The sequence below is a fragment of the Bubalus kerabau genome, chromosome 12 (genome assembly GCF_029407905.1).
Source record: "Bubalus kerabau isolate K-KA32 ecotype Philippines breed swamp buffalo chromosome 12, PCC_UOA_SB_1v2, whole genome shotgun sequence".
Lineage (NCBI taxonomy): Eukaryota > Metazoa > Chordata > Mammalia > Artiodactyla > Bovidae > Bubalus > Bubalus kerabau.
In genome coordinates, this window is record NC_073635.1 from 63,065,228 (window position 1) to 63,209,406 (window position 144,179).

The following is a 144,179-nucleotide window of genomic DNA, read 5'->3' on the forward strand; positions in this document are numbered from 1 at the left end:
GACTTTCACTCCATATGTATACAATAGTAATTTTATCATTTTCATTTCTGTATAGAATTCTAAGATGAAAGATTCACTCATTCTACCTATTATTGAACACTTGCTCTATTACAAGTGGGGCTATTATGAGTAAAACTTTTATCCATCTATTTTGGTGCATTTCAGTTGGGCACATATGAAAAAATATAATTGTTGATTCCGATCGTATGAATGAGTATGGCCAATTGTGTTTCAATTAAGTATTAACAAAATATTTTGTTCATAATGACTTTATAAATTTTTATTCTCACCAGCAATACAGTAGCTGCTTTGTTACTCTATGTCCTCAATAACTCTTGGTATTTTCAGTTTTATTAGACATTCTAATGGGGTATGTTGTGATTGTTAACTGTGATATTAATTTGTGTTTCTATGATGAATAATAGTGATGAAATATTTCCATAAGTTGTTTATTTCTATTATCTTCCTGTGAATTATATACTCAATTATTCTTAGTCTATTTTTTCTTGATTTATAAGAATGTTTCTGTGGATGTGATAGTTATCATCAATGCCATTACAGATCAGGTCTTTTGAAAATGAGTTTTTAATATGAAGCATAGTGTTTCAACACTTTGTTTTAGTTACTTCTTACTGCTAAGTCACTTCAGTCGTGTCCGACTCTTAGCGACCCCATGGACTGCAGCCCACCAGGCTCCTCCATCCATGGGATTTTCCAGGCAAGAGTACTAGAGTGGGATGCCATTGCCTTCTCCTTACTTCTTACTATGTTCAGTTCAGTTCAGTTGCTCAGTCGTGTCCGACTCTTTGCGACCTCATGAATCGAAGCACGCCAGGCCTCCCTGTCCATCACCAACTCCCGGAGTTCACTCAGACTCATTTCCATCGAGTCAGTGATGCCATCCAGCCATCTCATCCTCTGTCGTCCCTTTCTCCTCCTGCCCCCAATCCCTCCCAGCATCAGAGTCTTTTCCAATGAGTCAACTCTTTGCATGAGGTGGCCAAAGTACTGGAGTTTCAGCTTTAGCATCATTCCTTCCAAAGAAATCCCAGGGCTGATCTCATTCAGAATGGACTGGTTGGATCTCCTTGCAGTCCAAGGGACTCTCAAGAGTCTTCTCCAACAATCTATGCATGGACCAAGTTAATTAAGACATTCTTATATTCTAGAAGTTTGATCACTTTACATTTAAGTCTATGTATCAACTAAAATTAATTTTTATTTGAAAAGGGAAATGGATTACAGTTTTATTTTCCTTCATGAATATCCAATTAAAGGAAAATCAATTTTTTTTTCCTCCAGGAAATTTGTCTTTGTCAAAATTAGAGGTGCCTCTGTCAAACATAAAATGAAGCATTTTGTCAAAAATCAGTTGAAATTTAATGTGTGGGTCTCTAATTGGACTCTGTATGCTGTCTCATTGGACCATTTGTCTTTGAGACAATATCACATTGTTTGGATTACTATATATTTATAGAAAGTTGTGGTAATGGTAATATATGTCTTCCAGTTTTATTCTGCTTCAAAATTTCCTTTGCTCTTTTAGATCATTTGCACTTCAAACTACATGCTAGAATCATATTTTCAATTTCTACATAAAGAAAAATTCCAGCTTAAATTTGATTGGAATTTCACAGAATCTTTAATGAAATGTGGTGAGAAATAGCATTTTATTAGTACTAGTCTTAACAGTTCATAAACTTAAAATAACTCCATTTATTTAGATATATTTTGTTTAAATGAAAGCATAGTTTTGAGTATAGAGAAAGTGTACTTTTACAATATATTTATCAAACTCATTCCTAGGTATTTAGCAGTTTGGGTGGTATAAAAAGTGGAGTTATCTATTTAAATTTTATACCCATTTTTTTATTGCTAGCTTGTAAAGAAATGTAGCTGACAAATATAAATTTATTTACCTTGTATCCAGCTAAATTCAGCCATTACTTCTTACAGTTTGTTTGTAGTATTTATGTTTTGTTCTTTTTTTTTTCCCTGGGGGCGGGGATTGATTTTCTATAACATTACCATGATGTGAGAAAGTAAAAAAAAAATGTTTTTACAGTTTTAACAGCTCTTATTTCTTTGTCTTACTTTACTGTATTGAATAAAACACAGTTAATGACTGACTAGATGTGGTGATAATGAATAACCATTTTTCTCCTACTCATGAGTAAATATTAAATACTGATATGTAGGTATTTTTGGTGGCTCAGATAATAAAGAATCTGCCTGTAATTCAGAAGACCCAGGTTCAATCACTGGATTGGGAAGATCCCCTGGAAGAGGGCAGGGGATACCCACTTCAGTATTTTTCCTGGAGAATCTCAAGAATAGTGGAGCCCTGCAGGCTGCAATCTATAGGCTCTCCAACAGTGGGACATGACTGAAGCAACTTAGCATGCATATCAGAGAAAGGAAGTTCACTATTTTTGAGCTATAAATATGGATGTTTCTTGAATTTTATCAAATGTATCTTATTCATCTAATATACTGTTTCCTTCTTTAATGTGGAAAATACTGATTAAATTTCAAATGTTATGACAAACTTCTACTCTTTGAATAAACTATTTTTTTTACAATATATTAATCTTTTTTGCATATCTCTGGATCATTTATGCTGGTTTTGTTTAAATTTCCAATGTGTTTATGAGAGAAAATGGACTGTAATTTTTATTCTATGTACAGGAAAGATCTGAATAAGATTACTAGTATTATTGCATTAAATATTTGGAAAAAATTTATTTGGGAAGCCAACTGGACTTGGAGTGATCTTTGTGAAAATATTTATTTCTATTTATCTTTTAGAATTTATTATACTGTACTTTCTGAAGAAATCTGTCCATGTAAAATAAAATAAATTTTTAAAACTTAGTTGCATAAGTTATTGTAATATGTTCAAACTATTCTTTCTGTCTCTACAGATGAAGAACTGTTTTATTTCTCAGACTATAATGTTGATAGTCTGAGTTTTCCTTCTCTGTTATTTTGCCTTTCTAGGATTTTTCTTTTCTCATTACCAACTGAAATGATAATATGATTTATCTTTTTTAGTCTGTTGTTACAGTGGTATACTTGATTTTCAGATGATGCTATTCCACTGGGTTGGATATGGCTCTTATGCCTTGCAAAGCAGGTCTTTCTTGGAGAATGCTCTTAGCATATTTTCTCTCAGCTTGCAAAGGTCATAAGGGATTATTATTTTGCTTTTTGTCATGCTAAAATAATGTGTTCTTGAGGTAAAACCTATAAAAGTATCCTCTTCCTCTAGACTGTGACCAACAGATAATTTTTCACTCATAAGCTGGTCCAACACTTGGACTAAACAATTTATCAAACTACCACTTAAAGTTTCTTACCAGTAGTGGTTTAAAAGGTTTCTGCTTGAAGCAAGCCAGTCTGGGTTGTGACTCTACATTCACTGTCTCTCCTGTGTTCCAGTTGATGGTTTGTTCTTTGAACTTGTCTCTCAACTTCGGTTCTCCGACTTGTCCAAGATAAGTCCTTGGTTTTCAGTTTCCTAATTTTTTTGTGAGAGTAGGAGTAGTGACTTTCAATTTCTTTAAATGTCAGAGCTGAAACCTTGAGTGTAGATCATTGATTTATATTGTTTGTTCCCTTTTTATAAATGCATATAAAGCTATAAATTTCTCTCTGTACAGTACTTTAATCACAGTTTTGAAGTTATGAGATATTGTATTTTCATTATCACTCAAGTCAAGAGGTTTTCTAAAGCTTCTTTAATTACTATTTTCTTTAACCTATGGGCTATTTAGGGATGCATTGCTTAATTTCTAACCATTTTCTAATTGCTTTAACATTATTGAGTTTTAATGTCTTGGAAGAACATCTATATTATTTCAACTGTTTGAAATTTATTGAATGGTTATGAATCCATCATGTTATCAATTTTAATAATTGGTCTATGTGAATTTAAATGTATGAATTATTGCAATTGTTGGATGTGCCAAATATTACATGAGTTAATATTTTGCTATTCAAATCTTCTATACCAGTGCTGATATAGTTTGATAAATTATGCTAATATATTTGAATATGATATTTAATTTTGGATTTTTCTGTGAATGAGATACAGATATATAATAAAATTAATTGTATACCTTTTTAAAATGATTATAACTTCCTCTGTCAATGCAACTATTACTCTTTGTCACTTGTAACATTTCTTGCTTTTCAATTTAACATATATAAATATACATATCCACTGTGATTTTTTTAGTGTGAGCATAATATTTTATTTTGCATACTTTTACACACAAAGTTTCTGTTTCCTTTTTTGTAATTTTGTCTTCTTAATCACATATATATAGTTTTGCATTTTTTTTGCCACTTTATTTTTTTAATTGAAGGATAATTGCTTTACAGAATTTGGTGTTTTTTTTATCATACATCAACAAGAATCAGCCATAGGTATACCTATGCCCCCTCTCTTCTAAAAGTCCCTCCCATCTCCCTCTCCATCCCACCCTTCTAGATTGTCACAGAACCCCTCTTTGAGTTTTCTGAGTCATATAGAAAATTCCCATTGATTATCTCTTTTACATATGGTATTGTCAGTTTCTATCTTATTCTCTTCATATATCTACCCTCTCCCTCCGCCCCTTTCCCCATGTCAATAGGTCTGTTTTCTGTGTCTGTTTCTCCATTGCTGCCCTGCAAGTAAATTCATCAGTACTACCTTTCTATATTTCATATATATGAATCAGTATACAAACAATAGAATGGGAAAGATTAGAGATCTCTTCAAGAAAATTAGAGATACCAAGGGAACATTTCATGCAAAGGTGGGCTCAATAAAGGACAGAAATAGTACGGACCTAACAGAAGCAGAAGATATTAAGAAGAGGTGGCAAGAATACACAAAAGAACTGTACAAAAGAGATCTTCATGACCCAGATAATCATGATGGTGTGACAATTCACACTCACCTAGAGCCAGAAATCCTGGAATATGAAGTCAAGTGGGATTTAGGAAGGATCACTATGAACAAAGCCAGTGGAGGTAATGGAATTCCAGTTCAGCTATTTCAAATCCTGAAAGATGATACTGTGAAAGTGCTGCACTCAATATGTCAGGAATTTTGGAAAACTCAGCAGTGGTCACGGGAATGGAAAAGGTCAGTTTTCATTCCAATCCCAAAGAAAGGCAATGCCAAAGAATGCTCAAACTATCTCACAATTGCACTCATCTCACAGGCTAGTAAAGTAATGCTCAAAATTCTCCACGCCAGGCTTCCACAATACATAAACTTCAAGATGTTCAAGCTGGTTTCAGAAAAGGCAGAAGAACCAGAGATCAAATTGTCAACAACCGATGGATTCTCGAAAAAGCAAGAGAGTTTCAGAAAAACATCTATTTCTGCTTCATTGACTATTCCAAAGCTTTTGACTGTGTGGATCACAATAAACTGTGGAAAATTCTGAAGGAGATGGGAATACCAGACCACCTGACTTGCCTCTTGAGAAATCTGTACACAGGTCGGGAAACAACAGTTAGAACTGAACATGGAACAACAGACTGGTTCCAAATAGGAAAAGGAGTACATCAAAGCTGTATATTGTCACCCTGTTTATTTAACTTATATGCAGAGTACATCATGAGAAATGCTGGGCTGGAGGCAGCACAAGCTGGAATCAAGATTGCTGGGAGAAATATCAATAACCTCAGATATGCAGATGGCACCACCCTTATGGCAGAAAGTCAGAAGAACTAAAGAGCCTCTTGAGGAAAGTGAAAGACGAGAGTGAAAAAGTTGGCTTAAAGCTCAACATTCAGAAAACTAAGATCATGGCATCTGATCCCATCACTTCACAGCAAATACATGGGGAAACAGTGGAAACAGTGGCTGACTTAATTTTCTGGGTTCCAAAATCATTGCAGATGACGATTGCAGCCATGAAATTAAAAGATGCTTACTCCTTGGAAGGAAAGTTATGACCAACCTAGATAGCATATTCAAAAGCAGAGACATTATTTTGCCAACAAAGGTCCATCTAGTCAAGGCTATGGTTTTTCCTGTGGTCATGTATGGATGTGAGAGTTGGACTGTGAAGAAGGCTGAGTGCCAAAGAATTGATGCTTTTGAACTGTGGTGTTGGAGAAGACTCTTGAGAGTCCCTTGGACTGCAAGGAGATCCAAGCAGTCCATTCTGAAGGAGATCAGCCCTGGGATTTCTTTGGAAGGAATGATGCTCAAGCTGAAACTCCAGTATTTTGGCCACCTCATGCGAAGAGTTGACTCATTGGAAAAGACTCAGATGCTGGGAGGGATTGGGGGCAGGAGGAGAAGGGGACGACAGAGGATGAGCTGGCTGGATGGCATCACTGACTCGATGAACGTGAGTCTGAGTGAACTCTGGGTGTTGGTGATGGACATGGAGGCCTGGCGTGCTGCGATTCATGGGGTCACAAAGAGTTGGACACAACTGAGCAACTGAACTGAACTGAACTGAATGGGACTGGACACCACTTTTTTTGGATGTTGAATTTGAAGCCAATTTTTTCACTATCCCTTTTCATCATCATCAAGACTCTTTAGTTCCTCTTTGTTTTCTTCCATTAGAGTGGTACCATTTGCATTTCTGAAGTTGTTGATATTTCTCCTGACAATCTTGATTCCAGCTTGTGATTCACTTAGCCTGGCATTTCACATGATGTACTCTGCATATAAAATAAGCAAGTAAGGTGACAATATACAGCCTTAATGTACTCCTTTACCAATTTAAAACCAGTCTGTTGTTTCATTTCTGGTTCATTTCTAGTTCTAATCATTGTTTCTTGATCTGCATATAGGTTTCTCGTGAGACAGATAAGTCCCAGAATATTTATTATTAATGTAATCTTTTCACATCAATATTAATTTCTGCTTCCCAGATATATACTGTTTCTGTTTTTACTTCTTAAAGTTGCCTGGGTTTCATCATATGGCTATATTTCTTGTAGGAAATGTCTATAGCTTCAAATTGTTTTAAGTTTTTCTTTGGGAGATTGGAAACATCTTTATTTTACCTTCATTTTTAAAGTTATTTTCATTGATCATAGACTCAAACAGTAGTGTTTTACTCTGGTGCAGTTTTGAAAATGCCCTAGGAAAACAGCTATACAAGTGTGGGTCACAATTCATAATCTTTCCTTCTCTCAAGGAAGCTCTTCATTCTGGCTGATTGCAGTCCAACACCTGGTACACTTGTTTTTACTATTTCCTACAGATTTAACTGGAGGAGAAGTTAGGCTGATACCCACTACTCTGTTACCATCAGATTCAGAGGGATTCAATCTTTAACTCTAATTCATCTGAAGGATTTTACCCATTATTTGGAACTTTGAAAACTCTATCAAAATGTACCATTTTTGTTCTCAATAAAAAAATTGTTCTTTAAACTGAGAGAAACAGATATAAGTTCCTCCTTAATGAATGATTCAAAACTATGACTTTAATGTTTTTAAACACCCATAAAATTTTTTCTAGAATTTGTCTGTTGAAGTGTTTTATAAAAGTAATATTTAGCTTTTTGATTAAATTCTATCCAAAATGCCAAAGAAAAGCTATACCAAAAGTGTAGACATAGGAAAACAAACAGTTTAATAAATTAACTAGCATATTAATTGGAGAAGGCAGTGGCACCCCACTCCAGTACTCTTGCCTGGCAAATCCCATGGACAGAGGAGCCTGGTAGGCTGCAGTCTGTGGGGTCGCTAAGAGTCGGACACGACTGAGCGACTTCATTTTCACTTTTCACTTTCATGCATTGGAGAAGGAAATGGCAACCCACTCCAGTGTTCTTGCCTGGAGAATCCCAGGGACGGGGGAGCCTGGTGGGCTGCCGTCTATGGGATCACACAGAGTCGGACACGACTGAAGCGACTTAGCAGCAGTATATTAATTACTTTGTTAACCTTAATCATTCCCTGATCTTTCTTCTACAGTTGATTTAAATTCCTATTTGAGGATGTTTTCTTGAGAACAGATAGTTTCATCATATTGTAATGATAAAACACTTCTGTATAATATGTGAAATAAACCATCACCATCATACATTATTAAGGTTTTAGAATAATACATAACTTCAACCTCCCAATGTTTCATGTGATGGAGTCTTAGATACATATATAGTCTTTTGTCTTGTCTCTGTTCCCTAGATCATAAATTAGGCATAGTGATTTTCATTCTTGAAATTTCAAATATGTTTAGGTCACATACGGTTCTGAATTTCACTGAGGTTTTAAAGATTCTTGGTCTCTTCAGGGGTTCTCTAATTTCTTTTATATTATTGTACTCAGCTCCCCTACTGCCACAGCCATATCTCCACCACCACTGCTAATAGCCAAGAAACGGCTGTCATGTAAAATAAAATATGAAGTATTTCATTTTATATTGTCTTTTATTCTATTTCCTTCAAAAATTCAGTTTTTCATCTCTACATTTTATTACATTGTCAATTTTCAGAATGTAAAATTGTAATATTTCTTGTAGCAAAATGTCTTTTATTCCTCCTGAAAATTTAACTAATATGAGTGCATGAAGTATTGTACCTGGTATTTCAGTATGTTAGAATCTCCTTTGTGAAAATTATACATTTAGATTTCACGTTATATATAAATACTTTCACACTCTGCAGTCAATATATATTATATGCTTGAAAAATGAAGCATTAATATGCATATGGATTCTTCACTCCATTCTTGATGTTGTCTGTGGGGACCATTGTCAATTATAATCTACCAAAGGGTCAATCTGAAGGTCATATTTACCTCTTAATGTTTTGGAATAATCTAATTTATATTTGTAAGTTACATTTCTACTGAGAAATAAAACAATATTTCTTAGAATGAGATAATTTTAAACAACTGTTTTTGATGCATTTTCAAAATTACTATGCATATGTAGATAAACATTATACTTAGGAAAATATGTACACATACACAGATATAAATTAAAAACTTCAGGTTTTCTTTTCATATATACACACAACACACAGACAAACGCATATCTGCACATAAAATGTGCCTGTGTGATAAATGATTCTGTGTGAGAAATAGTTCAATATTTCAAACATGATCAAGAAAACATTATCATTTTATAAAACATGTATGTGATGTTATCATCACTTTTAAGTATCCTTTTAAGCAGCAACAATGACAACATACATAATGTTGTCAGAGGCCTTTATTTTAAAAGGAATCATTGTAAGCAAGAACAAGTAACATTCGCCATATCTTTGTCATAAGCACTGGAAAAATTGTCCCTCAATGGGGAATTTCTAAGAATCGTCTCTTGTTTTTATTCTATAAGAACAATGTGTCATCATGCGTTATTTATATTGGGGCGGAAACAGAGTAAGAAAAAATATAGTGAAACATGAATTTACATTTATATAAAGGATATATTTTAGAATTTTAAAGGGAATACAACCACAGTTCTATAGATCTGAGCATACTGTCATTCAACATTGAATCAATGTATTCAATGCTTCCTATTACTATGGGAATGTGGTTCTAAATAAATAGTAAATAACATAATAAAAAAGTAATAAATTTTACTTTTTATCCAAATTAAGTTGCACTCTTCTTACGACTAGAATAATGTAAGGATCCAGTAAGAATCAACCTTTTCCATTATTAAAGTTTTTGAATGATACACAACTTCAACCTCTGAATACTTCATGTGATGGAGCCTCTTATCTATCTATCTGTCCACACACATATAGTTTTTTGTCTAGTCTCTGTTCCCTAGATTCATGAGTTCACTTCAGTTCAGTTCAGTCACTCAGTCGTGTCTGACTCTTTGCGACTTCACGGACTGCAGCATGTCAGAGCTTGCTCAAATTCATGTCAATTGAGTCAGTGATGCTATCCAAACATCTCATCCTCTCTGCCCCCTTCTCCTCCTGCCTTCAATCGTTCCCAGCATCAGGGTCTTTTCCAAGGAATCAGTCCTTCATATCAGGTGGCCAAAGTATTGGAGTTTCAGTTTCAACATCAGTCCTTCTGATGAATATTCAGGACTGATCTCCTTTAGGATGGACTGGTTGTATCTCTTCGCAGTCCAAGGGACTCTCAAGAGTCTCTCCAACACCACAGTTCAAAAGCATCAATTCTTCTGTGCTCCGCTTTCTTTATAGTCAAACTCACACATCCATACATGACTACTGGAAAAACCATAGCTTGACTACATGACCTTTGTTGGCAAATTAATGTCTCTGCTTTTTAATATGCTGTCTAGGTTGGTCATAACTTCTCTTCCAAGGAGTAATTGTCTTTTAATTTCATGGCTGCAGTTACCATCTGCAGTGATTTTGGAGCCCAGAAAAATAAGTCAGCCACTATTTCCACTGTTTCCCATCTATTTGCCAGGAAGTGTTGGGACTAGATACCATGATCTTAGTTTTCTGACTGTTATGTTTTAAGCCAGCTTTTTCACTCTCCTCTTTCATTTTCATCAAGAGGCTCTTTAGTTCTTCTTCACTTTCTGCCATGAGGGTGGTGTCATCTGCATATCTGAGGTTACTGATATTTCTCCCAGCAATCTTGATTCCAGCCTGTCACTTCATCCAGTCCAACATTTCTCACAGTGTACTCTGCATATAACTTAAATAAGCAGGGTGACAATATACAACCTTGACGTATTCCTTTCCTGATTTGGAACCAGTCTGTTGTTCCCTGTTCAGTTCTAACTGTTGTTTCTTGACCTGCTTACAGATTTCTCAAGACTTAGGTCAGGCAGTCGTCTTCCTATCTCTTTAAGAATTTTCCACAGTTTGTTGTGATCCACACAGTCAAAGGCTTTGGCATAGTCAATAAAGCAGAAGTAGACTTTTTTTTCTGGAAATCTCTTGCTTTTTCAATGATCCAACATGAGTTAGGCATAGTGATGTTCATTCTTGAGATTTGAAAGTTTGACACGACTTTGTGACTAAAAACAACATGTCGTTTAATATTCACTATAAACCTAAACATTGCTCACATTTATATTTAACTTACAGATAAGTAAAGATGAGGTCTGAAAAGACTATAAAATAATCCAAAGGCCATAAAAAGATACACCACAAAACCAGTGCTTGAGCTCAGGTGTAGTGAATTTCACATTCTTATTAATCACTAAGGGGTAAGAGCACCCACTAGATATATGGTGATAAATAGTCTGATGATAATATCTTTGTCCAATAAGTAACAACACATAGAGGAAGCCAATGTCTTTCTAAAAAGGATTGTCTTCAATTCAATGATGAATCATTTTCACACATATTAATTTGCAATGACTCAGTAAACATTTCTAGGAAACAAATGAAAAAAGTCACAATTGTAGAATCTTGTTTAATGGAGCAATTATGATGAAAATGTTTCAAATGAATCATAGTGAATGAAGCATTTGGTGATTTACAGAAATCTCTGGGTATTTAGTTAATGAACAGTATACATGGCCACTCGAGAAGGAAATGGCAACCCACTCCAGTATTCTTGCCTGAGAAATCTTATGGATAGAAGAGTAATGTGGGCTAAAGTGCATGCAGTCACAAAGGATCGGACACAACTGAGGCAATTAAGCACACATGGCCACACGTGAACACCAGAGAGGGAATGCCACAGCTTAGAGACGATGATGTGTTATAGCAGGTAAACTGATTATGCAAACAAGGACGCACAAATGGTCAAGGCAGTGGAATAGTCTAGGATAATAAGATATCATATGAAGGTGAAAGGGAGTAGTCTATAGAGCACCCCAAAACATGTCATTTGACATACTGATTATTTTAAAGTTTCTTACGAAACAGTCAGCGCAAAGAATCTTGCTCTCTCTGTCCCTCTGAAAACAGGAGATAAGCCACAAATGAGAAAGCTATACTCACTGTACCAGGAGTTAGAAGACATCGTTATCACCAGGGATAGGGAATTTAGGGTCAAAAAGGCTGTATAAACTTTGTACTCTTTCTAAACTTACTACCCTGATTCCAACTTCTTTGTTGTTTCAATTAATCACACTTTTATTGTGTGTTTTCCTAAAAGGTATAAAAGCTGCTTGCTTTTGTCACTTCTTTGAGTCTCATATGTTTATGAGGATTCTGCAAATACAATATTAAATTCTGTCCTGTTTTAAGTCAATTTTATTATTAAACCAAAGACTCTAGAAGGGAGGAGAGAAAAAAATTACTGTCTCTACAAAGTCAACAGGGTCTCTGACAATATCAGATATGACATTGTCCTTTAAATGTTATAGAAAACCACATTTTATCATCATGGATTCAATATGGTGGGTTTCCTAGGTGGATCAGTTGTAACGAATCTGCCTGTCAATGCAGGAGACGCATATTTGGTCAGGAAGACCCCCTGGAGGAGGAAATGACAACCCATTCCAATATTCTGGCCTGGACAGAGGAGCCTGGTGGGGTACAGCCCATGGGGTCACAAAAGAGTCTGATACAGCCTAGTGACTGAACAGCAATGAATGGACAACATAATTGTCCATACGAGCTTCATTTAATAAACACAAGTTTTCAATGCCTGGGCCCATTGGGTCTTTATTAGTTGTGAGTAATGTGGGCTACAGTGCATGCAGTCACAAAGGATCGGACACGACTGAGGCAATTAAGCACACATGGCCACACGTGAACACCAGAGAGGGAATGCCACAGCTTAGAGACGATGATGTGTTATAGCAGGTAAACTGATTATGCAAACAAGGACGCACAAATGGTCAAGGCAGTGGAATAGTCTAGGATAATAAGATATCATATGAAGGTGAAAGGGAGTAGTCTATAGAGCACCCCAAAACATGTCATTTGACATATTAATATCTGGACAGTCTTCTCAGTTGGTCATCAATGAGAGACTAGATATTTCTAACACAGTTAAAATTCCCTGTGCTCTTGAATGTGAGCAACTTAGATGTCATGTAAGTGAGAATTGATGAAAACCGATTACGTCTTAATGTGCAGATCCTTGTTAATGACTGGAAAGGAAAAATGATTCCTTCCTGGAGAAGGAAATGGCAACCCACTCTAGTACTCCTACCCAGAAAATCCCATGGACAGAAGACCCTGGTAGGCTACAGTTCATGTGTTTGCAAAGAGTTGGATGACTTAGCGACTTCACTTTCATGCAGTCAAAGACTTTGGTATAGTCAATAAATCAAAACCTGATGTTTGTCTGGAACTCTGTCGGTTTTTCAATGATCCAGTGGATGTTGGCAATTTGATCTCTGGTTCCTCTGCCTTTTCGAAAACCAGCTTGAACATCTGGAAGCTCACGGTTCACATATTGTTAAAGCCTGGCATGGAGAATTTTGAGCATTACTTTACTAGCCTGTGACATGAGTACAGTTGTGTGGTAGTTTGAACATTCTTTGGCACTGTCTTTCTTTGGGATTGGAATTAAAACTGACCTTTTCCTGTCCTGTGGCCACTGCTGAGTTTTACGATTTGCTGGCATATTGAGTGCAGCACTTTCACAGCATTGGGTTTTTTTTTTTTTTTTTTTTTTTTGGATTTGAAAAAGCTCAACTGGAATTCCATCACTTCCACTAGCTTTGTTCATAGTGACGCTTCATAAGGCCCACTTGGCTTCACATTCCAGGATGTCTGGCTCTAGATGAGTGATCACACCATTGTAATTATCTGGGTCGTGAAGCTCTTTTTTGTACAGTTCTTCTGTGTCTTCTTGCCACCTCTTCTTAATATCTTCTGCTTCTGTTATGTTCATATCATTTCTGTCCTTTTTACGTCCGTCTTTGCACAGGAGAGAATTACTCTTTCCTGCACAAAGGAAAAACAAAATTCCTTTGGTATCTCTAATTTTCTTGCAGAGATCTCTAGTATTTCCCATTCTGTTTTTTCCCTCTATTTCTTTACACTCATCACTGAGAAAGGCTTTCTTCTCTCCTTACTATTCTTTGGAACTCTGCATTCAAATGGGTCTACCGTTCCTTTACTCCTTTGTTTTGGCTTCTCTTTTTTTTTTTGTTTTTTTGTTTTTACAGCCATTTGTAAGGCCTCTTCAGACAATCATTTTGCTTTTCTGCATTTCTTTTTCTTGGGGCTGGTCTTGATTCCTCTCTGCTGTACAATGTCACGAACCTCCATCCATAGTTCATCAGGCACACTATCAGATCTAGTCCCTTAAATCTATTTCTCACTTTCACTGTATAATCATAGGGATTTGATTTAGGTCATACCTGAATGGTCTAGTGGTTTTCCCTTCTTTCTTCAATTTAAATCTGAATTTGGCAATAATGAGTTTATGATCTGAGCCACAGTCAGTTCCCAGTCTTGTTTTTGCTGACTTTATCGAGCTTCTCCATCTTTTGCTGCAAAGAATATAATCAATTTGACTTCAGTGCTGACCATCTGGTGAAGTCCACATGTAGAGTCTTTTCTTGTGTTGTTGAAAGAGGGTGTTTGCTATGACCAGCTTGTTCTCTTGGCAATACTCTATTAGCCTTTGCCCTGCTTATTCTGTGAAAAAGAAAGTGAAGTCGCTCAGCCATGTCCGACTTGTAGCAACTCCAACTGCAGCCTACCAAGCTCCTCTGTCCATGGGATTTTCCAGGCAAGAGTACTGGAGTAGGTTGCCATTTCCTTCTCCAGGGGATCTTCCCGACCCAGGGATTGAACCTGGGTCTCCCGCATTGTAGGCAGATGCTTTACCATCTGAGCCACCAGGGAAGTCTTTCATTCTGTGCTTCAAGGACAAATTTGCCTCTTACTCCAGGTGTTTCTTGACTTCCTACTTTTGCATTCCAGTCCCCTATAATGAGAGGAAATTCTTTTTTGAGTGTTAGTTCTCGAAGGACTTGTAGGTCTTCTTAGAACTTTTCAACTTCAGCTTCTTCAGCATTACTGGTTGGGGCATAGACTTGGATTACCATGATATTGAATGGTTTGCTCAGAAAAGAACAGATTTTGAGGTTACAAAATCTGTCGTTTTTGAGATTGCATCCAAGTACTGCTTTTCAGACTCTTTTTTTTGAGTATGATGGCTACTCTGTTTCTTCTGAGGGATTCTTGCTGACAGCAGTAGATATAATGGTCATCTGATTTAAATTCACCCATTCTAGTCCATTTTATTTCACTGATTCCTAAAATGTTGATGTTCACTCTTGCCATCTCCTATTTGACCACTTCCAATTTTCCTTGATTTATGGACTTAACGTTCCAGGTTCCTATGCAATATTCCTCTTTATAGCATCAGACCTTGCTTCCATCACCAGTCCCATCTACAACTGGGTGTTGTTTTTGCTTTGGCTCCTTCTCTTCATTTTTTCTTGAATTATTTCTGCACTGATCTCCAGTAGCATATTGAGCACCTACCGACCTGGGGAGTCTTGGCTCTAGCCCTGTGTGGCCACCACTTGCCACTCTAGCAGCAAGCAAAGATTTACTGAGCATGGCCCTGATGATCAGAACAAGACCCTGTTTCCCCCTCAGTCAGTTTGTCCCATCAGGAAGCTTCTGTAAGCCTCTTATCCTTCTCCATCAGAGGTAAGACAGACTGAAAACCACAGTCACAGAAAGCTAACCAATCTAATCACATGGATCACAGTCTTGTCTAACTCAATGAAACTATGAGCCATGCTGTGTAGGGCCACCCAAGATGGATGGTTCATGGTGGAGAGTTCTGACAAAATGTGGTCCACTGGAGAAGAGAATGGCAAGCCACTTCAGTATTCTTGCCTTGAGAACCCTGTGAACAGTATGAAATGAATCAATGGAAAGCTGTAAGCACTTTTTATTAGTGAGTCCTTAAATAGAAAAGGCTTCCCTGATAGGCCACAAGTGTCAGATTTTTGGTTTCTCTGATAGCTCAGTTGGTAAAGAATCACCCTGTAATGCAGGAGACTTCAGTTCAACTCCTGGGTCAAGAAGATCCCCTGCAGAAGGGATAGGCTAACCACCCCCAGTGTTCTTGGGCTTCCCTTATGGCTCAGCTGGTAAAGATCTGCCCATAATGCAGGAGACCTGGGTTTGATCCCTGAATTGGGAAGATCCTCTGGAGAAGGGAAAGGCTACCCACTCCAGTGTTCTGGCCTGAAGAATTCCATGGACTGTATATCCCATGGGGTCACAAAGAGTTGGACATGACGGAGTGACTTTAAATGTAAAAGAAAAATAATGTAAATAGAAAAGATATTATTGGATAAGCTTAATAAAGGGTTCATTTGGAGGAGAAGAGAGAAAATAACTTTCTAAACAAAGGTAACTTACAAAGATAAAGGTACTTGAGTAAATATTATTTCAAGGAGAGTTTATTTATAGACAAGAAATTCCAAAATCCAAGCGAAAATGTATTACAAAAGGCAATACAAAACAAACAAAACCGAGTAATAGAAAGACAGAAAGGAAAAATGTCCCTAAAAGACTATATAATAAACATTATTTTGAAGCTGTTTTCAGAGAAGTATAAACCTGTTCTATGACAAGGAAGTAGAGGTGAGTAGGCAAAAAAGAGTATGAAGGGGACTCATTTTGAAGAGTGTGATCAAAACCAGTAAAACATGTTCTTCTATCTAAGGCACAACTTATACTGTCAAAGTGTAGTTCACTGTTTGGTGGGCTAGACTGTATTATAACAATTTCAAAATCTAAATAAGAGGTATACTGGGTATGCACAACAGAAGACCAATCCAACAGATGCAGATACATCTGTTAAGTATGTAAGTTTTGTTGTTGTGTAGCTGCTAAGTCACGTCTGACTCCTTTGTGACCCCATGGACTGTAACCCACCAGGCTCCTCTGTCCATGGAATTTCCCAGGCTAGAATAGTGGAGATGGGTAGCCACTTCCTCCTCCAGAGGATCTACCTGACCCAGGGATCAAACCTGCATCTCCTGCATTGGCAGTCAGATTATTTACTATTGAGTGACTTACGTCTGGTCACTGCATTAGGCTCTGAGCACACATCTGTCAGTTTCCCAGGTGGTGCAGTAGTAAAGAATCTGCCTGCCAATGCAGGAGATGCAAGAAATAAGAGTTCGATCTCTGAGTTGGGAAGATCCCGTGGAATAGGTAGTGGCAACCCACTCCAGTAGTCTTTCCTGGAAAATTTCATGGACGAAGGATCTTGGTGGGCTACAAAGTGTCAGACACAGCTACGCACAGGTCTGTCAACAGGAATGAGAGCGCTCTCAAAATGCTTACAATTTTTCCAATGAGATTTGCTTTTCCCAATTTTGTGACAAGAAAATACAACAGTCATGACAAATCAAGCTGGCCTGCTGTAATGAGGCAGGAGAAGTTTAGAACAGTAATTAAGATATGGCATGTAAACTTTTTTTCTCCCATTTTTAATTCTGAAGAATTTATTATTGTGTTTTAATGAATTTGAAGAAAAAATCAGACTGTATTCACAATGTAATTCCTAGCTGAAATAATAAACCAACTCATATCGTAATTCTGACTCCTTCACTCACCGTCTCTGCAATCTTCCATTGATTACTTGGCTAATTTGTACCTCGGTTTCTTCATATGTAAATGGAAATAATATAGTTGTAAACATTATGAAGTACATAGATGCAACACACTACAGCTGTGCCTGGTACATAGAAAGTTTTATGGAAGTACTGGTTATAATGATAAAAATAAAATTATTATAATAATTTCATGCAACTTTATTTGCTTTTTCTTAATAACAAAATTGAACCTCTCTTTTTATTAGTATTTGGATATCTTATTTATTTGAAATACCTATTCAGGTCTCTAATTTGTTTTCCTATTAAATTTTTCTTTTAGATTTACTGAAGTTTTTGTTACATTCCACATGAGAGCCCTTTGTTTAATATATATATTGCAACCATTTTCTCTGTTTCCTGGTTTGCTTTTTCATTATTTTAATGTTTTTGATGAATAGTTTACAATTATATTTATTGGTAACTAATCAAAAGTTTCCCTTTTAGGTTAATTTTTTTGGTAATCATTTTAGGAAATCTTTCAGTTCAGTTCAGTTCAGTCACTCAGTTGTGTCCGACTCTTTGCAACCCCATGAATCGCAGCACACCAGGCTTCCCTGTCCATCACCAACTCCCAGAGTTCACTCAGACTCACGTCCATCGAGTCAGTGATGCCATCCAGCCATCTCATCCTCTGTCGTCCCCTTCTCCTCCTGCCCCCAATCCCTCTCAGCATCAGGGTCTTTCCAACCTCTGTGCATGAGGTGGCCAAAGTATTGGAGTTTCAGCTTTAGCATCAGTCCTTCCAATGAACACTCAGGACTGATCTCCTTTAGAATGGACTGGTTGGATCTCCTTGCAGTCCAAGGGGCTCTCAAGAGTCTTCTCCAACACCACAGTTGAAAAGCATCAATTCTTTGAACAGAAATGATATGGATTTAACAGAAGCAGAAGATACTAAGAAGAAGTGGCAAGAATACACAGAAGAACTGTACAAAAAAGATCTTCACGACCCAGATAATTATGATGGTGTGATCACTCACCTAGAGCCAGACATCCTGGAATGTGAAGTCAAGTGGGCCTTAGAAAGCATCACTACGAACAAAGCTAGTAGAAGTGATGGAATTCCAGTTGAGCTATTTCAAATCCTGAAAGATGATGCTGTGAAAGTGTTGCACTCAATATGCCAGCAAATTTGGAAAACTCAGCAGTGGCCACAGGACTGGAAAAGGTCAGTTTTCATTCCAATCCCAAAGAAAGGCAATGCCAAAGAATGCTCAAACTACTGTACAATTGCACTCATCTCACACGCTAGTAAAGTAATGCTCCAAATTCTCCAAGCCAGGCTTCATCAATACATAAACTTCTAGCTGGTTTTCGAAAAGGCAGAGGAACCAGAGATCAAATTGCCAACATCTGCTGGATCATCGAAAAAGCAAGAGACTTCCAGAAAAACATCTATTTCTGCTTTATTGACTATGCCAAAGCCTTTGATTGTGTGGATCACAATAAACTGTGGAAAATTCTGAAAGAGATGGGAATACCAGACCACCTGACCTGCCTCTTGAGGAAATCTTTAAGCCCACCCAAATCATAAACATAGTTACTTCTTTGTCTCTTCTTGAGCCAGTTTCACACTGTCTTAATTCTTGTGGATTTATAGTAAGTCTTGTACTCAAGTAGAGTACTTTCAAATATTTTTCTTCAAAAACAACTTAATATTCATATAAAAGAATCAGCTTGTCAATTCATACATGCACACAGAGTCTCTCTCTCTCTCTCTCTCTCACTCTTTCTCTCTCCCCTAATATTTTCATTGAGACAGCTTTGAATGCATAAAATAATCTGGAGAAAATGTATATCTTTACATTATTGAATATTCTAAATCAGAAATAACAAAAAAGATTTATCACTCTATTTAAGGTTTTTTATACTTTTTACTCAGTAATATTTAATACTGTTTTAATCTTACATAAACTTTGCTAGATTTACTATATGTGGTTGATTATGGTAACATAAATTTATCTCTTTCAAAATAATATTTCCTATTTACTGTACTGTTATATTAAAAAAACTCAATTGATGTTTGATACTGGTATATGCAGTGACCTTGTTAAGTGAAAGTCACTTGGTCGTATCTGACTCTTTGAGACCCCATGGACTGTATGGTTCCTGGAATTCTCCAAGCCAGAAACTGGAGCAGCCAGCCTTTCCCTTCTCCAGGGGATCTCCCCAACCTAAGGATAGAATCCAGGTCTCCTGCACTGCAGGTGGATTCTTTACCAGCTGAACTACAAGGAAGCCCGACCTTGTTAAAATCACTTATGAATTCTAATTTTTTTATTGGAATATATCTTCTTTACAAACATTGTGTTAGTTTCTTCTGCATAACAGGAGAAGGCAATGGCAACCCACTCCAGTACTCTTGCCTGGAAAATCCCATGGACGGAGGAGCCTGGTAGGCTGCAGTCCATGGGGTCGCACAGAGTCGGACACAACTGAGCGACTTCACTTTCACTTTCCACTTTCATGCACTCGAGAAGGAAATGGCAACCCACTCCAGTATTCTTGCCTGGAGAATCCCAGGGACGGTGGAGCCTGGTGGGCTGCCGTCTATGGGGTCGCACAGAGTCGGACATGACTGAGGCAACTTAGCAGCAGCAGCAGCTTCTGCATAACAAAGTGAATCAGCTATACGTATACACATATCCCCTCCCTCTTGAACCTCCCTTAGACATAATCTTGGATTGTTTGTATAGACAATCATGTGTGTGGATAGTGAAAATTTGACTTTTTTCCCTTCAGGTCTCTTTTTAAAAAAAAATTTCTTACTTTACTGCACTAGGGAAAAGCTCCAGGCCAGTAGTAAACAAAAGTGGTGGTGGCGTTGGCGGTTAGTCACTAAGTCGTGTCTGACTCTTGCAACCCCATGGACTGCATCACGCCAGGCCCCTCTGTCCATGGGATTTCTCAGGCAAGAATACTGGAGTGGGTTGCCGTTTCCTTCTCCAGGGTATCTTCCTGACCTAGGGATCTAACCTGCTTTTCCCGCATTGTGGGTGGATTGTTTACTGAGAAGCCAACCAAGAAGCCCACCAAATAGGTTCACCTTGATCCCATGTGGTCAGAGCCCATTTTCTCTAAGTCTACTCTTTGAGGTTTGTTGGGGCTTTTTTCTCATAAAAGAGATTTTAAACAAAATATATTTCTGGTATTCAGTTAACAAGCTCTTAAGCCTATAGAGCATATTTTTAAGCCTTATTTTTCTGGTACTTTATTATTCATTTCATATAATTATGCTTATTCTCAAAGCTATCATATTTGGTGTAGACATTCTGCTTTCCCCCTGTGCATCCTATCTCCTAATATAATCTTTCCCACACACTTGCAACTGATTGTATAAAAAGAAATTAATTTATGGTAGAAGAATTTTAAGATTCACTGATGTGAACAAAGGACTTTTTTTTTTAAATTAGTGACTACTTTTGTGTCAATATGTCTTCCTTTAGTTGGAAATGCAGAGTTTTAGATCTAGACTAAGTCACTGACATACTCCAATTCCTAAATTTGAACTTAGAAACTTGAAAGTTACTATTACCCAGAATCATATTACCTGATAGGGGGAAAAAAAAAGGAGGCAATTCTATTTGATGTGATGATAGAGGATCCAATACTCTGTATACTACATTCTCAGCCTGAAAATCCTAAATTGGCTCATCAAGGCCAATTTAGAAATTGGAAATTTGGAAATCTTGGGTGCAGAGCTGAAAAACTCCTCACTCAGTCCATCATTATTCAGGAGAGGATACAGTCCAGAGAACTTGCTTCCACCCTCTTCCACAGTTGCTTGCAGCTAAAGTTTATTTTTCTAAATGCTGTTTTATCAAATGTGCCACCACTGACTAACTGTTGGGAAAGAAGTATTAATGTTTCATTCAAGATGAAAATAAATTAAAATCTTTAAAGTCCATTTTATTAGAATCACTTGCTAAAGTGAACATGATTTTGTTAGATGCAAAAATATCATCTCCAACCTGATTTTAATGAATACTGAGATGGGGAAACTAGAGGACAGATGTACAACTTAGAATGGAACATTGTGAATTTCTAACAGTATTACTTCATGATGACAAGATTGAGACAAGTTTTATTGTTTGTGCAGTGCTTTCCTCCTCTCTTCCAAGATCAATTTTACACTTAAAAGTACTCATATTATGAGTAAATATCAAATCAGGGGCTTTCCTGGTGGCTCAGTGGTCAAGAATCCTCCTGCCAAGGCAGTGGACATGAGTTCGATCCCTGGTCCAGAGGATCCCGTATGCTGCAGAGAGGCTGGGACTGTGTGCCAAAGCTACTGAGCCTGTGTTCTACAGCCCTGGAAGCTCAATGACTGAAGCTCATGTGCCTAGAGCCTGTGCTCCACAAAGGGAGAGGCCACCACAGTGAGAAGCCCATACATTGCGATTAGAAGGCCCAAGGCTTGCCACAACTAGAGAAAACACCCTCGCAGTGATGAAGACCTAGAGGGGCAATAAATAAATAACTTTAAAAATATTTTAAAAAACCAAATCAGGGCAATTTGTAAGATGTCAGCTCAGTTAAGTTCAGTGGCTCAGTCGTGTCCTACTCTTTGTGACCCCATGGACTGCAGCACGTCAGGCTTCCCTGTCTATCACCAATTCCCGGAGCTTGCTCAAACTCATTTCCATCAAGTCAGTGATGCCATCCAGCCATCTCATCCTCTGTCATCCCCTTGTCCTCCTGCCTTCAATCTTTCCCAGAATCCGAGTCTTTTCCAATGAGTCAGTTCTTCGCATCAGGTGGCCAAAGTATTGGTGCTTCAGTTTCACCATCAGTCCGTCCAATAAATATTCAGGACTGATTTTCTTTAGAATTGACTGGTTTGATTTCCTTGCAGTTCAAGGAACTCTCTTTCAAGAGTCTTCTACAACATCACAGTTCAAAAGCATCAATTCATTGGGACTCAGTTTATTTACAGTCCAACTCTCACATGCATATATGACTACTGGAAAAACAATAGCTTTGACTAGAAAGACCTTTGTCAGCAATATAATGTCTCTGCCTTTTAATATGCTCTCTAGGTTGTCATAGCTTTTCTTCCAAGGAGCAAGTAACTTTTAATTTCATGGCTGGTGTCACCATCTACAGTGATTTTGGAGCCCAAGAAAATAAAGTCTCTCACTGTTTTCATTGTTTCCTCATCAATTTGCCATGAAGTAATGGGACCAGATGCCATGATCTAATGGGACCAGATGCCATGATCTTAGTGTTTTGAATGTTGAGTTTTAAGCCAACTTTTTTACTCTCCTATTTCACTTTCATCAAGCGGCTCTTTAGTTCTTTTTCACTTTCTGCCATAAGGGTGGTGTCATCTGCATATCTGAGGTTATTGATATTTCTCCCAGCAATTTTGATTCCAGCTTGTGCCTCATCCAGCCCAGCATTTCACATAAGGTACTCTGCATATAAATTAAATAAGCAGGGTGACAATATATAGCCTTGACATATTCCTTTCCATATTTGGAACCAATCCATTGTTCCATGTTTGGTTCTAATTGTTCCTTCTGGATCTGCATACAGATTTATCAGAAGGCAGGTCAAGGTGGTCTGGTATTCCCATTTCTTGCAGAATATTCCACAGTTTGTGGTGATCCACACAGTCAAAGGCTTTGGCATAGTCAATAAAGCAGAAATAGATGATTTTCTGGAACTCTCTTGCTTTTTCAATGATCTAATGGATGTTGGCAATTTGATCTCTTGTTCCTCTGCCGTTTCTAAACCCAGCTTGAACATCTGGAAGTTCACGGTTCACATACTATTGGAGGCTGGCTTGGAGAATTTTGAGCATTACTTTGCTAGCGTGTGAGATGAGTGCATCTCTGCAGTAGTTTGAACATTCTTTGATATTGCCTTTCTTTGGGATAGGAATGAAAACTGACCTTTTCCAGTCCTGTGGCCACTGCTGCATTTTCCAAATTTGCTGGCATATTGAGTGCAGAACTTACACAGCATTATCTTTCAGGATTTGAAATAGCTCAACTGGAATTCCATCACCTCCACTAGCTTTGTTCATAGCAATGCTTCCTAAGGCATACTTGATTTCTCATTCCATGATGTCTGGCTCTAGGTGAGTGATCACACCATCATGGTTACAGGGTCATTATAAAGGCAATGCCAAAGAATACTCAAATTACCACACAATTGCACTCATCTCACATGCTAGTAAAGTAATGCTCAAAATTCTCCACGCCAGGCTTCAGCAATATGTGAACCATGAACTTCCAAATGTTCAAGCTGATTTTAGAAAAGGCAGAGGAACCAGAGATCAAATTGCCAACATCCGCTGGATCATGGAAAAAGCAACAGAGTTCCAGAAAAACATCTATTTCTGCTTTATTGACTATGCCAAAGCCCTTGACTGTGTGGATCACAATAAACTGTGGAAAATTCTGAAAGAGATGGGAATACCAGACCTCCTGACCTGCCTCTTGAGAAACCTATATGCAGGTCAGGAAGCAACAGTTAGAACTGGACATGGAACAACAGACTGGTTCCAAATAGGAAAAGGAGTACATCAAACCAGTATATTTTCACCCTGCTTATTTAACTTATATGCAGGGTACATCATGAGAAACGCTGGGCTGGAAGAAGCACAACATGGAATCAAGATTGCCAAGAGAAATAGCAATAACCTCAGATATGCAGATGACACCACCCTTATGGCAGAAAGAGAAGAGGAACTAAACAGACTCTTGATGAAAGTGAAAGAGGAGAGGGAAAAAGTTGGCTTAAAGCTCAACATTCAGAAAACGAAGATCATGTCATCTGGTCCCATCACTTCATGGGAGATAGACGGGGAAACAGTGGAAACAGTGTCAGACTTTATTTTTCTGGGCTCCAAAATCACTGCAGATGGTGACTGCAGCTATGAAATTAAAAGACGCTTACTCCTTGGAAGGAAAGTTATGACCAACCTAGATAGCATATTAAAAAGCAGAGACATTACTTTGCCAACAAAGGTCCGTCTAATCAAGGCTATGGTTTTTCTAGTGATCATGTATGGATGTTTGAGTTGGACTGTGAAAAAAGCTGTGCCCTGAAGAATTGATGCTTTTGAACTGTGGTCCTGGAGAAGACTCTTGAGAGTCTCTTTGACTGCAAGGAAATCCAACCAGTCCATTTTAAAGGAGATCTGTCCTGGGTGTTCATTGGAAGGACTGATGCTGAGGCTGAAACTCCAATACTTTGTCCACTTCATGCGAAGAGTTGACTCATTGGAAAGACCCTGATGCTGGGAGGGATTGGGGGCAGGAGAAGGGGACAACAGAGGATAAGATGGCTGGTTGGTATCACTGACTTGAGGCACATGAGTTTGGGTGAACTCCGGGGGTTCAGGGAGGGAGACCTGGTGTGCTTTGATTCATGGGATTGCAAAGAATAGGACACGACTGAGCGACTGAACTGAACTGATGGTCTATTTTATATGGTTCTTCTGTGTATTCTTGCCACCTCTTCCTAATATCTTCTGCTCTGTTAGTCCATTGTAAGATATACCACAATCAATTTAATGTTAATTTATTATGCAATGAAAAACTTAATAGTTTTAATAATAATAGAATACATAAATCATATCCCTATGATTGTATAGTGGAACCTAGAAAAAAATTCAAAAGATTAGATTTTATAGACAGAGTACCTGAAGAACCATAGAAGGAAGTCCGTAACACTGTATAGGAGGCAGTGATGAAAACTACCCCCAAGAAAGAGAAATGCAAAAAGACAACATGTTTGTCTGATGAGCCCTTATAAATAGCTGAGAAAGAAAGAGAACCAAAAGGGCTCCTCTGTCCATAGGATTTTCCAGGCAAGAATACTGGAGTGGGTGACTGCCACATTTCTTGGCTTCAAGCTCCAAGTTCTTCTCACATCACATATTTCTGACTCACTCTACTATCTTCCTCTTTCAGGGACTCATTTGATTAGATTGAGCCCACCCAGGTAATGCAGCATCATAAGGCTAAGGACAATATCTTCTCCCTCAATGTTATTAACCTTAACCCCATGTATAAATCCTTCTACTACATTACCTAGGTCTGGAGATCAGGGCATGGGCATCTTTGGAGGTAAGTGAGCAAGCATTATTCTGCCTACAACAAAAGCAGTAGGTAGGTTCCTTTTTTTAAAAAAGGTATATATCTATGTTTTTATATATACACACTATATAGTCAGACTATAAGAGTCTGTGTATATGTGTGCATAGACTTAATAGACTTAAAAGTACGAAAACTAAAATGGTCAGACTTTATATATATATATATATATATACATATGTTATATATGTGTGTATGTGTTAGTCACTTGGTTGTGTGTGACTCTTTGCGACCCTATGGACGGTAGCCTGCCAGGATCCTCTGTCCATGGGATCCTCCAGGCAGGAATACCAGAGTGGCTTGCCATTTCCTTCTCCAATTATATATATAGTTTGACTACATAGTGTGTGTGTGTATATATATATATACACACACATATATGCAATGTGTGTGCATGTATATATATGTACATGCCTATATGTTTCATAAAAAAGTATACATTTACAGGACAAAATGCTACTTTCTAAGAAAATAATTTAAAAGTATAACTGTTTTATTATTGACATACTATTAATTTTGTATAAATATATACATACATTATTCTGTGCCTTCTTCTAATTTTACCTTTTGGACTCTTATCTATATATTGTCCCCAGAGAAGAAAAGTTAGTTGAGCAGAACATTAACAGGAGAGGTTTGTGATTCAGAAAAACAGCAATAATAGCTCTGAACAAGTGCCTTCAGTTTAGCAAGCACTGTAGATATCATGAAAGGCTGAAGAGATGATTAGGAGAATGAAGAGCTTCCTATGTTATGCTCGAGCATTTGAGTTTTATTCTGATATAGTTGAAAATCATGGAATCATTTTACAAAATAAAGCTGCAGCATATGTTCATTTTTTAATAAATTACTGACAGCAGTCTGGATTGGAATTGCAGGGGAGGGTCAGAGCTGAAGGAATGGAGAACAGTTAGGAAGATAATGCAGTAAGTGAGAGGAGAAATGTCACTGATCAGAGGCAGTGACAGTAATGACCTTGAAGAGGGTGGACTCTAATGACATCCAGGAAGTACAAGTAAGAGAACCTGACAACAAATTGGATGTGGGGAATAAAGTTAATGGGGGAGAAAGAATGCTTTCAAGAATTCTAGCTTTGGAAGCTGGGGCCGGGAGATGAAAGTGTCAACTCATGTTCCTTTAAATGTATGCCTGAGGAACTGTAGCAAGTAAGCTTAGAAAGGCTGATTTATTCTGTGATATACTGGGCTTAGCTGCTCCACATCGAAACTTCAGTCAGAACTGAGTGTCTGGAAAGAATATAAAGATGTAGCTCAGTTCTTATATAACCTTTACCTTTGCTGCTACTGCTAATACCATTCATCTATGAATTCATCTATGATGCCAAACTGACATAAATATCAATCTCTAATTGATACAGAAATGCAGTGCATTAAGAGTTTAAAAGAAACTGAGGACATACTGTCAAGGCATGAGAATATATTTGGTGTCTAGGAAGCCTGACACTGTAAGAAAGGTGAATGATATAATGGAAAACTTAGTTAGAAATCACTTACAGAAAGAAATATTTTTCAAACTCCATAATTTCTAAAAGTACTTTAACAGAATAACTGCACTTTAGGGAAAATTCTCATAATATCCCTAAGAAGTAATTCAGATGTTATTTTTAACTTCTGTCACTGGGCTGTGTTGTGCTTATGTGCTCAATCATGTCTGACTCTTTGTGACAATGTGGACTGTAGCCCACCAGGCTCTTCTCTCCATAGGATTCTCCAGGCAAGAATACTGGAGTGGGTTGCCATGCCTTCCTCCAGGGGATCTGCCCAACCCAGGGACTGAACCCAGGTCTCCTGCACTGCAGGTGGATTCTTTACCATCTGAGCCACCAGGGAAGCTCCTCCTGCTGCTGCTGCTGCTGCTGCGTCACTTCAGTCGTCTCCGACTCTGTGCAGCCCCATAGATGGCAGCCAACCAGGAAGCTCCTAGTACCTACTAAATTAACCAGGGTTCCTTGGAGGAACTTTGATTTCACTGCTTTAAGCAAGAAAAAGAAACAGGCTTGGTGTGAACTCTGTGAACATTTGGGACACTTTCAAGGTTGTCAGAGGTACTGAAGTCATTTAAAGGGGTTCTCACTGGCCATGTTGCAATATTTAAAGAGAAGATGAAAAATTAAAATTATTATGGTAATTTGGGTTAATCTGAATTTATAAAAACCCATGAGTCCAAAAGAAAAAAGTAGTATAGAACACAGAATAATATATGTACTTATATAAAATTTTAAAAATGACAATTACACAAGTTACAAATTTAAATTATTTTATACTATAAGTATGCACTTAGTTATGAAACATGGAGACAGGCATATATGTACCCACACACATATACACATAAACTTTTATAAGGTACAAACACTAAAGTAGTAAAAAAAAAAAAGCTCAAAAAATGAAGACATGCCCCAAGAACAAGTAGGTTAGAAGTAAACCCAAATATTGATGTTCATTAGAGGTCATAAAAAGGACTATATAAAAAAGGCAGAGAGTCATTATTTCAAAAATATAAATTAGTCAAATGTTTAAAAATATGGACTTGTAAGAATTTGCCTTACAAATTTTGAAGAAATATTGTTAAGCTGTATATAATTTTCCAATTGCACAGAGAAATCATTTTATGTATTATAATAGGGCCATTCGTTGTTAGGTAGTATGACAGAACATATAATTAATACATCAGTTTTAGAAAAGGTACCAAATTCCAAAACCTAATATTTACAACAAACATCATGATTTAAATAGTGCAACTTGGTAAGAAAAAAAAAAAAAAAAAAAGACTGAAGTTACTGTTGAATACTCTACTCTGAAACAATTTCTTTGGAATAAGCACCTATATCTTGAGTCCTACCCAAGAATCAATGATCCAGCAATCATAAATTTATACCTTTTGTATGGTATTCTTTTTATCATGTCTTGAAAGAGAACTATAGTAAATATAAAAATAATACACAGTGGTGGTACTAGTGGTAAAGAATTTGCCTTCCAATGCAAGAGATGCAAGAGACTCAAGTTTGATCCCTGGGTCTGGAAGATATCCTGGAGAAGGAAATGGCAACCTATTCCAGTATTTCTGCCTGGAAAATTCCATGGACAGAGAAGCCTGGCAGGCTAAGTCTATGGGGTCACAAAGAATTGGACACAACTGAGCACACACATACAGAAATAATGAAATCTTAAATATATGAAAAAGATGGCAATTAAATGAAGCTATGAAGATTAAATGCAAACTAGTTTGTGTTACAGGCTCTTTGTAATTTTGAACATTCATCTCTGTCTCCTTAGTTTGGTGAGACTGTGCTCTGCTCAGAATGTTTCCATACATTGCCAGTTTTGTAAGGGCTTTTAGGTTCATCCATGTTCTAATGTCCAAAAAGTGATCCAGTCTCAGTTACTCTATCACATCTAATGCCAGACTTCTCTCCAATACAGTTGTGTAAAATTATCTCACAGTTTCAGTGTGTAGTCTTATTTCCCCGAGAGCAGGACTTGCATTTTTCTGTCTGGGTTATGTTCTAATTTAGTTTTATTACAAAAATTTTGCCATGGGTCTTGAGGAACTCGCATTCATCCATGAAGTATGGTCCCAGATAAAGTCAATTCAGTTGTTTTACACAATGGACATCTTGCTCTTTGTTCTTTTACTTCCCTTTTCTCCACCTTTGCACTTCTCTAGGAATGGCCTCCATTTCTGCACATCTTATGAGCAGAGACACTTACTGCCTATATTCTATACTATGTTTCCAAGGATGTTTTTATAGAACACAGATTTGGAAGACAAAGAATCTCCCTGCAGAGTATAACTGTCCATTTCCACCCATTATAAAGGCTCCCTCCATTATAAAATATTTGGGTTTCCTAAGAAAAATGTTCCTTGCCTACAGTTTAATCCATTGTGTGTGCAGATGTCACCTGTCTTTCTTTGTATCACTCTCTAGAAATAGGAGTTTATAGAAGAGATGCAATAAGAGTCTGACACTCTGGCTACTACTACTGAAGTGATTGATTCCTCTGTCTTTGTCCTAGGAGGGCCATGTCTTCTGACAGCATCCACAAAATGTAAGGGGCTAACTTTTACCTTGCATATAGGGTAAGTCTTAGAATCTCCACAATTCTGGACAGTTTTTGGCAATATGAATAGGATATTGATAGAAACACAATTTTCTGGGAGATGAAAGATTAAGCCTGGTGAGCCAATTAATAGAACCCAAGGGAAGTCCATGGGAATAAATACTGAAAACATTGCCCACATTATATGGATATTCAGGCAATAACTAGTCCTTTACGTAGTTGCCTGTTAATAAGGAGGAATTAATACGGTAATCACAGGCCAAGTCCTGGCAGATAGATTCAAAGGCAGCTGCCCAAATGGTATCCTGGCTTGGTGCTAACCATCATCCAGGCAAGTGAATTTTGTCATATTTGTGACAGTCAGCCTTTAGGTCCTCCTAGGTAGGTAGACGTTTCAGATCTCTTTCATAAGAGTTACAGAGATATGTACCTATACTAAGCATGGTAAGGTGAAATTTGTAACTACTATGTGCAAAACCAAGTGATTCATTAGAACTCTGGATAGTTCATTTAAGATGAAATGGGCATGCAATACTTGTTAAAGAAAAACTGCATCACTTGGAAAACTTTATGGCCCAGCTTCTATATATATCAAGCTAATCACAGTCCATTTGGAGCCAAGAAAATATCGCAGAGTTTTTGCAGTGGGCTCTGGTACTTGTCAGACTGTAATTTGGCCCTGCTAGGGAGATATCCCTGGGATAGACAAATTCGTTTAAGAAACAACTATTAAGACACTGACTAGTGTTCATGATAAGGGCTTGTTCTCTGATGAGACCAATTGTAATCAAGCTACTGATCGAGTCTACCCCTCAAAAACTGCCACTGTTGATGACTGGATCCCTCTCCAAATCACATGGAAACAATCTACTAAAGAGATTGCATGTAAATAAAAGACTGTCATTCTGATGCAGAGTCTACATCTGCATGCAAGGTTTATGACTCTTATCAGAAGTTGGTCCATTTGTACTGAAGTGAGAGGGGCAGAACCAAATTCACTTGGGCTTCCCTAGTGGCTCAGACCATAAAGATTCAGCCTGCAATGTTGGAGACCTGGGTTAGATCCCTGAGTTGGGAAGATCCCCTGGAGGAGGGCATGGCAACCCACTCCAGTATTCTTGCCTGGAGAATCTCCATAGAAAGAGGAGCCTGGCGGGCTACAGTCCATGGGGTCTCAAAGAGTTGGACGTGACTGAGTGACTAAGCATAGAACACACAGCACACGCACGGTATTGTTCTACTAATTTTTATATCTGTAAATATACAATAAGTTCCCTGAAGTCTGAAGCTACCTTTGTAAAGCACCAACCCACCAACTTCAAACTCAATGTAAATAATAAATGCTTGCTAAATGAATTAACAGATGAACATATTCCACACCACTAATTCAATTACTTAAAAATGTATGATGATATGGTCAAGTGAAGAGAAACTGAAAATAAAAAACAGTTTCATACAGTCATTTTGGGTGATGATAATATAGTTTTTATTTTATACTACTATTGCTTTAATATTTTTATATGCAAAATTACCTTTAGAAACATAGCTTTATCCTTCTATGAGCATATGAATAATGAACACTGCTTTTACACATCATTAGCAATTAGGTTTTCAGATAAGTTAGCTGTCATATTGAAAAGAGCACAGATATCAGATTATGGGATGCTAAGCAGATAAGAATAAATGTTGGACACATCTTCACAAAACATTCAATGGGTTGTCCTGGAAACATAAGGAGCAACAGAGTTAAAAAGGAAGGAAACAAGCCTAACCAATAGGCATCTACCGTATAGCACACAGAACTCTGCTCAATATTTTCTCACAACCAAAATGGGAAAAGAACTTGAAAAAGAATAAATACATGTATATGTATAACTGAATCACATTGCTGTACACTTGAAACTAAGGCAACATTGTTACTCAACTATACTCCATTGTACAATTGTAGAAAGTCATGTATAATTAAAGACAGAATTCTGAAAAAAAGTTTTTTAAAAATTAAAGTTATATACAATGTGCTTTTAATAACTTAAAGTAATGAATTATATGTCATTAAAATACCAACAGAGTAGTAATAATATTGGGATATATTAAAAAAATAACATGGGTGTACCTCTCTATGAGAAATTATAATATTCTCTCTGAAAATGAAAAAGGCAATTTTTTACTGTTTTACCATTTTACTTACTTTTCAGACTCATTCCTTCGTTACACTCTATTTTTCACATTGAAAAAGTATGCTTTTGTTCTCTATATTTATGAGCCTGCCTCTTTTTTGTTATATTCATTATTTTTTTGTATTTTAAACCAGCAGTAGTTGCCAGTGGGGAGAAGGAAGGGGGCAGGGGCAACATAGGAATAGGGGAGTAAGAGGTACAAAGTATTAGATATAAAATAAACTACAAGGATATATTGCACAACACAGAGTATATAGCCAATATTTTATAAAAACTGTAAATCAAATATAATCTTTACAGTTATGAATCACTATACTGTACACTTGTAACATACAATATTGTACAAAAACTATACCTCGTTTTTTGTCTTTCCTCAATAATAACATAAATGTGAAGGCTTTTGTTTTGCTACACTGGGCTTCATAAAACAATGAACACAGTATATTGGAAGTTTTCACTAACACTGTTTTACCTAATAACTCTTTTCTAAGAATTATAATTTAAAATTATGCTAAAATAGAGTCGGTAAAAAAGTACAAGCCCAACCTGACTTTTTTGGAAATTACTCTAAAATCTGTCAGTTTCAATGTTTATAAATTATAAAATGTCTCTTTCAAATTCTAGGTCCCAACAGGATAAACTGAATAAATCCTAGTGACTATTTACCAGAACAGCAACTTCAAAGAGGAAGTTTATCTTTTTCTGCTATGGTGCTATGCTAGTTGACTATATTGTTTACTAAATCAATCATTCTGAAAGCTAAATTTCTTATACATTTAAGTTTCATAATTTTCTCTTTTATTTATTAGTAAAAGAATATGCATTTATGCCCTCTCCATTGAGTGTCTAGAATTTTCACCTTTATCTTCCTCAAAATCTTCCACTTGATCATTTTGTTAAAAGGAAATGGGATTAATTAAAGGAGATTGTCTACATAATATATATATATATATATATATGTGTGTGTATACATATATGCTTTTCCTATTGATATCCACTTACTCCACCTTCAAAAAACAATAAAAAACAGCAAGTGAATATACTGTATAATATAGATATATCAATAATTGTATATTGATTCTACTTCCTTTTGGCTGTCATTCATTTATTCATTCAAAACACATTTATGAAACATTTATCTTATGTCTGGCACTGAGTTAGGCAGTGCAATGTGCCCATGAGAATGACAAGTGTGATGGACATCTGGACAGTGGATACGGATAAGTGACAAGGGCCCACGGGAGGGTCAAAAAAGGCAGTTCATTGACCGAGGGATCAGAAAATTCTAAAAAATTTAAAAAATTCTAAAAGTAGGCTTCCCTGGTGACTCAGATGGTAAAGAATCTGGGAAACCTGGGTTCAATCCCTAGGTTGGGAAGAAACCCTGGAGAAGGAAATGGCAACCCACTCCAGTATTCTTGCCTGGAGAATCCCCATAGACAGAGGAGCCTGGCAGGCTACAGTCCATGGGGTCGCAGTCGGACATGACTGAGAGACTAAGCACACAGCGCAAATAGCTTATGAGTAGTTGCTGGATGGGCAAAATGGAGCAAGAGGAAGGAGACCAGTATTTAAACCACAAAGAACACGTTTGAAAGTAAAAGTGAGATGAAAAGTATAATCAAAGATCAGTGCTGTATTTCTGATAAGAAAACAGTGAGAAAATGGAAAATCTGGTTAACTAGGATTATATAATAAATAATGCATAGGCTTTGTTGAAGAATTTATACATTTTTCCTAAATTTAATGTGAAGCCAGTTGAGAGGGGCTGGTGACAACTTATGTTTTGGAAAATTAACCTATGCTGCTTTCAGGGAAATGACTGAGAACTGTCACTTACCCAAACGGGAATTAACAGTTGCCTGTTCTTGTATATATAACAAAAACAAGGATGATTGGGAGAAGTAGAAGAGTTGTTCATATTTAAAGATGGAGTCAATTGAGTTTGGTGATTGATTGATAATGATAGACAAATGAATGGCTATGTCTGATTTCCGACTTCTTGGCAATTAGATTTATGGTGCTATCAATCACTGGGAAAGAAATCTTAGGTAAGGAGATAAGTTTGCTAAGTTACAGTACTCAAATTATAAGAAGATAGTTTACTGATATTTAAAATTTTCAAACTGAATTTAAAAATTTGGCAGATAGTGTCAGTCTAAAATATGTAATAACTTTTTCAGATTTCTTCATAGCACTTATACAAAGAGGAGAGAAAATCTCTAGAAGACATGATGTAAGTAGTGAGAAACTCTGGCTAATTATACTTTAGGGACATAGACTGCCTAACTCAGATTTAAAACATGGATAATTTAAATTTCTGCACCTTGTATAGCCTATAAAAATATAAAGCCAAAAATGTACATACAAAACCACCATGAGTAAATATTTAAGTCATATATAATTTCTGTAGAATCTGGTTCATAAATGTCAATTTTGTGTGGGCTCTAAGTACATAATTCTTGGACACATTTTGATCTACTGGTGTTACAAATGAACACAGAGAAAATAAAAATTAGTGGATTAACTGTCCTTTCCTAAGAAGGAATAAAATTTTGACACTGTTAGAGAGTTCCAGAAAAACATCTATTTCTGCTTTATTGACTATGCCAAAGCCTTTGACTGTGTGGATCACAATAAACTGTGGAAAATTCTGAAAGAGATGGGAATACCAGACCACCTGATCTGCTTCTTGAGAAACCTATATGCAGATCAGGAAGCAACAGTTAGAACTGGACATGGAACAACAGACTGGTTCCAAATAGGAAAAGGAGTATGTCAAGGCTGTATATTGTCACCCTGCTTATTTAACTTATATGCAGAGTACATCATGAGAAACGCTGGGCTGGAGGAAGCACAAGATGGAATCAAGATTGCCGGGAGAAATATCAATAACCTCAGATATGCAGATGACACCACCCTTATGGCAGAACGTGAAGAGGAACTCAAAAGCCTCTTGATGAAAGTGAAAGTTGAGAGTGAAAAAGTTGGCTTAAACTCAACATTCAGAAAATGAAGATCATGGCATCTGGTCCCTTCACTTCATGGGAAATAGATGGGGAAACAGTAGAAACAGTGTCAGACTTTATTTTTCTGGGCTCCAAAATCACTGCAGATGGTGACTCCTGCCATGAAATTAAAAGACGCTTACTCCTTGGAAGAAAAGTTATGACCAACCTAGATAGCATATTCAAAGGCAGAGACATTACTTTGCCAACAAAGGTTCATCTAGTCAAGGCTATGGTTTTTCCTGTGGTCATGTATGGATGTGAGAGTTGGACTGTGAAGAAAGCTGAGGGCCAAAGAAATGATGCTTTTGAACTGTGGTGTTGGAGAAGACTCTTGAGAGTCCCTTGGACTGCAAGGAGATCCAACCAGTCCACTCTAAAGGAGATCAGCCCTGAGATTTCTTTGGAAGGAATGATGCTAAAGCTGAAACTCCAGTACTTTGGCCACCTCATGCGAAGAGTTGACTCATTGGAAAAGACTCTGATGCTAGGAGGGATTGGGGGCATGAGGAGAAGGGGACGACAGAGGATGAGATGGCTGGATGGCATCACTGACTCGATGGACATGAGTCTGAGTGAACTCTGGGTGTTGGTGATGGACAGGGAGGCCTGGCGTGCTTCGATTCATGGGGTCGCAAAGAGTCGGACACGACTGAGCTACTGAACTGAACTGAACTGATATTTTCTATCAGCATAATCTTAAAAAATGACAGAATTTTTTTCCATTGGGATTAGCATGCTTATATTCTTTCTTAATGTTAGGTCTGTATATAATAAATGTGTTTCTGTATCATAAATATGTTTGCTTGATGATAATTTTAAGAAAAAAATAGCTTCAGTGTCCTTTATTATAAACAAACAAAACAGGGAAAATCTTCTAGTAAATTCATTATAGCCAAACTCCATTATCTCATGAGTACAAAATTAGAAATTAACTCTGACAAGTATGAATATTTTTCCAAATATTCTAGCACAAATGCATTGACACTATTTGCACTGCTGCAAGGAGGTTAAAAATTCAATACTCAGATTCTAACTATTTACAGACAGGGCTTCTACAGATTAACATATTAAAGAAAAAAGGGTGTTTAGTGACACACACCTGTGGCTTGATTCTCATACAGTCCAAAGATATCTTATAAGCATATGCTGGTCCTTCAGTTAAAATAGTTTATTACTTAATAACTATAAGAAAGAAATTTTGAATACTGTACATAATTTTCAAGAAGGAGAGTATGGCACATTTTAAATGTGGATAGACAGACTTCTAGCAAACGGTAATTTTTCAAGAATCATCTTTTTAAAAATTAAAATTCTTACTTTACATGTTTTTTCCACCAAGTCACATGGGAAAATTAACCCTTCAATTCTCATGTAACCAGTGAGGAGGATATACTCAGAACAACAAGCATTTTTTTAAAGCTTTCTAAATTAAGGCACATTCAAATGTTTCCATTTACATGTTTACAGCAGTTTTCAAGGTGATTGTCAGATAGAGCAGGTTCACAGATAAATTAGTCTCAAATTAACTGTATACAATAAACATTTGAGCTGTTGATACTTTTCCTTTTATATTTTGCAAAATAAAGCAGTACAGTTTAACTATCATGCTCACAGTTCTTATCTTCTTAAGACAGTAGAAAACCATGGCACTTTCAGGATGATATAAAATTTGAACTTTATAATGATCCATATGAAGTAACCTTTTTCCCTTTCTACTATCAGTCTATCCATCCATCCATCCATCCATTTACCTACCATAGGACATTTTCTACAATGGTTCCACAGATTTGGCCCCTATACCTGCAGTACACAATCCTGTATAATTTTGAGTGTGGGCAGCACCTGGTCACTAGGAGTCTTGCAAAAGCAGCTCTGGAAAGAACTGTTCTGACAGTTTTTAAAATGGAATTGAACCAAGGTTCCCAAGCAAGAGGCATAAAAAATTGAACACTCTTCTGTCATGCCAACCACAAATTTTGTGGCAGCTCCAGAGTAAAAAAAATAGTGACCTGGATAGGACCATAAGGATCTGCACCCCTCTTCTCTCCTTACTTGTAAATCTTTAATTCTATTTTATCTTAGGGAGTTACCTGATGTTCAGATTTTTCCTGATGTGTATCAACTGAATAAAAACTTCTACCTCTGTTTGAGTTACTTTTGTTTTCACTGATAGGATCTATATAACTAATTCTTATACTGAACAGTATAAAATGTAGGTTTGTGTATGGAAAGAGAATAAAAAACTTAAGAGTAGCAGGAAAAGGTTTTACAACTGAGAATTTCCAGACTACTGTTTCCTAATGTTCCATGATGTTTTCTCGAGTTATGTTTGGGTTTTGTATTCTTCATAGATCCTCAGTGAATAAAGAATGGAAAGACAACATTCCTGAGTAATTGAGAAATTCTAAGTAATTTCTTCCTATTACCTATGTTTCACAGAGCTGTTCATATCATGACAAGTAACGCTAAGTGCTTCTCTTAAGTAGGTGTCAGATCAGTGCCTTGGTTTCCATTATGGAAATAAGAGCCTAGTTTATGATTTTGTCTACAGTTTAAGTTTCATGAAAGTAGGGACTTTCTGTATGATTAGTAAATATAACAGCAGTCAGCACACAAAATATATTCAATGCATGACTATAGGATAATGAACACATAAACATATTACACACCCATACACACACAGCCATTTTTTAAAGAACTCCACATTATCACTAGATGGCGGTTTAGATAAAACTGTCAAGAACATAAATTCTAGACTTCTTTCTACAGAGGGTTAAAAATAAATGCTTTATAGATAATGAGTCCTATTACTGGCTAACTAAGTAGAGGATTTCAGTTCAGTTCAGTGGCTCAGTCGTGTCCGACTCTTTGCCACCCCATGAACCGCAGCACACCAGGCCTCCCTGTTCATCTTCAACTCCCGAAGTCCACCCAAACCCATGTCCATTGAGTTGGTGATGCCATCCAACCATCATATCCACTGTCATCCCCTTCTTCTCCTGCCCTCAATCTTTCCCATCATCAGGGATTTTTTAAATGAGTCAGCTCTTCACTTCATGTGGCCAAAGTACTAGAGTTTCAGCTTCAACAACAGTCCTACCAATGAACACCCAGGACTGATCTCCTTTAGGATGAACTGGTTGGATCTCCTTGCAGTCCAAGGGACTCTCAAGAGTCTTCTCCAACACCACAGGTCAGAAGCATCAATTCTTCGGCACTAAGCACTCTTTATTATCCAACTCTCACATCCATACATGACTACTGGAAAAACCATTGCCTTAACTAGATGGACCTTTGTTGACAAAGTAATGTCTCTGCTTTTTAATATGCTGTCTAGGTTGATTATAACTTTCCTTCCAAGGAGTAAGTGTCTTTTAATTTCATGGCGGCAATCACCATCTGCAGTGATTTTGGAGCACAGAAAAATAAAGCCAGCCACTGTGTCCCCATCTATTTCCCATGAAGTGATGGGACCGGATGCCATGATCTTAGTTTTCTGAATGTTGAGTTTTAAGCCAACTTTTTCACTCTCCTCTTTCACTTTCATCAAGAGGCTCGTTAGTTCTTCACTTTCTGTCATAAGGGTGGTGTCATCTGCATATCTGAGGTTATTGATATTTCTCCTGGCAATCTTGATTCCAGCTTGTGCTTCCTCCAGCCCAGCGTTTCTCATGATGTACTCTGCATAGAAGTTAAATAAGCAGGTTGACAATATACAGCCTTGACATACTCCTTTTCCTATTTGGAACCAGTCTGTTGTTCCATGTCCAGTTCTAACTGTTGCTTCCTGACCTGCATACAGTTTTCTCAAGAGGTAGGTCAGGTGGTCTGGTATTCCCATCTCTTTTAGAATTTTCCACAGTTTATTGTGATCCACAATAAAGGCTTTGGCATAGTCAATAAAGCAGAAATAGATGTTTTTCTGGAACTCTCTTGCTTTTTTGATGACCCAGCAGATGTTGGCAATTTGATCTCTGGTTCCTCTACCTTTTCTAAAACCAGCTTGAACGTCTGAAGTTCATGGTTCATGTATTGCTGAAGCCTGGCTTGGAGAATTTTAAGCATTACTTTACTTTACTAGTGTGTGAGATGACTGCAATTGTGGGGTAGTTTGAGCATTCTTTGGTATTGCCTTTCTTTGGCATTTGAATGAAAACTAACCTTGATTTAAGTCAACTTAAAAAATAATCAGAATTATTTTTTTACACTGACTGAAGATTTAAGAAAAAAAAAAAATCTTGCTTGGTATCCAAGGAAGAGATTTTCCCTTTACAATAAATTTTACTTCTAAAGTCATTCTATATTATAAAGTTCAATAACATTTTCTTGTATAGTTTATGAGGGTGACCGAAAATGAATCATCTCTTCTTCCAATGAAGCAATGCTAAAGGAAATTTTATTCACACACATACACATACCTCTCAAAGAAAAGGAGGAAAGAGAAGAGCCATGTGGAGGACAGACATTAGGGGGAGATAAAGTATATGAGAGTATATAATATATAAACCACAGCAAGAAAAATAGAACAAAAACTAACATTCTTAGTGTACCAAAGAAAGAATGGCTGTGGTATTAAGAACCACGTTAAGAACCATGGCCATTCTTTCTTTGGTACACTAAGAATATCCAGTCTTGGAAATTTAGGGATAGGTTAGCAAGTGAAACAGAAGTTAGGTTGATTGTTTCAAGGAATGTTTATAGCTTTCAAAGGCAGTATTCTACTTTTATGTGACAAGCAAAATTTTAGCCCAATGAAAATAAAGAAGAAATTCAAAATATCCTAAAAGGTGGGAAAAAGCCTACCTATAATAAAATTACGTTGACAATCCAGGCTGCTTATTACAAATATTTACTTGACTTTATTTTTTTTAATTTTATTTTATTTTTAAACTTTACATAATTGTATTAGTTTTGCCAAATATCAAAATGAATCCGCCACAGGTATACATGTGTTCCCCATCCTGAACCCTCCTCCCTCCTCCCTCCCCATACCATCCCTCTGGGTCGTCCCAGTGCACTAGCCCCAAGCATCTAGTATCGTGCATCGACCCTGGACTAGAAAAGTGATTGAGAAATACCTTTAAACTTTTCAAGGTAAAATCATTTTTAACATGATTTTATTTCCAGTAAAACTATCAACTAGGTGTGGAAGCAAAACTAAGGACTGAATTTTTTTTTTAAATGACTGCTTGAATATATTCTCCTTGCATGCCCACACTAAATATATTAATATATAATATTTACTGGACTTCCCAGGTGGCACAGTGGTAAAGAATCTGCCTGCCAGTTCAGGAGACACAGAGACATGGGTTTGATCCCTTAGTTCTGGAAGATGCCCTGGAGAAGGGAATGGCAATCCATTCCAGCATTTCTTGCCTGGGAATCCCATGGACAGAGGAGCCTGGAAGGCTACAGTCCCTGGGGTTGGATTGGAGGAACTGTTGCTGAAGTTCAAATACTTTGGCCACTTGATGTGAAGAGCTAACTCATTGGAAAAGACACTGATGCTGTAAAAGACTGAATGCAAAAGGAGAAGGGTGTGGCAGAGGATGAGATGGTTAGATAGGATCACTGACTCAATGGACATGAATGTGAGCAAATTCCCAGAGACAGTGAAGGACAGGGGAGCCTGGTGTGCTGCAGTCCATGGAGTTGCAAAGAGTTGGACACAACTTAGCCACTGTACAACAACAACAAAGCTATTAAAAATATATTTAATTCCATAATAATATAAAAAATTCCAACAGAATATCCAATGTTGATGCTTAATGAATCCTGGATTGTAATAAAAATGCCTAATACACATTAGTTATCATAAGAATAATTGTATATATCAGAAAACATGATTTTAATTTACCCAAGGTTAAATTCATCAAACTGATACATTCAGGAGCCAAATCCCTCACAAAATGCTTCCATAGTCCATATTCCTAAACAATTATTAAAAGATAATTAAATAGCTCTTCTAAATATAAGAGCCATTTAAAAATATGGCTGCTATTTCTTAGAACTATATTGATATGAAGCTATGCAAAAAACAGGATAGATGTTTTATTAGAAATATAAGCCCATGCTGCCATCATTTTCCTCACTCGATGTGTCCTATACATTTACCCATCAAAATTTTTTTCATTTGTACAAAAGCATGAACTCATTGGATAAGTTGGATGCATGTAAAGACTCTGGAGTCTTCCTTCATATGTAAATTATGTAGAAATTCTTCTAGCTATCACTTATATGGAACAATATGAACAGAAATTAAGAAAGATCAGACAGAAATTTTACTTCCTGAACTATTTCTGCAATATCATGAAAATTCAGAAAAAAAATATTAACAGAACTCCACCAGTAAGTTCTGGGAAGGAGAAAAATTACTCCACTCAGCAGCTAAGGGCTCAACCAGCAGCAGGTTTGGTTTGGTCTGGTGTGATTTCACGCTGAGAACCAGCAGCATCCATCAGGGCTGAACCTGTCCGACATTCCCGACACAGACAGTTTCTCCACACCTCCTCATTCCTGTGAATGTGGAAAACCACTGAAATTTGGGACATCAGTGCAGTTCAGTTCAGTTGCTCAGTCATGTCCGACTCTTTGTGACCTCATGGAATGCAGCGCGTTAGACCTCCTTTTAGGATGGACTGGTTGGATCTCCTTGCAGTCCAAGAGACTCTCAAGAGTCTTCTCCAACACCACAGTTCAAAAGCATCAATTCTTTGGCACTCAGCTTTCTTTATAGCCCAACTCTCACATCCATACAGGACTACTGGAAAAACCATAGCCTTGACTAGACAGACCTTTGTTGGCAAAGTAACATCTCTGCTTGTTAATATGCTGTCTAGGTTGGTCATAACTTTTCTCCCACAAAGTAAGTGTCTTTTAATTTGATGGCTGCAGTTACCATCTGCAGTGATTTTGGAGCCCCCAAATTTGGGACCTAATTGAATGTAAATATCAAATTGGATAAATAATCTGTATTGGCATTTAATGGCATTCAAACATTTAATTAAATGAATATTAGTACAATTAATATAAGTGAAAATAAATGGGACTCTATTTTTATTTTCTAAGTGTTCACATTTACCTTGCCCTTTTGATCATTAATGAAACACTGATTTTTGGCTTTTGACTTGTTTATTTCTGTCTATCTGTCTATGCTCATACATGGAATGAACAGAGAAAAAGTGAAATAAGATGGTAGAGAGAGAAAGGTCACAAAGAGAAGGAAAACTTGTCATGAGGTGAGTTTAGATGTATGAAGTGCATTGGGGACAAGAAACTAGCTATAAATAATGCTCAGATAATGAACATTTATAAAGTGGTGTTAACAGAAATGCGCCAGGCTCAGTTATGGGATGGTACATATGCAGTCCTTATTTAGTGGAGGATCTGGGGCAGGATAGACAGACATATGTAACTTTTTCTTATCTCTGTGGTTGTAGGGAACAGGTTGATGCCAGAGTGGAAGGGTAAAAGGAGAGGGAAGACAGAAAACAATTTAATTTCTATACTGAAATACATGTGGAGTGTGAGGGGAAAGAATAGTAAACACATGACAATTTTACATTTATCTAAATACCTGTGCTTACTGAAAAGATGTGGGAGGCTGAGAAAGGGAAACAAACATTCATGATATTTAAATCAAATGGTTTATAACTGAGGAAAGCTCATGAGCCTTACATATTGTGTACTTCTTTTATATATTTTATTTGCATAAAATTGAGCTAATCCTATAGAAACTAAAGAGAATATGTTTTAAATAAGAAATTTACTACCTTCTAAAAATAATCTTGATAGTTCATAATTTTCTTTTTCCATGAGTGTGTGTTCCTACATCCTAAGTCACTTCAGTCATCTATGATTCTTTGCGATCCCATGGACCATAGCCCAATGGGCTCCTCTGTCCATGGGATTCTCCAGACAAGAATACTACAGTGGGTTGCCATGCCCTCCTCTCCAGTAGTGTATTTTTCCTAATTAAATATTTTTCAGAAAATTTATAGCACAAATGATACCTTAAGATCTATTTACACGATCTCCTAGATCCTCTGAATACACATTCAAAGCCAAATGTTAAAAAGGTAACAGATATTATCACATAGCTGGATTAGGACTTTTTGACATGAAACCTTTTAAAACACCAGTGTTTCCAAGTCTGAAATACTAGTAGGCTCAGTTGTATGATACAAAGCTAAAAAGAATACCTACCACAAGGAGAGTGTTTTGCAAACTGGAACTGCTAATGAAAGAATAGTTCACGTAGGTATTATATTAATAATACCATTTCTTTTCAGCTTGAAATCTACCATGTGTTGCTCATATTCTTTGATACATAGGTTTGAGTTCCAACAACTGGGTCTCTCTTATCCCTTTGAGACAGTTAAATTGAATAGCAGGCAGTTTTCTCAATGGGTGTCTTCAAATGAGACCTTAATAACTCAGGACCTGCATTTTGACCATAAAAGTAGAATCTGGATTTATACACTCACTACATGAAGCATGCCACTATGTTGAGATTTGTATAATACCAAATGAAATTTAACAGTGATCTTTTTTACCCCCGTAGTGTCAGAATTACCAAAGGGGCATTGTGATACTGTATAAACATTATCTTGAATACCTGCCTCAATCACTGGCACAGCATACTCAATATGCTTATAAATAAAAAATAGATGTTAGCTTCACTCCATTTTATAATCATATACTAATCAAAAACAATTTATTTATTTGACTCTACTCTGTAGGAATTTTAACCTAAAGGGCAAATTCTCATACAGCTAGAATATTTTTACTGAAGCAAAGGGTATTCATAAAACACCAGGTAATGAGGAAAACAAATTATGCTTTTTTGCTCCCCAACAATGTTAGGATGCTAGGAATTCAGTAAAGTCACACAGTTAAATTGGAGGGTTGGTATTAGAATTAAAGATGGAGGAAAGAGTTTTGCTTCTTCAAGAGCAAAACAAAACTAATTTAGAAGAAAGTAGATAAATATGCATTTATAAACATTTCAGTTCTTCTCAAGGGTTTGAAAATGACTTGCATAATTATCTTTAATAACATAAACTAAAAAACAAAACTAATAGAATTTGAATAAAACATGCCAAAGAATATAATATTGTACCAGATGCAAATAAGTAGCATACATTTGCTAGTCAAGTTGAGCTTGAGGTTTACATGTAAATAAAAAAATCTCAAATTTTAACTAATCGAATTAACATTTATTTTCATTTGAAATGAAATATAAACTATTCATTATATCTATTATAAAATAATAAACTATTTATTATTTCCTAATACAAGAATGTTATACAATTACCCAAATTTGGGGATTATAGATGGATGCTGGATAGGGGTAGCGAAGAAAGAGGACCAAAGATCTCACTCTCTCTCTTATAGAAGTAAATAATTCTTGGATGTAAGTTTTAATGTGCCAATCATCATGTAGTTATTTACTAATAAATCCTTTCAATAGTTGTTTTTTGCATTTTAAATCAAAACTACTGACTGACATATTTTTGAACCAGTGTGAGTAATTTTCCTTATTCCACATCACTTTGTTCTATTGTGGCCAAAGGGATATATTTGCAAGGTGAAGAGCCGATTATGAGACACCATCTGTTACTTTACATAATATTCCTTTTGTTTGATGTGCTGTGTAAGGATCACACCCTCAAAGCTGACCTCATCAGCATCATGATCTAGATAATGGATCTAGTTAGCACCAATAACTCATTCATATTCTATTGCTGAACACACTGCAGTTTCAACTCATATTTGATTAAATTTCCATTAATCATTATTAAAGATTCCTCTGTGCAAATGAAATGGCATTTAGTTCATTTAACATGTAATTGAGTTCTAATTGAGCAGCAACTGTTTCATAGAATTGTTAAGTACTTTGAATGTAAAATAATACAGGTACCAATTTTGTCAGTAAAGTGTTATGTACCGCTCATTCTGTTTGCTCATTAACTTCCATTTCTAGAGACTGGACCAATAGTTATTGGTTTATCATTATTAATATTCTCCTTGTCACTAAACTCATTCTTCATCCAGTTATGGGGTATCAAGCTTTGAGGAAAATAAATGACACCTTTGGATATCTTTTTAAAATCACATATTTTCAGTTCTGTATGGAGAGATAAATACCCTTATTTATTGTAAAATAAAAGTAGACACAGGCTTTTCTGTCAGGGAAAATCTTTTTCTTAGAAGATGTTATCTCTGACTTGTGACACTGTGAGACATGTCTTCAAACAGAAGAAAAAGATTGTATTTAACTTGCTCAAAATCATAAATCAAATGTTTCCTGCTCAATTTTTTACTATCCTTTCCCAGTTTGAAAATGGAAATGCCTGTACAAACAAGGTTGGGTTTTTGTTCTCCTATTTTTGTTTTTACATTTATATTCTGTAGATTTAACTCAATTTTATTTTCCTTAATTTCATTATCAACTAACCCTCATTATTCATGGATTCTTTATCCGTGAATTCAGCCACTTGCTAAAACTATGTGTAACCTCAAAATCAACACAAGATGCACCTTCATGGTCACCCATGGGCGTGTGTCTAGTTGCAAAAAACTGAGTCACCTGTTGCACACATTCCCAGCTGAAGTCAAACAAGGCAAAGACCTACTTTCTTGTTTCAGTTCACTGTAAACAAATGCCCCTTTCATGATTCACTTCATGTCATATTTCTTACAATTTTATATTTTTTTGGTGATTCCACTGCTTAAAGTGGTCCAAAGCAGAGTGTTGATAAATTGTTTAGCTTCCCCAGTTGCACAATGCTGTGATGTGCTCCGTGAAGAAAATTGCCTGGTTTAGATGAGTGTCATTCAGGCATGTGTTTTAGGGCTGTTGCCTGTGAGATCAATGCTAATCAATCAACATGTTTAATTTATATTAAATAATGTGTCTTAAAACACACATAAAACAAGGTTATGTATTGACTGCTTGATGAAAATGTTGTGACTGGGATCTTCATCTCTATTTTCCCTAGGAGTACTAGTTCAGTAGTTTAAAATCAGTGATCGTGATGAATTTGTAGAACATAACTAACGGACATAGTGAAAATCAACTCTACCAATAAAGACACTGAGAAAGTCAGAGAAATGAAGAAAATAGTTTAGAAGATGATCCAATAGAATCAGCATCAATAACAAATCTTTTTCTAGTTGTTGTCTGTGAAGTGTTCCAGGCAGACTCTCTGGATTTGAATTCTGACATGACCACCTGCCAGCCCTGTGATCATGATCATGTGATAAAAGTTCTTATGCCTCAGTATCTTCATTTGACAAACAAGGATAATAATGATTCTTACCATATGGGAAAAGTGGTATTGATTAAAGGAAATGATGTTTGCAGTACCTTAAAATTGTGCCTGGTAAATGAGAAATATCATGCAGATATTTTTAAATGATCCAACATTACTAAGGGGAAAATGTATCTAACCAAATATAAATACTTTTCCCCCTAAGTACTTATGAAGAATAGTTTGTAATTTTAGAGACCATCTCAATCAAAATGAATTAAAAAAAAATGCATACATGAGAGTAGCTAAGAGTGCCTGGAACTTAACATTTTATCCCGTGACTTCTAGTGTGAATCATCTCAGAGATGAAGGGGCCACACTGTAGGGCTTCTTCAGCTCACATTTGAGGTATGCTAAGTGTTAGTTGCTCAGTCGTGTCTGACACTTTGTGACCCCATGGACTGTAGCACGCCAGGTTCCTCTGTCCATTGGATTATCCAGGCAAGGATACTGGAGTGATTTGCCATTTCCTTCTCCAGGGGATCTTCCTGACCCAGGGATTGAACCCAGGTCTCCTGTGCTGCAGGCAGACTCTTCACCAACTGAGCTACCAGGGAAGCCCCAGGGTACGAAAAGCTGATTTTAAAGCTGTAATGGAAGAGAGCAAACAGTAACCTATGATGGACCAAAAAAAGAGAAATTCGGGATGGGGGATCGGTATAGCATTTTTAATAGTCTCACTATTTCTAAATCTCAAAGGCTGAGTTATTTAACATAATAAGACTATATTTAAAAAATAAGTTAACTAAAACTAAACTTCGCTTGCTGGCTCAGCTGGTGAAGAATCCACCTGCAATGTGAGAGACCTGGGTTCGATCCCTGGGTTGGGAAGATACCCTGGAGAAGGGAATGGCTACTCACTCCAGTATTCTGGCCTGGAGAATTCCACAGACTGTATAGTCCTGGGGTCACAAACAGCTGGACAGGACTGAGCGACATTCACTTTCACTTTTCATATTTAAGCCAGTTTGAGTGCTCCCTGTGTCAATCTCATTTCCTGACTGCTCACTATATGAGCATAATAGCTTGTATATGCCTCTAACATTTTCTTCTTTTCTACTTCTCAGTTATTTTCAGATGTGTCTTGTATATTATATGACATGCCAGTTTACTGCCTGCAGGTTGCAGAAGATACAGGGTGAACCTGGAAAGAATTCTGTTGTCTTGCTGAATTGTGGAAATGAGGGTACACGGTTCAGGAAGGCAAAGGTGACTAGCATTGTTGGGCAGAGTACCTGACAAGGGGAAGTTACATAGGGAAAAAAAAGGCTCTAGGTGTGTCCTGAGGTGTGTCTAGGTGTGTCCTGCCCATTAAGTCCTGCCTGCACACAGAGTTTCTTTTTTTTTTTTTTAATAAGAAATATTTTTTTAATTTTTTAAATTTATTTTTATTTTTAAACTTTACAAAATTGTATTAGTTTTGCCAAATATCAAAATGAATCCGCCACAGGTATACATGTGTTCTGAGTTTCCCACAGAGAACTGATCTGCATCTGTGTGAGTAGAGACTCCCCAAGACAAGGGAAAGACACACCATGAGGCAACAGAGACCAACAATTCCTAGCCCTTTCACATGGCTGGGAATCATTTTGTGTGTCCATCAGCTACAGTAAAGAGACCTTGCACTATACAAGGCATTGAGAAGAGTTCTAGGAGAGTCATCTCTTAGTAGTGGGGTGGATTAGTGCCAAATAAGACAAGGTTGTTCTGGATATACTAAGCAAAAGGCTGAAAAAAAAAATCATGGCAAGACAAAGCAAAAGTAATCTGAAGTAACAGACCAAAGCATATTTCTGGGAATAAAGAGAGACATTGCATAATAAAAAAAGGGATAAATTCATTAAGAGGGCATGTGTGTTAGTTGCTTAGTCGTGTTCAACTCTTTGCTACCCCATAGACTATAGCCCACAAGGCCCCTCCGTCCATGGGATTCTCCAGGCAAGAACACTGGAGCGGGTTGCAATTTCCCTCTCCAAAAGGAGCTATAGAAAGAAAGTGAAGTCGTTCAATCGTGTCCAACTCTCTGCGACCCCATGGACTGTAGCCTATCAGGCTCCTCCATCCATGGAATTCTCCAGGCAAGAGTACCAGAGTGAGGTGCCATTTCCTTCTCCAGAAGAGGGCATAATAATCCTAAATTGCATGTATCTAATAACAGACCATAGACAAATATGAAGTAAATACTCACAGAAATAAAAGGAAAAAAAGACCCCATTTATTACAATTAACTTAATTGTAAATTATATTATGCATAATTTTTATTACCTCCTTTCCTCACATCTTAAAATAAGCATTCTGAGTGCATATATTTTGTCTGTTTTGTTCTCAATACATATTTATGAATAAAAAGAAATAGAATAGTATTCAATATTTTGAAGCAAAGTTTCCCCTCCAAATTTACCATTTCATTTTTGTTCTATCCTTAAAATCTTACTTAGAGTTTTTCCATATTTTTCTCATCGTACATATTTATTATTATTCTAAACTATTTCTACATTTTCAAGAATACTTTCAAACTTCCTGAACTCTCTTTTTCCCAAGTATCTATCTCAGAATTGTTGTTTTTTCAATTGAAATACAGTTGATATACAGTAATGTTATATAAGCTACAAGTACCTAATATAATGATTCACAATTTTGAATGTTCTACTCCATTTACAGCTATTATAAGATACTGGCTATATTTCCCATGCTGTGTAATATATCCTTGCAGCTTATTTTATATATAATAATTTATACCTTTTCATCCACACCTTTATACTTTCGCTCCTTCTACCTCTGGTGACCCCTTGTTTGCTCTCTGTACATGTGAGTCTACTTCTTTTTTGCTATATTCACTAATTTGTTATATTTCTGGATTCCACATATAAGTGATAGCATACAGTATTTGTCGTTGTCTGACTTACTTCACTTAGCATAATGCCCTCTAAGTTCATCCATGTTGTTGCAAATGGCAAAATTTCATTTTTTTTTTTTTATGGCTGATGCCTAGTACATAATAGACACACAGCAAATATTGTTCCTGAACTGTGCCCCTCTGTAAACTTAAGAGCTGCCCTTATAGGCACCCTTGGTCACATCTACCTCTCTTTTGTGGAACCATGTACATTTTTAATTAATGAATTGTTTTTAGTGTTTGTTGAGTGTCTGTCTTGATCTCGGGTACCAGACGGTTCCGGATTTGAATCCCAGCTCTATAACTTCCTTACTAACTGTGTGACTTTTCAAAAGCCCTTCCTCCACCTCTCTGAACCACAGCTTCCTCTGCTGAAGAGAGCACAAAATAACAGTACCTAACACAGAGTTAGGAGAAACAGAAGAGAGATGCGCGTAAAGCACTTAGTGTAGCATCTGGAGCACAGGATATGCCCAGGGAATGTGTGGTGTTATGACTCCTGCTGGACAGCAGTAGACTCAGAGGGCTGAGACTCGGGTCTTGCCTCCTACCATATTCCCGCCACTCCATACAGGGCTTGTTCCGTGCCCCGGGCTAACACAGGTGTTGAATGACTGATCACTGGGTGGGAGGCTGGATAGCTTTAAGGACTGGTAGAATCTCCCCTCGGAGCAGCAAGGAGAGCTAAAGCCCAGAGAGGAAAGAAGATTCCCTGGGTGGTTAAGGGTTGGGATTCTGGCCCATGGCCAGGCCTGCCCTGACCACTGCCTTCCCCTGCATGTTTGGGATGTACATTCCGTTCCTGCAGCTGAACTGTGACCTCCGCAAGACAAACCTCTTCAGCCACATGGCCTCCATGGGTCCCCGGGAGGCGGTCAGTGGCCTGGCGCGGAGCTGGGACTACCTACTGACACTGCGGGAGACGTGGAAGAAGCACATGAAGCAGCTGTTCGGCCCCAATGCCATGCCCACCCACGCCTGCTGCCTGTCGCCCAGCCTCATCCGCAGCGAGGTGGAGTTCCTCAAGATGGACTTCAACTGGCGCATGAAGGAGGTGCTGGTCAGCGCCATGCTGAGCGCCTATTACGTGGCCTTTGTGCCGGTCTTTGTACCGTAGCTTAGCACAGGGAGAGGAGGGGTCTGCCCGGGACCCCGCCTGCTGCCTGTGCTCCAGGAGCCCTTCTGCTTGCAGAAACGAGGCTGCTGCTCTTGATGAGATTCCCATCTGTTCTCTCGAGGGCCAGAGTGACTAATGCCTCCCTTTTATTTATTTATATATATATTTAGACTTTTTCTCTTGTATTAGGGAGAAGGAAATGGCAACCCACTCCAGTATTTTTGCCTAGAGAATCCTGCGGACAGAGGAGCCTGGTGGGCTGCTGTCCATGGGGTCGCACAGAGTCGGACACGACTGAAGCGACTTAGCATGCATGCATGCATTGGAGAAGGAAATGGCAACCCACTCCAGTGTTCTTGCCTGGAGAATCCCAGGGACGGAGGAGCCTGGTAGGCTGCTGTCTATGGGGTCGCACAGAGTCAGACACGACTGAAGTGACTTAGCAGCAGCAGCAGTATTCTGTACTGCCATCTTCTTTATCCTTTCATCTACTGATGGACACTTAGGTTGCTTCCATATCTTGGCAGTTGTAAATAATGCTGCTATGAATACTGGAGGGCATCTATCTTTATGAACCAGCATTCAGAACCTGGGCTTTTTGAGTGTCTGACACACAGAATGGCTTCCTTCTCACATGTTATAGCTAACAGAAGAAAGTCAAGCTGAGGCTTCCTCTTGCCTAAATTATCAGTTCCACTTTTGCATCTACATTCCATCTTCCAAAATGTATTATTATCTTTTCTTTCTTGATTACCCTATTTTTGTACATGTGGTTGGTTTAGATCTTCAGGACCATACATTTAACACAGTATCTTAAAAATGAAGGGTTAATATATGTGGTGAGGCAGCCAACAGAATTAGGAACCTTGCAAATGTGAATATATTTTCTATGTCAGCCTTCATTTCACATTTGAAAGGAAAATATAGAGCATTTTATTGGAAATCAACTTTGAGCAACAATTTCAAAATTTGATAAATGTGTTTCTCCTTTTCTTAACTTTTTCTGTTTTTAAGTAATTATATATTCAAAGGGCATTGTAAAAATAGTACACCAGGCACCATGTACCCTTCCTCAACTGAAGAGGGTAAAAGCCATGTCTTCCCAGGCAGCCTCTTAAAACACCATCTCAGAGGGAAGCAGAGGGGTGCTCATTAGTGCCAGGTGGTTGGGGTCCAGACACCTCTTGTGCCCCTGCTGGGAGGGGTGAGGGTGGAGCGATAGAGGGTAGGGTTGCACTTCTGAGTGTTGGTGAAAGCTCTGGCTTTCCCTCGGTGTACTCTCACACCACCCCTGTGGGGAGGGGAAGATGGAAGTCTCTGCTTCACAAACAGCCATTGTGAAGGTGTGTATAGGTCGACCACAGGTCTTTCCCAAGTTGTTTATTTGGAGTAGGGAAATCATATCCAACAGCTTTCTGTTCTTCCAGGCTTCCCCTATCCTGGTTGTCTGGCTGGAGAAAAAGGGTTTTTCTTGGGGCTTTTATTTTTTGGTCTGATCCTGATGTTTTTAGGCTGTGGGCTTCTTCAGGAGACAATCCAGGATAAAGAAGACAAAAAGAAAACGCTGTGAACTCACTGCCTTGTCATTCCTCAGTTACAAAGTCTCTAGCTGGTCTGCCTTCTTCTCTCCAGTACAGTCTCAAGTGTATTTTTTTTTCCTTCATAGTTTTAGCTGTACTCAGCAGAAAGAATGCTCAGGGGTTTGGCTATTCTGTCTTGTTGAGGACTTGAAGTAGTCTGTTCCTCTTTAAGTAGTTTTAGTGCATGAAAATTAACTTTCAAAAACCTGTGGCAGATTCATTTTGATATTTGGCAAAACTAATACAATTATGTAAAGTTTAAAAATAAAATAAAATTAAAAAAAAACTAAAAAAAAACACATTAGGTTATAAATATTTACTTAAAAATAAAATTGTTCACCTTGCAAAATACTTTGGAATTACAGTAACACCTCTCCTAAATAAATTTAATGTGCGATACAATTTCACTGAATGTAAAAATACACATGGCTTTTCAGAAATGCATCATTCTGTAAAATGATGCATATTTGTATTGAAAAGTCTAAGGATGGCACTAGGATGATGGTTTTAGACATTACTTTCTTAATTTTCTTAAAGAGAAAAACCATGGGTCTCAAATGGCTTCACTTGTGCTAAAGTTCATGATACTGTTAGTTAGGAAGTTAGGCAATAGCAAGGGGTGGCCTAGCAAAAAGGATGCAAACTGATTTCTAAATCCCACCCCAGACATCAGCCCAGGAGAGCTCACAAATATGCTACAAAACTAACCACAGGGGCTTCTCCAGTTTCTGCATGCAAGTCCTTAATGCACAGCAGTGTCCTCAAGTAACCTTAGGCTGCTAGGAGTCTATTAAGGGTTTGTAAATTCTCTATACATACACATATATGATTATAACAGACTGAATTATGGGAAAGACATGCACACTAGAATCTGTTGCTAGGTAACTTGTAATTGTCAATAGCCCTGAGTATATACCCATTTGAATTCTCTTTCCTTATTGATAGTGGGTACAAACCCTATTTTGCACAGGGCAGAACCACGAGGAGGAGACAGGAAGTATAAAATGGGAAGCCAAGAGGAATCATGGCCACTCTTCTGGGGTTGGCCTACTCCTATGTCTCAGGAGTGTACAATCCCCTGTCTGTTTAATAAAATATCTGTCTGAGCTGTTACTGTAAACAGTCCCTTGGTTTGAGTTATTGGTGTGATGAGACAGGAGCTGTGAAATCCTGCCTGCTTGAGCTGTAGTCAGTCCATCATTCCAAACCTTTATTATTGCGAGACAGGAACCGAGGGAGAGAACTAAACCACCAATACCAAACCTAGATATAATACCTAACCTAACTGTAATTCCAACCTTCACCAGAAATGCAGTTCTAGTCAATCAGTCCAAAATTTTCTAGTTAGCAGCAGTGAGGTAATCTGTCTCCATGCCTCAGAGGAAGAAAAGTAATTCCACATGGTAAAACCCTTGCTGTTCTCTCCCCATCATCAACCACAAGATGTCTTGTCCTAAAAATAATCTGTTTTTTTTTTGTTTTTTTTGTTTTTTTTTTTTTTGCTAATAGTTCCCATGCCTGTTTCCTTCTTCCTATTAAAATCTTTCATTCTGCCCAATCTCTCTGAGTGCCCTTCTGGTTACTATATGGGAGCCTGTCTAATTCATGAATTTCAGAATTAGAATAAATTCATGAATAAAGCAAATTAAATGTTCAAATTTGCTGAGTTGAATTCTGTTTTTTGACAAATTGGTGGCAACAGTAGGATCTGAAGTGAACTTTAAATGGCATCAGGAACAACAAGGAATACAGGTGTGGCACCCTGGGAACACTTTTGAGTTCACTATCTTTCTTACCATTTCCAAGGGTCAGTGTGAGTTCCTCTTGGTTAAGTTCCACTTTTTGTGTTAAAGTCCCTGATCTACTTGGCTTTCCTTTATGGCGGCAGATCAGGTTGAGCTGGCAGACAATTCTCCCCAGATTTCAGACAGCAACTCCACAGTGGAAAACCCCAGCCCTAAGCTCTGTCCCTGGATCGCCTGTTGGGACCTGCGGACAGGTCAGTCTGTGATTCCGCATTGGTCTGGAGTCTTCCTCTGTCTTCTATGGCGGGAACTGTCAGTGGCAACTGCAGCTCTGCATTTGTGTGGAATTGGTCCGCAGTCTCATTCTTTGAGGACTGTTGGTTCAATGGTTCAACTGTTTCTTCCAGTAAAATCTGGACTGGGTCTGATTTAAGAACTGGACTGGGTCCTGGATAAGACTGGGTTCAATTTGAGCTAGACAGGGCCCAGTGGGAAGCTTCCGACTGATATTAAATAAAGGCTAGTTGCTAATGAGAATTTCAGAAGTACCCAGATATTGCTAAGTGTGGCTCTGAGAAATCCAAAGTCCTAGCTAAAAGAAGAGAATCTTTATGTCTAAAGAGTTGAGTATGCCACCTTCTGGAGCACCTGCTTATATTATGTTTAAGAGCCTTGGTCCTGGAAGCTGCAGATATTGAGCAAAATGGCAAAGTTTTATCAACAGTCTTGAATTACAATGGCCATTATTGGGAACATTCCAAACAGATTTAAAAAGAAATAGAAAAAGCATATAAAAGGATTATGCAGAAACCTTCAAAGATTCTGAGATTTCAAAATAGCTTCATTGAAAAATTTATTACCAAAGAGTTATAAAAAATTAAAGAGATAAGATGTGCTTAAAACAGAAGACTATAAGACTGACCTATAAAACTGAGGTAACTTCTACTGCTCCTTTCTATCCTCCTTTATCTGGCTAAAATTCATTTTAATATTAGACCACCCAAGGCTACAGGCAACACTCTTCAGATATCTTTCACTCCTAAGTCAAACGCTAACCTATGGGTCATAGTTAAAGAATTTCTTAAACCCGAGGAGACTACTCAAGTTTTTGTAAATGAATTATCTCTTGAGATAAGTGGGTAAAAAAGGTGGAAAATAAAATAGAGGCCACCAGTCTGACTGAACTCCTATCCTAACTGATATCCAAAAGCCTGGCAGGAATTTTCTCAGGTCTTCTCTCCTAAAATAAATGTACCGAGAGGGAAAGAAACACTTAACAAATGGGTAGATGCGTGAGTTGGTCCTTTTTGCCAATCCAAAAACCTCTTCTATTTTCCCAAAATACCTGCAGATATTAAGACATTACAAACAGAACTGTCCTGAGAATATGTGCCATCCCTCAAAATTCCATCTTGGAGAAATCATGGATCCCTTCCTGAGGTAGGTGTTCCACCCCCATCTTTTCTAGAACTTAAAATCCATTGCTTGAAATGCAAATGCTTTTCATCAGAAGGAGAAAAGGGAGGGAGAGGCTATTTGGAAATCTGGCTAATTAAGAAATCTTACAAATCTTCTCCACGTATATTAGTAATTATAAGGTTTCTGTGTCTTGTCTGAACAACACACATATATGTTGAGGATGTGTTATATTTTTCTACCTTCAGATGGTATTATCTAAACTTAATCTGTAAATTGAGCTCTCTTAATTAAAGAGGGCTGAGGGTCAAGCACCTCTGAAGACTGGCTATTCTAAATCTCATCAGAAACAGAGAAGCTAATCAAATGATTCTTTCAAGTTCATGGGATATAAAATAATCTTTAATAAATAAAAGATAGTTTGCTTTTTGGTTTAATTAAAACAGACGTGTTTAGAGTGTGTGTGCTTAGTCGCTCAGTCATGTCCAACTCTTTGCAACACCATGGACTGTGGCCAGCCAGGCTCCACTGTTCATGGGGATTCTCCAGGCAAGAATACTGGAATGGGTTGTCATACCCTCCTCCAGAGGACCTTAGCAACCCAGAGATCAAACTGAGGTCTCCCCTGCATTGCAGGCGGACTCTTTATCAGCTGAGCTACCAGGGAAACCCCATTTTAGAGTTATCAGCATTAAGTGGAATACTTTTATTCTTCCTAGTTTCTTACAATTTATCAGCATAAAAAGTAACTGGATAGGAAGATGTTTTCTTAGGTAATCTAAACCACCTAATTGTTTAGGTAATCTGCTGCTGCTGCTGCGTCGTTTCAGTTGTGTCCGACTCTGTGCAACCCCATGGACTGCAGCCTACCAGGCTCCCCCGTCCCTGGGATTCTCCAGGCAAGAACACTGGAGTGGGTTGCCGTTTCCTTCTCCAATGCAGGAAAGTGGAAAGTGAAAGTGAAGTCGCTCAGTCGTTTCCGACTCTTAGCGACCCCATGGACTGCAGCCTACCAGGCTCCTCCATCCATGGGATTCTCCAGGCAACAGTACTGGAGCGGGGTGCCATTGCCTTCTCCCTTACGTAATCTAAACCACCTAATTGTTGGTTTAGATTACTTAAGAAAACGTCTTCATATCCAGTTACTTTTTATGCTGACAAATTGTAAGAAACTAGGCAGAATAACTTAAATAGATGCAGCTGTTTTAAGAATTTATAAACTTTTTTAGTAACAATTATATTTTATGGTTTACACACTTAAAAATATCTTTCCAATTATTTTTGGTACCTTGAAACCTTAGTGTTTTGCCCAGTCAAGTTAAATGATGGAAATTCACAGAATAGCTATAGTATTTCAAAATAAGAATAAAAGTACTGAGACATCAATGAATGTAGGTTTATCTACTTTTGGTTTCTTATTATATAGAAAGTAAGATGTTCAATGTCATGCTGAGAAATTTTCCATGGATTATAAACTTGTCAACCTAAAGAACATTAATGTAAGAGACAGTTTATGATTGTTTAGCTTCTAAATGGAAATTACAGTTTCTAAGGGTTAAGGATTTTAATGTAACTAAAGCTACTAAAATCATGAAAGGAAACATTTTTGTATGCAAGAAAAGCAGAATGTGTTTTTGTCTAAGAAAAAGTATGAGGAGTGAAGATGCATTTTGGTTAAGGAAAATTAGAGTAATTTTATCTAAATTAGAACTTCAGGTGCTAAAGGACAAACTCAAAGTATACAAAAGGTTAAAAAGAAAAACAATTTTACTTTGTGCAATCAAGCTGGCTAAAACTGAATTGTTATTATAAAGATTATTAAAATTAAGCTTTACTATCAAAAGTGTAGTATGTAAAACAGGAACTTAATTTTCTTTCATATGCTAAATAGATAAATATCATTTCACATGGAGTTGTGATCCCATTTAGTCATGACCAAACCTGTTCATATCTTTGATAATTTTCCCAAAATAAAATTCTAAATATAAAGTGTTTTATGTTTATTTTTTTTTTAACTTGGAAGAAACTTTAGGATTTTTCCAGAGGGCCCCTGAAACATTCTAAAAGATTTGTTAAACTAATTAGACTTACTTGATACATTAACCTACATGGGAAGCATTGTCGAGTAAGAAGTAACATTAAGCGTTGTTTGGAGAAGACTCTTGAGAGTCCCTTGGATTGCAAGGAGATCCAACCAGTCCATCCTAAAGGAGATCAATCCTGGGTGTTCATTGGAAGGACTGATGTTGAAGCTGAAACTCCAGTACTTTGGCCATCTCATGTGAAGAGTTGACTCATTTGAAAAGAACTTGATGATGGGAAAGATTGAGGGCAGGAGGAGAAGGGGATGACAGAGGATGAGATGGTTGGATGGCATCACCGACTCAATGGACATGTGTTTGGGTAGGCTCTGGGAGTTGGTGATGGACAGGGAGGCCTAGCGTGCTGCAGTTCATGGGGTCACAAAAGAGTCGGACACGAGCAGCTGAACTGAACTGAACCGAACCTTACATCTCTATAGGCATGTGTCATAGTGTTCCAGAAACTGTGTAAAATTCTTTGACTTCTGATGTGTCCTGGCATAAAATTTTGTCTGTCATCATAACTGAAGCTGAAGAACTGATGCTTTCAAACTGTGATGTTGGCAAAGACTCTTGAGCGTCCCTTGGACTGCAAGGAGATCAAACCAGTCAATCCTAAAGGAAATCAATCCTAAATATTCATTGGAAGGACTGTTGCTGAAGCTGAAGCTTCAATAATTTGGCCACCTGATATGAAGAGCTGACTCACTGGAAAAGACCCTGCTGCTGGGAAAGATAGAATGCAGGAAGAGAAGGGGATGACAGAGGATGAGATGGTTGGATGGCATCACTGACTCAATGCACATGAGTTTGAACAAGCTCTGGGAGACTGTGAAGGATGGGGAAGCCTGGCATGCTGCAGTCCATTGGGGTTGCAAAGAGTCGGACATGACTGAACAACTGAAGAACAGCAATAACTGAAGCTCACATTAAAAGGACTGAGCCTGAGCATCAAGGAAGTGTCCTAGCTGACTTTCATACAAAGGCAGTGATGACAGAATCTATAAAGATTGTGGCACATGTGGTGTGAAGTCCAATGAATGAAGTCCATTCTGCTTCTGCAAAAATGACTCCCTTACTGCCAGACTTTCACCATTCTGATAACCCATATGGCCTCTTGGTTCTTCTAAGCTACCTGTCAAATCCTGCTTATCTCTTTTTACATTCTTTCAGCCCCTACAGTGCAAATTTTATTTTTGTTCTTTAGGGCCTAGACCTCCTTCCTCTGGACTCCTGACATCTGCAACTGGACTTCCTTCAACTGCCACTTAGTATGGTGGTGGTTTAGTTGCTAAGTCATGTCTGACTCTTTTAACCACATGGACTGCAGCCCACCAGGCTCCTGTGTCCAGGGGATTTCCCAGGCAAGAAGACTGGAGTGGGTAGCCATTTCCTTTTCCCAAGGCTCTTCTGATCCAGGGATCGAACCCACGTTTCACGCATTCCAGGAACATTCTTTACTGATGAGCAGCCGGGAAGCAACAAATCCGAATTAATTTTTTGGCCAACCCAATTTAGTCTTGCTGCTGTTTGTTTCCCATAGGGATTGAAACCTTCCTCTGTTCCCTGAGGCATTCTCCTTACTTCTTTTCTAATGTTCCAGCCTTAGGGTGCCTGTAGTAGCTTTCCCTGCTTGTCAGCAGTTGTGAACATGCATTTAAACCTTTTGAGAGAACACAGTGCACCAGGGAATTATTGCTGTTAACTATAAGCAGGATATTTCCTAATATTTGGAGTGCATTTCATTGCCATATTCTCCAAGACCCAAACCAAAGAAAAACCCCACTGAAGAAGTCACTTGGTTAATCCAAGTGACTTACTAGGTGACCACATATAACTGAGTTTCAACTTCCCCAGAAGTGCCAATCCTTGCAGACCCAAGGAGAATAACTACCACAGACAAAGACAAGTCCTGTAAGAGCACAGGCCACTTCTGTTAATCATTTATGGATTTATTCACCAGGACCGACATGTTTACCCATTCAAGCCAGGGGTCAGTCAGCAAGTTGACTTGTAGGAGGTAATCCTAAATTTCAGAACTTAGCTTCCCATCTTCCCTGCACCCCTCTTAGCAATGGTCTGGGAGATACAGAAGTGGTGTGCTCGCTTTCCAGGCTCATACCAGACTGAAAGAAAGACAAGGAACAAAGGGTTTCATGTTTAGATACAGTAGGAAATCCACTCAGTGCCATCTGCCTGACTTTGCAGGCTATATTAGAATCTGTTTTTCCATCACCTCCCTCTATCTTCTCTACTTTAGTCTTTATCTCCCAGAGTCCTAAACCCTATACCCTTGAGATCTTGGTCACTTTTCAGGCACATGCACAGTTATTAGTCTGCTTTATTTTGGAGAGCATCGTCATTTTGGCTTTGCCTCAGAAGACTGGCAGTAGTTTTTTTTTTACTAGTCCCACTGTGTTACTGCAACTTCCAGATTTTTTAAAACACACACACACACACAAACCATCCTCTTTATAATGTTGAGCACATTGACAACAGAACTTGAATGAACCATGCTCACAGAGTCTCTTCTTTACTCCTGCCCAGATCAAACAGAAACAAGGAAAGATGTTGAGGTATAATGAAAATCTTGTTTTGCCCTATGTAGTTTAAAATTTTTAACTTAGTCTTAAATTTACTTCTATAAAAAATGGCCAAGAAGATTAGAAACAGGATTTGTAAAGTCAGCAGGAATTAAACATGTGTACAGTATATCTACTAATTACTTTTGTATATGAAAACACATAAATACAAATATTTGACATATATACATATTTATATCATATATAATTCAGTCAAATAAAAATTGAGCAAATGGGCTTCTCCTGAGAAATCAATGTCTTAAATAGAAAATATCCTTTATTAGTGACTTCTTTTATCAGGATCATAATGAAGTTGTGAAGGAGCCGAGCATAATTTGCTACCCTAAAATGTCTTCTTTGGTGGGAGGATTAATTTAGGCTGGTTATTTTTAAGAAATACAAGACTTATGGAGGTCTTTCTTTTGTTTGTTGTTGTTCAGTCACTAAGTCATTTCCAACTCTTTGTATGGATTGCAGCATGCCAGGCTTCTCTGTCCTTCACTATCTCTTGGAGTTTGCTCAAATTTATGTCCATTGAGTTGGTGATGCCATCCAACCATCCTCTGTTGTCCCCTTTTCCTCCTTCCTTCAATCTTTCCCAGTGTCAGTGTCTTTTCCAATGAGTTGGCTCTTAGTATCAGGTGGCCAAAATATTGGCACTTTAGCTTCAACATCAGTCCTTCCAAAGAATATTCAGGGTTGATTTCATTTAGGATTAACTGCTTTGATTTCCTGGTCTTTCTTTTTAACTTCCCCTTAGTTACCTAAGAATTTAGATAAAGGGCCTGTCCTTGAAAAGAGCTATTATTTATTTATTTATTTTTTTTGTCTGCCTGTGGTGCGGGAGACCTGGGTTCGATCCCTGGGTTGGGAGGATCCCCTGGAGAGGGAGGTGGCAGCCCACTCCAGTATTCTTGCCTGGAGAATCCCATGGACAGATGACCCTCATAGGCTACAGTCCATGGGGTCGCAGAGAGTCAGACACGACTGAGCGACTTCACTTTCACTTCACTTTCTCTTGTACTACACCTTATATGTCCTTTCAATACATACATCTATATAGCTAGATAGCTAGATAGATATACACATGAAATGTTTAATTCATCTCTTGTACTATATCATAAAAGCATCTTATTCCCATTTGTATTCTCAACTCCTGCAAACCGTCACAGGTATAGTTGAAGTTGAAGCTCTCTTGAGTGGCTCATACCAGGGCATACTGCATGCAGCAGGCAGGTGGTAAACCTCCTGGACTTTATCCACTTTTCCCCTCTATATTTGTTTATGCACACTGAATATTTTATTATAATTAACAAATAAATAAAAGTGTGACAGCAAAAGTCATTGTAGTCATGCTTTGGAGAAACATGATAAACGTGAATCACTTAGAAAAAAATTGTTGTGTAGCTCATTGTAAGCCAGACAAATATAAATGTCAGGGGAATAATAAAGATTTCTGCACTCAAAAAAGAAAAAAGAAAAGAGCTATTAACAGAGATATCTGCAAGTTATAGGAGTTGTATTTGTTGCAGGGGGTTGGGGGAAACCTCTGCAAAGCCTAAACAGCAGAGTCTACTCTGTGTCCTGCTGTCTCTGTATGGCCCAGTAAATGTTTGTTTGCCAAACAATTGCTTCTGCAGCTCCCTGTGAATTTCCTTCTTCCCCTCTGAAGTCCTAAACCACTACCCCAACATTCTCTTCTGTCTTTATCAAGCATTATTTAACACAAGGGTATCAATTATTTTCGTGAGTTACTCAGTTTTCCTGGGTCTCTCCCACATATAAATGTTGCTAAATTTTTAGTTTAATTTTCTCTGGTTAATCTGTCATTATGTCAATTTAACTCTTAAGCCAGAAGAACCTAGAAATGTAGAGGAAGATTTCTTTCCCTCTGACAAAGTCCATAATGAGGCCTACTGTTCTACTTTATACTGCACATTAAGGAAGATGTGGGGAGGGGATCTGATAGGGAGAAGACACCTAGAGATGGGAAAAGTATAGTTTTGTCACCCAGAGGAAGTGTAGCCATTTGCCTACTCATATCCCTATTTCCTTGTTTTATGTGTTATTTTTTAATTGACTAAGTGGACAAGGGTTGAAGACAGTTATGTAGATCCAGCAATCCATTATCTACTTCTTTCAGGAAAACTGAATATATGAGTTCAAAGGTCTGTATTTTACAACAGGAGATAGGTCAGTATTTTGGACTATGAGGCTAAGAAACACATTTTCTAAGCTAGCTTTACCTTTGGCCTAAAAATTTGCTCTTTCTTTCTGTATACTTTTCTTTGGGAGACATCCTATTTGGCACATAAATCCCAAACTGTAGTAATCTTTAGTAATCTGTATAAAATACAGAGCAAAACTCCAGGACTGATGGTAATAGTATTCAGCAGGAACAAATTCACAGTGTGTATACATTTTCATTAAAGGGCATTCCAGGTGACAGAAAAGTGAAAGTCTTGGTCACTCAGTGGTATCTGACTCTTTTGCCAGGCTCCTCTTTCCATGGAATTTTCCAGGCAAGAATACTGGAGAGGGTTTCAATTCTCTTTTCTAGGAGATCTTCCCAATCCAGGGATCAAACCCAGTCTCCTGCAAATGCAGAAGACCCAGGAGATGCTAGTTTGATCCCTGCCTTGGGAAGATTGCCTGGAGTGGGAAAATGGCAACCCACTCCAGTATTCTTGCCTGGAGAATCCCATGGATAATAGTACTTAGCAAGTACAAATTAAGAATGTGTATATTTAGTATCAGAAATGCTAGTATTGAGGCTGATGTTCTAGATAGAAAAACTGATTGAAATCCAAGTTTCTCACTTGTTTCAGTGATTTAAATTTCTGAGAAAAGCTGGACACTTGAACTGGGGAGACACAAAATACTCATGACTAAACTTTGCAGCTTAAACATAATCAAGCTATAAGGATAAGATATAGAGTGGATTAGAAACATACATTTTACAATTTTATAAAATTACAAAAAATTATAAAATTTCAGGAAAGGAAGAGGTATAATTGTTTGTATTATTTTTCATACCTTTCATAAGTGCTGACTTGAGATAAATTTTAAATAATCCTACTCCAAATTAGGGAAAAAGCACTGTCACAAGAAAAAACAAATGTTACTCAATATTTATCAGTATGTATGTGTAAGTGCAGGAAGTGAAAATTCTAAAAATCATTGCTCTTGACCTATGGTCTTCCAAATTTACTAGAGAAAAGAAAGAAGACAGGAGGCAGAAGAGAGGAGAGCGTTCAATGAAAATGATGTAGAAGTGGAAGAAAACACAAGACAAAAATGCATAATAAGGAAAACATAGCATAGTGATGAGAAAGAAAAGCAAAGCAGCCAACTGGTAGACACTGACAAGACGATACTACAAAGAAGGATAAATAAAGGCAACAGGAAGGCAGACAAGAATAACACAGAAAGCATCAGAGGCAAATGAGACTGAAGAGTAGGACCAAGGGGAACAAGAATACAACTAAATGTTCTTATATCTGCTGTAATTAATTCAGTGAAGTAGATGATATGTGCTTTTACTCTGATAAAACTCTTCAAGTCAGTAGTAACTAACTTGAAATTAAGATATGTAATTATGAGATTTATTTTCAAAATGTTAAATTGGTGGCACTGATGCTTTTGTACTGTGGTGTTGGAGAAGACTCCTGAGAGCCCCTTGGACTGCAAGGAGATCCAGTCCATTCTGAAGGAGATCAGTCCTGGGTGTTCACTGGAAGGACTGATGCTAAAGCTGAAACTCCAGTACTTTGGCCACCTCATGTGAAGAGTTGACTCATTGGAAGAGACTCTGATGCTGGGAGGGATTGGGGGCAGGAGGAGAAGGGGACAACAGAGGATGAGATGGCTGGATGGCATCACTGACTCGATGGATGTGAGTCTGAGTGAACTTGGAGTTGCTGATGGACAGGGAGGCCTGGCGTGCTGCGATTCATGGGGTCGCAAAGAGTCGGACACAAATGAGCGACTGAACTGAACTGAGGTAAAACAGTAATGACCAGAATTTAGAAAATAAATACTTGACAGAAACCTGCTGTAATAACGATTGCTATCTTATGTAACAAATACAAAATTACTATTAGTTCCAATTTAAATCAAACTGACAGTTCTCACTAGGAATTTGCTATCAACACTAAGTATTTTTATAAAATTATGTAAGAAATAAAGCTTCCATTACAAAATAGGAAACATACAAATTAAATAAAACATAGATGCTAGTTACCTTTGGCATTAGGGGTTTATAATCAGCCATAATGTATGTATATATATATACATATATGTAATAATGCAATTTGTTCCAAAAGGCATTCTCTCTCTCTCTCACACACACACACACACGCACACAAGTCTTCTATCTGGATGATTTTCATCGCTGTTGACGCTCTTTTTAAGTGTCATTATGATCCTCATTTACTTTTCTCTGTGACTAATTGCTCCCCACTATTGGAATGTAATGAGATCTGATAATAAAGACAAAAGACATCCACTGGTTTCTCTCCGCTGGTCTCTACATCCCTTACCAAAATTCATCCGCAGCTTTTTTATGCTAATGAAAAAAAAAACCTGATTAGAGACAGCCTCTGTCTCCTGACTGCAACAATATATACTCACCATCATTGCACCATAAACAATATGAGATTGGACAAGCCACCGGTATTGCTTATTTGTACAGCCCACGCCTCCAGCACTGGGTATGAACTAGCTCCAGGTATGATCTTGCCCTGGGTGGATCTAAGTACATCTACTATACTTTCAGAAATTCTAAAATCTAAAACTGACTAGTGAAAATAAAACACATGCAATCTGGTTATTACCTTTAGCAGATTGTTATTTCAGAATATGCTAAAGAGTTGTGGAATGAGTTGCTTGTTAATATGTGGGATTGACAATGTCTGGAAATGTGCCTAGAAATCAAAATCTAACCTAATGCCATTATAAAAATGAGAATGAGGAAATAATTGCTACTGTGTTGATAAAAAATAAATGTTTATTATCATTTGCTAAATCTTCATCTGAAATACTTTATTACTGTACAATGACTGACATGCAAATAATTCTCATCATTGTGGGGTAAAAAGACAATTAATATATATGATTACGATCTGAATAAAGACAATGAACTAAGCCAGAAAGTATTCATAAAAAAATAGTTTGAGAAAAGTGTAATTTTTTGTTTCTGAAGATTTAACTGAGTTTCCTAAACAGTCAGTGTATTATTTTAGATTGGGAAGGAGAAAGAATCCGGGAGGGTTTCACCAAGTGGCAACCCATATCAGTATCCTATTTCACATAAATATGTACAGCCTATGTGGGTTAACCATTGCCATAGATTTAGAATTTAATGTTAAGAAGAATCATTCTAAAGCATGCTTCTATGTTTAAAAATTAACTTAGCCCTTCTCTGATATTTCGGCTCTACTACAATATGATAAAAATACTTCTCCGCATTTTCTCCCTGTTGTGCTCCTCTGTTACCTGGGTTGTGTTAAATCGCTGTTGTATCTGACTCTTTGCGACCCCATGGACTGTAGCCCGCCAGGCTCTTCTGTCCATGGGATTCTCCAGGCAAGAATATTGGAGTGGGTTGCCATTTCCTTCTCACTGCATCTTCCCAACCCAGGGATGGGGTCTGCATCTGACTGGCAGTTTCCTTTCCACTAGCGCCACCTGGGAAGTCCTTCTGTTACCTACTGTTTTCAAATAAATTACTTTGTCTTCTGAGTATGCCACAACTTTCTACCACTTTTACCCTGGAGTTTCAGAACCCTTAGAATCACTCATCAGTTTCCATGATATCTGGGCATTTCTTACTTCTCCAATCTCCTCAGCATCGCTTGAGTCATTTTCAAAAACTCCATTTGCTTAAAATCTTTTTTTTTTTTTTTTAAAGGATTTTTGTACTTTCATTTTTATTTTTTTTTTATTTTATTTTATTTTTAAACTTTACATAACTGGTGCATTTGCTTAAAATCTTAATAGATTCAGTTCAGTTCAGTTCAGTTCAGTCACTCAGTCGTGTCCTACTCTTTGCGACCATTAGATCATGCATTCCCAAAGGGGTGATATTTCCCGCTAAGGGTTTAAAATCGCTGAGTAGGCAAACCATTCTTAGCTATCACATTTGTTGTGAGTTGCTGAAGCTTAAATGTATGTATACAAATCTTCACTCTTACTGTTTAATTTCATGGGGTGGGGAGGTTATTAAGAAAAAAATTCTTAAAAATCTCCTTCTGGGGAGAGGAGTGTTAATAAAAACAAGACTGAGGAAACCCTGGACTAGACTATCTTTCCCAAAATCCCCATGTGTTTGTAAAGCTCTACATCAATATTCACATTGATTTCTCTGTCTGAAACAACTTGAATTACCACTTGGTTAGCTCTCCTTAGGAAATCATTCCATTTTTCTAGATACAGCTCAAATGATAACAGCTTTTATGTGTACACTCATTCAGTTCACCTTTTCTAGGAAGAATTTTTTTTTCACTTATGTTCTTATATTTTACAGGTATCTTTGCATCACTATATATATAAATATTTATTTATATATTGCTTTTCTCTCATGGGAATATAAGTTCATTAATCTTAGGGGTTGTATGTTTTCATCTTTGGAAATTCTAGCTCTAAAGATCACATCTGATACTTGGCATGAATTTAACAACTGATAATTGTATTGTTTTCCTACATCCAAATAGGACATTTAGCTTAGTGTTTATACATATAAGTGATGAGCAAACACATATATATTTAGTTTTAAAATGCATGATAATTGGATAAAATACCTCTTTCTTCCATAATTTCTCCTTGTCAATCTGTAATTCATCTTTCAGCTCTTTCCAAAGTGAAGTTCTCAATTCAGTGTTTTTTCACACTTTCTTTTATTGCATTTAGATCTTATACATACATCAATTATATATGTAACTATTTTATCATGTTTAATACAGCTTTGCATATCTTTCTCATGATTTTTGATTCACAGAATTTTTAAGCATTGTATCATACCCACATCATTTACTCTTCCTCAACACAAAATGCTCTGGAGGTTCATTATTCATGATATCACATTTAATATGTTATATTACATAATGACTAAAACAGCCAGCTTATAAATGAATAAAAGTATGTAGAAACACCTACCTTTTGAAAATGGAATGATAGCTCTTTAAACAAGCATGTAGATACCATGTTCGTGGAAAGGAGTTTTGCTTTTATAGAGAAGAGCTTATGAGAAGGCATGTATGTGAGTAAGAAAGAAGTAAACAGGTATACTAAGGATATTTTTAGCACAGTAGACAAGATGGGAGAAAAAATTATGAAAAGAGGGTACTTTTAATAGAAAAATACAAACTGAAATATGATGATTTTGATATGAGAAACAGGTAAATATATAGGTTTGCTTAATTCTAGATAAATTACAGCCCATTCTGCTCACCAAGTATGACAAAGAGTATCAAAGTCAAATGTACATTTCCAGAACAGAGAGGTAAACTGATCATGTGCTTTACAAACCATACTGGCATCCTAGTGCTCTGTATAATGAGCGTAACTATGAGACTGTAGATGACAATACAAAGTCTTACAGCAAAGAAAAACGTGTAACTTATATGTATATACATCTGTATCTGTCTATGTATATCTCTATCAGTTGATCAATAAATATAAATTAACTGTCCAACCAGTCTATTCTGAAGGAGATCAGCCCTGGGATTTCTTTGGAAGGAATGATACTAAAGCTGAAACTCCAGTACTTTGGCCACCTCATGCGAAGAGTTGACTCATTGGAAAAGACTCGGATGCTGGGAGGGATTGGGGGCAGGAGGAGAAGGGGACGACAGAGGATGAGATGGCTGGATGGCATCACTGACTCAATGGACGTGAGTCTGAGTGAACTCTGGGAGTTGGTGATGGACAGGGAGGCCTGGCGTGCTGCGATTCATGGGGTCACAAAGAGTCAGACACGACTGAGCAACTGAACTGAACTAATAGTGTATATATTATACTTATTATATATTTACACAGTATATATTTATATGTATATCTTTAATAATGAATATAAAGCATTATGATAGCTTTATAATTATTAAAATATGTCTTCTAAGTATAAAATAAATTTGACTTAAGGTAAATATTTCTTTATTTTCAAGGGTTAATGAAAACATGAAGTGAACATATTAATAATGAAAGTCAGATTATAAATATAGTCTTTCTTTCAGCTAACTTATAAATGGCATTTTAAAGAAAAATCAAATATATTAACTAGATTATTGAGGGTAGTCAAAGGGAAAGTTTAAGATACCAACAAAAAAGAAAAACTTTGCAAGGTTTTCTTTGTCTATCACAAAGATAGACAAATGTAGTTATAAAAGCCAATGGAGAAATTTAGTAACAGAACAAAATAATGCAAAAGATTAAAAGTAATTAAAATCCAAACTGAATGTTAGAGAAATCTAGGAACTTTATAAACACCTTCATATTGGCTTATTTTTCAGACTGGAAGAGATTATAAAACTACAAGGAACCAATGTGTCTGAAGAAAACAGGAAATAATGAAAAGAAAAGATTGCAATTAAGATTTGTATCTGATCCCATGGTATTGAACATTTCTAGAGATGGTAATGTAAATCCTCCTATATTTCAAAATGTTCTTCAATGTATGTGCTGTGCTATATAGCATAAGCATAAATTAACATTCACACTTCTTAAATAACAAACTTCTAAAACATTTATTTAGTTGAAAGTAATGTAAATGCCCCTTCTAGGCTGAAATAAAAAAAGTCCATTGCACACATTAGCAGAGTGGAATTCTAAGTAAACTGGGGTTAGAGATCAAATAAATATACTTAGAACAGTTAGTTCAATCAGCATTCTCAGTAGGTTGCAAACTTCCTTGTTGAATAAAAATTGGAAAGATCACCTCCAATCTTTTCATTTGTTAAGAACTTCACTTATCACATACACAAAATGTTCTCCTATCTTGGTAATTAACACATTTCTTGGTAGAAGCCCAGTAAGTAGAAACAGTTTCCTTCTTTACTGTGCAGTGGTCTTAATCTCAACAGGACGCCCCTCTCTGCCCACCCTAATTAAGAAAACTGGCATATGAAACTTTCTGCAGATGGATTAACAGCAGGGGCTGCATAGATTTCCTTCATAGGCTTAATAGTTCTATCAGCAGCCCACATCAAGTTAAAACTCAGAGTTCTATCTACAGTTCAGAGGCTTTCTTGAACCCCATAGCTTCCTGCCAATGCTTCCTCTACAATGACTATTCAAATTCCTCTCAGGGTTCTCCAGAATACTCTTCTATGTGTCACTTTTTTTCTGGCACCATTCTATCTTTATTTTCTTTTCCCTTGGCTCCCACACACTGGTGTTGATCTGGCCAAGAGATGCTTTATGCCGTCTTAACAGTCATACTTCAGAAGTACAAGCCACTGGTTTGAAGAAGATAATGAGCAAAACGGAGTAACTTTTAGCTAAAAGAGTTCACTTGGTTCATTTTATTTTTTTAATCTTGGAGAGCAACTAGAATGTGTCTCTCTCTTTCTGTGTTATATATATATATTTTATTTTGCAAGTTTCATCTATAGAAGCAGATATCCTGGCTTAGTTCTACCCAATTTATATTTGTATCCTATGGACAAACTGCAAAACAAAAAACAAGTATCATAATTTCATCCCAGCTTCTCCCATAGGATAGCTCATCCACTTTCCTTTTTGTGAAACATGATTAGCGCAGACCCACTCTAGTTTTCTTACCTCCTCTTAGTGCTGGCCAAAGATGGAGCCTGTTGTAGAATGAGTAGAGCTTCCAGGGGTTCTATGCTTTGACCAAGCTCGCATCATCTCCGTGGCACCTAGTCTTCACTTATAAACTCTAATATAAAGAGAGACAGAGAGAAACTTACATGTACAGGCTGATTTTTGTTATTCTTATCAGCAACATTTGGAAAATCTTGATAAGACTTCTGCATGTATGATGAGGTATTTTAATTTTCAATCAAGTCAACACTGGGGAAATGTCTCACGTAAGAGTTTAGAATAATTAAAGAAATAAATGTTTTATCAGTCAGAATTATTACTTGCATAAAGCATACCTATTTTATTTACTAAAGTAAAAGGCATGTAATTAGGCCTCTTAATGTGCACAATCTCCAGGAGGACCAGAAAGCTGGGTTTGGAGTTTACACAACCAGGAAGGACATCCAAATCATACAAGTAAAGATGGTACCATGGTGCATCACTTACATAACCCCTCCTCTGGCCAAGAGGCCAGCACTGTTGAATGCTGAAGGCTCAAAGATGAGTCTGTCTCAAGGCATCACCCTACACCAAGGGTAGCCTCACCTAAGATTGTACCCCACCTTAAGACTAACCTAACTCCAATGACTGATTTTGAAGGATACAAAACCTTCCCCATCCATTCATTATCCTCATTTAGAAAAACTCCAAATTGCTATTTCAGCTGTGGAGTGTCCTGTGGAATAGGCTGAGCACTCTAATTCACCTTCATGGCAGTTCTCTTTCTCTCCACTTTCCTGTAGCCTTCACTCTTTTAAAACTATGGTACTTGAAAGCACTCAGTAGTAATCTTTGGCTGGATTATCTTGTATCATAATTTGTTTCCCAGGGAATTCTATCTAAGACATGGAAAGATTTTATACCAATCTGACCTCACAGATGTTGCCCAGGTCACAGACTGGAACCACTTCAGTGAGCAATGCATTCCAGAAATTGCCACTGGCATACAAGAAAGCCACAATCCTGAATACCAAATGTACCTGCATGTCATCTGCATCCTCAGATTGCTAACTTCCAAGTGAAAGTATTAATATTTTCGAGATTGCTCAGTCAATTTCCTTGGGTAGGCTTTATTAGCTGCCATGCCTCGTGACGGGTCAGCATTTTTAATTACACTTCCTTTATGAAGAAACCGACTACAGTACAAGTTCTTCTTCTTCAAAGTGTAGGCAAAGAACTTCATATCCCAACCTCCTTTGCTGCAAAACGCACAGAATTACAATCTCCGCAATGCTGGTTACCTATGTTCAAAGAGACCTTTCTTCTAACGGGAAAAACAGTGAAAGTTCTAAACTCCTAACAATTTTTTTTCTATCTCATTCATAAGTTTAAGTTTCCACATTTTCTATCTTGCATTATATTACTAATAATTTTGATAAAATAATATCTAATCATTATGTGGAATTCTATATTCAGTGAATCCTAAATAAGGAAATATCTACCAGTGTTTTATTCTTTAATGAAATTATTATAGAAGTGAAAGTCATATAGAAGCAGGGAAGGGAAAATGGAGTTGCTGGGGGCTCTGATTCAATTTATTTTTTGAAATTCATCTCCCTTGTTAAGGCAATGTAGATGTCAAATTCCTGCTAGTTAATTTTAGAGATGAACAGATAATATTAATTTAGCCAATTTTACCAGTACTTTAGCTTTTGTTTAATTTTTATTGTGGTTGAGTAACAATATCATATTTGTTTCAGGTGTACAACACAGTAATTTGGAATTTTTATAGATTAGACTCCATATAAAGTTATCATAAATATTGGCTATATTCGGTTTTGTACATTATATCCTCGTAGCTTCTTTATTTAACACCTAGTAGTTTGTGCCTCTTAATTCCCTTCACCTATCTTGTCCCTTTCCTTCCCACTTTCCCCAATGGTTATCACTTGTTTGTTCTGTGAGTGTCCTTCCATTTTTTGTTATGGTTGTTCATTTATTTTTTAGATTCCACATGTAAGTAAAACATACAGAATTTGTCTTTCTCTGTCTGATAGTACCTTCCAGGTTCAACCATTATTTGCAATTGTTTGCCATTATTGCAAATGGCAAAATTTCATTCTTTTTAATGACTGAGTAATAGCCATTGTATACATATCACATCTTCTTTACCCATCCATCTGTTGTTGGGCCTGGAGGTTGTTTCCATATATTTGCTATTTTAAATAATACTGCTATCAATACTGGGGTGTTTTCATCTTTTCAAATTCATACTTTTGTTTTCTTTGAATATGTACCTAGAAGTATGACTGCTGAATGATATGGTAGCTCTAAGTTTAGGTTTTCTGAGGGACCTCCATACTATTTTTCATAGTGGCTACACCAACGTACATTCCTACTAAGAGTGTACTAGGTTCTGTCTTCTCCACATAGCTACCAACCTTGTTATTTCTTGTCTTTTTGAGGAGCTATTCTGACAGGTATGAGGTGATATCTCATCGTGGTTGCAATCTGCATTTCCTTGATGATTAGTGATGAAAAGCATATTTCCATGTGCCTCTTGGCCATCACTGTGTCTTATACGGAAAACCTTTTATTTTCTGAATAAAAAGTATTGTCAAAACCACACATATTTCTCACAGGCACTCCTCGCATGTATTACTTATTTTATGATTTAATATAAGATACACATTAAGACATTAGATTTGAGTGAAAGATTCTACGTAAGCTGTTAACCAACTACAAGTAAAATAAAGATCCTTTATTTTTTCATATAATGCAAATATTTTATTGCATAATGTCTGTGGATATTTCTGTTTCTAATATGCTACCATTCTGTGATTTCAGATAATGCTGTTGAAATTAATTATGATAAAGTTCAGTTGGAGTACTGATATAAGTAAGTCTTCAGTTTGGCAGCCAACATTAAATATGGTTCTTTTAAGACAGTAGGAGAAACCAGCACTCTTTACAGGATAAATGTTGATGAATTTAGTAAGCAACAAGACTGGCTGGAGGCAATGTTAGAAGACTCCAACATCTGTGTGTGGCTTGTCTCCAATTCTTCAGTTTTCTCTCATCGGCACCAGCCATCTTGGTCAAAAGAATCTTTCTAGCTTCAGGCTTAATTGTGTTCATGTTTCTGAGTACATTCTGACTGCAGGGAACCATAATTTTATCCAAGAAACTCTTATGACTTTGCATCTTGTCCAAATGCCCAGACCCAAGATTTGTTATCCACTATGGGTTCCTGGATTCCAACATTGTTTCTTTATTGCCATAAACCAAAATTGATAGCTGTGCCCCAATTTTATCCTATAACTCAGTACCCCTTCTCATCAAGTTATCTCATTTCTCAAAAATGGGCTTCTGTGTATATTCCCTTATTTCCCTTGCTCTTGCTTTCCCCATCACAAACAGATAATTAATTCTCTATTATTTTGTTCCCAAGTAATTCTTCTCTATTGAGAAAAATTAGTGAGTACCTAAAATACAGTATACATAAAATCATCACTTTGGTAGTTCAAACGGTAAAGCATTTGCCTGCAATGCGGGAGAACTAGGTTCGATCCCTGGGTTGAGAACAGCCCCTGGAGAAGGGCATGGAAACCCACTCCAGTATTCTTGCCTAGAGAATTTCATGGACAGAGGAACCTCGTGGGCTACAGTCCATGGGGTTGGAAAGAGTCGTACATGACTAGCACACACACAACTCTACTATGATGTATGAATTTTGTTCTCATAGACAGAGGAAAAAAGTATCTTCAGAGAAGCCAAATAAGGCTATACTTCTTAATAATGTTGGGAATTTAAATGTATATTTTATTCTGGAATTCACTCTTGAAACATCCAGCTGTGGGACAATTACCTAATCTTATCTTTCTCTTCCACTGAGATAAAATGCTTTAATTTTGACTGAGGTTACTAAGTGACTCTGATGGGTAACTACCATATTTCTAGCTATTCAGTCTGCTCCCTCATTAATTCTGCCACCTAAATTTTGGTGGGCTTCAGCATTCCTCCATCATAACCCAGAACAAAGTTCCTATTAATCAGTGTTAAAAATAAGCTATCATTTAATCCCAATCTATTTCATTTCATTCATTAGCCTCTACACCAGTGTTGTTAGCCTTCAGACAACATTAGAGACACATGTTTTTGTCAGCTACTCCAAACCCATGTTATTTAACATTCCTTTCTGCAAGATGAGGGCCTTCCCTGGTGGCTCAGCTGGTAAAGAATCCACCTACAAAGCGAGAGACCTGGGTTTGATCCCTGGGTTGGGAAGATACCCTGGAGAAGGGAAAGGCTACCCACTCCAGTATTTTGGCATGGAGAATTCCATTAACTGTTTAGTCTATGGGGCCGCAAAGAGTCGGACACGACTGAGCAACCTTCATTTCACTTCACTTAACTTCACTTCTGCAAGACAATATACTTTCTCTTGGTATTTCTCGTCTCTCTTATCAGTGAAGAAAGAAACAATTGCTTTATGCTAACTTTTAATGAGGGCTTCCCTGGTGGCCCAGTGGTAAAGAATGCACTTGCAATGCAGGAGACACAGGTTCAATCCCTGAGTCCGGAAGATCCCTGGAGTATGAAATGGCAAGCCACCTCAGTATTCTTGCTGGGGAAGTCCCCTGGACAGAAGAGCCTGGTGGGCTACAATCCATGGGGACGCAAGAGTCAGACACGGCTGAGTGACTAAGCACCACATCACAACTCTGAGTGAAATTTTGCTTCACAAAGGATTAAGTTGAATTTAAAGCAAATTTAAAGGTATTTAAAAATTGTACTTTGGAAACTTTAAAGCATATGAAGAAGTGAAAAAAATAGTATAGTAGCTCTAATCTACCAAGAAGCCAGCTTCAAAAGTTAATTCTTTAACACTATTGTTCTATCTTTACCTCCTTGGAGTATATGGAAGCAAGTGTCCAAAAATTATATAATTCATCTACAAATAATTCAATGCATATTTCTAAATTATTAAAAAGTATAATGTCATTCATCACATCAACACATTAATAATAATGTCTTAACACCATAATCCTCTAGTCAGTATTCACATTGCCCTATACTTTCTTTCTTTCTTTCCTTTTTTAAGTTGGTTAGTTTACATGAGTACCCAAACAAGTCCACATAATGCTTTATATTGACATGTTTCTGAATATTATTTTAATATACAGGTCTTCTGTATATTACACTGTCTTCTTTTATTTTTCTTGTAATAAAAATTGTTATTTCTGAAAAAACTAGGTAATTTTCCTGTACATGTCTCATATTCTGAATTTTGTATCCCTTGGTACCATTTAATCTTTCCTCGCATTTCCTGTGTTTCAAATAAATTGATATTTTTGGTTTGATCCAACTCAGATTTTGTATTTTGGACTACAAGTGTCACAGGTAGTATTCAATACTTCCTGTCACAGAAATTTTGCATGTAGTCTTCTTTTTTTCTCTTTTTCTGTTAATATTAATCAATGGGTTCAAGTGTAGTTAGCTTAATCCTCTTGAGCCTCTTTCCTAATAACTGGGCAGTCATTGATAACAATTTTCTATGTCAATAATTTCAATAGCTGTTGCAATATGATGATATTCCAATTCCCACATACTCTTTACCCTTTATTAACTGGAATGCTTAATGTAAAAAATAACTTCAATTAGCTACCTTTAATTTGTTCAAAAATGTTCAGATGATTGCTTGGATGCTACCCTTTATTTCTCAGCTTTCAGAACACTCTGGTTTCCTAGAATCCACCAAATGTGACTGAATTTTTCATTAAGTAACATTATCAATTAATTAACATATTTTATTATTAATTTCAATCATTTTATTTATTTGGTTCCACTTGCTTCACTGCTCAAACTGTGTCATCCCATTAATAGAAGCCTCTTTAAATTGGACCATGAATCATTTTGATATGCTCCTAGCTTTCGATAGATTCTTTGATTTGGGGGATGTTTAACCAAATTTTTACATTTTTTGTACTATATCCTGATTTAGCCGTTTCTTTGAAGACCTTTGATTCATTTCAATGGGAAAGCACAGTCTGTTTGCCAAGGTGCACATTGCTACTGGGCTGGCCATTGTTTCTAGGCTATGAGCTTGGAAATGTGAATGTATACAAAGGAAAAAATGTGTGTGTGTTATTGTTATCACTGAAAATAATTTTCCATTGCTAAATCTAAAGTAATAAAATGTCATAACCAGCATAAATATTCTAGTGATTGAAATATTATTATGTGAGGGTGGGCTATTCTGTTTCCTTTTGAACTAAGCACTTTCACACCAACTTCTTACAAATCAGTCTTTCGGATTTTAGCCCATTCATTTGTAAAATGAAAAAGGTGTATTTCTTTTTGTCTATATGACAGCATTATGATGACATATTTATAAAAATGTGGCAATGTTCCAAAAATGAAAATGCTGCAGTCAGCTTTCAATCATCTGTATGCAGCATGCTCTTTGGTACAGCTTAGCTTTCAAGATTATTGACAAGGAATGGCTAAATGATTTATTTTATTGGCAAAATTTTCTGAAAATGACCCATAAAGAAAAAAAAAATGAATAAATCACATCTGTAAGACTAGATAATAGCCGAGGAGTGTAGTTATAATAATCAAAGAGGACTCAATCACTGACACGCTGTTTGCCCAAGTATAAAGGTAATAATTAAGGTACCTAATGAATTCCATTGCAAAAAGCAGGATGCCATTTTGTGCATCAGACTGCAGCATAAGACTCAGTACCTATAAAGATGATTTTGAACAATGGGAACATCTGTAGAGGAGTGTTTGATGACATTTTTGAAGCATCTGTGATGAGATGGGTCACTCACCCAGACTTCAACTATCTCACCCTCACTGGGGTTCGGTGGAAGAACTTTGAAGCAACCCAATGAATAGCTGCTATTGACATTTTCTAAAAATAAGACGTGAGAAAGAAAAGTTTCAACAAACTTCTTCAATTCATTTCAACTCAATAAACATTTTTGAAGGCTCACTAATGTGCACTGTCTTTCCTGCTCTTTGCATCTTTCGTGTCTATTAAAGGTTCTTCATGCTTCAGATCCCTGTCGGATCCATCCTTCATGCTGCTGACATAATAATCTTTTTCAAACATACCCCTGATAGGGTCACTTTTCCATCTCAAATCCCCAGGATAAAATCCAATACCTTTACAAGACACAAAATGTCATTAATGATTCGTCTCCTCCATCTCCTCTTATATCTCTTATCCCCATGCCCTCGACATGCAAAGCTATTTATATGTCTTCTGGTGTTATGCTCTTTTGAGTCTTTTGTATAATCCTTATGCTATATCCTCTTCCTGAAATGGTCATCCATCTTCACAGGACTATATACTAATTGGCCTTGAGATAACCACATGTTGTCTTTTACACAGAGTCTTACATGGTTTTTCAACTTTGCTTAAATATTTGAGCATTCTCTTCATTGGAATATGAGCAATTATAATGTAGGATGCTGGGTAATGTTTCTTTATATAAAGAACCTTCTTCAGCAGTACCAGTAAAAACTGTTTTTCAGATGGTGATTTAATTATTTAATCAGTCCTACAATATATTAAATAGTTGCTCTTCCATCAGAGAAGTCCTTGGTGTCACAAAGACTTATACAGAATCTCTATTTCATGGGGATTTGACAGAGAAAGTTTCTTAGTAGAAAGCTCTATAACTGACTGAAAAGCAAACTATGAATGTGAAGCATGAAATACATTATACAGAGAAGTTTTATACTTGTCAGGAAAGAGATTGATTAGCTTTCCGAATCTTTAGAGTGGCAGTTCATTATTTTATTGGTTTCTAGCATAAAGGAGACACCCAAATTTAAATCCAAGTAACAAAAGGATTCCATAAGCAGGTACAAGTTGCATTTGCATTGACAGACATCATTGCTTCATTGTCTTTGAAGGGTGCCAAGATATTGTCCAGGCTATCTTGCCACTCATGTCACTGAAAAAGCAGAAGACTTGGGGATTAGGTGACTTCAAATATTTGGGTAGTGGAAGGAACTGAAACATGCCTCAGATTCTGAAGTCTTAACACACTGCACATTTTACCATAAAGAAAAGGATCACATTATGAAGAATATATATCACTGTAAATCACATTCATTAGGTATTATTAGCTTCAAAGGTTAAAAAAAAAATTAGTGAATAGCTTTTAGTTTTAGATTCAAAAATTAATAAACATTATTGTTTTACCTTTTTCTGTTTTACATATGTATTTAAAAGCCTCCTCTTAATATGTCATTTTTTTTCCTCAAATTGATTTCTGTTGTAGACCTTTATATAAGCAGCTTTACAGACCTTTACAAGAGGTAATATGTTGGATAGACACATGAAAGAAATGCACTCCATAGGTCCGCAAAGTGTTGGACACAAATGAGCGACTAGCACACACATAGAGTGCTGAGTAAGGATAATACGTTACAAAAACAATGACCAGAGAAACCAACTTTGTATATAAGAAGGCAGACATTATTTGAAGGGAAGTGAATGAAATATCAAGAAGAAAGAATATCAGAAGAAAGACTTGCAAAAGGTAAAAGTAAATAGAAACAAATGAGGCATTATAATGTTTAATACTGTTAATAAATATTAAGTAGAGGGTATAGAAATGAAGATAATACTGATATAAGAAAATATTTTTATATCTGAAGGCACAGTAAGAAGGAATAATTCAGTGATATGTCAAGGCTGACAGTTTCAAACAATATCAAATAACACTAAATGTTATCACTGTGCACAAGAAGTGGTTGTAGAATCTCTAAAAGATTTTAATAAGTTTTAGATTAACACTTATCTGCTTGAAAGGGAGAGATTCAAAGTCAGTTGCTGGAAGCAGACAAAACTGAAAAAATATTTCAAAAATACTTTTACTATGCAAGCACAGGGGCTTCGCTGGTGGATCAGATGGTAAAGAATCTGCCTGCCAATTCAGGGGACAAGGGTTTGATCCCTGGGTAAGGAAGACCCCCTGTAGGAGGGCATGGCAACCCACTCCAGTATTCTCACCTGGGGAATTCTATGGACTGAGGAGGTTGGCAGGCTACAGTCGGACATAACAGAGCGCTGCACGTACATACAGGCACAGGTTAAGGAAAGAAGGTAGTGTATTAGTTTAGTATAGTATGCTGCTGCTATGTCGCTTCAGTCGTGTCGGACTCTGTGCGACCCATAGACGGCAGCCCACCAGGCTTCCCCGTCCCGGGGATTCTCCAGGCAAGAACACTGGAGTGGGTTGCCATTTCCTTCTCCAATGCATGAAAGTGAAAAGTGAAAGCAAAGTCGCTCTGTCGTGTCCGACTCTAGCGACCGCATGGACTGCAGCCTACCAGGCTCCTTTGTCCATGGAATTCTCCAGGTAAGAATACTGGAGTGAATAGTGCTGCACGGAACATTGGGGAACATGTGTTTCTTTCAATTCTGGTTTCCTGGGTGTGTATGGCCAGCAGCTGGATTGCTGAGTCATATGGCAGTTCCATGTCCAGTTTTAGCAATCTCACTGCTGGTCAAACACACTGAAGAAACCAGAATTGAAAGACACACATGTACTCCAATGCTCATTGCAGCACTGTTTACAATAACTAGGACAAGGAAGCAACCTAGATGTCCATAGGCAGATGGATGGATAAGGAAGTAGTGGTACATGTACACAATGGAATATTACTCAGCTATAACAAAAGAACACATTTGAGTCAGTTCAAATGAGGTGGATGAAACTGGAGCCTATTATACAGAGTGAAGTAATTCAGAAGGAGAAACACCAATACAGTATATTAACGTATATATATATAGAATTTAGAAAGATGGTAATGATGATCCTATATGCAAGGCAGCAAAAGAGACACAGATGTAAACAATAGACTTTTGGACTCCGTGGGAGAAGGCGAGGATGGGATGATTTGAGGAAATAGCACTGAAACATGTATATTACCATATGTAAAATAGATGACCAGTGCAAGTTTGATGCATGAAGCAGAGTACTCAAAGCTGGTGCTCTGGGACAACGTACAGGGATGGGGTGAAGAGGAAGGTAATTTTAGGATGTGGGGACACATGTGCACTGGTGGCTGATTCATGTTGATGTATGAAAAAAACCACCCCAATATTGTAAAATAATTAGTCTCCAATTAAAATAAACAAATAGAAAAAAGAAAAAAGAGTACTGGAGTAGTCATTCCCTTCTTCAGGGGATCTGCCTGACTGAGGGATCAAACCCATGTTTCCTGCATTGGCAGGCTGATTCTTTACCACTGAGATACTAAAGGAGACTAATACAGTATGTGCTCATTCAATCATTGTGTCTAATTCTTTGTAACCCCATGCACTAAAGCCTGCCAAGCTTCTCTGTCCATGGCATTTTCCAGGCAAGAAGGCTGGCGTGGGTTGCCATTTCCAGGGGATCTTCGAGACGCAGGGTCTGAACCCATGTCTCTTGCATCTCCTGTTTTGTCAGGTGGATTCTTTACCATTGTGCCGTCTGGGAAGCCCATGATATAATATATAATAACCATCATGTAGTGAAAGTGATTGTTCAAATTTATACAGTACATACTTGGTGATATAGATAATTTGATATGACACAAGAATAAAGCAAACAAATAACATACCCTGAGGATGTCTGTAAATGTTAGCACTCTCTTTTTTTTAAATTGGTTAATAGGTGTATATTTATGGCTTTTTTCTCTGTAATTATGCTACATTTACCTTTTAACTCTATCATGAAAATGGCCTGTAAAATTAATATATTGTATATTGTTTCCTGCTTAGGATATTACTCTTATGACTCTCCTGTTCCTTGACCCTGCAAAATAGTAAACTTAAAATCATTGTATTCCATCATAGAATATTCCTCATCTGGAAGCACCCAAGGGATTCATTTTGATATTTGGCAAAACTAATACAATTTTGTAAAGTTTAAAAATAAAATAAAATTTAAAAACAAACAAACAAACAAAAAAAACAAAGTCTTAAAGTAGCAATTCTCCCAAGATTCCAATGACTGCTGGTTTGTTACAGAGGCTGCTAATTTATCTTTGCTTTCTTCCACTGATGTTTAATAATGTCTCTTATGGGAAGCAATTTCTTCTAATAATAAAATGTTTACTCACTGTACTCTACTACTGGGGAATATTAAAAATCTTATTCATTTGAACTAATAATTTCTCTTTCTTTAATATATAATGGAAAATTAATGAGAACTAGATTTTTAAATTTTAGAGTCAATGTCATATATCTCAGAATAAATTTCCCCAAATTTAATGCGTATTATATTGAGAGTCTCAGGTATACTTTAGTTTTCTAAATTTCTCTTCACAAGGTCAGCTTCACTTTTAAGACAGGTTTATAGGCTTAGCAGACATACATATCAGAATTTTCAAATGTTTAAGGTAAACTATGCAGTCTATATGAAAATAAGCTTGCATTAGACTTTTTTAAAGCAATACAAAGTGCTAAAATTTTTTTCCATATAGACAGAAAAGTTACTCTATTTTTTGATAGTAGGATCCAGTACTAGTTGTATAATTAAATTATTTTTTATTTTTTCTTATTCTTCCTTATCTGTATTTAAATTAATGAATACATTATGTATAATACATCTACTAAGGCCATCATAAGAAATTAGATCTTTTTGGAGAGAGATGTTTATCACTTTCACTGGAACTGGAATACAAATTGACTTGTCTGCAAGGTGGTAAACACCTACAGTTTTTCCAAAATATGAATATAATAGAGATATAAATGAGATGGACTTATAATGCATATTACAAATGAAATGCAATTATAAATGCATTTTAGTATAAATAAGATGACCTAATACAAAATCTGAACATACTCATGAATGATAGCTAAGAAAAATTTTCCACTCTTTTTTATATTGGATTTAAGGGTATGACAGAGGCTGAAATGGTTGGATGGCATCACTGACTCAATGGACATGACTTTGAGCAAGCTCTGGGGATGGTGACAGATGGGGAAGCCTGGTGTGCTGCAGTCCATGGGGTTGCAAAGAGTCATACACAACTGAGCAACAACAACACTTTCATATTTATATCAAGAGATTGTTTCAGAAGCATATTGACATCTCATTGGATGTGCAAACATCTCTCAGATCTACTATAAACTCTGGCATCTGCTCTATCAGGACAGGGGTTTAGGACAGATTCATTCACTGCCATTATCACCAGCCACAGAAGTGTACCTAGCACCTTATGGGGACTCAATACGTATTTGTAGAATGAATTTAAAAGTCAATAAGTAGATACTAATTCATAAGCGAATTAAGTGCTACATAGAATTCAATTTTTAAAATTGCATTTTTCTGTGATAACATGTGATGACTGCTGTACCTTACACTATGCATGCATACACATGACCCTGATTTCACTAATAGTTAGCAACAGTCAGTTGAAAGGTCTAATCAAAAGATGAAGTGACACGCATCCAGGCCATGGAATATAAACAATTAGAGTTCAGATATACTCTACGTCCAAGGCTGCATTTAACAGAACCTTAAAGCAAGGCCACAACCCTCTTAGTTTGAGTCTCCACTCTACAGGGTGTTTATTTCATTAGAGATGGTCTATCTAGCTTGACAAGTTATTCTAGTTTCCTCTCAAAATGATTTAATCACCATTTTAGCGACTGTACTTAAGTCTGATACCAAAATAAGGTTCTCATAATTCGTTACCTTGTGAAACTCTACCTACCACATAAAAAGCAATAAATCCATAAAACAAATCTGTCAAACTTAAAACTATGGATCAACATGTCTTTACTGAGATGAGTGAGATATACTTAGGTTCTGCTATATGAAAGTTTATGCTCTAATTTGAAAACAGTTACAATAATAAAAGGTACCATGGTGTATTGGAATACTTTTCAACTACCACACATATGTCCAACTTGGGGAGAAACTCTTTTTTTACGAGTCTTAGTGGGAGGCAAGGAGGTTAGATCTCTCTCCTTAGCCCCTTGCTGGCAACAATGGCTTGAGCTCTTGGCAGGGATTCACTGGATACTTCTATCCAGAACTTTGATATTGAACAAACACCTCCTGAGAACTCAGAGTGCTTGAAGAGGCAGGCACTGACCCCTGCACAACCACCATTAAGTCAGAGCAGAAAACTGTTCATTGCCAAAGTGGTGATACAGGAAATGTGACCTGAATGCAGAGTAGAGTCCAAAAAAAATCTTTGGTGGAGTGGATGGTTAAACAAATATTCTTCCCTTGGTTTGTGCACTTTCTGCTGGACTTCTGCCTGCTAAGTCTGGACTTGTCTTAAAAAATAGTCCATTCTTCTGGTGTCAAAGATCACAGGTGATCTTCTCAAACTGGTAACAATTATTTTTGTTTCCCTTTAATGTGTTTCAAAGCATTATTCACTTTCTTAAAGACTTCTTACAGAGTTACATTTTGCTTTTTTGACATCACTCACTACCAAGACAGAGCCAACTTCATGTAGACCTTCATTTCAGCAGCATTCACTCTCTCCTCCATATGATATTTGGAATTCCTATTTTTATTCTTAACACTTATTTTGTAGAAGACACTTGTTTTTCCTGGATAAGCCTTAATAGTGGTTGATGAATTTTATTACTAATTTCAAAGAACCAACCTTTGGCTTTGCTAATCCTCTTCATTTGTCTGTTTTCCATTCGATTCATTTATGTCCCTTATAATCACGGGGGATTTTGTGTTTTTCTAAACTCATTAGAGCTGAATGTGCTTTTCTAAACTATGCACTTAAAGCTACACATTTTCCTTCATATAAAAATTTGTTGCATCTCTCAAGTTTTGATAGTTACTGTTTCATTATCTTCTGGTGCTAAGAAGTTTGTATATTTTCATTATACAGGGCTGTCTAATATATATCATACAAAGATGGTAGTATATAATCAGTACTGCCCAGTATGTTAGTCACTAGCCATATGCGGTTATTGAACACTTGAATGAATGTGTCCAGTGCAACTTAGAAATTGAATTCTCATTGTATTTTATTTATGTAATTCAAAAGGTAACACCCACCTCATCGGACAGCTTGGCCTAAGAGAGATATTGGCATTAGATGGCAGAGGATGGTTATATAACAAAAGTTTTATTTATTTATTTTTTAAAAATATAAATTTATTTATTTTAATTGGAGGCTAATTATAAAAGTTTTAAAACACACATTTTTTTCATAAGGGTTGTGGATTTAAAAGCTGTTGTAAATAACTGAGTAAAGAGGCAAATCTTGATGATCCAAAAGAGGGCAAGTCACACAAGTGATGTCCAAACAGCCAACTGTGAATGAGTATATAATAAACAATGGGAAGATTATGCATCAGATAGACTTCTAACATACTTTTCAATTTTTATAAAGATCCTAAATATTCATCCAAAGTAGCAGAGATGAAGTGAAATGTGCAGTACATGTGGAGATGTGATGATGGAAGTATTCAGTCTCTTCTGTACCCAACCTCCCTTTCCTTATTATTGAATAACCCTTGTATTACAGCAGTTGTACAATATTTCCAGTTGGAATGCCATAGCCACCCTTGTAATAGCTTTGGCCAGTGAGAATAAGTATGATTCACTCTCTGTGATCAATGAAACAAGCAATTTCTCCCTGACCCCTTTTCTGTCTTCTTCTCTACAATGAGGAAGAGTAGACTGAAACTCCATCAGGAATCTCCTATAGACATACCTTGGAGATAATGTGGCTTTGGTTCCAGACCACCACAATAAAGCATATATCACAATAAAGTGAGTCACACAAAAATTTTCCCCAGTCCATACAAAAGTTATGTTTATACTATTCTGTAGTGTACTAGTGTACAATACTATTCAAGTGTACAATAATAGTATTATGTCTAAAATACAAAGTGCATACCTTAATGGAAAAAAAAAACTTTACTTTTTATTTTTAGCTAAAAAAATGCTAACCATCAACTGAGCCTTCACTGAGTTCTATCTCTTTGTTGGTGGAGGGTACTCTCTTGATATTGATGAGTGCTGACTGAGCATAGACGAGGATACTGATACAATTTCTTAAAATAAGACAACAACGAATTTTGCCACACTGATTGATTAATTTCTTTTATGAAAAATTTCTCTGCAACATGCAATGCTGCTGTTTGATAGCATTTTAGCCACAGTAGAACCTTCAACATTGGAAATTCTGTTCAAACTCATTGATGCTTGCCAACTATGTTCAAGCAATATTCTAAATTGCTGGTTGTCATTTCAATGATCTTCTCAGGATTTTCACCTGGGTACATTCCATCTCAAGAAACTGCTTTCTTTGCTCATTTATAAGAAGCAACTCCTCATCTGCAAAAGTTTTACCATGAGACTGGAGCATTTCAGTCACATTTTTAGGCTCCACTTCTAATTCTGGTTTTTGCAATTTTCACCACATCCGTAATTACTTCCTCCACTGAAATCTTGGACTCCTCAAAATAATCCATGAAAGCTGGAATCAACTTTTTCTGAACTCCTGTTAAGGTTGACATTTTGATCTCTTCCCATGAATCACGAAAGTTTTTAATGGCATCTAGAATGTTGAATCCTTTCCAGAAGATGTTCAATTTACTTTTGCCCAGATTCATCAGAGAAATCACTATCTGTGGCAGTTATAGCCTTAGGAAAAGTATTTCTTAGGTAAGATGACTTGAAATTTGAAATTACTCCTTGATTCATGGTTTGCAGAACAGATATTGTGTTCAGATCAGTTCAGTTCAGTCATTCATTTGTGTCCGACTCTTTGTGACCCCATGAACCACAACACACCAGGCCTCCCTGTCCCTCACCAACTCCCGGAGTCCACCCAAACCCATGTCCATTGAGTCAGTGATGTCATCCAACCATCTCATCCTCTGTCATCCCCTTCTCCTCCTGCCCTCAATATTTCCCAGCATCAGGGTATTTTCAAATGAGTCAGCTCTTCGCATCAGGTGGCCAAAGTACTGGAGTTTCAGCTTCAACATCAGTCATTCCAATGAACAACCAGGACTGATCTCCTTTAGGATTGACTGGTTGAATCTCCTTGCAGTCCAAGGGACTCTCAAGATTCTTCTCCAACACCACAGTTCAAAAGCATCATTCTTCAGTGCTCAGATTTCTTTATAGTCCAACTCTCACATCCACACATGACCACTGGAAAAACCATAGCCTTGACTAGATGGATCTTTGTTGGCAAAGTAATGTTGTGTTAGCAGGCATGAAAACAATATTAATCTTATACATCTCAATCAGACTTTTGGGTGACCAGGTGCATTTTTGATGAGCAGTAATGTTTTGAAAGGAATATTTTTCTGAGCAATGGATATCAACAGTGGCATTAATGGGTATAAACAGTGGCCTTAAAATATTCAGTAAACCATGTTCTAAACAGATGTGCTGTTTGTTATCCAGGCTTCATTGCTCCATTTACAGACCATAGACAGAGCACACTTAGCATAATTCTTAAAGACCCTAGGGTTTTGGGAATGGTAAATAAGCTTTGGCTTCAACTTACAAGTCACCAGCTGCATTAGTCCCTAGCAGGAGAGTAAGCCTGTCTTTTCAAAGTTTGAAGCTAGGCATTGACTCCTCCTCTTTAGCGATGAAAGTCCTACATGGCATCTTCTTCCAATATATGGCTGCTTTGTCTACACTGTAAATCTGTACTTCTATGATTTGGAGATAGCATTTTTCTTCAAATCTCATGAGGCAACCTCCGCTAGCTCATTCAAACTTTTCTTCTGCAGCTTTTGCCGATCTACCAGCCTTCACAGAATTGCAGAGAGTTACTTTGTTCTGGATTAGGCTTTGGCTTAAGGGAATGTTGTGGATGGTTTGATCTTCTATCCAACCACTAAAAGTCTGAATCAGTTACAAGGCTCTTTAATTTCTGATAATTCATGTGTTCTCTGGAATAGCACCTTCAATTTCCTTCAAGAACTTTGCCTTTTCATTCACAATTTGGCTGTTTGGTGAAAGTCAGTTTTTGTCCTATCTTGGCTTCTGACATGCCTTCCTAGCTAAGCTTAATCATTTCTAACTTTTGATTTAATATGTTCCCTTCACTTGAACACTTACAGGTAATTAGAGGGTTAGTCATTGGTCTAATTTCAACATGCTGTTTCTCAGGATATAGGGAGGTCTGAGGAGAGGGAGAGAGACCGGGGACCAGCCAATCAGTAGAGCAGTCAGAACGCACATAATATTTACAAAATTCACCACCTTAGGATTAGTTTGTGGCACCCCGAAACAGTTACAATAGTGACGTTGAATGTCACTGATCACAGGTCACTGTAACAAGTATACTAATGATGAAAAATTTTCAAGTACTGCAAGAGTAACCAAAATGTCACACAGAGATAGGAAATGAGGACATGCTTTGGAAAAAAGGCTCTACTAGACTTTCTAGAGGCAGGGTTGCCACAAACCTTCAATTTGTAAAAAAAAAATGTAGCATCTGTGAAGTGCAATAAAGTGAACTACTGTAAAAGGTCTGCCTGTATCTCTGATGTACTGAGAATGGAAGATAATCATTGCATGCATGCTCAGCTGTGTTCAGCTCTTTGAGATCCCATGGACTGTAGCCCGCTAGACTTCCGTGTCCATGGAATTTTCCAGGTAAGTATACTGGAGTGGGTTGCCATTTCCTACTACAAAGACACTCATTGCTGCTGCTGCTGCTGCTGCTAAGTCGCTTCAGTTGTGTCCAACTATGTGCGACCCCATAGACGTCAGCCCACCAGGCTCTGCCGTCCCTGGGAGTCTCCAGGCAAGAACACTGGAGTGGGTTGCCATTTCCTTCTCCAATGCATGAAAGTGAAAAGTGAAAGTGAAGTCGCTCAGTCATATCCGACTCTTCGCAATCCCATGGACTGCAGCCCACCAGGCTCCTCCATCCATGGGATTTTCTAGGCAAAAGTACTGGAGTGGGGTGCCATTGCCTTCTGTAATGAGTGAAGACACTCATTACTAGTCTCTAATTAAAGCTGCCACTAGAAGACATGCACTGTCTTACTCCATATATGTTTTATCTAAAGGAAAAATAAGCCTCTAACTTGCTTACACCTTTTAAAAATATTTACTAAACATGTTTCTTGAAATAGATACAATTTGGAAGTGTTGGTAGTTAACACAACCTAAAATGTGGCTGAACAAAAGTGATGAGGAGATATTACATGAGTTTCATATGGTTCAAAATAGAGTGGGTATTAAAATAATACTAATAAACATTTGACCTAATGAGTTAGATGAACCTAGAGCCTATTAAACGGAGTGCAATAGGTGAGAAAGAGCAAGACAAATGTATATGAACGCATGCATATAGAATCTAGTAAGATGGTACTGATGGACCTATTTGCAGGGCAGCAGGGGAGACACAGACACAGAGAACAGACTTGTGGACACAGTGGGGGAAGGAGAGGGTGGCATGGATTGAGAGAACAGTACAGAAACATATACATTACCATATGTAAAACAGATAGAAAATGGGATATGCTGTGTGACACAGGGAGCTCAACTCATTTCTCTGTGACAACCTAGTGGGGTAGGATATGGTGGGAGGTGGAAGGGAGGTTCAGGAGGGAGGGGATATATGTATACTTGTGACTGATTCATGTTGATGTATGGCAGAAGCCAACACAGTATTGTAAAGCAATTATCCTCCAATTTGAAAAAAAGGAAAAAAAATAAACATTTGATCAAACCATTACTTGATGTATTTTTGAGAATAGACTACACACTTATTGAGACTGTAAAACCAAAGAAAATGGTAGGAAATGTTTAGGATATTCCATACGATGACTCCTTCTTGCTGGTGTTAGCAAAGTTCATGAAGAAAAATATGAAGTAAGGACAAAGTTATCACAGCTGTAAGCAAGAATCAAAGGAAATCCCATTACGGTAGTGGGGGTGCTCTCTGCCTGTGCAGACATCACCGAGAGGACCATGATTTGGAGCCCTGCACAGGGGAAAAGCCAACTGTCACTGCTCTGCAGCCCAAATGGAAATTCTTAAAGCAGTTATTGCAGGCAGGTAATCTGATCTGATCTGAATCTTAGCAGGAGTATCACTGCTGTATCCACCAGACTTGCTTTGCTTTATTTTTTGTTTTATTGTTAGCTTTATTCTTTTATATTTCTTTTTAAAATTTTATTTACTTATTTTAATTGGAATTCTCCAACTACTTTACAATATTGTGAAGCTTTTTGCCATATATTAATATGAATCGGCCATAGGTACATGTGCCCTCTGTCCTGAATACCCCCCTCCACCTCCACCAGACTTTTTAAAACATCTTCCACTGGTAATCCCTGACATATATTGACATTAAGTGCACTGATGATGACCATATAAAACATGTTATCTTCTTAATTATACTTTTCTTTGGTTGCATGGTAACTGCCAATTTCAGGCTTGGGAAGACAAATGGAACATAGTAGGTAAAACACAAGAATCTTTTTGTGCTTGAAAATTATATCCAGACAATTTCTTGGTGATAATGAGTCATCCAAGGAACTTCACAGAAGTAAACAAATAGGTAACTTCCCAGGGACTTGAAAGTGTTAACTACATTAACAATGGAAACCTGGGTAGCCATACATACACTCGCACACGTGACTATACAGCTCTTTGAAAAATCCTACATACCACCCACCCCTCGCTATACTAGCCTGTGTTCTGTGAAACCTCTTTTTCCTCAGTGCTCACCTCAGAATGAGTCACAGACATAATGAAGAAACACTTGAATTACGGAGAGACACAGGGACGGAGGAGAACCAGAAAGTGGAGGCCTCATTTCACTGCCAGGTTCAGTAGTGTCAGGGAGTGTTCAGGACTAAGTTTTGATAACTGTTCTGAGCCAGTGCCTGGTGTGTGTTTTCTCTTCTTTTCTGATTGGGAAGGGTGTGTCTCTCTGTGTGTGTGTCTGTGTGTACACGTACCAGAGCAAGAGATTCGTCTCTACATTCTCTACTATGGTATATTGGGTGTGATGGGGCCCAGTATATTGTGCTGCATATTATATATTCCTTCTCCTCAGAAAAAAAAAAAAAAAATCCAGAATGCCAATTTACTTTTCTCACTGGTGGAATGTAGTTATCATCTAAGAACTTCTATTTTAGTGTAACAATGAATGAACTCTTCAGCTAAGAGTCACCAGGATATTGAAGGGATGGGGGTTTGAAAAGAGGGAAGATGTGAAACAGAATTTTGGGATAATGAGAGAACAGACTAATTCATCTGTTCCTATTATTTTTATTTAATATTATTTATTAAACACTACATGTATGTAGTAGGAATATCAGGCAGGACTAAAAACCATCTAAGTCATGAATTTAAACTGAAACCAAATATTAAATTTGTATGTTTTATACCTGCCATCATTCTAGAGTAAACAGAGAGCTGGATTAAACTCTTATGGCTTTGCCAGGGAGATAGAGGCAAAATTATCACTTATTGCTAATTGTCCATGTTCCATATGTACCAACTTCAAACATTATAAAAGGTGATAATCGCTGGATAGTCACTGCTATGCTGAAGAGCAAAGCTACCGTGCAGCTCTCTTAAAAGCTTGCTTTGCCTCATGATCTGGCCTTTCCAAGTCCAAATAACTTTGCTTAGAGTAATAAAATAACAATGAATATTGGTTTATGTATTTACTCCCAAAGAAAAGTAGATATGGAAGGTTCTTGTGGCATAATCACAATCCATCTATTCAAACATATATTATGTCCCATAAAATGCAGAAGTAGCAACTATACTTATTGATTGAAACTGTTATATAAGCTGCCTTTACTAAATCAGTGAGAACTAGCTTTATTGAAATTTAATTTAGAAATAATAAAAGCTTTCAGTGAAAACAACGGTTTATCTACTTTCCCTCTCCCAATTTGCCTTGTTTGGTAGGGAGCTTTTACCTTTTACATTCAAAACTACAAAAAGTTCTAACTTGCATACTGCTCATCAATTCTCATATCAAAATTAGCTTCATATTGTTGAAATTAAAAGAATATGTTTAAGTTCTCCTATAAGGAAAAAAATAAAAAGTTTCCTTTAGTTCAGAGTAAAGCAGAATTGTACTTTTTAAGAAAGACATGTTAGCCCATTCTGATTACAGCATTTAACTAGATTGAAGATATATTTTAAAAATAACAAGAACCGAATTTTTAGTATTTTTATTGAATGAGAAAGTGAATGTCACTATATAGCAATCTTGATTACTGTACTTGATAAGTTGCTAAAACATAAACAGGAAAACAGACCAATGAATCTCTACAAGGAAAAAAAGTCATATATTGCATATACATTTTGGTCATATATATTTTTAATCATGTGACCAAAATTCAAAATTTATTAATAAAAGTATAGCAAATACTTTTATTTAATAAAGGTATAATAAAAGACTCCTGCTCAGACGTTCAGTCATGTTTGACTCTTTGAAACTGCATGAACTGTAGACCACCAGGCTCCTCTTTTCAAGGGATTCTCCCAGCAAGAATACTAGAGTGAGGTGCATTTTCCTCCCCCAGGGAATCTTTCTGACCCAGGAATAAAACCTGCATCTCTTACTACTTCTGTATTGGCAGGCGTATTCTTTACCACCATTGCCACCTTTCTAATATAAACAGGAGCTCTGAAAATAATCCTCAAAAATCAGGTTTTGAAAAATATCCTAAAATTATTGAACATATTTTTAAATAGCTCTCCAAAGCAGAAGTCTATATCTTTATGTACTTAGTTGAAAATGTTTTCTAAATAGATGATTGAAAATTAAAAAAAAAAAAGATCAAAATGTGATTTAGTTTTACTGACACTATCTAATAAGGCTATAAGAATATCTGACTCTCTGCATTGTATGAATGAAGTAGTATCTATAAATAGTAGGATATTTTTGGCTAAAAACTCCTTTAAGTGAGCAAGAGGGAATTAAATTAATATCTGAGATGGTATTCATTAGCAATAATTGTTTTAATTATCATTGCTTCTTATTACTTAAAATTTAAGATGACTGAAAATTAAGGAGATCATCAAATCAAATATGTTCCAGATTCTGATAGTATTTCTTGACTTATTAGATAAATATTATGCATGAAAGTTTACATCATGAGCAGAGTAAGGCTAAGTCAAATGCTTACATATTATTTTAGTGAAGAGGAGAGAGAAAAGCAGACTTAGTAATAACTCAGGCTGATGGTAACTGAATGAATCTTAGGTATCTGTAGTGTAGAAGATAATCCTTAGAATTCAAAGTTTTGTAAATTACAAAATAAACTGAGGCTCAAGTTTAAAGTTGACAACATTGCATTTTGTCATTAAAATAAGCTAAATGGTACTTTTATACATATATATGCAAAAGGCAACATGTTAAAATACAGGACACTTCTGAAAACATATACCTTTACTTAATAAAACTTCTATTCTGTTTGCTTTTCTCTCTGTACTGTGGTTATGTAAAATCATACAGTCAGGTGTTGGTGAAAAGATTAGCACCAAGATCCACTGGTAGAGTGGATAGAATTTAGGAAACAGTCAGAAGACCAAATTTTAGTTAAGCCTCTAATGATATCCTTGTTGGTGCAGTTACATAAAGCCATCATTTCCTTTTTTTGTTAGAGAAAGAAAAGCAAACAAAAAAAATAAAATCTTTCTTATTCAAAAATATGTGTGAAATAAAATGTCCTTGTGAAAGCATATTTTGAATAGAATAATATAAAAGATTACTTATTAATTTTCCCTAAATAGTATTTATAAAGAATGACTGCTAAACTAGAAAAAAACTCTCTAGGGTTAAAGTTTCATAGAGTGCTACATTTGACTTGGAAAGACCTACAAGACCTCTTAGAACTCACACCCCAAAAAGATGTCCTTATCATTATGGGGGACTGGAATGCAAAAGCAGGTAGTAAAGAAACACCTGGAGTAACAGGCAAATTTGGCCTTGGAATACAGAATGAAGCAGGGCAAAGACTAATAGAGTTTTGCCAAGAAAATGCACTGGTCATAACAAACACCCTCTTCCAACAACACAAGAGAAGATGCTACACATGGACATCACCAGATGGTCAACACCAAAATCATATTGATTATATTCTTTGCAGCCACAGATGGAGAAGCTCTATACAGTCAGCAAAAACAAGACCAGGAGCTGACTGTGGCTCAAATCATGAACTCCATATCACCAAATTCAGACTTAAATTGAAGAAAGTAGGGAAAACCACTAGACCATTCAGGTATGACCTAAATCAAATCCCTTATGATTATACAGTGGAAGTGAGAAATAGATTTAAGGGCCTAGAGCTGACAGATAGAGTGCCTGATGAACTATGGAATGAGGTTCATGACATTGTACAGGAGACAGGGATCAAGACCATCCCCATGGAAAAGAAATGCAAAAAAGCAAAATGGCTGCCTGGGGAGGCCTTACAAATAGCTGAGAAAAGAAGAGAAGTGAAAAGCAAAGGAGAAAAGGAAAGATATAAGCATCTGAATGCAGAGTTCCAAAGAATAGCAAGAAGAGATAAGAAAGCCTTCTTCAGCGATCAATGCAAAGAAATAGAGGAAAACAACAGAATGGGAAAGACTAGGGATCTCTTCAAGAAAATCAGAAATACCAGGGGAACATTTCATGCAAAGATGGGCTCGATAAAGGACAGATATGGTATGGCCCTAACAGAAGCAGAAGATATTAAGAAGAGGTGGCAAGAATACACAGAAGAACTGTACAAAAAAGAGCTTCACAACCCAGATAATCACGATGGTGTGATCACTGACCTAGAGCCAGACATCCTGGACTCTGAAGTCAAGTAGGCCTTAGAAAACATCACTACAAACAAAGCTAGTAGAGGTGATAGAATTCCAATTGAGCTATTTCAAGTCCTGAAAGATGATGCTGTGAAAGTGCTGCACTCACTATGTCAGCAAATTCGGAAAACTCAGCAGTGGTCACAGGACTGGAAAAGGTCAGTTTTCATTCCAATCCCAAAGAAAGGCAATGCCAAAGAATGTTCAAATTACCGCACAATTGCACTCATCTCACATGCTAGTAAAGTTATGCTCAAAATTCTCCAAGCCAGGCTTCAGCAATACGCGAACCGTGAACTTCCTGATGTTCAAGCTGGTTTTAGAAAAGACAGAGGAACCAGAGATCAAACTGCCAACATCCGCTGGATCGTGGAAAAAGCAAGAGAATTCCAGAAAAACATCTATTTCTGCTTTATTGACTATGCCAAAGCCTTTGACTGTGTGGACCACAATAAATCATGGAAAATTCTGAAAGAGATGGGAATACCAGACCACCTGATCTGCCTCTTGAGAAATCTATAAGCAGGTCAGGAAATAATAGTTAGAACTAAAAAGCCTCTGGATGAAAGTGAAAGAGGAGAGTGAAAAAGTTGGCTTAAAGTACAACATTCAGAAAACCAAGATCATGGCATCTGGTCCCATCATTTCATGGGAAATAGATGGGGAAACAGTGCAAACAGTGGCTGACTTTATTTTCGGGGCTCCAAAATCACTGTAGATGGTGACTGCAGCCATGAAATTAAAAGACCCTTACTCCTGGGAAGGAAAGTTATGACCAACCTAGATAGCATATTGAAAAGCAGAGACATTACTTTGCCAACAAAGGTCCGTCTAGTCAAGGCTATGGTTTTTCCAGTAGTCATGTATGGATGTGAGAGTTGGACTGTGAAGACAGCTTAGTGCCAAAGAATTGATGCTTTTGAACTGGAGAAGACTCTTGAGAGTCCCTTGGACTGCAAGGAGATCCAACCAGTCCATCCAAAAGGAGATCAGTCCTGAATATTCATTGGAAGGACTGATGCTAAAGCTGAAACTCTAATACTTTGGCCACCTCATGCGATGAGTTGACTCATTGGAAAAGACTCTTATGCTGGGAGGGACTGGGGGCAGGAGAAGAAGGGACGGCAGAGGATGACATGGTTGGATGGCATCACTGACTTGATGGACATGAGTTTGAGTGACCTCTGGGAGTTGGTGATGGACAGGGAGGCCTGGCATGCTGTGTTTCATGGGGTCACAAAGAGTCAGACACGACTGAGCGACTGAAATGAACTGAACTGAACAGGGTATATGGCCAGTAGTGGGATTGTCGGTAGTTCTTTCCTAGTTTTTTTAAGGAATTTCCATAGTGTTCCCCATAGGGGCTGTATCAATTTACATTCCCACCAATAGTGCAAGAGGATTCCCTTTTTTCCGCACTCTCCACCATTTATTGTTTATAGATTTTTTGATGATGGTTATTCTGGCTGGTGTGAGGTGATAACATCATTGTAGTTTTGATTTACATTTCTCTAATAATGAGTGATATTGAGAATATTTTCATATGTTTATTGGCCATCTGTATGTCTTCTTTGAGAAATGTTTGGGTCTTCTGCCCATTTTTTGATTGGGTTGTATGTTTTCCTCATGTTGAGCTGTATGAGCTGCTTATATATTCTGGAGATGAATCCTTTCTTGGTTGTATAATTGACAATTATTTTCTCTCATTCTGAGGTTTGTGTTTTAATCCTGTTTATTTCCTTTGCTATGCAAAAGTTTTTAAATTTAATTAAGTCCCATTTCCATTACTCTAAGGCCACTACTCCATTTTTAAATGCCGCTACATTTTCATGATACTTGATCATCAATGTGTCAAGTTCTGTCTTGGCTATTTGCTACTTAAAAGACACTCAGCCATTCTCAGCATACCTCCATTCAATAAAAATTCACCTCAGTCATGATGATGCCATCTGAAGAGACTTTTTTATAAAGTTGTATTCAGTATATTTAAACTTGAAATATATATATACACACACATATGTATATAAAATATATAATATAAATGATAAAATATATTTTAAATTATGTATGTTTGTATGTATGTATGTATGTATGTAAATAATGTTTATCATATTATATACAATTCTAAAATGATGCATCACATGTTACCACATTAGATGGGCCACCCAATAAGAATCAGAATAATTAATTGAATATCACATCATATTGGTTTAGCAGTTTAAGAATAATTTCCTTTTATTGGTAAGGGCATACATTTTTTTCTGCTAGCATGCAATAAAACTGTTCCTTCGAGCCAGGTGTATTACTAAGTATTACTTTAAAATGTCAGTTTATATTGCCTTAGTAAGCAGTGAACTGATAGTATGACCAAGCTCACTGAATTACAACTGTTTCTGAGATGATATTAAATTATTTGTGAATGAACAATTCCTTGAAATTTAGGTCACTCATGAAAATGGTTACATTTATTTAAATGTTTGGGAAAGTAAAACTTTAATTCTTCATGCTTTCCACACATATACTGAAACTTTTGAGAAAGGATTCACACAGTATTAATATAATAGTTATATACAGAATATTTTTAAAAAGTCAAATGTAGATAAATGGATAGAAATTAGAATTGACTACCATCAATCTTCTGAAAAAGAATTATATTCTAATTTTAGAAAATTATAAAAATACACATAGAGGAAGAATAACAATTGCTATTCTATGAATATTTCATACATCTATACAAACAAAGTATATTCAAATCTTCTATCCAACTATTTTTCTTCAAGGTAAAAAGCATCTTATGTCTTCCTAAACATAGAAATAAGAGTATACAATATGTGTCAGTTTGTTTTCTAAAAAAAAAAAAAGAAACATTGGGTTCAACAAATATGAGTATTAGAATAAAACCTGAACACTAGAAAAAAGCCCAGGTTATAAAAAGCCTAGGTTTAGAATGTAAAGAAATATAAATATTTCACAAAGACAATGTATACTGAGAATCAAGCTTTAAAAATAATATGTTTAACAGCTAATGATAGTGAAATGATGGTGTAATTATTGAAAATGTAAGGATTGGTGAAGATCAGTTAGCAGAAGGGCTAAAAATGCCAATTTTATTGACTATTAAGATAAATGATGCCAGCAATATAAAATTGGTATATGTACTAAAAAGATTATTACTTAAGATGTTAGTGTTTTTCATGTTATTTTGCTTAATTATTATAAATTAATGAATTGGAATTACTCTACACATTCAAGGAAATCTCAAATAAAATACCAGCAGTAGTGTGCATGCATGTGTTTGTGTAAATAGACAAGGTAATCCTAAGTTTTCATGAAAATGAAAAGAGCCAATATGTATTTTATTTAGCCATAAATAAAATATAAATTTATGTGTATATTCTCAGTGAACTCTGGGAGTTGGTGATGGACAGGGAGGCCTGGCGTGCTGTGATTCATGGGGTCGCAAAGAGTTGGACACGATTGAGCGACTGATCTGATCTGATCTGATATATATACATAATTTTAAAATGTTTCATATGTTTATTATCAAGTACTAAAATATTTATGTTCTTGTAATGATTTGAAACTTTTAAGTTAATGATATTTAGATGAAATTTGTATTTAGAGTTAATGCTGTAATGGGTTAAGGCTTCTGGAATGTTTGAAGGCAGTAAGTGTATTTTGCATGTAGGACAAAGGTGAATTTTGGGATACAGAGAGCAAACTATATTGGGTTAAACAGTCTCTCTCCAAAATTCACATCCATGCTGAATCTCAGAATGTGACCTTATCTGGAAATAAAAGCTTTACAGATGTGATTGCAACTAAGCAGAATCCTATGGGCCTTCATGGAATAGACTCTCCTCACTACCATGTACTCTACCTTCTACTCTCTGAGTCACAAAACCTTGGCTCAAGAATCAACTATTCAAAGAATGTAAACATCTAGTAACAACAACAAAAAAACAGTGTGGCCTGGAGAAGTGGTCACAATTTGACCAGTAAGTATGCCACATGATGGTCAGCACATCATTGGTTCCACCTTGAAAGTACACAAGTATCTGATGAACATTACTGAGTTGTTTTACAGATACTAAAACCCGCATCAAATGGAAGAAGTAAACAAGATGGTCATGGACATCCCCTACCCTTCACCTTGCCTTTAAAAATGCTTTGCTGATATGCATCAGAGTCTGGGTTTACTTGAGTGTGAGCTGTCTGGTCTCCTTATTTGAAACTTACAATAAACATTATTGCACTTTGCTTCACCAAAACCCTATGTCAGTAGATTGGCTTTCACTGAAGAATATGAGCAAGTTCGGTTTAGTAAAGTGTGGGCCCAACTTTGGTTTGGTAACTTAATTAGTTCAGATGAAGTCATATGCGATTTGAGACTGACCAAAATCTGCTGGCTGATGTCCTTATAACAGGGTCACATGAATACAGACACACAGAGAAAAACGATGACCAGGAAAACAGACATATAAATTGAAGTGATGCAGTTACAAGCTAAGGAAAGCCAAAGATTGCTGGCCATCACCAGAAGTTAAGAAAAAGCAAAAAAGAAATCTTGCATAGAGCCTTCAAAGAGAGCATGGGCCTACTGAGAGTTTGATTTTCAATGTCTAGCTATCAGAAATGTGAGAAAATACATTTCTTTTATTTTAAGCCACTCAGTTTGTGGTACTTAGTTAAAGAAGCCCCAGGACAGTGATACACTGAGCTTAACATTTGCAAGGCTTTTCTGTATTTCAAGAGCTAAAGACTTGGAACTCAGCTTTACTATGTTCCTGAGGAAATAAACTTGGAAAGAGGGAAAGGGAAATGCTCTCTTTGCCTTAATGAATGGAAAAAAGTAATTTTTCAGGTACTCCTAAAGTTCAGTTCAGTGGCTCAGTCATGTCTGACTCTTTGCAACTCCATGGAATGCAGCATGCCAGGCCTCTCTGTCCATCACCAACTCACAGATTACACCCAAACTCATGTTCATTGAGTTGGTGATGCCGACCAACCACCTCATCCTCTGTTGTCCCCTTCTCCTCCTGCCCTCAATCTTTCCAAGCATCAGGGTCTTTTCAAATGAGTCAGCTCTTTGCATCAGGTGGCCAAAGTATTGGAGTTTCAGCTTCAACATCAGTCCTTCCAATGAATACCCAGGACTGATCTCCTTTAGGATGGACTGGTTGGATCTCCTTGCAGTCCAAGGGACTCTCAAGAGTCTCCTCCAACACCACAGTTCAAAAGCATCAATTTTTCAGTGCTCAGCTTTCTTTACAGTCCAACTCTCATCCATATATGACTACTGGATGAACCATAGCCTTGAATAGATGGACCTTTGTTGGCACAGTAATGTCTCTGCTTTTTAATATGCTATCTAGGTTGGTCATGACTTTCCTTCTAAGGAGTAAGCGTCTTTTAATATCATGGCTGCAGTCACCATCTGCAGTGATTTTTAGAGCTCCCCAAAATAAAGTCAGCCACTGTTTCTACTGTTTCCCAATCTATTTGCCATGAAGTGATGGGACCAGTTGCCATGATCTCAGTTTTCTGAATGTTGAGCTTTAAGTCAACTTTTTCACTCTCCTCTTTCACTTTCATCAAGAGGCTCTTTAGTTGTTCTTCACTTTCTGCCATAAAGGAGGTGTCTTCTGCATATCTGAGGTTATTAATATTTCTCCCGGCAATCTTGATTCCAGCTTGTGTTTCATCCAGCCCAGCATGTCTCATGATGTACGCTGCATATAAGATAAATAAGCAGGGTGACAATATACAGCCTTGACGTACTCCTTTTCCTACTTGGAACCAGTCAGTTGTTCCATGTCCAGTTCTAACTGTTGCTTCCTGACCTGCATACAGATTTCTCAAGAGGCAGGTCAGATGGTATTGTATTCCAACCTCTTTCAGAATTTTCCATAGTTTATTGTGATCCACACAGTCAAAGGCTTTGACATAGTCAATAAAGCAGAAATAGATGTTTTTCTGGAACTCTCTTGCTTTTTCCATGATCCAGCGGATGTTGGCAATTTGATCTGTTTCCTCCACCTTTTCTAAAACCAGCTTGAACATCTTGAAGTTCATGGTTCACGTATTGCTGAAGCCTGGCTTGGAGAATTTTGAGAATTACTTTGCTAGAGTGTGAGATGAGTGCAATTGTGCAGTAGTTTGAACATTCTTTGGCATTGCCTTTCTTTGAGATTAGAATGAAAACTGACCTTTTCCAGTCCTGTGGCCACTGCTGAGTTTTCCAAATTTGCTGACATAGTGAGTGCAGCACTTTCACAGCATCATCTTTTAGGATTTGGAATAGCTCAACTGGAATTCCATCACCTCCACTAGCTTTGTTCATAGTGATGCTCTCTAAGGCCCACTTGACTTCAGAGTCCAGGATGTCTGGCTCTAGGTGAGTGAGTTTTAAAATATTTGAAGATTTCAAATTATTTTGGTTATATGCATTATATATATCTTTATGTATTGTGCAGGAAATCTAACCAAAATTTTTGTAAACATTTATTTACAAAGTGCTTGAAATATTAAATGTTAATAGAAGAAAGATGGTAACAATAACCCTGTGTACGAGACAGCAAAACAGACACTGATGTATAGAACAGTCTTATGGACTCTGTGGGAGAGGGAGAGGGTGGGAAGATTTGGGAGAATGGCATTGAAACATGTAAAATATCATGTATGGAACGAGTTGCCAGTCCAGGTTCGATGCACGATACTGGATGCTTGGGGCTGGTGCACTGGGACGACCCAGAGGGATGGAATGGGGAGGGAGGAGGGAGGAGGGTTCAGGATGGGGAACACATGTATACCTGTGGCGGATTCATTTTGATATTTGGCAAAACTAATACAGTTATGTAAAGTTTAAAAATAAAATAAAATTAAAAAAAAAAAAAAGAACCTTGTAGTTTCTAAAAAAATAAAATAAAAAAATAAACATATCTTTAAAAAAAAAAAAGAAGTAATGTTTTATCCAGAATTTTATATATTTATCTACTTTTGTAAATGCAAATACTGTTCACAGTAATCACTTTGCATAATGAATATCAGACAACCGAACAATCAAAACTAAGTTATTACTGAGTGCTTACAGTGTTTCCCAGTGGTGCCAGTGGTAAAGAACCCAGCTGCCAATGCAGGGTTGGGAAGATTCCATGGAGGAGGGCATGGCAACCTACTCCAGTATTCTTGCCTGGAGAATCCCATGGACAGAGGAACCTGGTGGGTTATGGGGTCATAAAGAATCAAGTATAAAACAGATAGCTTGATGCGTAGCTTAACAAAATAAAATTCAATTCACAGATTACATTTAGTGAATATCGCTAACTCTTAGAGCCATTAGTTTGCTATTAGTCAATAGGTTTTCTCAATTGGTAATTTATTTTCCACTGTGAGTCTTGAGATAACATAAATTTTTGATAGGTAATATATTAATTAAATTTGTTAGGTATCTATTGGTCTTCACAGGCGGCACAGTGGTAAAGAATCTGCTTCCAATTCTTGAGATCCAAGAAACATGTGTTTGATTCCTGGGTCAGGAAGATCCCCTGGAGGAGGAAATGTCAACCACTCCAGTATTCTTGTTTGGAAGATTCCATGGATAGAGGAGCCTGGCAGGCTGCAGTCTCTGGGGTTGCAAAGAGTGGACACGACTGAGTGATAGAGCACACACACTCACACAAACAGTCATCTCCTGTGTGATATGCATGATACTTATTGTTTGATTTTTACAAAAACATAAAAAGCAAGATATTATCTCCATTTTGCTGATGAGACACTGAACCTTAGTGTAGTTACCAATGATTTCAAGTTCACCAACTGTTAAAAGTAAACAGAGGATCTAAGTTTCTCCAAATTAATTTTTTTCCAATATATTATTCAGTATTACACTCATGTAGAACCTTGAATTCCTGTCCCAGCCATTCTGCTCTATGATTATATTAAGTAGAGCTACAAGTCGGACACGACTGAGCGACTTCACTTTCACTTTTCACTTTCATGCACTGGAGGAGGAAATGGCAACCCACTCCAGAATTCCTGCCTGGAGAATCCCAGGGACTGGGGAGCCTGGTGGGCTGCCATCTATGGGGTTGCACAGAGTCGGACATGACTAAAACGACTTAGCAGCAGCAGCAGCAGCAAATCAAAAGCACTGAACTTCACTTTTGATTAATGAAGCTGAGGTGGATTTTATTGGCTATATGTTGTCAACAATACAATTAGAGTTGAGCTATGCACTCTTCTTCCTTCTACAAGCCAAATGGAGAAAGAAGAAAAAAGAATAAATTTAAGGAAGACATTTTACAAAGATTTTGTGATCCCAAATCACATATTTTATGTCTTCACTCCTACAAATACTTCCATTGCCATGGAAACCCATATAACCACAGGGACATCAAGAAAGATTTAGACTGAAATCAAGTCAAGGTACTTGTCTTTTCCTTTGATATCTGGAGATTAACACTTTAACAATACATCTGTCTTTGTGATTTGAAGATCACAAATTACCAAATGTTACACATCCCTAAGGAAGATCACATCAAAGGATGATATTAAATAACAAGATTTCTTAAACAATTATTTGGAGCATCTAGAAAAAAGGAAACCATGGGAATGCTATTATGTAAATTTATGGCAACTTAAAGCAATCTAATGTCTTTATGCATTAAAAGGAAAGGTTCTAACCTAAATGGAATGTGTCTCCTTAGCATATCCAGGTTGATTTTACCTTCTAATCTTCAATATTCTTCATTAAGTAAGTAAGTGTTAGTTGCCCAGTCGTGCCCGACTCTTTGTGACCCCACAGACTGCAGCCCACCAGGCTCTTCTGTCCATGAGATTTTCCAGGCAAGAATACTGGAGTGAGCTGCCATTTCCTTCTCCAGAGGATCTTCCTGACCCAGAGATCGAACCCAGGTTTCCTGCACTGCAGGCAGATTCTTTACTGACTGAGCTACAAGGGAAGCCCCAATCCTTCATTATCTCTGTTCTAAATAAAATTTTCTTTATTTTTTCACCTTCCTGAATTTTCATCATTTACATTAAAAAAAATGTGACTGGTCAAATTGTGAAAGAAACTGAAACAAGCAGCTCCTATAAGTTTGCAAAAGATCAAGTTCCCTCAATCTCAGGTCAGTACAATTATACAGTAAACTGGCTCTCAAGTTTACTTTGAACAGAGATTATTAACCTCTGTGTGATTAATTTGATAATAGGAGATCCATTTAGTTACTTCAGTTAATCTGGATTTCATTCCTCTTCCCAGGAAGTCAGGCCAAATAATGGTCTATTATGGGAGCCAAATATTACCAGTTTTCACTACCTAGCAGCAGCAGCCTTTTTATATTTTAACAAATAGAATGACACAATTAAAAGTAAGAGATTGAATTCATTTTTAAAATATAATTAAAGACAAAAATTTTGTCCAACCCAGAAATTCTTTCCACATAAGGTAGTAAAGAAAGACAAACTTTTATTACTGAACAAACTGTTGGGAGGGGAAATTTCCCCCTCCACTGATTTTGGGTTCTTGTGGATAGACTGCAAATAAAATTTATGCAAGATAAATTAACAGAAGAGAAAAAAAAAAGTTTAATTTCTGTGCACAAAGGTATCATAAAAATGCGACCTAAACAGTGACCAAAGCAGGAAGGTTTTATACTTTTAGACAAAGAAACAATAAATTTGTAAGCAACTGACAGGGTGAAAAAATTTAGGCTTTAGGTGCTTAATTAGTAAGGAATCTAAACAGAGGTTGGGCTTGAGACAGTAAATTAAGGAAGCAGCCAGGTTTGTTAATACAGGTTTCTAGGTCCTGAATTCCTTATTTTCTGGCAATAAGGGTGTCCTTCTACCTCCAGATGCAGGGAGAGCACCTTCAGAGGGACAGAGTAGGGTCAGGGTGTATCTTACATGGACTGTTTCTCAAATAATTTCAATTGAAAGTAATCAAATAGGCCATTATGACATAGTTTGTGGTTGTCCTCCTGAGGCTCCACAAAGTATTAAAATCGGAATGTGATGAGCATCATAGACAATTCACCAAGACATAGGAAAGACAGAAAGAAAGCTCAGTCTTTGTAGATTCAAGTAGATACATCCCATTACGTACACCTTCTCAAGATAATAACCTGTCCTTGTCAGATGTATGGACACCACAACTGCTCACACATAGTGCATTCCAACTTCACCTGTTTGGGGAGACCATCTGTATTAGCTAAGCAGCTTCATCCAGTGGAAAAACACATTTCTCAGCTCTTGAAGACAGGATGTATTTTTGTAACTTGGAGCATGGAGCCAGCCAAAAAAACAGAAGTGGAAGATGGGGTGAGACCTCCCCTGATTTTTACATTTCAATGAGGTGGTTCTCATATTATTAAGGAAAAAAAAAAAAAAAAAACAAGTTTGAGTCCTAACGTTAGTAAAAGGCTGCAAAATACAATTCATATTTTATGGCAAGACAAAAATTTAAACATAAAAACAGAATGGGGAACATGTGTACACCTGTGGCGGATTCATGTTGATGTATGGCAAAACCAATACAATATTGTAAAGTAATTAGCCTCCAATTAAAAGAAATAAATTTAAATTTAAAAAAAAAAGAAAAAAAACCCCAAACAAACCCTGTATCTGCCTTTAGTGTCCACACTCCCCTCTACTGAGCATTGTACCTGCATTATGCCTGGACCAGATCTCTCCACTGGCAGAAATAACTGCTCAGCCATGAAGAGCAGCATTCTCTTACCACCACCAAGACAGTTCCTTAAAAGATATGATTACCAAACAGGAAAGTGGGGTGTTGTGACAGATACATTATGAGGTTGGGAATAACATATACACACTGCTGCTACTGCTGCTAAGTCGCTTCAGTCGTGTCCGACTCTGTGTGACCCTATAGATGGCAGCCCACCAGGCTCCCCCATCCCTGGGATTCTCCAGGCAAGAACACTGGAGTGGGTTGCCATTTCCTTCTCCAATGCATCAAAGTGAAAAGTGAAAGTGAAGTTGCTCTACTTTATATAAAATAAATAACCAGCAAGCATCCACTGTATAGCACAGGGAATTATACTCAATATTTTCTAATAAGCTATAGGTGAAAAGAATCTGAAAAGTGATAAATATTAATATGTACATTAATATATATGTACCATATATATATATATAATTTATATATAAAATTGAATCACTCTGCTGGACACCTGAAACTAACACAGTATTGGAAATCAACTATACTTCAGATAATATCAGGTGTGTTCAGGGTGTATGACTGTAGACTCAACTATAATAAAAAATAAAATAATAAAAAGTAAAGCAAGAAAAAGAAAAGCTATTTTTGAGACATTCAAACTTTATTATAAAATAGACTTTGTACTAGATGATTTTGCCTAACTGTAGACTAATATAAACGTCCTAGGCATGTGTAAAGTAGGTGAGGCTAAGCCACAGTGTTCAGTAAGTAAGGGGTATTAAACACATTTTTGACATGCTATTTTCAACTTACGATGTGTTTATTGGAATGCAATTTCATCATAAGCTAATGAAGATCTGTAATTAAAAATCAATAAATTATTTAAAAAGATAACATTTCTCCTTTATCCTTTAAGGTGTTATGATGACCCACTACTTTGTACTTACAGATCTGGACTTTGCAAATTTTGTCATATAGTGGACAGCCCTCTTTCTCAAAAGCCTGTATAACTGTGCTTTGACCTCTAATCAGAGGAATAGTTCCCAGAGCTTTCTAAGAGGCTGTTCCCAGGTTATAATCCTCAATTTGGCTTGAATAAAATTTTCCATTTTTTTCTTAAATCAATTGATTATTTTTCACTAATAGGTCTATCTAGTTTTCAAAAGTACACACACACACACACACATACATTTCAAAGAGAGAACAACTTACAATTTCAAGTTTTCTAAAGAAAATGAGAAAAAGGAAGGAGGGAACTCTTTCAACATAGATAATTAAGTCTCCTATTTTTAAGGTATTCTGGCCATTAATCATTTTATCATTTCTAAGAAATCTAACATTTTGTATCTCTGATATAGCTTTCCTTTATATATATAGGGCATGGACAGAGGAGCCTGGGGGGCTACAGTCCATGGAGTCACAAAGAGTTGGACTCAACTGAGCGACTAAGCACAGCAAGCACAAGATAACCAAGGAGAAACAAATATAAAATATGTAGTTAAAAGCTTAAATAATGTTTTGGGAAAGGGCAAGTATTAATACCATTTTAAATTTATCTAAAAACAAAGAAAAACATTAATTTCAGAATAGGAACATAGAGTTACCCTGGAGTATTTTCTGTGTGTACTTGTTCATTATTAAGTTTGAAAATAAGTGTAAGCATCCTTAGAGAATGTTTAATCAAGGATATAATTTGCTATATAGGAGTCAGTCAGTTTAGTTCAAAGTATTTTAGGTTAAAAAATACTTTTAACACCCAAAGTATATAAGTGAACATATAATCCCATGTAAAATATAACTGCAGAGCAACTGCACCAATGTGCCACAACGACTGAGCCTGTGCTCTAGACCCTGGGAGCCACAGTGGCTGAGCCCATGTTCTGCAGCCCATGTTCTGAAGTCCATGTTCTGAAGTCTGTGCAAGAGAAGCCACTGCAACGAGAAGCCCCCGCAGTGCAACTTAGGGAGCGGCCCCTGCTCACCACAACTAGAGAAGAGCCCAGGCAGCAGTGAAGACTCAGCACAGCAAAAAATAAGCAAATACAATTATTTTTTGAAAGATTTAGAATGTTAAATGTGTGTGTTAGTCGCTCAGTAATGCCTGACTCTTTGGAACCCCGTGGACTGCAGCGCACCAGGCTCCTCTGTCCATGAGATTTTCCAGGCAAGGATACTGGAGTGGGTTGCCATTTTCTTCTCCAGGGGATCATCCCAACCCATGGATCAAACCTGGGTCTCTGGCACTGAAGGCAGATTCTTTACCAACTGAGCTACAAGGGAAACCCCCTAATACATCTGAATAAATACTGAAAAGTAATTTCAATACACCTGCTTGATAAAAAATGTTAAATTATGGTTATAAACAACTTTGGATTAAAAGATAAATTTATTAAAATTGATACCAAATTTAGATATAGTTACTGAAATATAAGAAGTGTTTTCATTTTAGACTCATTTAGAATTCATATTATGTATTAATTAATCACAGGCACAATGGACTTCTTTATTGATTATATAAAGTGGTTTCACACAGTATCACATATAAAGATTCAAAAAAAAAATGTGGTGTTCTCAATAAATGAGACAAAACTTCACCATCCATCTTCAAGTTTTGTTGATGGGGAACAATTTTTGAATATTTTGGAATTTCCTTATTTCCATGTATTCCCTTATTTCCATTTTCATGTTGGTTTCCATACTACAGGGGCTTCTCTGGTAGCTCAGACTGTAAAGAATTCGCCTGCCTTGCAGGAGACCTGGTTCAACCCCTTGGTCAGGAAGATCCCCTGGAGAAGAGAATGGGTACCCACTCCAGTATTCTTGCCTGGAGAACCTCCATGGACAGAGGAACCTGGCGGGCTACAGTCCATGGGATTGCAAAGAGTCGGACACAACTGAGAAATTTCATTTTCAAATATAGGTATATAGTGAATGTATGATTAGAAAAAAAATCTAAAGTTTATACAGACAAGCACCTACATTTTTAAGCACAAAGTGGAACGTAAAATTAAAATTTCACATTGTTGAAGGAAAATTGGTTTAATCACAGGCTTCTATTTCTTATTTACAAAGCTCTTGAGGAAACATTTGTTACAACAATACTATTAATAATTCCTAAAAGAATGATGTATTATTGCATCAAAGCCTACCTTTAAAAAATACATAGTTTGTATAAACTCACAGAAACTAAACTTTTTCCAACCTGAGAATTTCTTTAGTTATTGAAACACATCATCACCAGATAAGATGGCAGACTTTTTGGATGGTGCTATGAGCCAAATACTTGTGCCCCTTGCTAAATTTATATGCTGAAGTCCCAACACACAATGTGAAGATACCTGGATGTAGAGCCTTTGAGGGGTAATTATGTCAAGAAGGCAGAGCCCTGGTTTGATATTATTAATGCTTTTATAAGAAGAGACATCAGAAAATTCTCTCTCCCTCTCTCTTTCTCCTTCTCCCTCTCTCTCTGTCAGGTGAAGATACAGTGAGAGGGTGGCCAGGTGCAAAAGAGCTCATGTCAGAAACTCTCCATGTGGAAACTCTATCTCAGAATCAGATCAGATCAGATCAGTCTCTGAGTCGTGTCCGACTCTTTGTGACCCCATGAATCGCAGCAGCCAGGCCTCCCTGCCCATCACCAACTCCCGGAGTTCACTCAGATTCACGTCCATCGAGTCGATGATGCCATCCAGCCATCTCATCCTCTGTCGTCCCTTTCTCCTCTGGCCGCCAATCCCTCCAAGCATCAGAGTCTTTTCCAATGAGTCAACTCTTCACATGAGGTGGCCAAAGTACTGGAGTTTCAGCTTCAGCATCATTCCTTCCAAAGAAATCCCAGGGCCGATCTCCTTCAGAATGGACTGGTTGGATCTCCTTGCAGTCCAAGGGACTCTCAACAGTCTTCTCCAACACCACAGTTCAAAACCATCAATTCTTTGGCGTTCAGCCTTCTTCACATCCATACATGACCACAGGAAAAAACCATAGCCTTGACTAGACAAACCTTTGTTGGCAAAGTAATGTCTCTGCTTTTGAATACGCTATCTAGGTTGGTTCCAAGGAGTAAGCGTCTTCTAATTTCATGGCTGCAGTCACCATCTGCAGTGATTTTGGAGCCCAGAAAAATAAAGTCTGACACTGTTTCCACTGTTTCCCCATCTATTTCCCATGAAGTGAAGGGACCGGATGCCATGATCTTTGTTTTCTGAATGTTGAGCTTTAAGCCAACTTTTTCACTCTCCATTTTCACTTTCATCAAGAGGCTTTTTAGTTCCTCTTCACTTTCTGCCATAAGGGTAGTGTCATCTGCATATGTGAGGTTATTTATATTTCTCCCGGCAATCTTGATTCCAGCTTGTGCTTCTTCCAGTCCAGTGTTTCTCATGATGTACTCTGCATATAAGTTAAATAAACAGGGTGACAATATACAGCCTTGATGAACTCCTTTTCCTATTTGGAACCAATCTGTTGTTCCATGTCCAGTTCTAACTGTTGCTTCTTGACCTGCATACAAATTTCTCAAGAGGCAGATCAGGTGGTCTGGTATTTCCATCTCTTTCAGAATTTTCCACAGTTTCTTGTGATCCACACAGTCAAAGGCTTTGGCATAGTCAATAAAGCAGAAATAGATGTTTTTCTGGAACTCTCTTTCTTTTTCCATGATCCAGTGGGTGTTGGCAATTTGATCTCTGGTTCCTCTGCCTTTTCTAAAACCAACTTGCACACCAGGAAGTTCACAGTTCACATATTGCTGAAGCCTGGCTTGGAGAATTTTGAGCATTACTTTACTAGCGTGTGAGATGAGTGCAATTGTATGGTAGTTTGAGCATTCTTTGGCATTGCCTTTCTTTGGGATTGGAATGAAAACTTACCTTTTCCAGTCCTGTGACCACTGCTGAGTTTTCCAGATTTGCTGGCATATTGAGTGCAGCACTTTCACAGCATCATCTTTTAGGATTTGTCATAGCTCAACTGGAATTCTATCACCTCCACTAGCTTTGTTCATAGTGATGCTTTCTAAGGCCCACCTGACTTCACATTCCAGGATGTCTGGCTCCAGGTCAGTGATCACACCATCGTGATTATCTGGGTTGTGAAGCTCTTTTTTGTACAGTTCTTCTGTGTATTCTTGCCACCTCTTCTTAATATCTTCTGCTTCTGTTAGGTCCATACCATTTCTGTCCTTTATCGAGCCCATCTTTGCATGAAATGTTCCTTTGGTATCCCTGATTTTCTTGAAGAGATCACTAGTCTTTCCCATTCTGTTGTTTTCCTCTATTTCTTTGCATTGATCGCCAAAGAAGGCTTTCTTATCTCTTCTTGCTATTCTTTGGAACTCTGCATTCAGATGTTTACATCTTTCCTTTTCTCCTTTGCTTTTCACTTCTCTTCTTTTCACAGCTATTTGTAAGGCCTCCCCAGACAGCCATTTTGCTTTTTTGCATTTCTTTTCCATGGGGATGGTCTTGATCCCTGTCTCTTGTACAATGTCACAAACTTCATTCCATAGTGCATCAGGCACTCTATCTATCAGCTCTAGGCCCTTAAATCTATTTCTCACTTCCACTGTATCATCATAAGGGATTTGATTTAGGTCATACCTGAATGGTCTAGTAATTTTCCCTACTTTCTTCAATTTAAGTCTGAATTTGGCAATAAGGATTTCATGGTCTGAGCCACAGTCAGCTCCTGGTCTTTTTTTTTGCTGACTGTATAGAGCTTCTCCATCTTTGGCTGCAAAGAATATAATCAATCTGATTTCAGTGTTGACCATCTGGTGATGTCCATGTGTAGAGTCTTCTCTTGTGTTGTTGGAAGAGGGTGTTTGTTATGACCAGTGAATTTTCTTGGCAAAACTCTATTAGTCTTTGACCTGCTTCATTCTGTATTCCAAGGCCAAATTTGCCTGTTACCCTAGGTGTTTCTTGACTTCCTCCTTTTGCTATCTCAGAATACCAGCCTCCAAAACTGTGAGAAAATAATTATCTGTTCTTTAAGCCATTCAGTCCCCAGTTTAAGCTAAGACATGCTACCACCACCACACTCTGGTTTCACCAGTTATGCCTTTGTCTCTGAGAAATTTTGGCAAAGGGCAAGTGTCTGCCTTTTATTGTAAATTTCAGAATGGAAGCGGGAAGAATAAAGAATAAGATGTGCAGGTTTGCTATCTTAGTCTTTCTTCTTTCTTCTATATCCTCAGCAAACAGGATTTTATTTTTTTTATATTGAATGATTCAACATTTTTCACTATATTGTTTCAAAATTTAAAATGTACTTAAATATGATTGAGTTAATATGCCCAGATATTATCATAAAAACTTCATTTTATTAGGTTCCAACAATGTGCCAAGAGCCAATAGTGAAAAATACAAAAGATACAGAACCAATACCATATAATCTTCATATATCCTAAGAAAAAGGCATAGTCAGCCTTGTACTCTGATAATAAACATTAAACCTTAGCAAAGTTAAGCAAAGTTTTCAATGTCATGTGTCTAGTTAGTGGTAATGCTGAGATTTATAGTTAATTTTATTAGATTCTAAGTTTGCTGAAATTATTAAGAATGTAAGGATTCCTTCCTAGGGAATGCCAGGGAAGTAGCCCATGTAAGTTATACTAAGCTTCTTCAGAAACATAAAGCTCTGCCTGTTCTTTACCCAAAGTGAGAAATGGGCCTGTTCATGAGCATTCCTTGCCCTCTCTGATTCTTTTCTCCTTGCATAAAAGTTGGAAATCCATTTTTTCACCTTGGTTTCACCTTCATCTAAACAGTTTAAGATTTTCAACATGATCATCACATTTTTATTTAGCTTTTATTGCTATAAACCATCTTTATCTCAGCTTGTGACATGTCGTTTCTATTTCTACAACTTAAAACACTTTCTAATGTAAGTGTAACAAAAAGAATAACCTAACTGGTTATGTTCATGAATTTTATTTTCTTTTTGTTCCTCGTATTCTCAATTTTCTAGATATGATTATTTTTCATTACATTTATTTTGCCATTTTCAATGTCTAATAAATACAGAATTAAATAAAATTTAATAATATATGTACATATAAATGATATTCCATAAGAAACATGGTCTGACCAATTCACTGGCATATATTTTAATTCCTCATTGTCATTGTTTGTTACACTTAAATTCAGAAATAAAAGTTCCTGATACTACAATTGATACTCTTAAATAGGGAAAGGCAAGCAAAGGCAAAAATGGCTTACAAAAATTTTCTTTAATAGAAACACAGATTAAAAAAAAAGAGAGAAGAACAACTCTTAGAAAGGAATTTGGTAGAAATTTAGACTAATTTTCAAGCAAAAATGAAAAAACTCATTATCTCCAGGAAAAAAAAAAAAAGAGGATCCATGAATCTTGAATGGAATATTACAAACAGAATATGCAAATAGTAAGCCTAGGAACTTCACAGAGCATACGGACATGAGTCATGATCCATACACTGAGCAGCTGAAAAACTGTCCCAACACAAACCAGGCAGGAAAATGATTAGCTCTCTGCAGAAGGTAAATAAGAATCACTGGATGCTTATGGAAAACAGGAAGAAAAAGAGTAAAAGTAGAATACTGAAAATCTTCAAAGTAAGACCACCAGTCCTTTTCATGAGATTGTATTATTGTTGACATAAATACACTGCCTCTCACTGGGGAATGATTCTTTTGCAGCTATCAACAACAGTTTACTCATGTTACTTAATTGCATCTAAAAAATGTAAAGGAAAATGAGATGTCTAACTTTTGATTAGTAGACTTTAAATCACTGCTGTATAAAGACTGATCCATGGGTCCTGGAGTGAAGGTGGTAATGAGAGGAAATGAAGTTGATCCTTAAAAAAACCAAATACGTGAAATCAACATAAAATCTGTATAAGTCACTCAAATCTTGGAACCATTTTTTAACTGCAGCATAAACTAGGTTCTATTATTGAGAAGTGTTCTTACAGTTGATTCCCAGAATTCTAGCAGTATGGTTTATGATTTCCAGGAAGAAGGTTATAACACATTACAGTGGGGAAACTGATTGGTTGAGAGAAAAAAAAAAGACCTAAAGGTTCTGCTGGCAAGTGAATGAACCTTAGTGATGAACCTGATACTCCCAGAAGGAAATTCTAATCTTTCAGTAGGAAAAGCATTAACTGAGATCTCAAATAATGCAGATATTTAGTTTTCCAAGAATATGATTACACAAATATGTACACACAAACCTGGACACAACCCTAATAAGTGTAATTCAGCTAGAAACATTAGGTCTTTAGTCCCCTACTCTTAAATAGGGACAGGAAAGCAAGGGCAAAAATGGCTTACAAAAATTTTCTTTAATAGAAACACAGATTAAAAAAGAAAGGCAAGAACAACTCTTAAAAAGGAATTTGGTAGAAATTTAGACTAATTTTCAAGCAAAAATTTAAAAACTCATTATCTCCAGAAAAAAAAAAAAAACAGAGAATCTATGAATCTTGACTGGAATACTACAAACAGAATATGCATATAGTAAGATGGAGCTCTTGAAAATTATGATAGAAATTTTAAAAAATAAATAAAGTTATTAGAACAGAGTTAGTGAAATAAAGAGAAGTAAAAATTAGAAGAGCTGGTTTAAATAAATTAGAAAATCATCCCAGACTTCCAACATCTCAATAACAGGAGTTTCTGAAAGAAAACACAGTAAAACAAAAAGAAGAAAGTGTCAAGGAAGTAGCTCAAAACTAAGAATTATAAGAACTAAAGGATTTCGGCTTCCAAATAGAAAAAGTTGATAGAGCAGACAGCACAAACACTCTACAAAGTGAATCCAAAAAAGAAATCTATTTCTGGATTTTCCGTGAACTAGACATACTCAAGGATTCTTGCTATAAAGCACCAAAAGTGCTACAGAAGGCAAAATATTAAAATGATTAAAAGAGACTAAAAGAAAATAAGGACAATCATTTCTGAAGTAAACAAAAACTGTGATCTTGAATATCAGGAGTGATAACTGAAGACACTGCTAGTCTCTAGTATCTACATACATTATTTTATCTTAGAGTTTTGGTTCATGAATAGATAACAAAAGAATATTCTTGAACACATACACAGTAATAAGCCTCATTGTAGATCATATTGTATAAAGTTAGGACTTAGGAAAAGTTACATGGGGAAGGTGAAACAGCAAAAAAAAAAAAAAAAAAAAATTAAAAGTGATACTCCTTGATGGTTCAGTGGGTAAAGAATCTGCCTGCAATGCAGGAGACACAGGATGCTCAGGTTCAGTGCATAGGTTGGGAAGATAACTTGGTGAAGGAAATGGCAATCCACTCCAGTATTCTTGCCTGAAAAATTCCATGGACAGTGACGTCTGATGGGCTACAGTCCAATGAGCCGCAAAGAGTTGCACACAACTGAGTGACTAAGCACAAATGCACTCAACTGAAAATACTGTCTCAAGTTTGGTTGCAGGCTGTCTGTGTCTGAGAATAAGTGTTGATAGAAGTTAAGACCCTACAACATGGTTTAGCAGATAAACACAGTTGGACACAACTGAGCAGAGGTCCTAGAGAGATCAGAAAAAAAGGAGTCTTATTCTTTTTGATGATTACATTTCAAAGGAATAGCTCCCAAGTCCTTGAAAGAGTCCCTATGTATGCTTTGCTATGCAAAGTTGCTTCAGTCCTGTCTAACTCTTTGCAACCCTATGGAATATAGCCCGCCAGGCTCCTCTGTCCATGGGGATTCTTCAGGCAAGAATACTGGATTGGGTTGCCATTTCCTTCTCCAGGGGATCTTCCTGACCCAGGGATCGAATCCATGTCTCCTGCATTGGCAGGAGGGTTCTTTACCACTACTGCAACCTGGGAAGCCCTTGAGAAAGAGTCCCAGGTTGTTGTAAAAGACACACACACATCTCAAAGGCATCAGGAATGGATTTACAATTGCAAGTTTTCTAAAGTAAATGCTCTAAGAAAAAGGAAGAAGGGGTCCATCAGGTTTTGTCTAGAATAAACAGTAAATAGTTTTAGCAGTCTTGAACTTTCCTAGGTGGAACTAAAGGAAAGTTTTGAGAGAGTCATTTCCTAGGCAGGTTGATAAGAAGTGTAGGGGTCCCCAAGGAGAGAGGGGTCTAGAATTCTCATGGAGGAAGAAAGGAAAAACTTTTTTGTCCTTCTACATTCCTTAGGATTATATAACAATAATATATCCTGTTTGAGGACAGTCTCTGGAAAAAATCTTCAGGCTAATCCTATGATCTTAAAATGTAAATTATAGGAATAAGTCTAGTGAGGTCTTTACAACCTCCAGACATTCTTTTGATTCACTGTAATAACTAATTAGACAGTACATAAATCCTTGGCTAACACTAGCAAGGAGGTACTCTTTTTGCCACTTTCTGATGCCTATGTCAGAAGCTTTCTCTATCTCCTTTATACTTTAATAAAACTTTATTACACAAAGCTCTGAGTGATCAAGCCTCGTCCCTGGCCCTGGATTGAATTCTTCTCCTCTGGAGGCCAAGAATCCCGGCGTCTTTTCCGTGGTTCCACAACAACCTTTCAGTTTTGTTATCCTATGGACATTTCTATAGGCTGGTAGAGGCCATGCTAGAGTTGGGTCAAGTCTCTTAGTGGAGACGATTGATACCCTCACTGGTGTTGAGAGATCTGAACTTCTGTGATTTCCATTTGCTGAGCTTTAATTTCCCAAGTCAAGATAAAGGTTAAGAACCAAATAATAACACTCTAGTTCCCAGTCGGCACTAGTGGTAAAGAACCCTCCTGCCAATGCCAAACACTTAAGAGATGCAGGGTCAAATCCCTGGATCGGGGAAGATCCCCTGGAGGAGTGCATGGAAACCCACCCCAATATTCTTGCCTACAGGATCCCATGGACAGAGGAGGCTGGTGGGTTACAGGCCATGGGGGTCACACAGAGTCAGACCCAACTGAAGCAACTTAGTATACACAGTTCTAGCTTTAAGAAATTCTTTTCATCTTATAGTTGCGAGACAAGTTTTCTGAATGACAAACTCAGTTTTTGATTTTTTGGGCAGCTGGTAAAAATAAAAATTGAGTTCATAATGTTAAAGGTCTCATATCAAATATACAGATGGCATGGTTTAGTAAAGAAAAGAAGCCAATGAACTGAAAAGGAGGTGTCTATTTCAGTATTTGTAAGTATGGGAAACCAAGTCTTCCTAAGTTCTCTTGCCTCATTGATGATTAATCTCTTTTCAAAACTTTATTCCCTTTCTTGTCTTTTTCTTGTTCCCTCAGAACTGATGTCTATCAAAGAAAATGGGGGATTAAAACCAAGTAGGACCCTGAGGGGGTTTTCTGGGTATAAAAATCCCTCTGTGTCTTCTGGTTCTTGATAGAAAAAAGCCTTTAGTCTCCTAGGCCTTGGTTCCAAGTTCCAAACAGCAGACTCAAGCAGTTATGGATTAGACTCAACTATTAGTTTTGCCTGAAGTGATATGGATAACAATCTGATGTATATCTCTGAGTTGTGCTGCAGAAATTTAGAGCTCCCATCCAGTGGAGGATTGTGACTACACACTGACCACAAGCACTGGACCCAGACTGGTTGGAACCAGAAGGTTGATGATGGAGATTCCTGAAACATCACCCTGTTATTTCACCAGCAACCAATCAGAAGAAGACCCACAAGCTGATCAGGCACCCTATAAACTTTCCCCAACACTGCCTTTAAAAGCTTTCCCCAAGAGGGAGTTCAGGTCTTCTGAGCATGAGCTGTCTTTCCTCCTTGCTTGGCACCTACAAATAAACTTCAACCTTGCTGCAAACACCTGCGCTCAAAGTTTGGCTTTCTGCCCTGTAAGCACACAGTCTCTTGCTCTGGAACATATATCAAACCCTCAAATTGTATTAAGATTCCTTTTTCAGTAGGAGCAGCCTTCCCTCCACATTCTGAGGAAGTGTGGTAGAGTACATGGATGGGTCATTTAATACATCTGCGGCCATACACTTCTTCCTTATAAACTTGCAGTCCACTCTCTGACTTCCCTTGTGGCTCTGGTATTGACCATATGACTTTGTTTGGGAAACCGGATATTAGAAAAGACACAAGCAGAAGGATGAAAAAGTATCATAAAAGAATGTAACTCGGCACATCCAGTTGGAAGAGATGCACAGAGTAAGGCATGGGGAAAGAGTGCAGAGTACCCATGCCCTTTCCAAGTGCTCCACTCTCCTGAAATTTCTATATATTCACCAACCTGAAAACTCTCTGAACCTAGTCCTTTTGTTTGGTTTTGTTTTTAATGGAGGCTTCATTATGCAGGTATGATTGATCAAATCATTGATCAATTTTTCTTTTACTTCTTCTGCATACTCCTCTGCATTTATCATGAAAATATGTCTAGATGAGTTTTCTTAAAGAAGACAGACCAAGTGAGGCAGAACTGAAGGGTTTAATCAAGGCCCAATGTGAAACTGTGATTTATAATAAGAAATATATATTTGTCCCATTTCTGACACAGAGCTCCTAAAACCCTTATGATTTCCTAAGCAGTGAGAACCATACAAGTGTATTTTGTTATAAGTAAGGTGACTTCTGGAAAGCACCTAAGAATGGGGGGTGGCTGACTGGAGAGCCAACCATGTGATTATAGGGTCAGAGGTTTCAGTCCTACCCACTGACCTCTGGGGAGGGGAAAGGATGGGAGGTTGAATCAACTGCCAGTGGTCAATGATTTGATCAATCATACCTGCATAATGAAGCCTCCATTAAAAACAAAACCAAACAAAAGGACTAGGTTCAGAGAGTTTTCAGGTTGGTGAATATATAGAAATTTCAGGAGAGTGGAGCACTTGGAAAGGGCATGGGTACTCTGCACCCTTTCCCCATGCCTTACTCTATGCATCTCTTCCAACTGGATGTGCCTGAGTTACATCCTTTTATGATAAACTGGCACTCTAGTATGCAAAATGGCTCTGAGTTCTCTGAGGTGCTCCAGCAAATTAACTGAACCCAAGATGGGGGTTTTTGGAACCTCTGTTCTACAACTGATCAGTCAGAAGCATGGGAGATAACTTGGAATAACTAGAGCAGTCTGAAATGGTAGGAGTGGAAGGCAGCAGTCCTATAGGACTGGGCCCTTAACCTGTGGGATCAGATGCTATTTCTAGATGGATAGAGTCAGAATTGGAGAAGGCAATGGCAACCCACTCCAGTACTCTTGCCTGGAGAATCCCATGGACAGAGGAGCCTGGTGGGCTGCAGTCCATGGGGTCACTAGGAGTCGGACACGACTGAGCGATTTCACTTTCACCTTTCATGCATTGGAGAAGGAAATGGCAACCCACTCCAGTGTTCTTGCCTGGGGAATCCCAGGGACGGGGCAACCTGGTGGGCTGCCGTCTACGGGGTCGCACAGAGTCCGACGTGACTGAAGCGACGTAGCAGCAGCAGCAGCAGCAGCAGCAGAGTCAGAATTGGAGCTTTCCAGGTGGTGCTGGTGGTAAAGAACCTGCCTGTCAAAGCAGGAGATGAAGGAGACGTGGGTTCAATCTGTATGTCAGGAAGATCCCCTGGAGGAGGACATGACAACCCACTCCAGTATTCTTGCCTGGAGAATCCCCATGGACAGAGGTGCCTTGTGGGTATAGTTCATAGGGTCACAGAGTCAGACATGACGGAAGTGACTGAGCATGCAGGCGTGCAGTGTCAGAATTGAGTTATTTGGTGGTGTGGGGGTAAAACCACCACCACCGGATTTGGAATGCTATTTACTACCATCCTAAGCAGTCATCTGTCAGCATAGTCTCTCAGCCATCTCGCATCTCTCAGTTATCTCTCATCTTGTCAGTTGACTAAGAGACAGGAACAAGCCCAGATCAGGCTAGAGTTAGTGTACAGAAGTGCTCCTTGCAGTCCTACTGAAAAAGCAGCTGGGATATGTGTAAAAAGCCATTGATATACATTTTTGGATGTAATCCTGGCAGCAATCTCTCTTCTTCCTGAAGTAAGCAAGAGACTTAGCTTAAATGATATCAGGTTAAAGGACATGTCCAAGATGTGAGATTTAGTTTGCTTCATATACATTTGAGTCCTAAAAAAAAAAAAAAAGTCTGCTATTTCTCCCTTTCCTCTTCTTTATCTGTTTCTTACTTTCCTTTTCTTTCTTTTTTCCTCCCTTTCAATGAATAATTAACAACTTGGCCTCCATAGTATTAAACAAAAATCCCTCCACAATTAAACCTTAAAATCATGGTTGGAATCAACTCTACAATATATTTTACACAAAATGCCCCATGGTATTATGCTTAAACTTAAAAATAACTAGTGAATGCCCATAAGTTAAATTATGAAAAGAGAAAAATAATATTTTCACAAGTGTATGTAAATGCTTTAAATACATTATTAATGCATTTAAAAACAACCAATCACTTTTGGGAGATAATAATTAATACAGAGAGTAAATATATTTGGAGGGCAGTTTCATTTAATTAAATTAATATTGAATACATTCAGCCATTACATTACTAAGCATGTTAAAAACCTACATTTTACTATGCAAAGTAACTGTAATTGAATAAGCAAGAATATAAGAAAGACTTTATTTAGATCTCCCCATTTTGTTTTACATTTTGGGGAACTAAGCCTACTTGGTATACTGAGAAAGAGGTGATTATTTTTTCTTATAAAATATTTATTTTATTTCTTCCTACATTCAAAGATTATATTTAAGGAATAAAAGGCAGAAATAAGTGTAGAGCTTTTTTCTTGTATTATTTTAAAAATCCAAATTTTTAAAATTCATAAATACTAGTTATTTTCTAGGATTTACAGAGAAATTTTAAAGGTTAATTTACACATACACAGACATATAATACACATAGAATATACATATGTAATATACTACTACGTGGGAAAGAGAGTGCTATTAAACCTCACATTCAGCTCTAAATTAACAAAGTATTCTTGTAATGAAAATTTTGTTTCCTAAAATTTATTTTATAAATACCACTACCATAAAAAATCCTTTTGAGATAAACAATTACTCCTCTCTCATTCAGCCCCTCCTCTCCAGGTGCCATACACATGCTACACAGATTAAGTTTTAAAAGACCATGATTACTGCCAGTCCAGGTTCAACGCACGATACTGGATGCTTGGGGCTGGTGCACTGGGACGACCCAGAGGGATGGTATGGGGAGGCAGGAGGGAGGAGGGTTCAGGATGGGGAACACATGTATACCTGTGGCGGATTCATTTTGATATTTGGCAAAACTAATACAATTATGTAAAGTTTAAAAAAAAAAAAAAGACCATGATTACTTGTTTCTGATTTACACTTAAATCAAAAAATTTGAGTAAAGATATGCTCTATAGCAATGCATAAACTGCTGTTTCTTAAGATTTTTCTCTGAATGTACAAAATCTGGATATATACCTCCCATGAAATTTTGTTCTGAAAAGAAGTAATTTGGTAACTACACCCCACTAGCCTAAGAACATATGAGGCTTCCTAAAGCAGTTTTACTTCTGCTGGTTAAAAGAAAATATATAATAACTGTAATACAACAGGAACTGTGCTGGGCCCTGGAAGTGTAGAGATGAAATACACAAAACATTCTCCCTGTAGGATGTCACAGCCTCGGGAGGAAAGCAGACAGGCACTCACCATTATAATGGACAAAAATACATATTATATTTGAAAAACTCAACACGCTGTATAGGAACTCTTTCGACCAAGAGAGATCTTACTGAAGCAATTAGTCACTTGGAATTGAGAGAGAGAGAGAGAAGGCAAGACAACATAGAAGTTGGCTTCATTCACCAAGATGTGAACTAAATGCAGGTCCAGACTTCAAATGTGAATTTTGAGAAGGAAAATGACCTAGAACTTTGTCAAAGGATTGTTATTTCATATTATTTTTTATGTGATTAGGTTTACTCATCCACAGAGAGTACAAAGAACTATAAAGGGTGGAGAAATAGAATTCTGTTTTCAGTATCTTTAAGTAGCTATCCTGTGTAAGCCAAATAGAGATATAATGCAAATAATAATAAAATTATAAAATTTATGTAGAAATAATACCATGTGGTGGCTTAGTGATATCATGCACAACTGTTTCATGGACTCATGCAGCTGGAAGAGGGAGAACAATCATTGAATTTAACCACTTCATACATTATGGACTACTTGAGAAATTAATAATTTGCCCAAGGTCAAGCAATGAGTCTTCTTGGTTTTTAGTTCAATTTGTCCACTTTCTGACTCTAATGGGAGCTCAGAGGTAAAAGAGAAGTAATCCTATCTCATCTGGAGGAAGAAAAAAAAAGGAAGCAAATATTTTTCAGAAGTCTTATTTGGCCTGTAATTTTACTGCCTTCTCCATTATGCCTCAGAGAATCTGACATAGAAGCTTTGAAAGCAGTGAGTTCTGAACACAAAAATAGAATGTCTATGGTTTTATTCATATTTAGGAGCAGCAGTTTGAAGGAAGTGAAGCTGCAGCTGTACTTTTCCACGTTACTTAGCAACTGGTATGAGTCAAGAAGAATCACTGAAACTCACAGGCACTAGTGGGAGCACGACAAATGCCATAAAAAAAAAAAAAACCTACGGGGTGGATCTACCTGTCAACTTTCAATATGCTATTAAGCAATAAAATAAGGGTCATTCCTACATTAATGATGTAAATTCAATTTTAAAGGCTGGCAGTGACTGCATAGGGAGGCTCCCACAGGCACAGTGCCTGTCAGATAGATTCTTTGGTCAGATTTATTAAACTGAATTATTAGGCAAATATTTCTGGCCTGAAACATTGATTTACTTTACAGAAGATAAGTTTACACGATTTCATTGATGTATTTTGGGGAAAACTTATTAATAGTGTGTTTATGGTTTGTCAAAATGAAAAATAGGAAATGTTTTAAGATATTTAAAGTGTCTTAAAAATCACTATATCTAAATATGCACAACTAAAATGCAAAAGACTTTTAGGTAAGAAGAAACAAAGGCTAAAAAATGAGATATAATATAAAAAATTCAAGAAGGAACAAGGGGAATCATAATGTATGACTTAGTTGGTATTTAGAAAAGTATTTTGCTTTCAAAAGTAAGAAATGCTTTCTGAAAACACAGAGGAAGAAACTATTTCCAAATAGGACACTATAATATTTAAAATTTGAGAGCATCACAGATTACATGGAAAAATACATACTATGAAATAATTTTTAAAATCCTAGAAAGAAAATGTTTCAGCAAGTTTTGTAGGGACCCAAAATATATGGAATTTGTTTATACTGTCACACAGAGAGAGTTTACCTGAAAACATAAATTATAAAAAGCTAAAAGGTGTTATTTCAGCTATTGTGATCTACAAACATTTTATATCAATAAAACTTGTCAACAACTTACACTAAGCTTTTTCTTTCTCCTAATGCAAAGCAGATGGGCCATTCCAAAATCAATCTCTGAGCTCTCCACAACCCTCTTTCACCACTGCCTTCACTTCACCAGATAACAAGTGTTGGCCCATCTTTTGCTATCTGAACTACAAAAAGAGCCTTCTAGTGATAGCACTACTGCTTTCCCTAACGTCCTTCAGAAATCTCCACAAAGAGTCAGAGTGATGTTTATAAGACTTATCATATACATATTGGGCAGATCCCTGGAGAAGAAAATGGCAACCTACTCCAGTATTCTTGCCTGGAAAATCCCATGGACAGAGAAGCCTTGCAGGCTATAGACCACGGGATCGCAGAGTTGGATAAGACTGATCGACTTAGCACACACACATATACATATCATTAGATCAATCACTTCCTTTTCATTGCTTCAGATGTTCTGTATAGCTCTCTAACTTCATCTCATAAACCACTTACTAAACTTAGCTATTCAGCCTTTTTTATTTTATTCTAGAATCCCTCAGGATCTGGATGTAGGTTTAAAATTACTTTTCACTATTATTTTTAATTCCTTCCAACACGTGCATTTAGATTTTCCCTACAAACAGCCTCACTTTACCTCAGGGACTATTTTATTTGCTGTTCTCTCTGACTGGTATATTTCTACCCTATATCCCTGAAGATAGGGTCTCAACTTAAATATTTACTCTTTAGAGATTTCTCCATCCCTCCAAATTCTAAACTGGTTCTTCTCCTAAATAGCTACTGTAAAATATGTTGTTGTTTAGTCACTCAGTCCTGTCTGACTCTTTGCAACCTCATGGACTTCAGCCCACCAAGCTGCTCCATTCATGGAATTCTCCAGGCAAGAACACTGGGGGAGATTGCCATTTCCTTTTCCAGGGGATCTTCCTGATCCTAGGATCAAACCCACATCTCCTACATTGGCAGGTGGATTCTTTATCACTGAGCCACCAGGGAAGCCCACTGTATTACATATACCACTTTTTAACTTATTTTTGAACATACTGATGTCATACTAAATTATTTATTTTTACTTGTTTATTGTCCCTATGCCCCTATCAATTTGCAAGGATCTTTAGAATAGAGTTTTCTTAGGAATGGTTCACTGTTATCAAGAATCTATGAGTTGCACATTTTGCATCAATAAATGTTAGATGAATACATGACTAGTAATTAATACATTCATTGGTAGAGTGGAAATAGACAATAAAGCATAGGACATGATATGAAATGAAAGAAGTAGACAAAAAAGAATATAAGAACATTTAAATGCTGGCTTTCAAACTGTAGGCACAGAACAGCTGTTCTCATGCGCAAAGGAAGCTTTAGGGCTAGGTCCTGATGACTCAGGCTCTTTTCTCCATCGGGGCAAATGCAGAAACCTTGTGTTGAGATGACAGCATCATAAAATATTGGTGACTTTTATCGGCTTATATTCATTAAGTGGCCACAGGAGAAAGAAATGCATTTTGCTTTGTTAAGAAGTTAAATATGTGTCCTGAATTCATAAATCTGTGGACAGACTTTGCAGAGTCAACCCATCCATCTAAATTATACACAAAATGTTCAAAACAGCAAAAGAGACACTGATGTATAGAACAGTCTTATGGACTCTGTGGGAGAGGGAGAGGGTGGGAAGATTTGGGAGAATGGCATTGAAACATGTAAAATATCATGTATGAAATGAGTTGCCAGTCCAGGTTCGATGCACGATACTGGATGCTTGGGGCTAGTGCACTGGGATGACCCAGAGGGAGGGTATGGGGAGGGAGGAGGGAGGAGGGTTCAGGATGGGGAACACATGTATACCTGTGGCGGATTCATTTTGATATTTGGCAAAACTAATACAATTATGTAAAGTTTAAAAATAAAATAAAATTAAAAAAATAAATTATACACAAAATGTTGAGTGTACATGTATTTCTCTGAGAAGAGTACTCATAGTTTTGTCCGAACTTCAAAGGGATCCTTCATCTCTTTGTTGTCATGATAGCCTCTTGCAAACTCACAAAATAAACAAACTAAACAAAGGTCAGAACAAAGACAAGACATCTTTGTTTATATATGTAGAAGAATTTCACACCAAGTTAGAATGAGTGACATGAAATTAAATTAAAATCCAAGTTGCATTACTAATCTTCAAAATCCTCCTAGGGTACATATTTGGTATATTTTATCTTCAGATATGCAGTTGCTACACTCTATAGGCACAGAGTGTGCCTTTAGTTCCTTTAGAGGAACTAAAGAACCTCTTGATGAGGGTGAAAGAGGAGAGCTAAAAAGCTGGCTTGAAACTCAACATTAAAAAAAAATTAAGATCATGGTATCTGGTCCCATCACTTCATGACAAATAGATGGGGGAAAAGTGGAAATAGTGACGAATTTAATTTTCTTGGGTTCCAAAATTACTGGGGATGGTGACGCAGCCATTAAATTAAAAGATGCTTGCTCCTTGGAGCAAAGTTTTTCCAGCAGTCACGTACAGACAAGAGAATTGGACCATAAAGAAGGCTGAGCACCAGAGAATTGATACTTTGGAACTGTGTTGCTGGAGAAGACCCTTGAGAGTCCTTGGACTGCAAGGAGATCAAACGAGTCAATCCTAAAGGAAATTAACCCTGAGTATTCATTGGAAGGATTGATGTTGAAGCTGAAACTCCGATACTCTGGTCACCTGATGTGAAGAGCCGACTCACTGGAAAAGACCCTGATTCTAGGAAAGATGAAGACAAAGGAAGGGCGTGGCGGAGGATGAGATGTTTAGATAGCATCACCAACTCAATGGATACGAATTTGAGCAAACTCTGAGAGCTAGTGGAGGACAGAGAGCCTGGCATGTTGCAGTTCATGGGGTAGCAAAGATTTGGACATGGCTTAGCTACTGAAGAACAACAACATATTTTGTTTCAGAAAGAGCATCTTCTGCATTTATTCATTTGCATTTAACATTATGAAGTACTGAGGTTCTGAAACTAATTCATCTCTTTGCAAAGAATTTAATAATATTACTCTAATGAAAAAAAAAATCACAGAGGATAGGAAACCTCATGTGCCCAGTATATTCATTTATTTAGAATACTAGAGATAATAGGGGTTGTGACTAAGAGCACAGTTTCCAAAACAGATCATGGATTTGAATCCTGCTTAACATATAATTATGACCTTAAATGAATTACTTTACAATCTTGTGCTGCACTTTCCTCATCTGTCAAATTAGCAATGCAACATTGCTTGTTTATAATTATTGTGAGAATTTAGTATAGAGAAGCTGGAGGTGTGGCATATATCAAGTATGAGAGTTCTCATTTTGTATGGTTCTGATATGCAAATAACATCAAAACCCCAAAACACTGTTCATATTTCAGTTTCTGTGCTGTATTAATTATTTGCTTAAGTACAATGATACTTCAGTATTAAGTATTTGCATTAAGTATTAATGTATTTGCATTAAGTACAATCTTCACCACTTACTCTTCAGTACACAAATCACTATAGAAACAACAGATGTGGATCATGATCAGCGACCATCCACACTGCTTCTTTCAAAGCCTGTGATGATTGGGCCCTCCACATCTGTTATTCAGTTCACCCACAGGAAGCAAACCATTTAGTTGGGTCTCTTCCTCTGGCTGAAAGAAACCATGTGCCATTATAAAAATGGATAATTGAAAGAGAAAATTGGACAACAAAGAGGAAACCAGCAAATAAATGAAAAGCAAAAAACACACTGAAATTAGAATCGTAATGTAAATAAAGTTTCAGGAAATAGTTATTAATATATATGAATAAAATGGTTGTAAAAAAAAAAAGGATGAAGATAGCCCAGAGGAAGTAGGGTTGGCAAAAACCACCATGTTAAAGAAATTCTCAGAGGCATTTCAGAACATTGAAAGCAAAAAGGATGAAATGTTGGAAACTGATCCCAATTTAGAAAGGAAAATAACAATTTGCCAAGGTACAGAGAAGAAGCTTACTCTGGGTCATATATTAAACAATGTGAAGTAAAACTGCTCCTAATAAGTTTTTCATAAAGAACTAAAATATTGATTCTCAACTTTTCAATGTTTTAAATCACAATCTACTAAATAAATGTCAATTTTACTAATTCTACTTTCCTAAAAATATGCAAGTAATAGTAAGAGAGTTTTAAGTGTTTTGACCAAAAAAAATTTGAAGGTCATAGGATAACTGTAATATTTCCCATGGAAGATGATTTCTTTGTATGATTTCAGCTTATATGGTAATTTTTACAGTGTGACACTACCATGCAAAGAGCTGCATTATTAAATAAAATCTAGCTATATATAATCAATATAATTTTATTATATCATTATCATCTGCCTTAGCCATTTTTAAGCTTTTTTTCCCCTACTGTTGGATTTCATCTTGCTTGTGCAGATTTGCAAAAGTACTTTGTTAATTAAAGTACCTAACCTTTTTTTGCCAACAAAGGTTCGTCTAATCAAGGCTATGGTTTTTCCTGTGGTCATGTATGGATGTGAGAGTTGGACTGTGAAGAAGGCTGAGTGCCGAAGAATTGATGCTTTTGAGCTGTGGTGTTGGAGAAGACTCCTGAGAGTCCCTTGGACTGCAAGGAGATCCAACCAGTCCATTCTGAAGGAGATCAGCCCTGGGATTTCTTTGGAAGGAATGATGCTGAAGCTGAAACTCCAGTACTTTGGCCACCTCATGCAAAGAGTTGACTCATTGGAAAAAACTCTGATGCTGGGAGGGATTGGGGGCAGCAGGAGAAGGGGACGACAGAGGATGAGATGGCTGGATGGCATCACTGACTCAATGGACGTGAGTCTGGGTGAACTCCGGGAGTTGGTGATGGACAGGGAGGCCTGGCGTGCTGCGATTCATGGGGTCGCAAAGAGCCGGACATGACTGAGTGACTGAACTGAACTGAACTGAACCTTTTTCTGTTAAAATAATTAAAAAAACACATTCCCTTTTCAGATGTTAGCTCATTCTTGAGCTTGAGCATGGTGTTTTTTAATGTAGAAATTTAGAAATTTTAATTAATGAAATTGTTTAGACTTTCCTTTTTAGCTTCTTTACTAGGTATACTAGTTAGAAAGTGATTGAGAAATTAACCTCTAAATTTCTTATTTTATTATCTATAGAGATTAATACTTACCTCCCACAGTTATTATGAGAATTAAATGTGTATAAATGTGCTAGCCTTATAACATGCTGTCTCATAGGAATAATTATATATCAAAGTTATTTCTATTATTAGTAAGTATAAGTGAATCTATTAGACATTGAATTAGAGCTAAAAATTCCTTAAAAGGCTCACAGACTCCTGGGAGACAGAAGAGTGATGGAGCTTTAAGAGTGGTAAGGGTTAGGACTGAGATAAAAATCACATGGGCCTAACGGAGCATCCATGATCATGAGCCAACCCATATGGCTGGCACCAGAAAAGTGATTCCAGAGAAGGTGATGCTGCTGCTACTGCTGCTAAGTCGCTTTAGTTGTGTCCAACTATGAAGGTGATAATCACACTTAAATGAAGTTAAAAAAAAAAAAGACTTTTAAAAATTGTGACAATAGGATGTGCAAAGAGAAAATGTGTAAACAAAGAATGACAAAATTTGGAAAGTACATGTGGTTGAGGATGACAAAGTAAAGTATCTGAGTGTTGGAATTAATGCTCCAAACGCTCCAGTAAAGAAATAAAAGGCTGCATTCTACTGTGTCAGGTAAATCATTATAGGGACAACTGAAAGATTTTGAACAGAGGATGATCAAAGACATATTTTCAATTTAGAAAAATCAACCTGGACATGAAAAGAAGATTGACTCAAGTAAAAACAAGACAGAGCAAAACTAGGATGTCAGAAGCAGCTGGAGGAATGATCAACATTAAAGATGATGGGAACCTGAATGAAGGCAGTATTAATGGCTAAGTGGACTGGGGAGGAACTGGGGAGGAACTGGGGAGATAATAAGAAAGTAAACTTACAGACTTGACTGAACTCAAAGGTGAATTCCTAAGAGGAAAGATCTGATTATGGAATTTAGTAGCATCCAATGTTATTAAAATATATGATCCTTTAAAAAAAAAATACTACTTTTAAAAGTAGGTTTAGCAGTATCTCTTTTATTTCAACTATATGCCACGTTATTAAAATATATGATCCTTTAAAAAAAAATACTACATTTAAAAGTAGGTTTAGCAGTATCTCTTTTATTTCAACTATATGCCACATATTTAACTACAAAGACATTTTCCTATAAAGATAACCTGGAGGAATTTTTTAAGAAAAAGTGATGAATTGCATAACAGCACTTTATCTCAAAAGGTTTAAGTTTCTATAACAAAGAAATTCTCAGCTCTTGAGAGCACAATGTGACATTCTGGGGACATCTGATTCATTTGCATCTCAACGCCCTTTTCGTGAGGACCCCCAGGAGAAAGTAGTGTCTGACTTTAGTATGAGGTATAGTGTAGTTCTCCTTAGCAATTGTTTTGTTTCTATCTCATGGATGTTGTAAATTTTACAACTTAAAACCTTTTTAATTTGTAAGTCAGATCTATTTTTGTGGCTTATCTATGGTAAACTTGTGGGTTATTATGACATTTTCCCCCTTTTTTTCAATTCCATTCTGTTCCTACATTCTTTTTTTTTTTTTTTTCTGAGATGGCACTCTTACCTTTTCATTTTATGCGTCATTATAAGATAGCTAAAATAATTTTGAGAACAATATGTGACATGCATAACAGATAAAAGTCATTCCCATGGCTTGCTTCTTTCTGCATTGAGAAAGGTGTTTTCTATTCATTAAAGGTTGAAGGGTCCTTTCTATCCCTTCTGTACATTCTGTCAAATCCTCCCATGCAGGATCACCTTCCAAGAGTTGACTCTCTGGACATAAACTTTACAGAAAAGTACCTGAGGTACACAGTTACTACCTCTATGACTCTGAAAGCTTTATCCAGTTCCTTCCAAGAAGTACGTTTCAGAAAATGATGGATGTTTTTTGATAAACGTAAAGGAGAACAGCCATTGGAGGTGCTCACCTACTATGGAGACCTACACCCTTTCTCTCTATGTAATCAGACTCTGGGCTGCCCCCTCTCAGTTAATAAGGCTGAGGTATAAGTGTGTATTAAAGCAAAAGTCTCACTGATACCACTGTTTTACATTTTTTGGGTATTGCTAAATGTTCCTCACAAAACTACTGAGAATTTCAAATTTACCATGATATGGAATAGTGATTTAATAAAAAAAGCATTTCTGCTTTGATAACTTAGCTGTCTTTAAAAATCACATTCCTTATTTCTGTTTTTTGGCTGCATAGGAGCTAAAAGAGAACATATTTGAAAATCTTTGAAATATAATTGATGGTGACAGAGAAAATCATATAGCTTTGAACTGGAGCGGAAAAATGACAAATCTATTACATGGGATTTTTTTCTCACTCTCCATCTGTAGGTATTTGGTCCTAATATGGATATAATTCACATAAAGACAGCATTGTGATACAACTATTAGGGCTTAAAAGTCTGCTACTAGAAAGTGAAACATATATTGTGAATGACATGAGAGTGCAAGAGACTCTCTTAAGAAAATTGTGACATTTTCTTCCAATGTACTGTCTTTAGGGTAGAAGATGCTCCATTCATATTTTACCTTCTCAGGGTTAAAAAAAATGTTTGGAAATAAAATAAGTTGGAAACAAGTTCTATTCTGTTCTTAGTACTAGAGCTTGCTAAACTTATTCTCTTAATTAAGAATGAAGATCCGTGAAATAAATTATTTCCATTTTTGGCATATTACCTTCTTTACATCAAAGTGCAATTTCTCACATTTATTTTATAAAAGATGAAAAGAATGATACTTGATGATATATTAATTGGTGTGGCATTTAAATGAGCTCCTCTACCACAGGAAAAAATAAAGAAAGTAAAAAAAATCAAATCTCTAAAAATGGGTTCTGGTAGAAGGTCATATGGGAAACGAAATGGTCTCTCCTCACCAGAAGCATGAGTTTTCAAGGGATTTGGGTTTTTTTCTTATTTATTAGTATCTAGATAAAGTAATGGGTCTTGTAGCCACAGCTTCTGTATGTTAAACTCTGATTTTTTTCTAAAATAGTTAACCAAAGTAAATTAAAATAATATGCTTAAAGGCTTTTGAGATATATGTGAGAATTCTAGAAGATGATGGCAGAACTTGGTACCATTCTCTTCTGATTCCAATTCTATGGCACTTCCCTTTTATCACAAAACAAACTCTAACAATCTTTGGGCAGTTTGGTGCAACTGGAGCATGGATAAAACTGGTAAAGAACAACTTCATAAAGGCATTAGATGCGTTGGAAAACAAATTATCCAATTAAAAAAAGAAAAGTATAAATGGCTGTTGAGTTTATGAGTTTAGTCTTTCCTGCTTTGACACTGAGAAAATATAGGGATTTTGGAGAGCAGTGAAGTTTTCTCTGGGGCCTGTGTAGACAGCTAACAGCCTGCTCTTAAATGCAAGGAGCTAGAGCCAAACTCCATTGTCTTCGAAGTTGCAGGGTTTCCAAAGCAAGGGGTACTCTCTTCAACAGACCCAAGTTTCCAGGAGCCCACCCTCCAAATAACAGCCCACCAAAGGCACCCCAGTACCAAAGAGAGGGTAAACAGGCAGAGTAATCAGAACATACACTCTGTGAAACCAAAGTATTTAATGAGAGAAGGACTGAATAAAACAAGAGGCAGGGGGCGGGGGGAAGACAGGAAAAGAAAATGAGATCAGTGAGCAGCACAAAAATCCAAAACTCAAACCAAACACATGTATACCTGTGGTGGATTCATTTTGATATTTGGCAAAACTAATACAGTTATGTAAAGTTTAAAAATAAAATAAAATTAAAAAAAATGTGAAAAAACAAACAAACAAACAAAAAAAAAAAAACACACTGCCACATCCTAGCAATCAGTTCAGTTCAGTCGCTCAGTCGTGTCCAACTCTTTGCAACCCCATGAACTGCAGCATGCCAGGCCTCCCTCTCCATCACCAACTCCAGGAGTTCGCCCAAACCCATGTCCATTGAGTCAGTGATGCCATCCTACCATCTCATCCTCTGTCGTCCCCTTCTCCTCCTGCCCTCAATCTTTCCCAGCATCAGAGTCTTTTCAAATCAGTCAACTCTTCGCATCAGGTGGCCAAAGTACTGGAGTTTCAGCTTTAGCATCATTCCTTCCAAAGAAATCCCAGGGCTGATCTCCTTCAGAATGGACTGGTTGGATCTCCTTGCAGTCCAAGGGACTCTCAAGAGTCTTCTCCAACACCACAGTTCAAAAGCATCAATTCTTCAGCACTCAGCTTTCTTTATAGTCCAATTCTCACATCCATACATGACTACTGGAAAAACCATAGCCTTGACTAGATGGACCTATGTTGACAAAGTGATGTCTTTGCTTTTTCGTATGCTGTCTAGGTTGGTCATAACTTTCCTAAAATTAAGTGTCTTTTAATTTTATGGCTACAATCACCATCTGCAATGATTTTGGAGCCCAGAAAAACAAATTCAGCCACTGTTTCCACTGTTTCCCCAATACTAAATAATAATGAGTGCTACCCCCAGTAAAAGCTACTCTGGAGCTTAAAAACCTAATTTTATCTCAAATTTAACTTTGAGAATCAAAGGAGACTTGTTCTCTATTGAGATCTAATTATGAGATCAGGAAGAAGAATCAGCAAAGTTTTTCTGTCAAGGGCTAGATAATAAATATTTTGGCTTTGTGATAGCTTGCAAATAGGATAAGGTTTCAGGGCTTGATAGTAAGCACAAACTCAGAGACAATTTTTCAAAGATACTTAATGAGAGAACATTCAGATTAGCAGAAAATGAGTAAAGATGAAATAAGTAAATTAAAAATGTAAATTGACAACAAATAAGTAAATTACTGACTAGATTAGATACATCTATACTATGCTCAGATAGTATATGTTGAAATATACACTTTACCTAAAGGGGAAAGGGGGTAGCTTTTTTAGTATAGGGAGAAGGCTCAGGAAGGAAGGAGAGGCCAGGCATGAACAAAAAAATAATTAAAAAAAAGATATATCAAAACCCATGTATAGGAAGAAAACCTCACTTAAACATGAATTTGTAGTTATAACATTACTGCAGAATTTGTATCCAGTGTGTTATGTTTACCCTTGCTCTGCTCAAAATATCATTATTTACACAAATGAGTCACATGAGGAATGATGCTCTTGAATTCTAAGAAGATTGGAAGATGGATGCTGGAGCAAGAAAGGCCTCGGGAATCGCATGAGTCAGTCACCTCATGATACACTTGAGTAGATTATCATGCAATAGACTATACAGAATGTGAACACATATGCAATATATTAACAGATAGTGAAAAATAATTTTACTTAGGATTTCTAAAAAGAAACCAGTCCCAGCATCATTATGCCAGTTCTATTTATACCAACATGCTAGGTTACTCAGGTTTGTCTTTTCCTGGGATCAGTGGGTAGAAATTCACAATCAAAATCAAAACAACAGGAAACAGCTCTAAAGGACACAAACTTCGAAGACCTTGAAATCATCTTTAGTTCTGAGGTAATGCACTAGCTGTTGTATTTGCTGACGGTTTCTAAGGCTTCTCTTTGGGGTCCAAGTCTAGTATTTGACTTATTTTTTTCTATTCTAGCAATTGTGGTTCAATTTCTCTTCTACATGAAAAAAATAAACAGAAAAATACTACCTAGCATTCAGCAGGATGAGTTTGTTAATGTTTTTAATTTTAAAAAATATCTAAAAAAGATTTTCACTGTTGTAGGAATAGCACGCATGTCAATTGGAACAGATTACGGTTTCTGATGATTTTTATAGAATTCTGGTGCCTTACATTGTCGTCTCTCTTCAAACACAATGTTAATGGTCATGAATTCAACACAAGTACAGAAAATAAAGTAACTCAGGATGTGACTTTGAAGAATGAGGGCATGTGTGTTGGTGTGTGTGTGTATGTGTACACTTTCACCTTGTTGATTTGTACATCTCATTTGGTTTGCTTTTATTTTTTTTTATCAGAAATATAAGACGGTTATTCACAATGATTTCTGACCACACATTTAATAGAAATCAGGCTGTGCTACTACTATTGCTATTCCAGCCTCTAGAAAGAAAAACAAAAACAAAAACAGCCTGGTGAAATCAGTTTTGCTGGAATTTTGATAGCTGTGGAAGCTGTATCGATTGACATTATAAGTGTGATGGGGAAGAAGGTGGTTTAGAGTAAAGTAATAACTACAGAATAAAAGGGGTCTAGGGGGAAATCCAAACATACCACTGCTCTTGATATTTTTCAGAAATATTTTCTCAGTATTTCTTTGGTTTAAGATCTTTGATGTTTCCCCCAGTTTTCAAAGCTTATTTCATCCCAGGCATTCAGAATGGCAAATGTTAAACTTTTTTCTTTCATAAATATGCTTTTGTATTCTGAAATTTCAGTCTTTTGAAGACACACTATTAAATATTCTGACATGTTTAGGGAAGGTTCTTTTCATTGCTTCTCTGTTAATCTAATTAATGTGATTAGCACTTTAAAACAGAATAATAATAAAAATATGTCTTCCTTGATAAGTAGGAAAGAAGGCACAAACAGAGAATGATGACTTAACCAATCTGACTGAATTTTAATTAAAACCCTACCTCTAGCTAGCCCTTTACATTTGAGAAACTTTTAAAATATATCTGCTACACAACTTTTTCATCACAAAATGAGGATAATAATATAACTGAAAGCATAGTGCTACTGTAAAGATAGGATAAAACATGTAAAGATCTTGAAAATGTCCTTTCATAAAGTAAGTGCTCAATAAATGCTGTTATTGTTATTACATGGTAAAAATGTCTCTTAGAATTTCCAGGGCAAGCAGTAAAATATGAAAAACACTCTTGCTGTCATTTAATTTCACTATTTCAAATATTTATAACTAAAACTCGGTTCCTGTGGATCTTTATTCCAGTTGGCCAGAAACAGGCTTTAATATTTCCAGAATAAAGCCAGAGTTATAAACAAGGAGAGTCAGATGAAGAGGTGACGGCCAAAAGAGGGTTAAGGTGTGTAGTTAAAATTTACAGAGTGTACCCAATACTTCCTTAAGTTATTAAGCTGGGTGAGACTTCTCAGAATCACCCACCTTGTGTGTTTCAAACAGTTTTAACTCCCTGTTGCCATCACTCTTAGTTAAAGTTTGAAGTTACCAAAGAATTAGTCTTATTGTACCACTGCAACAGAAGTATTTGCTATAGATAAGAATTCACTCCATGTTGCACAGGTGGTTGATAGCATTGTGTCCTTGGCCAGCACAAAGACAGGTTAAGCATATCAAACTGACATATTCTTTAGATACTGTAATGAACTGAACATTGTAACCCCAGAATTTGTATATTGAAGCCCTAATACTATAGAATATCACTATATTTGGAGATAGAACCTTTAGAAAGAAAACTAAGGTTAAAAGAGTTCATAATGGTGGCACTCTGATCCATTATGACAGTTGTCTTAATAAGAAAAAAAGAGACCAGGGGCAGGTACACACACACAGGAGAGGAGAGACCACGTGAGGACAGAATGAGGAAGTGGCTATCTGCAAACCAGGGAAAGAGGGCTCAGGGGAAACCAAACCAGCCTCCAGTACTGAGAGACAATAAATTCTCATTGTTTAAGCCACCCAGTTTATGTTATTACTGATGATAGTCCTATAAAACTAATACAGGTACTAGACACAATGGGAAAAGATTCTAGGGCATGGGTGTATTACCATTGTGCATTAGTTCCTAGTGTGTTACTGTGGTAACAATAACACAGTTGCACAATAACACAATTGTATCTGATAGGAAGGTATATGGGCAAATCTTCTAAAAATACCAGGACTCTTTTACATTCTATGTAATATCTCTCCAATTACTAGAGAAGGACTATCCTATGGACTTTGCCATAACTTCTTCCCATCCTTAGTCTCTTGGAAAGACTACAGGTAAAAATACCCTCATCTCCCAGTACTAAGCTATATATACATGAGCTTGAGGCTGTAGGAGAGTGAGATGCAAGGACTACTTTTTCTGTCTCCAGTCTTCTCTATAAGGGTGGTAAAACCTGGACTGAGCTGAGACCAAATGCTGCTATCTAGTTCTAGACAATACTAGGTTAATACCACAAGAGGGCTTGTATTTCGGCTACCTTGGTCAGACCTGAAGATTCTAGCAGACCAAAGTGATACTTACTATTACTTCCACAAATTCTCTAGGCAGTGTAGGCTCTTCTCTTACTTCCTGTGTATGAATAGCTGTTTTCGAAAAATCCTGAGACCCAGTGCTATCAGGTCTTTTAGTGGCTGATATGTCAGTTCCTCTTTCTATTAAACGTAATAATGAACGCTTTTTGAACTTCATATGGTACGGATCCCCATCTGTGAGTTTTCCTCTTGGTGTATCTTCTTTTCAATTCTGGTTGAAGGGCCTACAAGAGTGAACATCGACATTCTAGGAATCAGCGAACTAGATGGACTGGAATGGGGGAATTTAACTCAGATGACCATTATATCTACTACTGTGGGCAGGAATCCCTCAGAAGAAATGGAGTAGCCATCATAGTCAACAAAAGAGTCCGAAATACAGTACGTGGATGCAATCTCAAAAATGACAGAATGATCTCTGTTTATTCCAATGCAAACCATTCAATATCATGGTAATCCAAGTCTATGCCCCTGCCAGTAATGCTAAGAAGCTGAAGTTGAACAGGTCTATGAAGACCTACAAGACCTTTTAGAAATAACACCCCAAAAAGATGTCCTTTTCATTATAAGAGACTGGAATGCAAATGTAGGAAGTCAAGAAAAACCTGGAGTAACAGGCAAATTTGGCCTTGGAGTACAGAATGAAGCAGGGCAAAGGCTAATAGAGTTTTGCCAAAAGAATGCACTGGTCATAGCAAAAACCCTCTTCCAACAACACAAGAGAAGATTCTACACGTGGATAATCCCAGATGGCCAACAATGAAATCAGATTGATTATACTCTTTGCAGCCAAAGATAGAGAAGCTCTATACAGTCAGCAAAAACAATCCTGGGAGCTGACTGTGGCTCAGGTCATGAACTCCTTATTGCCAAATTCAGACTTAATTTGAAGAGACTGGGAAAAACCACTAGACCATTCAGGTATGACCTAAATAAAAACCTTATACACTGGAAGTGAGAAATAGATTTAACGGACTAGAACTGAAAAACAGAGTGCCTGATGAACTATGGAAATAGTTTTGTGACATTGCACAGGAGACAGGGATCAAGACCATCCCCAAGAAAAAGATATGCAAAAAAGCAAAATGGCTGTCTGAGGAGGCCTCACAAATAGCTGTGAGAAGAGAAGTGAAAAGAAAAGGAGAAAAGGGAAGATATACCCATTTGAATGCAGAGTTCCAAAGAGTAGCAGGGAGAGATGCAAAATCCTTCCTCAGTGATCAATGCAAAGAAATAGAGGAAAACAATAGAATGGGAACGACGAGAGATCTCTTCAAGAAAATTAGAGATACCAAGGGAAGATTTCATGCAAAAATGGGCCCAATAAACGACAGAAATGGTATGGAGAAACAGAAGCAGAAGATATTAAGAAGAAGTGGCAGGAATACACAGAGAGCTGTACCAAAAAAAATCTTCATGACCCAGATAGTCACGATGGTGTAATCACTCACCTAGAGCAAGACATCCTGGACTTTGAAGTCAAGTGGGCCTTAGGAAGCATCACTATGAACAAAGGTAGTGGAGGTGATGGAATTCCAGTTGAGCTATTTCAAATCCTGGAAGATGATGCTGTGAAAGTGCTGCACTCAATATGACAGCAATTTGTAAAACTCAGCAGTGGCCACAGTACTGGAAAGGTCAGTTTTCATTCCAATCCCAAAGAAAGGCAATGCCAAAGAACGCTCAAACTACTGCACAATTGCACTCATCTCACGCGCCAGCAAAGTAATGCTCAAAATTCTCCAAGACAGGCTCCGGAAATATGTGAACCGTGAACTTCCAGATGTTCAAGCTGGTTTTTGAAAAGGCAGAGAAAGCAGAGATCAAATTGCCAACATCCGCTGGATCATGGAAAAAGCAAGAGAGTTCCAGAAAAACATCTATTTCTGCTTTATTGACTATGCCAAAGCCTTTGACTGTGTGGATCACAATAAACTCTGGAAAATTCTGAAAGAGATGGGAATACCAGACCACCTGACCTGCCTCTTGAGAAACTTGTAGGCAGGTCAGGAAGTGACAGTTAGAACTGGACATGGAACAACTGACTGGTTCCAAATAGGAAAAGGAGTACATCAAGGCTGTATATTGTCACCCTGCTTATTTAACTTATATGCAGAGTACATCATGAGAAATGCTGGGCTGTAAGAAGCACAAGCTGGAATCAAGATTGCTGGGAGAAATATCAATCAGATCAGATCAGTCATTCAGTCGTGTCTGACTCTTTGAGACCCCATGAATTGCAGCACGCCAGGCCTCCCTGTCCAACACCAACTCCCAGAGTTCATTGAGACTCACGTCCATCGAGTCAGCGATGCCATCCAGCCATCTCATCTTCTGTCATCCCCTTCTCCTCCTGCTCCCAATCCCTCCCAGCATCAGAGTCTTTTCCAATGAGTCAACTCTTCGCATGAGGTGGCCAAAGTACTGGAGTTTCAGCTTTAGCATCATTCCTTCCAAAGGAATCCCAGGGCTGATCTCCTTCAGAATGGACTGGTTGGATCTCCTTGCAGTCCAAGGGACTAACCGACTGAACTGAACTGAAGAGCTGGAGATGTTTAATAATAGATGTGTGGGAATGGGACACATAGTACCCAGATGGGCTGGAATTATAGTTCTTGGATTCCAGGAACTTCACAACATTTGTACTACCTCAAGTTCTACTAAGTCATTACTATCAGGATATAGATTACATCATGCATACCTAATGCTGCAACCATCTTCTGTCAAGGAAGAATCTTGCAATATCTTGCTCACTCTTGCATTTAGTATGGTTATTAAATCCATCTACCTCTGCATACTTGCTGTGGAACAGGCTTCTAGAGCTTACCTCAAGTCAGCTTCCTGTTTTTCCTGGGCATGGAAAGACTGAGAATTCTAGGTAGTCCTCAATTCTCAAAACAACATTAAGAAGCTATCAGTTTTATCTCCATTTTACACATGAAGAGACTGAGGTGTCAACATAAGAACTTATTGATTTGTTTCTGGTCACCAGTTGGTTCATGGAGCTGACAATCAAACATAAGCAGTAGAGTTTCCAAGCCCACATCCTTAAGCACCAATCTAGTGTCTATCTTTCTTTAAAAATTAATTTATCAGATTTTTTCAGTCTCCTGTTGTATTCCACAAACTTGTTTATGATTTTAATCCCGCTAAGATTATGTTGGTTAAAAACACTGTAGAGGAATGGTATGGGGTAGGCAGGTTGTGAATGGTAAGGAATCTGTCCTAACAGGAGGGGGATTTAGCTTTTAATATAGGATATCATTAGGATATCATTGGAAACTCCACCTCCTTAAATATTGCTACTGGACCTATCAAACACTCAAGTAAAAAACTAATCAGACATCTGATTTAAAGGGAAATAATAACTTCAAGTATATATCTGACAAAATGACCATTTAATTGGTGATCATCTTTCTTAACTCACCTTGGATCATTTCTTTACACCTAAGCACCTTGTAAAATGCACTAAGGAAGGGAGTACAAGTTCAGTTAAGCAATGGGTTATTAAAGATGATCTGAGCCTGGCATCTCCTGCTTAATATTATACTATCAGTGCCTGTCAGATTTTACCTTTGGATTCCTGAATTTATGAACAGATCTTTTTCTGCATCATTTCGATTTTCAGCTCAGATTCCATGCTTATTGAATCATGAGGAATGTTTAAAGGTGATATTTATGTCTAGCTAATCTGACATCTGACTCTTCGAGTTCTTACTTGTTTCAAAACCTCCTAACCAGTTTCCCTGATTCTATTCTTTATTTCCTCTATTCATTCTCCTAACAGCATCCAAAGTGATTCAAAAAATGACATGAAAGCACATAAGTAAATAAATTAGATCATGTCATTTTCCACTTAAATTCCTTTCATGGCTTTCCTTTGCATTTAAAATAAAATTCTAACTCCTCGTTATATTTTCCAAAGCTCTGCTTTGTCTGGTTAAGGCTACCTCACAGGAATTCAAGACACACTATAAAGCTACGTTAATCAAGATACTGTCGTATTGGCAAAAGAATGGACAGATAGATAGATGAAACAGAAAATGGAGCCCATAAATAGACCTGTGGAAATATTTCCAGCAGATCTTTGACCAGGAAGCAAATGCAATTCAATGGAGAAAGGATAGTTTTTTCAATAGATGATGCTTCATATATAAATACATGAAAGATCATAAATGTAAACACAGTCATTATACCTTATGCCAAAAAAGTAGATTATAGACTTTGCATTATAGACTTTGCATTTTGCATTTTCCATAAATGCAAAACACAAAAAACAAACAAACTCTTAGAAGCTACAGGAAAAAAAAATGCCCTTAGATTTATATACAACACCAGAAGTACTATGAAAAAACAAAAGAAAACTTGAACCTCATTGAAATAAAAAAACTTTTGCTCTGGGAAAGACACTTTTAAGAGAATGAAAAGACAAGTCACACACTGGGAGAAAATATCTGAAAAAACACATCTGATAAAAGGACTGATGAACTATATGAAGGACTCAAAACCTAGCAGGAAGAATATAAACAACTCAATAAATTAAGGAAAATATCAAATAAGCATCTTGCTGAAGAAGATATATGGATGACAAAGAAGCAAATGAAAATATATAAAACATTTAAAATCATTAAAGAACAGAAAATTAAAATAGTAATGAGATACCACTACATACCTGTTATTAATAGAATATCTAAAATACAAAACTGATAAAATTCTGGTGAAGACATGGAACAGTGGGAACTCATTTTTGCTGGTGAAAATGCAAGATAGTATTCATTTTGCAGGACAGTCTTGTAGTTTCTTAGAAAGTTAAACAGAACCTTAGCATATAGTCCAGCAATTGTATTTTTACCTAAAGGAGCTGAAAATTTACATGCATACAAAAAGCTTTACCAAATGTTTATAGCAGCAATATTCATAATTGTCATAACTTCAAAGCAGCCAAGATATCTTTCAGTAGGTAAACAGATAAACTGTAACCCATCTATTCAATAGAAGGTTATTCAGTGTTGAAAAGACAGGGAGAAATCTCAAATGCATATTATTAAGCAAAAGAAGTCAATCTGAAAATCCTACATACTATTATTCCAACTGTATGACATTCTGTTTAAGTCAATGTTGCTAGGGCTTGGATGGAGACAGGAAGGGATGAATACTGGGTATCTGAGGGATTTTTAGGTTAGTGAAACTATTCTACATTGTAATGATAGACATATGATTTTATGCATTTGCCAAGGCTCATGGATCTACGCAACAGTGTGAATACTTAATACAAACTACGGGCTTTAGTTAATAATAATGTATCAATATTAGTACATCAACTATAACAAATATAATACATAAATGTAAGATGTTAATAATGGGGGGAAATTGCTCTGAAAATTCAAGGCTATTAATTACAAATACGTATATGGCTGATTCATTTTTCTGTAAAGTAGAAACTAATTCAACATTCTAAAGCAACCATACTCAAAATTAATTTTAAAAAAGGTAAAATATATCTATATGATATATAGATAAATAATGATATACCTGATAACTGCCATTGGAGGTCAGATAAAGAGTATATGAAGGTAACCTTATAGTTACCATAAAGTAACAGAGGTTATGTAACTTTAACTGAATATATGACATATCTGTCCAGTGATAAAGGTGCGAACTGAGATTTGGATAACATCTTCAAGTTGCTTAGAATGGAGAGTGGTAAAAGAGAGGAAATAGAACATTCCATATGAGGAGGGCAAATACAGCAGAACTTAGTGGAAAATTCTTTGAACTGTTGTATAAGCTTGCAAAATGACCACTGAGGACACGGATTGCTACTATGGTCTGAAGGTTTGCGTCCCCCCAAATTTGTATGTTGAAATCTGGTCTGATGTGATGGTATTAGGAAGTGGGGCCTTTGGGCTCTGTACTCATGAATGGAATTAGTGCTCTCATATGAGGCCTGCCACATAGCTTTCTAGCCCTTTTCACCACGTGAAGTTACAAGCAGAAGTCTGCAACCTGCAAAAGGGCCTTCACCTAACCAGGCATCTCAGACTTCCAGCCTCCAGGAATATGAGAAATAAATTTGTCCTTTATAAGCCACTCAGTCTGTGGTGTTTTGTTATAGCAGCCTGAATGGAATGAAACACCTGCCTTTTCAACACACAACATTAGTGTTTGCCAAGATTTGTTTTCAGAAAGGAGATGAGCTTTTTGTCTCCAAAGTACTTGAACATGGGCTGATGTATTCATTCAGTTAAACACCAAGGGACAGACTACCGCCAACTGGTCTAATGGTGACTGAAAAGGGTCCTGAGTTGTATCCTATCTCTGGAAATTACAGTCAACCGTGTCACTATGAAGGAACCATCTGACCACCACCAGAGGGAATGAGTACCATTAAAATAAGACTGACAAATTTTTCAGCATGACTGCAGATATTTCTGTTCCCTCTCCCACAATGTCCCAGTCACTAAACGATGACTCCCAGGGGCACAGTCTCTTAATTTGTATTCTCTGAAACAACCACACCTAGGAACTCTTTCCAATCATCCCCCACTTAGACCCCATGGCAACTTATAACCAAGTCACATAAACCTTTTCCTTATTAAGAAAAGACATGATAATACATGGTCAAAAAAATGACCACAAAATTCTCAAGCTTAAAAGTCAGAAAGTTTCTGGCAACTGGATTATTGGTCTTTTTCTCACTAATTCTTGGTCTCCTTGCCCTGCAGTGGATCTAGCCTGGATTCCCTGCCTTCAATTTCCCCTCCCTGGGAATCCACAACCCCGCCCTAACTTCTCTTAGGAGACCACACAGATTTCCTTAGCAGCCCGCCCTCAGACTTTTAACATTGTTATCCTGGGCCAGGAGACGACACTGATTTGTTTGTTCTTTACAGGGAGGAATATGTGAAAAACAAAACAAAAACTAGATGCATTTATTACCATGACATCATTTAAGCACTCATGCTCCAGACCCAGTGACTAAATGGTGATTAGTTTTTGTAATTCTCATAAAAACAAAAAAAACAAAAAAACTTCGTGAAGTGGGTATTAGTATTACCTTCGCCTCCCATACATCGAAAGAAGTACAGACAGGTTAAAGCTGACCTCACTTTTACCCCTTTGCGCGGATGGTGACGGCCATCCAAGGGATGAAAGGCCGCTGGGTGGGAGGCCTGCGGAGACGCTGGCACCTGGCTGCCTGTTGAAGAGCCTTAAGACCAGGAACCCTGGAGAGTGGGGCTGCACCCGTCTCCAGGGCTCGCAGCGGGCACATGCCTGACTGCGTGCCAGACAATCTCCCCGCGTGTACCACATGTGCTTGCTGGGGCCTCCACGTGCAGCCAGCCCCTCGTGTGCCCTAGCCTCATGTGTGCCCCAGCCCCACGTGTGCCTGTGCTGGCCCCACGTGCCACCTGGCTCTGGCTCCACGTGCGCCTGTCCCGGCCTCCACGTTTGAACCACTGGCGGGGGCGGGGCCTTGTCCGAGACCCACCCGGGGATCCGGTTAATTGGTGGCATAGATGGAGCACTAACTTTGCAGTGTTGAGAAGCTGGTGTTGGGCAGCCGCAGCCCTGACAACTATGCAGGAGCTGGGGCCCCTCCGAACCTCTCGGTTCTTCCCAGGACCCCATGACCCAGTGCAGAGGCCTGCGGGTAGGTGCCCCCGGCACATTGGAGACTTGGTGGGGATGGAAAAGCAGGAAGGGGCTCCTGCGCGGGACAGGCAGGAAGTGGAGTGCGGGGTGGGCCAGCAGTGAGTACTCAGTGAACAGCCGGTTCTGAGACTTCTGGAATCCGGCACAGAGAGGCCATTTGGTAGGTGCTTACACAGTGTAGGCGGATGGAGTTCTGCCAGGAGCCAGTGTGAGGAACTCCACCCGTGGCAAAGGTCATGAGGAAGGAGGTTCGGCATAGGCAAAGGCGGGATCGAGCCTCAGGAGTCCCCCTGGAAATTCTCGAGCATCTACCCCCAAAACCAGAGTCTGCCTACTTTACTGCTTTGTGCTCTCACCTACACCTCTGACTTTACCAGGGGCTGTCCCCCACCACCTCTCTCTGAAAAAGAGTTAAATTACAGCTCCAGTTAATAAAGTTCCTGGGTGTGACAAGAGTGTTTTAGTTCACAACCTTGAGAGGCATGAGATGTTCTAAATTGTCTGAATACAGATTCCTTTGAGCAGTTGAAAGATTGATTAGAAATTGTATTGGTGAAGGGTTTTTCACTTGTTGGGCCGATGTTTGCTGCTAAGTTTCCATATCCCTTATCTGCTGTGTCCCTGGCACTGTATTGATTAATATAATTGGTGTATAGGAATGTACTTTTGCCTAGAAAATCCCATGGACAGAGGAGCCTGGTAGGCTGCAATCCACGGGGTCGCTAGAGTCGGGCACAACTGAGCGACTTCACTTTCACTTTTCACTTTCATGCATTGGAGAAGGAAATGGCAACCCACTCCAGTGTTCTTGCCTGGAGAATCCCATGGATGGAGAAGCCTGGTGGGCTGTCGTTTATGGGGTCGCACAGAGTCAGACATGACTAAAGCGACGCAGCAGCAGGAATGTAAGTAGTAGCTTTAATGTTTGTAACTTTGGACCCTTGAGTTAATTCTTTTTTTTTGTTATAGCCCACCACACCTTTGCCCTATAGGAATGCAACTTTATCTAATGCTTTCGGAGGGTGGCGCCTGACTTTAGAATAATCACCTTTAGAGAAAAATAAGTTTTCTGAAGTAAGGGTCTTAAAATGTTAACAGGCCTCCAGGCCAGAAGATGATGTAAATCACCTAAACTTTTGCATATGATAAGTTTGCAGGAAGAAAGCCTGGTTTACTGCATGACTCTACCCCTTCCCCCATTATCCTCTATTCATAACTTAAGGTATAAGAACTACTTTGGAAAATAAAGTGCGGGCCTTGTTCACCGAAGCTTGGTCTCCCCATGTCATTCCTTCTCTCACCTTCTGGCTGAATTCCCATCTTGAGTGTGGAGGCTCGTCAAGCCTACTAATTATGCCTGGGCTTCTAAGATCTGACCAAGGAGGCCTTAGTGTCTCCTCTCCTTTGGGAGAATGGGAGGACGCCTGCGGCCTACGTAGGTGACGCAAATTCCTTATTTTGGAATTTTATTAGCTTTCCACGTAAACCAAGTTATTCAGCCTCTTTTCTCCACTGAATTTTCCTACTGAGCTATCCTTATTTAACCATTCTTTATATCTTTAATTCTATCATATCCTGATCGCCGAAGCTGTCTCCCCTTCGAAACCCCTGATTCCACCGGGGCTGGACCCTGGCAGAGTTCCTTTCTGGCTGGTGGGTTGCTCTCAGCACAGCTCATGTTACTTTAACGGATCTTCATGGTGCCTTTGTGTGCAGCGTGCCAGGCACTCCAATAAGTTTGCCCATCATTTCTTGTGCCAAGTACGCAGATTTCTGAAATTTGTAGAGCTCTTTACCTCTGTCTCAGCCTTTAATCTTGGCTTCCTCCCCAGTGTGACTAGAGACCCATTGTCGTTCTTACCCACCTTGTTTTCCGGGCTGATAGGAATCTGATGTCAGGTTTTTCTCCCCAGACTCTTCCAGGGAGAGACCTAAGTTCTCTTCACAGTAACTTGGCATTAAATGTTACTTGCACTTCTTCTGGATAAGCGATATTTCAATGTATTGTAGAAGTTTTTGACTTTTAATACTAACAGAATAT